Source organism: Pelmatolapia mariae, linkage group LG22 (genome assembly GCF_036321145.2).
Source record: "Pelmatolapia mariae isolate MD_Pm_ZW linkage group LG22, Pm_UMD_F_2, whole genome shotgun sequence".
Lineage (NCBI taxonomy): Eukaryota > Metazoa > Chordata > Actinopteri > Cichliformes > Cichlidae > Pelmatolapia > Pelmatolapia mariae.
Window position 1 is genome coordinate 33,558,564 of NC_086245.2, and position 121,896 is coordinate 33,680,459.

At 39.6% G+C, this 121,896-nt stretch overlaps 1 protein-coding gene across 1 annotated transcript; it reads right to left on the minus strand.

Annotated features, from left to right (window-relative positions):
* Nucleotides 1–41,306: 41,306 nt before the first annotated feature.
* On the minus strand, nt 41,307–121,321 carry nxph1 (neurexophilin 1). The gene is made up of 2 exons (XM_065471422.1): nt 120,861–121,321; nt 41,307–43,598 (listed from the first exon to the last, which is right to left on the minus strand). The coding sequence occupies exons 1-2, from the start codon at nt 120,912–120,914 to the stop codon at nt 42,843–42,845; spliced, it is 810 nt and encodes a 269-aa protein (XP_065327494.1). The 5' UTR covers nt 120,915–121,321; the 3' UTR covers nt 41,307–42,842.
* Nucleotides 121,322–121,896: the final 575 nt, after the last annotated feature.

Sequence of the window (121,896 nt, forward strand, 5' to 3'; positions counted from 1 at the left end):
ATTATAAAATTAGGAAGGAAGAAGGGGGAGAGGAGGGGAAATGTTTCTAAATGAAGGTGTTTATGATTAATGGAAAAAAAAATGGCCCTAAACATAATAAGTGGGTGGGCCACCCTTAGCAGCAACAACTGCAATCAAGTGTTTGTAACAACTGCCAATGAGTCTTTTACAACACTGTGGAGGAATTTTGGGCCACTCATCTTTTTCAGAATTCTTGTAATTCAGCCACACTGAAGAGTTTTTGAGCATGAATCGCCTTTTTAAGGCCATACCACATCAACTTAATTGGATTCAGGTCAGGACTTTGAGTAGACCACTCCAAAGTTGTCACAGCTGGGTACGCCGGTGTGTTTGTAAAACGGACCCAAATCCAGAACACTGGAAGAAACTGTACTTAGCTTTAAACAAAAGGGAAGCCTTTATTAGGGCTAATAACAATAATGCAAAACAAAACAACATGAACAGTGGTGAGAGCTAAACTAAAACGTAAACTGGAAAAACTAGGAAAGACAATGATGACCATGAACATGATTTTGAGCAGGAGCATGAAAGAAACTATGAAATACAAACATGAACTAGGATCATGAAGACACTGGAAATCTGAAGTGATGCGGAGGGAAGGAATACAGATGACCTGACACTGAACAAAAGAAGACAGAGGACTTAAGTATACACAGGAGGTGATCAGGGGATGTGGAAACACATGGGGAAGCAGCTGACTGAAATGAACATAATGGCTCATACGAGGCAGGACCAGAAGGTGGCGGGGCAGTCGCAGATGGGTGGACAGACTTTTGGTGGTGGCTGGATGGTTTCAGCTGATTCTCCAGCTGATGGAACAGGAAGCTGGACGACCTCGGCTGAGCCTCCAGCTGGCACAGGAGGCTGCATGCTGGGTTTTCCTGAACCCCCAGCTGGAACATGAAGTTCCTGGCTGGCCTTTTCAAATCCACCAGCTGGCTCAGAGGAATGTTGGGCGGGCTCGGCTGAGCCTCCAGCTGGCGTTCAATTTTATTTATACAGCGACAAATCACAACAACAGTAACCTCAAGGTGCTTTATATTGTAAGGTAGACCTTACAATAATAGGAGAAATTGGTTGACAGAAGGACAACCATGGAGACTGACACACAGATGCAAATGAAGCCACAGAAATGAAATGCTAGGAGGACTAAAAAGCCAAGGTCATCAATAACTAAAGATTAAAGGCACAAATAAATAAACCATAGAAAATCCATATCAGAGGTGAGCGTGATAGTCAAAATTCATGAACACATGAAAATACAATTAACTATTTTAGAAGAATAATACATATTCTTTATAGATAGATCCATATTCTGTAATATATCTATATTATTGCTAACACACTTTCTGGATGGATGCAAACTGCATTTCGTTGCCTTGTACTTGTGACATGTGCAAAGACAATAAAGTTGAATTCTACTCTATTCTATTCTCAAAACCAAAAGAACCATAAATCTACAAAAAAGTAAAAAGTCTGGGTAAACAACCTAGGGAACCTGATGCAAACTAGTCCTAATCCTGGTCAGCAGTTCTCATCCCCAACAAAACATGGCATGAGCCAAGCCCTTGAAGTCAAATGGCTTGCTGGAACTTCCTTGAGGGCAGTCGAAAGTCTGTTCCCACACCAAGTTTGCTTTTGGAACTGCCAAAAGTGTATCCCCCTTTAGCTCAAGGTTACACAGGTGCTGGATCAGGAGCAACCGTGGCTAGCCAAGCCATTAAAAACATTTTTTTTTTTTTTTTTTTTTTAGCGTGGTGGCTTCCCTTTCTGCTAATGTCCTGCAGCAAGACCTTAGGTTGCCGTAACAATAAGTACAGGTTACTTTATGATCACAGTCTTCCCTGGGATGCAAGTGAAATCCCTTTGGATATGGAGGTCAACGATCTAAGGCCATGCACTTCTACCAGACATCCGCAGTTCATCCCCACTAGCCAGCTGGGATTACCAGGTCTGTCCAACAGCTTTCCCTGCCATCTGATCAAACTTGCCACTAAGTGATTATTTGACAGATTTACTCACTTGAATGTCAAGTGTCTAGGTCTCAGATCAGATGACATAAAATCCAAATCAGTCATTTACCTTTGGTTTAAGGTGCACTGTACTTAAGTTTGCTCATAAGTTGTTACCTTTTTTTTTTTATTTATTTTTTATTTTTTTATGGCCAGAGCATGCCTAGCAAAGAAGTCAAATAACAGAAAAATCACTCTGGTTTAGATTAGGCTGGTTATTCGTCTCAGTCACTCTTCACCAACTATCTCCATCACTGCTGCCAAAACCTTTTCTTTGAAAGGTAATCTAAGGAACTTGGAAAGAAAAGCGTCTGGACTTCTTTAAGTTGCCTGAAGACGTTTCACGTCTCATCCGAGAAGCTTCTTCAGTTCAAGGTTTAAATGGTGGAGAGTCCCAGATTTAAACCCTGTGGGAGTATCCCCTCAAAGAGGGGTCCTTGTGAAACCTAGCCCCACTCTATCATGTAATTTCCTGAGGTCAGATGGCCCAGGGTGTGAGTGGTCGTTAAGGTGTCTGGGAAAGGATCTCAAAACTGGATTATAGATGGCAGACAGTTGGTGTCGTAAGCCACTGCCTCTGTTAATAGGGTGGGGCCAGGTTTCACAATGAGCTCACCCGAAACCCTGGCTGATTGTGTCCCACAACCGTTTTCACACCTTGGCTCATGTGATTAGGTAGAGGATCATCAGGGGGTCCTTTTGTCCCTCTTTGGGGGGATACTCCCACAGGGTTTAAATCTGGGACTCTCCCCCATTTGACCCTAGAACTGAAGAAGCTTCTCGGACGAGAGGTGAAACGTCTTCAAGCAATTCAAAGAAGTCCAGACGCTTTTCTTTCCAGCTTTTCTTAGACTACGATGATCTGGATGACTGAGAACCTTCACAGACACTTTGAAAGGTAACAGAAGCAGTGTTGACCAGTCACCATGGCACTACTACACAAGGTAGCAGTATTATAGCATACTAGCATATAGTTTCTAGTTGTACGTCCTCATTGTCACAGGAATTGTGGGGTGTGGTATTATAGCCTATGCCCTATATTATTCACTAGTAATTATGTGAGATTATCACATAATTACGAGATCTCAGGCCATCATAACAGATCGCAGGTCATGTTATATGTGACATAGTGCTCTCAGTTTTTTATTTTTTTGTCTTTTCTTCTGTCAGTTTAATTACTTCAAACTCCAAATCAATATGGAAAGGCTGAATTCTTGGATTTTGGGGGACAGTATGAACTTCATACGACCCCAGAACTGCACTTTATAATACCAGAGACTATCATTCCACCTTTGTGTTGTTGCAAGCAGAGGAGCGAGCAAAGGCAAAAGGATGGCAAGAGTTAGGGGTGGGGTGTGCAAGGCTTCATGCTAACCCACATAAAATGGCGTTTACAAGTCTCTTTATCACAAACTTCAGGTCAACAAGGAAGACGAGATGAGGCTGCCGATTGTTGGCTGGGATCCCATCTTGGCCTTCTGGTGCTATTGGATCATAATAGAAAGCATATTCTGTCTCACTCTAACAATGTGGTATGGTAACTGCACCAAATAGGACAGAACTTGACCTGGATAGTGAGAACAGCACAGGGGATCCGTATATTTGTGTTTTATCTGTTTGGGGGCACACCTACCTGCCTTCCAAGTGGTACCCCAGATACTGTACCTCTCTCCGTCCAAATTGCACACTTCTTCGGGTTGACAGCGAGCCCCATCTGCACTGTAAAAAAAAAAAAATCCTAAAAGAAACCCAAAAACCTAATATTCCGGCAGCTGGGGCGCCAAAATAATACCGTAAAATAACAGAAAAGAACTTTCTCATAAAAATACAGGCATTTTCAGTAATTAAAATACAGTTTGTTGCCCTAATTTTGCATGGGATTTTGCCTTTTCAAGTGCTTTTAAACATTAAATTAGGAACATTTTAATGTGATTAAACAATGACATTACCTAAAAACAAGGTAAATGAATGCGGCAATATGAATAATAATGCTTAAATTTACAGAAATATACAGTTAAAAGTTGGTTTAAATAACATTATTTGATGTAAAAAAAAAAGTTCTATATTCAATTATATTTGATGTAATGCTACAGTATACAACACAAAATAATTTGATTTCACTTTCAAAATGTGTCAAAAACTTTTCAAAAAACTATATATTGGCTTTAAAATTACAACTTACTGTAAGAGACTGTTGGTTTTATCTGTGACAAAACATCCAAAGAACCCTTATTAAACAAAACTCCTGATTATAATTACATGAAGATTATGTTAATTCTTGATCATATGTTGTGTATGAGCAGTTTTTACATGTTTATTTTACTTATAAGACATGACACATGGTTTCAATCATAAACATGGGTTTTATTGACAAAAAGATAACCCTTCCTGGAACAGCCCAAGAACAACTAACACTTATGCATGAACAAAGTCACATAGAAAAAAAAATCTAATTCAAACGCACATTTGAGCACAAAAGAAGGGGACACTGTCACCTCGAATGTTCATCTGCCTCCCCACTGTCACGGTTCTGGGTCATTTTGACCCAGCTTTTTCTGTTTCTTATGTTTTGGTGTTTTTCTGGATTATGATTTATGTTCTGATTATTTAGTGATACTGTTTTGATTATTGTTATTATTGCAGCTTTAGTTCAGTGTCAGGTCTGTCTGACTGTCTGACAGTCTGACTGTCTGCCGTGTCTTAGTAAAGTGTGTCTTGTTTCCTGTTTTACTTTGAAGGTTCATGTTCATGTGTGATGTCAGTGTGTTCAGTTTTACTTCTCCCCTGTCTCGTTAGCCCTAATCCCTCCCAGCTGTGTCTCCCTCCTGTTTTCCATTCCCTGATTACTCCCCTGTGTATTTTAGCCCTGTGTTTGCCTTTGCTCAGTGTTGCGTCGTACCATCAGAGTTTGCCTGTGTGTTCTAGTTTGTGTTTTTTTCCCGGTTTGATTTCTGTTTTCTGCAGTCAGTGTTCAATTCATGTTTTGTTTATCGCCAGCAATAAAGCTATGGTTTTCAGTTGCAATTTGGTCTCCGCGAGTCCTGCTTTTGGATCCTCACCTCCGCCTACCCGCACACAGAGCCCTGACAGAACGACGCGATCAGTAATGGATCCAGCGGACTCACGTTTTGCCTCAGAGGAGGAGTATCTCGCGCAGCTGAGGGATTATTGCCGGCGCATACTTCACTCTGTGGATCACTTCATTGGCAACTGGAGGTAGTGTTTTTTGATCACTATTTGTCGTCCACTACCTCCACTGTTAGTTTTATGGACATAAAAAGATTAAAACAAATAATAATTGATCTGAGAACGAGGCTCAGCTTTGAACTGTTTGGCATGGGCAGTCTGGGGAAGGACAATTTAGCTGCCCTCCTGGAAGCCCTCGCCACTTGGTATTCTCAGCATCAGCGGCCTTTCCCGTCATTATTTATTGCCAAATCGCTAGATCCTCCCTTAAGGAAGAAACTGCATCCTCACCATCTTCACCCCACCACACCTCCACTCTCTCCTGTGGCATTGGTTGAGGCAGCTGTTATGGGACCGGCAGCACAGTTAGTGGACCTGTTGGCCCGGTCAGGCTACATAGAGACAGAGATTCTCCCCAGGGCTTCCCCAGAGACTGAGTTGGTGACTGTTGCCACCTCTGGACCCCTGGAGAAAGTAGAACCTGGTGGGCTTCAGTCCAGTCAGCAGCCCAGCCGTCCTTGGTTCCCTTAGCTGCCCAGCAGCCACCAGCTCAGCTAGCTGCCCAGCAACCTTCAGCTCAGTTTCAAGTGTCCCCTGATCAGCAGCCACCTTCAGCTCAGTTTCAAGTGTCCCCTGATCAGCAGCCACCTTCAGCTCAGTTTCAAGTGTCCCCTGATCAGCAGCCACCTTCAGCTCAGTTTCCAGTGTCCCCTGATCAGCAGCCACCTTCAGCTCAGTTTCCAGTGTCCCCTGCTCAGCAGCCACCTTCAGCTCAGTTTCCAGTGTCCCTGCTACATGTAGCCCAGTTAGCCGCCTGGCCTGTTGCTCAGTTGCAACTCCACCACCACTTTCACCTTCTGGAGAGCCTGGCCAGCATCAAGCCACGTCAGCTGGGGGTTCTGGAGAACCCGGCCAGCATCACGCCTCTTCAGCTGGAGGGTCCGAGGAGCCTGTCCAGCATCAGGCCTCGTCAGCTGGGGGTCCTGGAGGACCCAGCCAGCACATCCTCATATCTGCTGACAGCTCTGGGGAGTCCGTTCAGCCACCACCTGCTCCACCACCTGCAACGTCCACACCGTCGCCTGCAGCGTCACCACCTGCAACGTCCACACCGTCGCCTGCAGCGTCACCACCTGCAACGTCCACACCGTCGCCTGCAGCGTCACCACCTGCAACGTCCACACCGTCGCCTGCAGCGTCACCACCTGCAACGTCCACACCGTCGCCTGCAGCGTCACCACCTGCAACGTCCACACCGTCGCCGGCAGCGTCACCACATGCAGGTTCCGCAGCTGCCACGCTGCCGTCTGGTGCCGCAGCTGCCACGCTGCCGTCTGGTTCCGCAGCTGCCACGCTGCCGTCTGGTTCCGCCTCGTCTGGTCCTGCAGTTGCTACACCGCCGTCAGATCCAGCTCGGCTTGTACCAACTTGCCTTTGCCGGCCGCTTTCCAGGCCTCTAGTTGGACGTCATGGCCGTCGAGGTCGGCCTCCTGAACAAGGTCGTCTCCACCGCTGGCCTCGCGGTTGGCCTCCGGACCTGCTCTGTCGCCGACGCCGCTCCCTTCCACGTGGCCGGCCTCCTGATTTGCTTCGCCTACGTCGCTGCCACCGCTGCTGTCCGCACAGCCAGCCGCCTGAACTGTGTCCACGCCGCTGCTGCTTTCGTGCAGTTGGCTGGGAGTTAGATTTTGGATTTTTGTGCTGTCGACCTCCGGGTTGGCTCCCCGAACTATTGATTTATGGACTGATGTTTGACCCAGTTTAGTTTCGCTCTCCTACTGCTAGATTTTGATTTTTGGACTGTTTTCCTGAACTCCAGTGTTTTTGTTTTGAACTGTTTTCATGTATGTCTGGAATCCCGCTCCTTGTCTTTTGTTTTGCTTCTGGACAGGACAGTGCCAGAGAAGCGCTAGTGCTAGCTAAATGTGAATAGGATTTACAGCCTATATTTCACTTTTCCTCTATCAAGCAGGCCACCCGTGCTGTTGACATTGGCTGTGAACCAGAGACCAGTGCTACTGAACACCAGATTATGTTATCCTCAGGATAAAAATAAGACATTTTTATGCTCTCCACTCGTAGTCCGCAATTTTGGTGATCAATGTCAGAACCTTTGGATTGACTGCAAGGTGTTTCTTAGTCGTGTCCCGCTCCACTTTGGATCCCTTGTCGGGGTTTATCTTGAAGAGGCATCTGTCGAATGAAAAACGACAACTTAATTAAGAAACTGAGGACTGGACTGTATGTGTTTTTTCACGTTTGCAATTAATCTAACAGTGTAGATTGAGCTTGTTTTTGAGTGTGCGTTTGGACATACAGGTCATTGTGGAACAGAGGGGTGATGCAAAGATGTATGGTTAACCTGTGAGTCTCTATTGCAAATACTATTTCAGGGTAGTGAAACATCTGTGAACATCTACTACTCAAAGGTCTCTTTCTATAAGTTGACATGAGCATAAATCAAGGATATTTCAGAGACAGCCATCTGAAACTCAAATATTAATTATTTGTTGATTATCATTCTACAAATCATCTCAACACTCAAGCATTGCTTAGTCTTATGTGTTTTAGCTGCAAATGAGAGGAGATGTTTCAATGTATAAAACTGACTGGTGCCGCCTTACCTTTGCAAGAATTCCAAGGTTGCTGCTTGGGCTACTGGATAAGAAATGTTCATGCAGTAGTAAGAGCCAAACATCAGGATAAGTGTGTCACTCAAGACAGTGATACGGCCATTCACAATGGTCTGGTCCACAGATAACATGAAGCGCTCGGCTGCCAAAGTAGAGTTTCCTGTTGTGTACATGAACAAGAGACAAGGGGATTAAGGAAAAAAAATGTCCATACATGACTCAAACAACTGCTTTAGCCAATCAGACAGAAATTAGTAGTATAATAATCACATCAAATGTCAATGGTCTTATTGTACTATACTATAACTATGAAGTTGAGAAAAGCCACAACGACAACAACCAATCAGACCACAATCCAACCCAAAGTGTAAACTCAAAGTTTTAACTGACCATAATATAAAGAGGTATCATGCACAAAAAGTTTTAATAGATTAAGATAAATATTCATAACACAAAGAACAATGCATGGTGTACTTGGGAGTTCAGTACAGTCCACTTCAGAGGGCAGGGTTTTTGATCCACTTTGAAGAACATCTCTTCTTCCTCTTCATTGAAGTACTTGAGAAGTAGTGGAGGAAACACTGCAACATTGACGTCTGCAACATTCTTGCTAGATGTTTCAATTTCTCTGAAGATGGCTGCCATTCTCTCGGTCTTGTCATTGTTTTTAAGGAATGAAACAACTCTGGTACATTTATTTGCTATGTTTTTCTCACCCATGTCCATGCCGGTGAGCTCTTTAAAATGAATCTTCATGCCAGTTATCTCAAACAGATATGGCCATTCCTTCGTCAAGTCAGAAGTCTCAGTTCCACTAATAATATCTTTTCTCTGAGTGAAGGTGACCCTCATCATATTCTCAATAGCTTTGGTGTCACAGCATCTTTCTCTGTACATTTTTTTTAACTCTTCTTTTTCACGTTTTTGGGATTCAGGGGTTTCATCAGGCAGAAGCCGTGTTGGTTGCCAGTTTATGCACCCATAACTGTCTAGCCTTCTCTTTTGAGTGGGGCTACCCTCTTCTTCACTGCTGCTAATAAGCTGTCTCTTTAAGGAAAGTGAAGTCATTCCTCTCTTCAGGTTATCCACTCTGCTGACCATCTGTTTGGTGAGAGCGTCATACCCACTGCCTACAACTTCCCCTTCAATTACATCAGTAAATGCCACAGGGTAGGTCTTTGTCATCTTTCTTACTATCTCACTGAGGCGATTCTTCCCAGGTGTTGGGCATATGGTTAAGATTTCACTGACAATGAGTCGGATGGAGAGGACATCAACAGCCTTACTACATGCATTACGGACTATATTAATTTCTGTGTGGATAACACCGTACCTACCAGGACTGTACGGTGTTTCTCCAACAACAAACCTTGGATTACCCCGGAAATTAAAGCTGTCCTCAAGCAGAAGAGGAGGGCCTTCAAATCCAAAGACAAAGAGGAGTTGAAAAGGGTGCAGAGAGAGTTGAGGGGACTGATAAGGAATGGGAAGGATAGCTACAGGCAGAAGATGGAGAACCAGCTTCAGCAAAATAACGTTGGTGAAGTCTGGAGAGGCCTCAGAACCATCTCGGGCCACAAACATCAGAACTCTCTGCCTGGGAGGGATGTGAGGTGGGCAAATGAACTGAATCATTTCTTCAACAGATTTGATTCAGCCATGAGGCAGTCTTCAACATCGGCTGCAGACTCACCCACCCCCACTGCTGCTGTTCCACCTCTGACACCTCAGACACTTCACACCTCCTCTATTCACCCTGCTCACTCCTCCCCACCCCCAACAACAGCATCCAATACACAATCAACACAAGGCTCCAGCCTGTCTCTCTCAACCACCCAGGTTAGGAGGGAACTTAGGAGGATTAATGGCAAGAAGGCAGCGGGTCCAGATGGCATCAGCTCGAGGGTCGTCAGGTCCTGCGCGGACCAACTGTGTGGTGTGATGGAGCACCTCTTCAACCTGAGCCTGAGGCTGGGAAGAGTCCCACAGCTCTGGAAAACCTCCTGTGTTGTACCAGTGCCAAAGACTTCACGCCCCAAGGACCTCAACAGCTACAGGCCGGTGGTCTGACATCCCACCTGATGAAGACCCTGGAGCGGCTGGTCCTGGCTCAGCTTCGGCGCCTTGTGAGCTCATCACTGGACCCACTTCAGTTTGCCTACCAGCCTGGCATTGGAGCGGATGATGCCGTCATTCACCTCCTACATCGCTCCCTCGCTCACCTGGAGACCGCTGGGAGCACTGTGAGAATCATGTTCTTTGATTTCTCCAGTGCCTTCAACACTATTCTTCCCTCGGTTCTGAAGGACAAGCTGGAGAACTCTGGAGTGGACCATCACCTCACTACCTGGATTTTGGACTACCTCACCGACCGACCACAGTATGTGAGGACTCAGGGCTGTGTGTCGGACAGGGTCGTCTGCAGTACGGGGGCCCCACAGGGAACGGTTCTGGCTCCGTTCCTGTTCACCATCTACACTGCAGACTTCTCCCACAACTCCACCCAGTGCTTCCTGCAGAAGTTCTCTGATGACTCTGCTATAGTCGGCCTCATCACTGATGGGGACGACAAGGAGTACAGAGGACTGACTCAGGACTTTGTGGACTGGTGCCAGCTGAACTACCTCCAGATCAATGCCAGTAAAACCAAGGAGCTGGTGGTAGACTTCCGCAGGCACAAACATCCTCCACTGCAACCACTGAACATCCAAGGTATGGACATTGAGACTGTGGACAGCTACAGGTACCTTGGTGTTCATCTGAACAACAAACTGGACTGGACTCATAACTCAGACGCCCTCTACAGGAAAGGGCAGAGCAGGCTGTACCTGCTGCGGAGACTCAGGTCGTTTGGAGTGGAGGGCCCACTCCTGAAGACCTTCTATGACTCTGTGGTGGCCTCAGCCATCTTTTATGGTGTGGTCTGCTGGGGTGGCAGCATCTCTGCTGGGGACAGGAAGAGACTGAACAGGCTGATCCGAAGGGCCAGCTCTGTTCTAGGATGCCCTCTGGACCCAGTGGAGGTGGTGAGTGATAGGAGAATGGTGGCTAAGCTGTCATCCCTGCTGGACAACATCTCCCACCCCATGCAGGAGACTGTGACAGCACTGAGCAGCTCCTTCAGTGGGAGACTGCGGCACCCACGGTGTGGGACAGAGAGATTTCGCAGGTCTTTCCTCCCCACTGCTGTCAGACTCCACAACAAAGACTTTAACTGATCATACACACACATCCACAAATGTGCAATAACACAAATGTGCAATAATCTTTCTGGCACCGTTGTATTTTTACTCAGTTGTATATAGCATTTGTATTCTATTTTTATCCTATTGTATATTTTATTCTATTTTATTCTACTGTATATAGTATTCTATTTTTATTCTATTCTGTACAGTTGTGTACTGTATTTATTCTTATTTTATTTTATTCTAATTGTCCTTCATAACTTTTGCACTGTCCACTTCCTGCTGTGACAAAACAAATTTCCCACGTGTGGGACTAATAAAGGTTATCTTATCTTATCTTATCTTATGATTTCAAGTCTCTCATTTTTTGTTGGCCGTTTTCCTGTTTCCAGCTTTCTGATGACATCAGATGGAATTTTCTGCCAAGGAATTGTTGTCAGGCAGTCGACGAGGTCTGAAATCCATATCCATGGAACTACTTGACTGCGGTGAGATTGCACTAGCTGAGCTAGAACCACATGAAGAGTTGCAACATAGAACGTAAGCTGTTATGACATAATGATGCAACACTTTAAAGCCATCAATTCATATAATATAACATCCATTATTTTAACAGAGTTAGTCCTGATACTGACTGCAGAAAAAGAAAAGAAAACCAGTGACACTTCTGTGGAAGAACAAGATAAGTGGTCAGATCAATGAGGTTTGTTATTAGCATTGGGCCATAAATGCCACTTTTGACAAATTCCCCTTATTATTGTCAACTGCGAGACCTGACTGTTTTTTGTTCCTATTTTTGTTGTTCTTAGTTTTTTTTTTCTTCTTTTTTTTGAGTCTGAGAACATTCATGAGTGATTTTTACAGTCTATACTACCTATCTATGCTAACACTTTAAGAGAGTCCTGTAAAACAGAGGCATGTACTCACCAGAAATGAGCATCTCGTCAGACCGTGTTACTGGAGGATAACACGGTCTGGTACTAGCTCTGCTGAACTGTTGGTTGCTTGGAGGACTGTCAAACACATCTTGATGGCCTAATAAAGGACACAGTACTGGAATTACGTCTTATATTTGTACGGAGACATCACAAAGCTCAATCTGGGAATATCAGTAGTTAACATAATTATACACTCAGCCCAATTGATACACTTCAAAGTGTTCCTCTCTCACTATAATGCCGTGCAGTACAACACAACTACCATCCACTATTAACTGTGTCAACAAGTGTGCCCAGTAAGTATATTTGACTATGCATATTTTTCTGACATGAAAGTTTTGTTACATACAGAATTGAAATACATACTTGTCTTTTTAAGCTGTGAGAGAAGTTTTCTGACTTCAACTGGCCGCAGGACAGGAAGGAGGTCACTTTCCTGCAGATAGCTCAGGTCCTCCAGTCCCTCAACAGTCAGTTGCCAAACATGATTTTCTGTCTGTGATCTTTTCACCAATGATAATGGGGAGAAGACTCAGCAAACACCAGTTTTCTGTTGCCTGGCCACCTAATTTTTTTTTTAATTAATTAATTTTTTTAATTTTTTTTTTATTATTATTTATTTATTTTTATTTATTTTATTTTATCTTTTTAAACACACACAATTTTTCTGAAACTTCAGCTGGCTTAGAGCTACCATCATAGCCTTACTAAACTGTAACTAAACTGTCTGATCCTACGATTAAGCTGTGAATATGTGCAGAATTTCTTCACTTTGACAAAATAGTTCTGGTAAATGGAAAGATCAGATGCCACTACACCCTCAAACAGATCATGGCCAATACAGGGTGGAGGCCTGGCTGGCAAACATGAAAAAATGCCAGTGAATTAAAGTTAAATTTCCAACCTCTGACTATACTTGCATCACCATTTTGCCGTTCTTGAACAGTGTCATTGTACTCTTGTACTGTACGAATTGGAGCATGGTGTTCAAAATTTTCTAGCTCACTTCTGGTTATGAGACAGTAACGGCAGAAATAGTGAGGGGTACTAAAATTTTCTGTGAATCCATCAACATTATGTCACCACAAATTGTCACCAGCAATACAAAAGACAGTTGCCTTAGCAATGTTTCCATGAACATTCAGTCCATTTCTTTCCAGTTCTCTAAGATCTGCTATCAATTGAGAAAAAAACTTTCTCATGGCCAAAATGTATGAAATCAGCTTCTCGGCACAAAAGCAAAAGCTGCAAGTTGTCAACAGTGGATCGATGAAAAGCATCAAATTTTGCTAAAGTGAAGTAGACACCAAGCATTTTGTGTTTTTTCTTTGCCGATCCAAGGGGATTGACCACCTCGAAAGCATCCTGATACAGTATCACTTTTAAAGTGAGACCTGACTCAGAATAAAAAGAAGATTGGATTTAAATACAGATCTATCGCACACATCATTTAAAATATGAGGTGCACTTTCATTCCTTGATGTAGAACCCTGTTCCAGCATATCAGCATCTTTTAGCAGAGCTTTCAGTGTATGTTTTATGGGTAAATATTGAGCATATTGCTCCTTTCTGTTTTCGTCAAACTCCCCCCCAAAAAATGGGCTGTGGATATACATAAGGAAAATTCTCCTCAAAATACTTTTTTCTTTTGTACTCTGTGGAAAGGGCTGAGCTGCAGCATGCATGGATATCTATCTCATCTAGGGTCTTCAACACATCTTTAATTTCTGTCTCAGATAGTTCGGTTTTTGTTTGTAACAATGTTTTAAGTTGATTCTTTGTGTATTGCAGGCACATTCCATTAAGACTATTCATTTCTTCTATGATCAGCTGTATTGAAGGAATAAGGTGTTTTGCCTGCAATTTCATGTAAAACATGCACAGATTCTTCATGTACAAACTTTTCATTTGTGCAATGTCTAGTACATCCCCCTCAGGGACATCATCCTGTGACCCTTCATCTGACTGGCTTTCAGCAACAGGCGACTGAACCTCACTAGGAACTGAAGGAAGACAGTATGAACCAGAGACATGGACAGCTGTAGAGTGTTTGTGCTTTCTAGATAAGTGGGCTGTGAAAGACGACACCACCAAAAAAGTTTTATCACAGTTTTTAAACGGGCAACGCACTTCCTTTCTTCTGGAAATGTGCGATTTTAGATGACAGAATAGGTCTTTCAGATCAATCAACTGTTTCTGACAATGAGGTTGTTCACATATAAAGCGTGCTTGCAAAGTCGGACACTGTGACACAGCAGATGACCGTTGATGATGGCGGTAAAAATGACATTTAAAAGCATTATAATTTCTGAACTGAAACTTGCAACCTTCTATACAACACACAAACTGATAATGTGGCTTATTTTTATGAAGTCCTTGATGCTGAACATACCCTTTTAGGGTTCTCATTAAAGCAATCTTTTGACATCCTTAAATGCAGCACAATACTCACCTTTACAGCTTACTGAATAAACTCGAAAACTCACGCCACTAATCTGCAGAGAAAGAAAAAAATCTTTGAATCATGAAACCTGCCAAAATCCAAATACATGTATGCAATGTCTGTTTATATATTGTCAAATAAATCACCTCAGCTGCTTTGGCCTACTTCCTCTCCACAAAATAAAATACTTGGCTTATCCTTTACATGTCCATTACATTTTACAGGGCAAAGCTAGCACAGTGGGCTTCTATTTCCTATTTCTCTCACTTCATCACGCAGCACATCTTGGCACACACGAGCTCTCTACAGGAGTGCAGGTGTGTTGCTAGAGTGGAACAGTTCTTATGTTCCATACTTAATTTCACATTAAGACAAATGCATCAATGGCAGCTGGTTGTCGCGGCCGCCTAACGGTGCGTTCACACCGAACGCGATAGACGCGACCAAAAGGCGCCAGACGCCCCTAGCTGGTCGCTTGCACATTCGCACCTCGGCGCGCGACCAATTCGCGTTGGTCATACTACAATATATTCAATTTTCACGTGCATGAAGCGGAAATGTGGGAGGAAGTAGTGCCAGACGGTATGTTTGCAAGACGGCAGCTGTCAATCTAGCGTTTGAAGAGAGAGTGTCCCTTCTCTATTTACTGTGGAGAGCAGAGCAGCGGTGTAAAGGACGTCCTCGCCGTACATGGGTCCAACAGGTCCTCCAGAGGCGTGAGCAGTTTGGTGAGTTTCACCACTTGCTCCAGGAGCTGTGTCTGGATGATGGCCGCGTTCAGCGGCACCACTGTCTTTCCTTCGCCCAGTTTGAGGAGCTGCTGTCCTGCGTCGGTCCAAGCATTGCCCGCCTAGACACCAACTACAGGCGCTCAATCCCACCTGCAGAGCACCTGTCCGTCTGCCTGCGGTTTGTAAAAGTGTTTAATACGGTAGTCCTTTATTGATACCTGTGCTAATATATGCTAAACTATCCGTTTATACACTGCTAACATGGATGTGGTATGCTGTCAGTGAATGCCGTCGGTGTTTACTGATAGCAAACTGTGGTATGGACGACTGTTTATAATATTTCTAGTGATACTCGAAAGGTCTCATCAAGTCCTGATTTAATTCAATTTATGCTTTGTTATCAGTGTTAGCAATGATAGCATGGCTGTGGTGTCATATCAGTGTATGCTCTCGGTGTTTGCTGATATCAAACTGTGGTATGAGAACCACTGTTGGTAATCTTTGTAGTGATACTCAGAAGGTCTATCTTAAAAAGTCCTTATTTTGTTTTATTTAGACCTGGTTTAATTCTGGCCGTTGCAAGGCCTGGGTCGTGTAGCAGCCAACAACTCCTCCAGAGAGGCTGTCCTGGTGAGGGAGAAGTTCATGGCCCACTTCTCGACGGAGGGAGCAGTGTCTTGGCAAACAAAAGAATAGCCTATTTGAAGTCCCAGTGACTTCCCCACAACGGCTCTTTTAAGAGCCACCCACAAACCTCTAAAGAGCGTTCCTGCCTTTTTAAATTTTCTTAATAAATGGAGCTTGCCTCCAAAATAAACTAACCTCTCTTTATTCTCTTAAATAATTGGTCTTCACTATGTTCCTATATAGTAGTATATTTTTTCATTAGTATAATATGAAATAAATTCTACATGTGTCAAGTTGTGTGCCAATACTTGCTGTGTAGTAGAACTGAGACATTAGTCATTACAAAAATTTATTTGAAATATTAAAATTCTCAAACAGAAAAACATTACACTTAAATATATGAAATATAACTATTTACAGAGAGACAGGAATGAAAAGGACCCAGCTTCAAGTGGAAGAGAAGGAGCTTTGGCTGGACCTGCCCCTTTGAACTAGGTCAGAGCATCATGTCACCAGGCTCCTGATTGGTTGTCGCGGCGCGACTTGAAGCTGGAGTTCAGATTTTTCCAACTCGAGCGGTAGACACAATACGTGCGAATGCCCAAAACGCACCACACAAACTGCTGCGCGTATTTTTATTTGCGCTTCAAACGCGTCAGTCGCACTACTTGCTCGCGCGACTGACGCGTTTTCGCGATGCAAATCTGCTTCTGAATTTTCGCAGGACCCCCAGTCGCGCTTCATCGCGCTCCTCCATTGACTTTACATGTAAACCTGATGCTCTGGTCGCGTCTATCGCATTCAGTGTGTACGCACCGTAATGGGTATTAGCGGTGTAGAAACTATCCGCGTAGCAACTGCTGTGTTTACACGGTCACAGAAAGCTGGCAGCTAACAAATTAGCGAACAACAACAGTGCTAGCCAGCAAGCTAGCGGCTGGTCTAGCTGTATACTAACTGCACCTTATACTGACAGACAACGTGCTTTGCCTTCATAGCTAGTGATTCCATGCCTTACCGTCTCAGTAAACTCCGAGCCATAGTGGTCAAGCAATACCAAGTTAATTCTACTAAGGTGAGTTTGATACACTTGCCTTGCAGCACTGCGTGGATGATCTTTCATCAACCTCTCTCTTCCACCGCGCTTTCCACAGCCATACCCGCGACCTAGTGGTTGTTAGTTAAAATTCATTGGCCGATGTCATGTGTCAGTGTCAAGTCGTTATGTGTCCCAACATCCAATGGCATGTCACGTTGTTTTCATGACCGCGCCCTCACCCCAGAGGCGCAGAGTTTTAGCCAAATGTCTCCTGATAAAACTAGGCCTATTACTGTTCAGGAATGCTGTGAATACTTTGAGATTTATATTTATTGCAGTTCCTACAGCTACATTTATATTTTTTTAAATATATAATTAGCACAGCGTGGCCTTGCAATGCTTTATATGTTTTTTTAGTTTTTATTCCTATTAATTATATTTTCACTCTTTACCTCTGGATTATTGAAACAGACCTAGATGACATAACTGTCTAAGGAGCTTGGAAAGAAAAGCGTCTGGACTTCTTTAAGTTGCTTGAAGACGTTTCACCTCTCATTCGAGAAGCTTCTTCAGTTCTAGGGTCAAATGGTAGAGAGTCCCACACTTGACCCTAGAACTGAAGAAGCTTCTCGGATGAGAGGTGAAACGTCTTCAAGCAACTTAAAGAAGTCCAGACGCTTTTCTTTCCAAGCTCCTTAGACTACGATGACCTGGATGACTGAGAACCTTCACAGACATAGATGACATAACATTTTCAGCAAAATTATAATTCAAATACTCCTTTGATTATTAATTGTTCTAATTAATTTTAGATCATTTTATATATTCTTTCATAGTATTAAATTTGTATTTAACAGTTCAATCTTTCAAATAACAGACGAATATTTGTGAAATTATGATCAATTTGTGAATGTATTTTAACAGTATAGATATGCATATGTACAAAAAAATATATTTAAAAAACATGAAAATTATGTTTTATTACATTCACAGTGATTTTACATTTGACATGTAAAATCACAGTCTATTTATGTAAATTTAATGATATTCTAAAAAAGCAGGAAAAAACTGTAAAATACTTTTATATTACATTTTTTTTTTTTTTTTTACAGTGTGCCTCAGGGACTCCAGGACTATGTCCACTGACAAGGTGGAGATGGGTAACCAACCAGACATAGAAGTGGTGGAAAAACAGAGGAAGATGGTTGTAGTGATAGATGTAGAGCAGCGGTCCCCAACCCCCGGGCCACGGATCGGTACCGGGCCGTGAGTCGTTTGATACCGGGCTGTGAGAGTTGAGGCTCGAGTGTGAAATTTATGGTTTTCAGGGTTTTTATCGTTAACTCGGTTTCCCTGGGTCTTTTCCCGTGTTGTAGTTGTGTGTCTTATTTTGAAAGAAATATTTACATGTTACCATAGCAACCAGAGAGCATTAAGTGGCAGAGAGGAGGATAATACTCTCAATGTTGTTGCCGCATTTCAGGAGGTAATAAAGTTTAATAATTACACAGTGAATTTGCGTTTATTATTATATTTTCAAAATACCACAGTTTTTGTCTTGGTCGTATCATTTTATTTTGTTGTATTTATCCACGACACTTTAAAGCCCGGTCCGTGAAAATATTGTCTGACATTAAACCGGTCCGTGGCACAAAAAAAGGTGGGGACCGCTGATATAGAGTGATGTAAAGTGAGAAGGAACATCAGTAAGAAGGAAAGTAAGAAGTTCAACAAATACCAAGGGCTGAGAGAGAAGCTCAGGAAGACTACTGTTGCCTCAAGTGAAGGCAACAGTAGTCCCTGTGGTAATCAGAGTACTCAGGGCAGTGACCCCCAAACTGGGTGAGTGGCTTCATAAGATCCCAGGAACAACATCCGAGATCTCTGTCCAGAAGAGCGCAGTCCTAGGAACAGCAAAGATACTGCAAAATGACTGCCAGCAGTGTAAGTGGTGATTTTTAAAAATATATATATATTCACAAATTGTTCTGTAGAATTTTTTTTAAAAATACCTTGTTCTAATAGAATTCCTAGAGCTTCTTATTTTGATGAAATGGAGATTTTATGGAAATGGAAATTTCATACTGCTATCACCTCATTTCTGCTTCTAAATAAACTCTTCCTCAATTACATGTTCTGTTCCTGTTGTTGATTATACAGCATGGCCAACCTTGAAAAAGCAGTATGCATGAGACCTGAAGTCTCTATCCTGAGGAAGGGTTCTGGTCCTTCTCTATTAATACAGAAAAGTGACAATCATTCATATTTTACAATTAAATAATTATAGCATTTGTTGATTTAATTAGGAACTACTACAAAGTGGTTTGATTATAGAAAGTAAAAAAAAATGCATATAGGATTTATTCAGAATAATCAAAAAAATCAAAAAAAAAATCTTTTCAAATGGAAAAAATCAATACTGACTGATATTTGCATTTATAGGGTGTACTCAACACCTGCCTCAAATAAGCCACTTACTCACTGTTCTGCCTTTGTTTTCATTTGCGTATGATGGAAAAATTAGTTCTTGTCCATCAAATCAAACGCCGCTGTCACAACCAATGAAGGAGCCCATTTGTTTCTAGACATTTCCACCCTGTGCACTCATACTAATACCAGAACAGTGGGCAAGATAGCCCAAAAAGTCAATAAAGGTTGGACACAGTTCAGTTTCACCCTCAGTTCTCCTTTTAGGCAGAAAAGCATGCTGGGAGAAAAAGCCTATTGAGCTGAGACCTCTAAAGCTTTTGTGTCTGTCTCCATGTTTGTCTAATATCAACTCTCTGTCTGTGTTGTTCCCCAGTTTAGTTATTTACTGTTTTATTTTGGTACATTTTTTCCCATGTGTTTAGATTTACTATCCCTAGTTCGTTCCCCCGATTAGTTCTCGCTGTTCCATATCACCGTCTCTCTTTAGGTGTCTGAGGAATTCTTGGAGCAGCTCATGTCTGGGGGCCATCTTCTTGGTGCATTGGCAGATGTGTTTCATCCTTGATTGTGGCTCTCATACTCATTAATCTTCTCCCTCCCTCTTTCCATTGCTCATAAGGCTCTAAGATACTGTAATTCAGTTACATTAAATGAAATGTATTTATATGTTATTTATAATTTTATTTTATTATAAATTTTTAGCTCCACCCCTTCAGTCCAGTTCCCCCTACACTCTCTTTGCAACAATTCATCTACACTTATTCAGTCTGACTAACATCTCAGTATCTTCCCTATAGATCCCGGTGAGGTAAATCAGTGAGTCAGTATCTCACTCACTTCTGACTTACAGCTTGATATGTTGATATATTTGATTTACTATGAAGGTCTCATTTTAATTTGTTTTTGTGTTTGTTTGTTTGTTTTTGTTTTTTGTCTTTTGTTTGTTCAGTTTTTTCACTTTCACTTTTTCACTTAAACGTGTGTGGTTTAAATGTCAGAAATAAATATTTCATTGTTGAATATATTATTATTATTATTATTATCATTATATGTCTTTTTTAAATAGTATTTTAAATCATATTCTAATGAAAGATTTAAAGATATGTTATTTTTATTTTTTTCAACTAGTGTACAGTCCTGTAAAGTCAGGCTACATACATTCTATATATATTCAGCAGCCACTTTATTAGGTACGCCTGTTTATCTGCAAATATTTAATGAGCCAATAACATGTCAACAACTCAGAGCATTTAGGTATGTAGTCAAAACAGCCTGAGTTCAAACCGAAGATCAGAATGGGAAAGAAAGGTGACTTTTAATACAATACAATACAACTTTATTTGTATAGCACATTTAAAACCAGCGGTACACCACAGTGCTTTACAGTAATACAATAATTTATAGAAAGGAAACATTAACAGGGAATAAATACACCAACAGGTGGAGAGTACTAATTAGCTGCAGCACAGTGAAAATATGTAAAAGAAAATACAAACACAACTCGACTAGGAGATTATTCAACAATAAAATAAAATAAATGATTAAAACTACATAAAAGAAAATTTGCAGGATACAGACACTAACTAGGGAAGGCTAGATTGAATAAATGGGTTTTCAACTGTGCTTTAACCCTAGAACACTGTCGCTGGGTGATTTTCACCCGAGCAAATACATTTACATGATTTCTCTCTCCTGCAGCTGTTAGTGTGTCGAGGAGATTGTTCCTTCACCAGGGAAGTCTCAAATGTCCCAGGAATGGGTGTATCAAAGACCAGCTTTCCAGCGTCATTTTTTTTTTTTTAGGAATTTTTTGTTCTTGAATTCCAGATTTTTCTGTAATTTTGGAGCATTACTTTAGCATCCCCCATGACACTTTTTTCATTTTGTTAGACATGGCACAGTTGAAAGTAAAAGCTGACCACTCTGATTTGTCATGTGTTTGATATATTTTGATGACAAGTACTTTTTGTTGGTCATATTATATCGGGTAAAAATCACCCGGCATTAGTGATTGTGTTACTATTTATAGCGATAGTGTTCTAGGGTTAAAAGATTGAACTGATTCAGACGCACAGATGCATGTGGTTGTTGATGCCAAACAGGCTTGTCTCTGTATTTCAGAAACTGCTGATCTACTGGAATTTTCCCACACATCCACCTCTCACGAACAACCAACACTCTAATCCATATGCTCCTTGAAGCTTATGGGTTACAGCAGCAGAAGGCCATGCCAGGGGGTCACTCCTTTCAGCTAAGAATGTGAAATTGAGGCTATATTTCTCACAAATTCATCAAAATTGGACAATACAAGATTGGATTGATGCAACCCAACAATTTCCACAGTCATAGATCTGAGTTCAGTAGAACACATTTTGGATGTGGTGGAAGGCAAAATTAGGATAAGCAGCTGATAAACCTGCAGCTATTGTGTGGTATTATAATGCCAATGTGGACCAAAGTCTCTGAGGAAGGTTTCCAGCACTTTGTTGAATCTATAAAAACAAGAATTAATTTAATTCTGAAGATGAAAAGTGCTCCGTATGATTTCGTTATTATTGTGTTAACACATTAATTGATTAATGCTGACATGAACCTGAAAAGAAAAAAGTGGCTAGGATAGAAAAATGGAGAAAGGTGCAGGTCATTAACATAGATATTTTCATTTTAAAACTGTTCCAGACGGCAGTGTTGAACTAAAGTTGTTTGTAAGCACTGCACAGAGTTTTCTTGTCTATTTCAAGTCTGAAGTTTCACTTAAATACATCACACACTATTGATGCCCAAATCACCTACCCAAAGTGGCAGGAGCCTTCAGCAGACTACGCTGCATGCAGCATGTGGGAGAAGTTGTCATGATCTGAATGGCAGGTTGCACGCAGTGAATGAGGTGTGGACCCAAAAGCAGACAATAAGATGTGGAACTGGAATTAACAAAAGGTAAGCCTTTATTGCGGCGGACACACAAACGTAAACCAAATGAGGGAAACAACTAGAGGAGAGACTAACATAACATCTGAACCAGGAAAACCTAAAATACACAAAACTTAGAAATACCTGAAGAGACAGAGGACTTAAATACACAGAAGGCAAACGAGGGAAGTGGAAACACACAGGGAACACAGCTGACACAAATGAACAAGACGCCACCGGGGAAGCAAAACTAGACACACCGAACAAGAAACACGAGACTGTCACAATGAAACGGGAAACACTGAGGCATAGACTAACACATGAGCTTGACACAGGAGCCGAGAGGATATGAGAAAGAACACATGAAGCACAACACAATAATGACACCACATGGAAGACACGGCACTCAGGAGAACATGACACATAGGGAGGGAAACATGGGAATAGTAGAGAGAAACAAGACAAAAGGACTCACATAAACACAGACACACATAGAGGGACACAGGACAAAGACACAAAGGGAAACACAAAATACTGGGTCAAAATGACACAGAACCATGAGAGAAGTTTAGAAAAACAATAGCAAGACAGTTTAACAGGCGCCATAGCAAAATGGATGGTTACAAACTGCAAGCCACTTAGATGTCAAATATGTCGGTCTGAGGAATGTTTTTAGGATTTCAAAACATTACGGCATATATGAGCCTCCCTCAAGACGCACTATCACAAGAAGAATCTTGTGAAAAAGAGCACTAGAAAAAGTGACTGTGTGACACTTTTCCCCTGCGCTGGGAAAACCTGGCAGAGGCCCTGGTCCACAAGATCTTCAACTTACACGTCCGGCAGAGCTTCAACAGCATTTAGAGGGAGACTGGGGACACTGAATCTGAATGGACCATGTTCAGCACCTCCATTGCCGTTGCTGCGGCTACAAGGTGGTTGGTGCCTGTCGTAGTGATAACCCCCGAACCAAATGGTGGACACCAAGGTGAAGGGAGCCAATAGGCTGTAGAAGGACTGCTATCAGGCTTGGTTAGCCTGTGCGTCTTTGAAGGCAGCAAATAGGTATCAACAGGCCAAGCGGAATGTAGCTCAAGCAGGAGAGGAAGCAAAAACTTTCAGACTGCCTCAAACAGATTCTGGCAAACCGTCAGGTGACTCAGGAGGGGAAAGCAGTGCTCTTCCTGCACTGTGTATATTGCTTGTGGAGCGCTGCTTACGTCGGCTGAGAACATTGTCGGGCTGAGGAAGGAATACTTCAAGGACCTCCTTAATCCCACTGGCTTATCTTCTGTGGAGGAAGCAGAGTCTGGGGATGAGTGGGACAACTCATCTATCTCTGGTGATGAGGTCACCGAGGTAGTTAAACAACTCCTTGGCAGGGCCCTGGGATGGATGAGGTTTTCCCTGACTTCTTGAAGGCTCTGGATGTTGTAGGGCTGTCTTCAATTCAATTCAATTCAATTCAATTTTATTTATAACAGTCGCAACAAGGCACCTTATATTGTAACGTAGACCCTACAATAATACAGGTGTGTCTTGGTTGACATGTTGCGTCGAGATCAGGGGTGGTACCTCTGGATTGGCAGATGAGGGTGGTGGTTCCCATCTTTAAGAAGGGGCACTGGAGGGTGTGTTCCAACTATAGGGGATCACACTCCTCAGCCTGCCAGGGTGCTGGAAAGGAGAGTCTGTCCATTAGTCGAACCTCCGATACAGGAGGAACAATGCGGTTTTTGCCCTGGTTGTGGAACACTGGACCAGCTTTTTACCCTCTTGAGGATACTTCAGAGTGTATGGGAGTTTGCCCATCCAGTCTACATGTGTTTTGTGGACTTGGAGAAGGCACTGGACCTTGTCCTTCAGAGTGTCCTGTGCGAAGTACTTTGCGAGTATGGGGTGTCTGGCGCATTGCTATGCCATTCAAACCATATACAATGGTTGCAGGAGCTTGGTCTGCATAGCTGGCAATAAGTTGGACTCGTTTCCAGTGGGTGATGGACTCCGCTAGGGCTGCCCATTGTCACCGATTCTGTTCATAATTCTGTTTATAAGGCTTTCGCTTGGGTGGCCTCAGAATCTCATCTCTACTTTTCGCAGATGATGTGGTTCTGTTGGCTTCATCGGGTGATGGCCTCCAGCTCACACTGGAACAGTTCATGGCCGAGTGTGAAGCAGTGGGAATGAGAATCAATACCTTCAAATGTGAGGCCATGGTCCTCAACCGGAAAAAGGTGAAGTGCCCCCTCCAGGTCAGGGACGAGTTCCTGCCCCAAGTGCAGGAGTTTAAGTATCTCAGGGTCTAGTTCATGAGGGATGGGAGAAGGGAATGCGAGATCAACAAATGGATTGGTGCGGCAGCTGCAGTGATGTGGACGCTCTCTTGAAGAGAGAACTGAGTGTAAAAGCGAAGTTCTCTATTTACTTTACGTACCTACCCTCACCCTACGGTCACAAACTGTGGGTAGTGATTGAAAGAACGAGATTACGGATACAAGCTGCAGAAATTAGCTTCCTCCGAAGGGTGGCTGGACTCTCCCTTAGAGATAGGGTAATCGTAAATGGTAAAATGGCCTGCATTTGTATAGCGCTTTACTTAGTCCCTAAGGACCCCAAAGCGCTTTACACTACATTCAGTCATTCACCCGTTCACACACACATTCACACACTGGTGATGGCAAGCTACATTGTAGCCACAGCTGCCCTGGGGCGCACTGACCGAGGTGAGGCTGCCGGACACTGGCGCCACCAGGCCCTCTGACCACCACCAGTAGGCAAACATGGGGTTAGTATCTTGCCCAAGGATATTTGGCATGCAGCTAGGAGGAGTTCCCTGTGGAACTCCACAATTAACCATTGTGTGAAGAGGACTCCCCATTTGCATGAACAAATTAGGGTATATTACATAAAAATGATTGTAACCACTGCACTGGAGTACCTTTAATATCTATGGCACGCTCTAATATTTAAAAAAAAAAATAATAGAGTCAGCTGTATTGGACTCTACACTGAGGTGTAGCAGAACAAGCACAGAGATGAGTCCACTATCAGAGACTATAAGATGATTATTTTTAACCTTCAGTAACCTTCATTTAGTTTTCAGAACTCCTGGTTCTGAAAACTAAATGAGGGTTAAACTAAACCATTAAATTAATCAATTAAGTGAACACATATAAAATAAGTTATAAGAAATTTTAAAATACATTTATTGAAGAAATGTAACTGAGTTAAACAAAGACAGACATGTAGAAACAGATTACTGATCTGATCTGTGGGCTTATGAATGCTGAAGAGCAGAAAACGTGTGAGAAACAGATCACAGCGCCAGTCATCAAAAACCTCACCTTCAGACCTAAATGCTGTGTGAGAGTGCACTCTAACATGCAGTCAGAATACATGTAATTGCTAATCTATAATCTTATTAATATGCTTTCGCCTTTTCCCACTTGATCCTTTTCCAACCGGAACAGCAGCACCAGAGGCTACATTAATCCTGTTATTGAAAGACTGGAGTGTGGCTCTAGAAATCCAAATAGCTCTTTTACCCTTGTCACCTCACTCCCCACCCATCTGCTCCCTTGCAATTGTCTGTAATTGATATCTCCATCAATGAACCAAAAGGAACATAAAACAGGCCTTTTTTTTAAGCTGCAATAGGAATTTCCTTCCCACTAAGAATTGTAATTGCCACTTACACTGTATGTATATATATATATATATATATATATATATATATATATATATATATATATATATATATATATATATATATATATATATATATATTGCCTGTCCTGTCCAACACTGTAGCAATGAGAGTTATTGTCTGAAGGCCAAAAACAATGCCCAACAGATTTATTTTCCCAAGTGGATCATTACAGCTTTTGCTATACTCGTCCATTTGATTGTCATAGTTTATTCGATCTTTATTATTTATTTTTTTATTTTTTTACTTTTAAGTTATTACAATCAGAACGGACAGGACCGAGGTAAGGAAAAGAGAAAGATGAAGAAAAGAGAAGTAGGGAAGAGAGTTAACAGAAGGAGAGGGGAAAAAATGGATGAATCTGTTTGATCACCTGCTGAAAAAAAAGCAAAAAAGAAAACAACAGAGTAGGGAAACCACAGCTTCGCTACTCTGTTTTATATATATATATATATATATATATATATATATATATACACACATACATATATACACATACATATATATACAGGGGTGCACATAAGTGGTCCGCAGGTGCGCGTGCGCTGTCAAAGTAAAAGACGCGCACCACATAAGAAGTTGCAACGCGCGTTTGCGTACATAAGTTTAAGTTGTACGCAAACGCGCGTACATAACCACGTACATAAGTGGTTGCAGGAGGTGAGCTGGCATTTGTTTGAAGCCAGCTCAACTCCTGCAACCACTTTTCCGAGAATACGCTCTTCTTTTGCGGTTCGGACTCCTTCTGACATTTCTTTGGAGGTGGAGGAACACCAAAGTAACTGCTTAAAGGAGCTTGCTTCTTTGACATCTTTAAGAGTTCTAAACAAATGTCTGCACACCTGCGGACCACTTATGTGCACCCCTGTATAGACTAGTCCAGAGGAGCAATATATAACACTGGAGTGTGGAATGATATGTTTAGAGGCAGCAGCCAACCAAGGTGTGTGAACACCTGAGTCCAGCCACCGAGAACCACCAAAGCACCTACACTGAGATGTTCCGAGAGAGGTGCAGTCCAAGATGCGATCTGACATATAAACATAGACAAACAGGCACACAAAGAAACAAACATGCGCACATATGCAAATACTCAGCACTCGTCCAACATGGAGACACACAGAAATGAATACATTACACACACTCACACTCCCCAAACATACTCTATACTCCCAGGTCCAGGTACCATCACCCCCACACCCAGAAGATGTTGCCCTTTGCCCTGGGGTGGAGCATCAGGGAATCCCAACAGCCCAGACCCTCCTACTGCCCCCCCGCCCCAGATGGCGAACAGAGAATGGAGGTGTGAAGACCCCATGTGCTGTTCTAAATTGCATTTAAAACATGGGAGGGTCATGGTACCAATGACCCTCTTCTAGATAGCAGCTGGTGTCAGCACGGCCCCTCCCGAGAACTCAAGGCCCTGCATGTGTAGGGGTGTGATGGAGCGTGAGGAGGGAGGCAATTAGGGGTGGGGAGGAAAGGATTGGGGGATGCAAAGTACCCCCTCCCTGAAGCCAGCTCACCTGCTACATTGTATATTTGCCCTAGTATTTGTTCTCGTCTCACAAAATTACAGGAAACTTAAATTTCTGCACAATATATTGTGACAAATAGATTTCAGTCTAGAAAATCTAGTTGTCTATTTAAGATTTATTTTGTTCTCTCGTAAATAAAATAAAATTTACTATTGATCCAGTTATCAGAAACAATACATTTTTAGCTTGAGTTTATGGAAACCTCTGACATTAAATGATATTTAGAAATAAGGTTGAAGCTGAGAAGTTGAGTTTTTTCAGTCTTTCTTACTCTTCACTTGATTGAGTATCTGCTTGAGTGGATGTCTAGTGTCTAATCAGAGAGATGAACACCCACTTGCCCTTACTTTAGTTGGCTCATCAGAGACCTCATCAGGCATTCCAGAAGTTCCAGAATTCTGTGCATAATGGACAACTTGACAGGAAAAAATTTACTCATACTGAGGAGAAGAAATGTGCAGAAGATAAAGCAGTAGATGTGACATTTTCTGACATAAGAAAATTATATTTATGCCAGATTTATCATATAAAAGCAACTACTGATATTAAACACAGTTTTTAAAAAATGAGTGTCCACTGTTGTATATTTAGTGTTAGCCCTATATTTTCAGTGTGTTAAAGAGTGTGAAAATGCTATCTTCTAGTGAAAATAGAATTAATTTACAGTCACTGTACTAAAGTATAACCTAATTTAGCAAAGGTTCTATTGATGTTTAAAATTAATATATGTTTAATTTTTAAATGCTTTATTTTTTTTGTTGTTATTGTTTAAATTTGATTTAAGCTGCAGGTATGTCTAAAGGCAAATATTTTATAGAGAGTGTGAAGGAAGGCTGTGACATCATTTATCGTTTTATGGCTGTATCAGATCATGAACTTAGTTTTAACTCATAGTAAAAAAAGATTTGCTATACAAGTAAAAAAAAGAAAGAAAGAAATGTTACTTGTTATTGCCTGAAATGTATTTATCACTGTAGGACATTACCATACACTTTAGCTTGACCCCAGAGGTGGAGAAAGTGACCTGCATTTGACCCAGTCAGTAGTCTTATACCTCCCTTATTGTCACCTGCTTTAAACTTCTCTTTAAAAAACTTTCTATTTAATAAACTTAAATCAAAATATGCACTTAAATATAAGAAGAGATGTTGGAGGTTACAAAGACAAGGCCTGGAAGGGATATGGAAAGAGGGGTGTGTACTTTAGCAGGTAATTAATTCTCATAAATTAAAGCGCTCTGTTTTATCAGACATTTTCCAGTGCCCTGGGGCAGTGCTCTTTTAGACACATTCAGTATTAATTAAATTGTTTTCCGTAGTGTTCTTGAACTTTTTTACAAGGATAACAAACATCCTTTGAGAGGCCCTTATAGCTGTCTCAGTCCCTTGGGAAATGCGTGAAATTTCCCAAGCGTGGCTGTAGCTCAGGTGGCAGAGCAGGTCAGCCACTAACCAGAAGGTCGGTGGTTCGACTGGTCGGTGGTTCGACTGCTCCAGGCTGCTCCAGTCTGCATGCCAAATATCCTTGGGCAAGATACTAACCCCACATTGCTCTCCGATGCGTCCATCGGAGTGTGAATGTGTATGAATGTTAGATAGTTACTTAGCACTTAACCTTAGAAGTGCTTGTGTGAATGGGTGTGATTGGGTGAATGAATTAGTTGTGTGAAGCGCTTTGAGTGCTCGGACAGAGTAGAAAAGCGCTATATAAGAACCAGTCCATTTACCAAATATGAGAGTAAACCTTTATCTCTGGTTCAGTCTATATTCACTGATATAGGTCTAATGGAGTTTGAGCATGGGAGGAGTAAGTGTTAAAATTTTGATAAAGTTAGTAAAATTACATTAATTCTGGTGATTCATACCTATGTGTCCCTGTTATATGGGAACCATATGCAGTGTTGGGAAGGTTACTTTTAAAATGTATTCCACTACAGATTACAGATTACATGCCCCAAAATGTATTTTGTAACGTATTCCGTTACGTTACTCAATGACAGTAACGTATTCTGAATACTTTGGATTACCTATTATATTATCATGCTTTTTACAACTACATGAATGTACTATTGCTGTGTGATTTATTACTTTTACTGAAGGTTACTCGCCATACCAATACCGACTAGCTCTTTAAATCTTAATATAAATGAGTAACAGTAGGTGGACATTAGGTAAGGCTGCACTTTTTGCAGCGATCTCGTATAGAAAACTATTCCACGCGTATATAAAACAGGTCCGCGGCTCCGAACCGTAGTAAAGGGACCTCTGGCTAATACGTCGGGTTCGTGTCGGGCTCGTAGCTGAAAACTAGCTTTACTTTGTTGTGTGGGTCAACTTTGCTAGCGAGAGACAGAGAGAGGCGTTGAAAGGCTGCTCCAACGGAACTTATTGTTTCGGAGGAAAACACGAACACGGTGTACAGTCGAGTCTTAATAGCTTACTTACAACTGGGCTCGTCAGGCACTCTTCTTGGCTGCAGTGGTTATTATTATATTTACATGCTTCCAGCTCCCATTTCTGCTCGATGACAGCTCGTACTTTTCCTTTTTCTTCCTCCCTCGCTCACAGACACATCACGGGTATGGCAGTCCATGCTCCCTGCAGCACGGACTACACTGCCCATCAGGCTCCATTCTTTAGGGCGATGCCTGTAACACTCTGCCTATTGCCCTCATATTAAATCATTTTTGTGAATAAATTTTTAAAATATTTCTTCACGTCATTATGCGGGTCGCAAGTAGGGGTGATATGGGCCGCGAGATTGAGACACAGACATTAGAGCCTCTTAATGCATGTTTTGTTTGGGGCGTGGAAACCAAAAATAGAGAGGGCATAGCCGAACATATGAAACAGGAAAATACCACCGTGTAATCCCTTTATTTCAGCAAAGTAACTGTATTCTGAATACCACCTTTTTAAACGGTAACTGTAACGGAATACAGTTACTCATATTTTGTATTTTAAATATGTAACGGCGGTACATGTACTCTGTTACTCCCCAACACTGACCATATGTGACATTAAGATTATATGAATCACAATAGTTTTTTTTTTTTAACTTATCCCAATTCCCAGAACTTATATCTACATTAACCAGCATCAGATGCTGAGTATTAGAGAAAATGGTATTTAATCTTAGACAATGGTAGAAATAACACCCAAAAAATCTCGAGTAGAATTAAATCCCAAACATTCAAAATTCAGGTGAAGAAAGAAGGTAAGGAAACTGAGGCGACATTTCACATTTCACGACTCACCAAAAATGGACAATGGAAGAAAAAGACTGTACTCCAGTAGCCTCCACAGTAAGCAGATCTCAGTCCAATAAAACATCAATGGGATGTGCTTGAATGGGGAATTTGGATGAGCAGCTGAGAAATCTGCAGCAAAATCTGTGGAATATTTCCACTGCCTTCTTGTGGCTCTCGCGTATACACACACGGGCGGTCTTTATTCTTCCTTCCTTGAACTTCCTTGTCTTGATGTCAGTGGCTTTTAACTCCCCCGCTGGCTAATTTATTATCCCAGTAGGGTATCTAAACACTGGCAGGGCGTAGGTGTTGATAGCCCGGATCTTTTTCTTACCGTTCAGCTGACTCCTCAGGTCTTGCCTTACCATCTTGCAGGTACTTGGTGGTTGCAGCTCTTTGTGCTTCCGATTTGCCTGTGGGATTCCCAGGTACTTGTAGCTGTTTGAGGTAGTTCAATCCCCTCAGTTTTCACTACCTTCCCTCTCTTTGTTACCATCTGACTACGCTTCTCCAATATGAACGACATTCCAATGTCCTTGCTGTATATTCTGGTGGTGTAGATCAGTGAATCAATGTCTCATTCACTCTTGGCATACAGCTTGATGTCATCCATGTAGAGGAGGTGGCCACCCAAAACTGAAAAATAATGTACATTTAAAAAAAACTGACAGGAAAAGGTCTGGCAGACCCAAAGCCACAACTGAATCAGTGGACAGCTTGGAGGATAAACAGCTCAAAGGACAACAGCTTCAAGCACAGCAAGACAAAGACCCAAAGGTCCAAGCTATGCCAGAACTACCTCAGGAAAAAAGAACAAGACGGTAAGCTTGAAAATATGAGCGGCCAGCACAGTCTCCAGACTAAAACCCCATCGAGCTGATTTGGGATGAACTGGAAAGTGGAACTTAGGCAGGCAAAGCAACCTACAAGCGCCACATTTATGGGAACTTCTGCAAGAGATATGGGAAGAACTTTCTGAAGAATTTTTGATTTCTATTGTAGAAATAATGCCACGGGTGTTTTCAGTTGTTATATCTGCCAAAGATGGCTCCTTTGATGAGTCAAAAGTTTAGAATACATTTTGGTCTATAAACTGATTCCATGATTTCTTTTTTAAACTCCAATTGCTTATTTCTACTATGCTTTCATTTCAGAGTGCAATGAAACATTAAACTTAAAATCTTCAATAAAAAACTGGAAAAATTGGGGTGTTCTAAAACTTTTCACCAGTAGTGTATATGAACCATTTAAGGTGTATGCTCAGTGAGAATAGCCCCACCAAGGCTTGAGATGGAGAAATACTGGATCCAGTAATCAGTACAGTTGCAGACATCCAAAAAAAGAGTTGTAAGCATGAAGACTTGGATAGTGCCAGGCCCTGACATTATTCACACCTATGGGCTAATGAAGCTAACTACACTTCATAAGCATCTGGCAGCACAAATCAGCTTCTACTAAGCTACTAATGGATGAGACACACCCAGCATGGCTTGCCGAATACTGGACAATCCTGATCTCCAAGGCTCTCCAGAAGAGATTTGTTCAACTACTGGACAAAAAGTCTGCCTCAGAACAACATAGAAACTCCTGTGAAGCAGCAAAGGAGGAAATAGAAGCTAAGATCCTGTGGGACTTCCAGATACAGATGGACAAACTGGTGATGGGTAACCAACTGGACATAGTAGAGATGGGCAAGCAGAGGGAAATGGTTGTAGTGACAGATGTCTTTGTTTTTGTTTTTTTGCAATTTTTGCACACTGCATTTTATGTAGTCCTGAATTGACTGTCTGTTATATGTCATATGCAGCACCATGGTCTTGGAGCAACCTTGTCTCATTTCACTGTGTACTGTGCCACTGCACATGGTTGGAATGACAGTCAAGCCACTTGACTTGGCTTGACTTTTATTCTGAATACTTTGGATTTTTTAATATATTGTCATGCTTTTTACAACTACATAAATGTACTATTGCTGTGTGATTTATCATTGACTGCTTTCAGAACTGCACATGATTATTTGCAGCAAGCAGATTGTCAATGCTATCCATCAAGTCTAACAGTCTGCAGCCTATGAACTAACCTCAGCTAATGCCAGCTAACAATGTTAGCTCGGTGGTGAGTAATAGCAATAAATCACACAACAATAGAACATCGAAGATACTGAAGTGACATATAACCCAGGTAGCTACCACAACTAAAACAAGGTAGTTGCAGTAGGCTAACGTTAGTTTTTAAAAAAGAAATTACTTCCAGATATTTCTTTAGGGTTGGAGTCTTTTGACACTGAGAGCAGCTTGGTTGCTGGCAAAGAGAGTTTGCATTGAACAGTTAGATTTCGCCCATCCCTTTAAATATGAAGTGGTGTTGGAATTTCCAAGTAAGAAATGCATTCCTGCCCGTGCCCTGCTGGCTCTGTTGTGCTGGTTTGGGTCCATTGTGCAGCAAACGCCACCAGCATTAGCAGGACGCTTACATTAGAGCCTCTTATTCCATGTTTTGTTTGGGTTTCCAGCAATGCGTGGAATTACCAAAATTACAGAGGGGATGGAGAGGGGATAGCCTAACATATGAAACAGAAAAAGACTGCCATGTAATTTATTTCAACAAAGTAACTGGATTCTAATTATCACCCTTTTAAACGGTAACTGTAACGGAAAACAGTTACCCATATTTTGTATTTTAAATACGTAACGCCTGTACTGTAACTAACAGTGAAGTATTCCAATGTTTTTCCTTGTGTTTATATTTGTACGTTTCCTTTAATCGTGGAACTTTGTTTTATAATTTGCGGTAGCGGAAGTAATGTGCAACACGGACTGAGGTTGTAGTGACACGAGCAGAGAAGCATGGCGCACCACAAGTTCTGCCGCATTGTCCTACTGCCTTTAAACTGGACTTAAGTTTTTGAAGAACTCATATAAGTTGAGTTAAATTAAACCCAAATTGTGGATTTACCATTGAGAGGAGTAGCGGCTCGCTGTGAGGAATGGACTTTCTCCCGTTTGGCTACAGCAGGCAATGAGGTGTGTTCAGGGTGCCTCTGTTAATTTGAGTTTCAATGAAAGTACCATAAATAGGCATATACCTTTGTTTGTTTGGGTTTACTGTGATAAGAGTGTTATTGTAAACATGTTGCTGATTGTAATTGTTTTGCTTGGGTAGTTCTCACGATGATGATGATGACAACGCTGAGTGATCTTGTCGCTGAATGTTGAATAAATCATCTGTAAACAAGAACTTGTCCGCGTGGTGGTTGACGGGAGCTACAGGTACATGTATTCTGTTACTCCCCAACACTGCTCATCCCTCCCCTGGAGAGAAGGGAATTTCCCAGTAGCACTTAGTCAAACACAGTGTCCAGGAAAAACTAGTAGTGCCTAACCAGTCCAGGAGCTCATCGACCTGAGGTATGAGGTAAGCGTCAAACTGTGACACATCAGTTACTTTTCCATAGTCCACACAAAACCATACTGACCCATCTTTGTTTACCACGAGAACTATAGGGCTACACCAAAGACTGTGTGATTCATCTATTACTACCATCTCTAGCATATCAGCCAATTGCTTCCTAGCCTGTGTTCAGGCAATATTTTGGGCTGTGACCTCACTGTCACCCCAGGGCGGATCTCAAAATGGTGCTCTACGAGAGTGGCGCTATCGGGCGGGGGAGAGAACCCATCTGCAAAGCGCAGGATGGAGAGGCACAAGGACAACATAAACAGGCCCAGTCAGCCACTGGATTCAGACCAAGAATCTTTTTGCTGTGACGATTCACCATTACATCACTGTGCTGCCCTTCTGCAGAGATTCTCAACTGAAATTATTTATTTGATAAAATGTCTCTTTCTAACAATTTACAAAATGCCAAAAAGTAGTGATAAAAATACACTTTCAGTTTACTGTTGCCCTTTAAAAATGTCATGCAATACTTGTGTCATCTTCTTGCTCAAAGTTCTGGTAATATTCAATGAGTAATGTGTTCTATGCGTTCTGCTAAAGAAAGAATGTGTACAGGCTCCTGCACCAGGAAACAGATGTATAGTTTGTGTCTCTATCATGAAGGCTAAAAGCTGCAAGAATTTTAATGATATGATCTATTTATTTGTGTATTTATGTATGAATGTGTGTATTTATTTATTTACTTATTTGTGGCATATATAATTTCAGGGACATCTATCAAACAGGTTCCAGAAACCTTTTCATTTCACAATCCAGCAAGGCCAGCAAGGAATGAAAAACAGAAATTGGAAATACGAGCTATTATTTTTCTAAAATGCATGTAATTATATTGGTTATTTCAGGTTTATTTTTACATTGTAGAATTTTAATTGATTCTCAGAAGAAGAGTTTATAAATCAATCTTGCATTTAGGGTATCCCTGTTACAGAATTTCTCTAAAAAAAAAAAAAAAACAGACACAGTGAAAACAAATATTTCATCACAGTAATCACTGTTTCCGGCTTAAGATAAAGGTTTTCTTGTCATGTAGAATTCCATTACTGTCTTCTTTACCAAAACCTTACGGGAAGCAACAATCAACAGTTTGGAGAGGAATTATCATGGCTGTTGTTAAAGAATGGAGATTCAAAGTGATTAATGAAAAGTAATATTTTATGGCAATTAAAATGATTAAAGCTTGAGGGTTTTTTGCTGTTAGTCTGAATTGCACCAGGAATGAGGTGGCAAAGAAGATGAGAAGCAAACTGCATTAGTAAGTTGAGGAGAACTGTATTAAAATGCAAATGTACATCTGTTAATAGTTCTTCAAAAACCAATAATCCCCTACAGTCAGTCATGTGTCAAAATGGTTAATGGAAAAATATCCCAGAGGCACGCAAGGTCCTTTTCCATTCCGCTTTTGATTAAAGCAGAAATTCTCTTCAGGGAAAAGCACAGTTTAGGTCAGGATGGGATTGGCAAAGATGGCTTAATGTGGGCAGGAACCCAAATTCATTGTTCTGAAGCCCCTATTTCACAGAAACGTGTGTCTTCTCAAGGGAAGAACTCTTGTCATGAACATGACACAATACCAGGATTTATATCAGATGTGCAGTTATTACCAGCATTTTTCATACAGCTGAAAAGGACCCAACCTGTTCTAAAAAACACTGACATGAAATAACGTTATGTATTGATAAATTGAGAGGGAGGGGGTAAGGATGTTTTAGTGCAAAGACCAATAATTTTTTTTTTTTTGTAATTGTGATTATAAAGCCAGAAAAGTGAAAGTTGTTGGTTTTAAAGATTAGGCAAACAAATAGGCATATTACATAACTAAGTGATATTATATAGTAGCTGTGGAAAATATATTCTGTAGAAGTATATTAGCAAATGTCATATTAATCCAGCAGCTAATAAAATGTGCACAATCATAGGTTATTATTATAAGTGATCTGCTTGTAACAGCATACGTGCCTGCACAGAACAGGATGTACTCAGGATGTGCTATATACATCATGGGCCCCATAGTGAGAACAACAGGAAACAGCTGGGGTGAGAGACAGTTGAGATAGCTTTCTAAGTGTTATAGAAGATTACCAAAAAAGGAATTATATCTAACTGTCACTAAGTGTAACTGATGCATGTTATGTTATCTGCCTACGCATGAGGGGGCGTGAACCCTGACATATAAAACTATGTATCTAAGTGCTTCCTCTTTGAGATCGACACCGAAGGTGGTATTGTGTACATCTCCACATGCATGTGCTTAATAAATGATTGTTGATTGACTGGACCTGCTCTGAGTATTGGTTGTTTGTTCTCAGCCCAACATCAAAGAATTCGGGACATAGCATAGTCAACCTACCTGCATAGTTCAAAACAATGCATTTTAGCATTCATATTATTATAATACATCAACCATATACTTTTTTTTTACTTTGTCTGGATTATAATCACAAAGCCTTAACACAATCAGAAATGCAACTGAACTCAATTTATTGTGTTTGATGGACCGCAATTGTATAAAATAGATCCATACATTAAGCTTCTGTCAAATGTATTGTATTTTGCAATAAATGATGATATTTTCTTTTTGCCTTGTGGGGTACAGTGAGTAAATGTTATTAATTGGTACAGTACTATCTCAACAACTAATTAAAAGATTGGCACCTTATCTTCTATTTAGAAAAAAAGGTCCCCAGGGAATGTAAATGTGCGAGTGTCACTGTGAAGCCTCAAGTTTGGAATTTCAAATGTTACCATTTTTTTTCCTTTCTTTCTTTTTTTTCATTAGATATGGACACAATGGCAGAGCTGAGGAGTTGGTAACTAAGGCTGCAGCTCAATACCTTGGATAGCAGAGTATATCCAAGCTTGTGATCAACCAGAGTCCTAGATAGAGTTATAATTTATTTGACAGTCTCACTCTTAGACTATGCTTAGACTTTGCTGTGCCTTACACACAGTTCTTTTGTTTGAATTCTTTTTATGTAATTTAATAATTTCAGTGGTTGACTTCAATAGAGTAACTGCATTATATTCATTATTGCTGCTGGAAACCTTACGATATGTTGGACATCCTTAATATCCCCATGATGTCATCAATGGAATTTCTAGTCAATCATATATATTTAATCTCTGTAATATTGTAGATATTTATAAATAGGTTTTTTTGTATATATTAGAGCTATTTTTTATATTTTATAATATATTGCAAAATTTTACTTAGTTCAATCTGTTACTGTTCTTATTGTCTTGGAGCAACTGTAAAGACATAATTTCTTTGGGGATTGATAAAGTATTCTGATTCGGATTCTAACAAGGGGAAGTTTTCTTTAGAAGCATTGTTTGAATTTATTCCTAAATTGACTAGAACAAAATTATACTAACTGAACATTCTATCTTGTGAGGCAAGTAAAAAAGTAATTTCTTATCTTAAACTAACTGATCAAAAGTGAAGTGGTTGGTCCTCTAGTTTAGAATGCTGACACTGGAGAGAAGTGAAGGCTCTGACAATCCAGACAAATTAAACCAACCAAGACAAATAAATGTAACCAATAGACAGAATTTAGATGTTGACAAAATAAAGAGCAAAACAAGCAAGCACATGACGATACTGTTCTGTATGTTGCATGGCTGCCTTTTCATGTCATCATTAAACTGCAGTTACCAAATGTCAGTGTAATAAAAAAGATCAGACATGCAAATTTGCTTTCTTTTGTTGCAATAACATATTTCTTATTTTAAAATAAAGCGTCTGATAAGATCCACAATGTATGTGTAAACAGTGCCAACAACACCATCTACAGTCCCATTCTTTGCCATAAGAGTGTGGTGAGTTCTTGGCTATGAAACTGTAAGAGGGTAATGATTATACTGTTTTCAACAATACAAATCCAGAGATTCAGAGATTTATTAGCTCTGAGAAATTTTCTTCTTGTAATTCAGGTATACTAATGCTCTGTGTACATAGACTGTGGGTTGTATATACTGTGATTCCTGCTTCGCAGTTGGTATGACATGTGCTTATGTGCTTTGTTAATAGTCAGAATTAATGAAAATAAAATCAGGAAACGTAACTAATCCCCACGGGGAAATTGCCTTTTTACTATGGCTCAAAATAAATTATATATAACCTAAAATGTAATAAAAGAATTTAAAACAACTAACAAATATTTTATGGCAAATAACGTATCAAATGCAAAGACAAACTGAGTAGAAAATGGCTCTCAAAGGAAAGCTGGGGCTCAGGAATTAGCATGAATTGTGTGTTTATGGAAAGGTCAAATGTCAGTGAGCGAGATAGTGTCCTAAATTGCCCCAGGGTATAGTTACAGAGTGCTTAACGGACATAGAATAAATGGTTATAGAAAGAGCTTTGAATGTGTATATAAGTACCTGTACATTTACTATAAAGTAACAGTAGCATAGTACCACAGAAACTGAAAGACGTAACAACCTAACAACAAAAATGGAAGCACAGCTAGTAATTTTTCTGTTAAATAATTTAAAAAACAAACAAGGTGTTGCATGACACAACTGAAGTAGTGGCAAACTTGTGAGATATAAGAGTGAGTTATGACGATCACTTTAATTGCATTTGTATGTAAGAGATCAGGCCATTAGGTGGGTTTTTATTTTTACTTTTTTAAAAGCCTCCATATCATTATAATGCCTGTTAATTCTGAGAACAATTATAACAACTGTATTAAACAGCTTATACTTTTTTTTTTTCCTTAAGCAATTGTGCTTCATTAAAAAAAATGATCAGTGTCTAGTGTCAGTTGGAATTAAGAAGTTCTGCTTTGTTATATATTTGCTTCTACACTGATGGTATTTCGTATATACTCTCCCTTGCTTGTTAAAACTGAGGATTGAGGGTAAAGTTTTGGGAGGCAGCTTCTTAATGAGGACAGCTATAAAAGTACCCCACAGACCTCCAATGAAAACACAAACCTGGCATCCACTTTAATTACTGATAAATTGTGAGCCAGCAAAAGGCAATGGATTTCCCTTCCCTAGAGGCTCTAATCTGTTTAAAGCTGAGTACTGATCCTAACTGCCGAGTTGGAGGATTTGATAGCAGGTGCCACTGTGAAGTCCCACAACAGACGCTATCAGTCTTGCATCCCAATCTCCACATCTCCCGGGGACTGAATTACAAGCTTGCCTCTGTGTGTCCAAATTTCTGCCATGTCTGATCATTCAAATCTGCTTGATCACACATGGCACTAGATTAATTATAGTCAGGCACGCTGCTTATGTGTTCTTATGTTGTCCCTGTTAGTGTGAAGGAAATGTCGAGACAGACTGTTTACACATGCACTGTTTGTACACTGCACAAATGTGAAAATCCAAAGCTGTTTAATTTAGCACAGTGCACACTAAGTGCTTAATCAGTCATTTCTTTAGCCTCAGGAAAAACACAATTTTGTATACTGCTTAAAAAAATATTAGTAAACCGATAAAGATAATTAATTGCTACTAAAGATTATTACCGTTAACTACTTCATTGCATTATAATACATAAAAACTGTCTTATTGCAGAGTGTCATGCTAAACTGTAATAAGAATCTCTGCAGTTTCTCATTACATTTTAACATGATAGTCTCTGCAGTTTCCATTTTAATGTCAAATTCATAACAAATTATCTGCATTCACTGATTGTGACACATTTGTCACACATTCTAGAAAACTGTCAGTATAACCTGTCATTCAGTATAATCTGGTTTCTGTTTTCAGATCTATATCCACCAACTAACTCTATTATAACAGATATGTATCAGAATCAGAATAAGAATACTTTATTGATCCCTAGGGGAAATTATTTCTGTATTGGTGCAATTATGTATCATATGTATGTCGATAATTTACAGTCTGTCAGGGTCTCTGGGTCTTGGAACCAGGACAATGCATTTCTGTAGGGTTTTGTGATTCTTCATTTTTATATTAACATTTTGTAGGTTTCCTTTAAATTATATTCTATTCGTTGTCAATTTATTTTCAACTTAATCAAGGTTTTGTAATATTTAGTTATCATTTGTGCCCTGTCTCTGTGGCTGTCCCCTTGGATACAGCAGCTGTCCCAGCTACGCAGCCCAGATAAACATAGGTTCTCTCCATCACTCTACACCAACCAAGCAAAATCCAATGCTGAGTGAGAAGGACTTGTTGCCTCCTGCTCTCTTCAAGTCTGGGAAAAAAAAGACTATGCTGTGCCACAAAATCTGTAGAGACTAAGAATGATAGTTTTATTCTTGAGATGGCTGATTATAACACATTCTCTTCTGTCTCCATGCCAGACTTTGTTTTCAGTTTCTGAACCAGCCACTACTTGTTTAATTTCCAAGCCTGATAATAAGCCCTTTTCTGGGAGGCAGTAGGGAGGTAGAGCGTACAACCCGATCCAGCGCGGAGGTGTGGGAAGCCAGATCGGGCGCCCCCCTTCCAGCTCTCCTCTCTGCTCTCTCCTATCGTGTCCCTTTTGTCTTACTTCTCTCTATCATAAGAGAGAAGGCTCCAGGCATCATAAGGCTACATAAATGTTAAAGATGTAAGTATTATTTCTCAGTTGCAGTGAATAAATAGAAGAAAATAAACTATAGAAACTAAACAGAAGAAAGAGAAATAATAATTTAACATAAACCAGTGACACAATCCGGGGCCTGATCAACCCTGGCAGGGCCTCCTTGGATGAGGGTGTCTAGTGATAATGGCGGAAACACCCAATGAATCCAAGGTCCACTACTGGCGTTTAACCGGAGCCTGAGCCTGTGGGTCCCACATCTGATCTGAACCAGCACCTGAGCATCCAGTGACAGTGGGGCCTGCTCCACTTGAGCCAGAGGAAAAACTGGAATTGCCATCAAGATCAGCCATCAGCCATGCTACCAGAGGTATCCCATCACTTCCATCGACGTTCCTTCGTCAACGGCCTCTGACAAAGGGTTGCTGTTGCCATCACTGGCCACCTACCAAGTGATCACAAACCTGTGAACCTGCTCCCTCACCTTCACAGGCTTCCTTGAGATTTGCACCAATGGACTCCCGGTCGGCCTTCAGAGTTGCACCATCTGTGCCGCTGATCTCCAGAGTCCTGCGTTTGGGACCCACGCAGCAGCCATGACATAGTCCTATTAGTTCTTCTAGAGGTGTTTAATATATGTGTGACCAAACCTCAATAAGCACACACATATGTATTTATGAGATACCATCAATTTATTTAAAATTACATTTTTTGTGCCTCTCACTGTTGCTCATGTTTTAGGCAACAAACCTTGTGTTAGATGGGATAGGACTCATCACACAGATATCCAAGATAATGGAGAAACATGTAACATCTCCTTAATGTTGTGAAAGCTTGAATTTTGAGTGAAACCTGAGTCTTTTCCTGTACTTTGTTGCAGTTCAGTTTATTATAATAAACTTTCCTTTGCCATTGTAGCCCATTGTCCTACAAAGATGGGTATGATGGTTTGCCGCAAACCTTCAACAAATCATTACTGATTTAATTAACTCACACATACCAGAATTCAATTGATAAAATTTCTGATTTCTTTAATCCATCTCCATCCCCAAACCTTCCCCCAACCCAGTAAAGAAAATTTAAGTCAATACTTTTATTATATTTAGTCAGTTCTAAATCTTCTGTACATGATTTCTGTTTTCATGAAATTCACACCTAGGGCTGCAACATCATTTTCTGTGTTAGAGGAACCAAGAACAAGCATAAGTGGACTTTCAAGAGGACTTAGCAGAGGTGGTCAAAAACACAGCTCATGGGGCATATACAGAAGCAGCATAATTTGGATAAACTATGTACAATACAAACCATTCATACAAATTAAGCTCTAATATATAGAATTCAATACATTACATTTGCTATATTAATTGACAATGAACAAGTCTTATCCCCAAGAACCCACTGATCAGTCAGTTAATCCGAAATTTTGTCAGTTCAAAATATAGGCCAGTCATCTAACTGACTCAGTAGCTGGTTAAGTTCGTTATCGCAAAAAGCTCTCTGATGATGACTGAGGACTGATCATCTTACACTATCTGAAAGTCTGTTGTTAACAGGTTTTCTCAACTGACTGTAGAAGAAGCCAGCCTGGTAACCTCACCCATTAAACTACCTCACATTTCTAACACCATCACACTCACATTTGAATCTTTGTTGTCATCCTCAGCCTCTTTTTCTAATAACATTTGAAGGATAGTTTTCATTCTTTTTAAACAAGGAGCTAATTTTTTCCATTATTCAGAATAAAACGTAGAGTGAAACTGGTACAGCAGGGGCAAACAGTCCATATACTATCAAGAGTTAATACACTGTATATTGAAATATGCTAAAAGAAAACAAGGTTATTAACATTCAGTTGGACTACAAGTGTGATGTAAAAATAACAACAAGAAAGAGCAGAGTTGAACAATTCGTACTAGTACTAACCCAAGATGACCCAAAGGCCATTGCTTTCGACAAAATTCAGCTGGAATAAATCATAATTAAGGGATAAAATTCTAACTGGTAATCCAAGGTTACTTTTAAGCAGTTTACAATTAGCACATTTTGTAAGAATTGAAAGTTGCTCTTTCAGAAGATTGAACAGGGGAATCGTTTGGGCATAGCTGACACTCTGATATGGACACGTTAAGGGACAGAAGGGCTAACATACAAATGTCTCTGGCCTGGATAGAAGTCCTAGTCTGTTCTCCACTCGACCACTATGTAGTTTGTGAGTGTATGGAAATGTCAGCCAGAGGGAAAGTATGGAGTGTCACTGTGGTAGTTGTAGTCTGGACACACTTTCTGCACCAGTTTGTAGTCGGTGCTGTAGAAGGAAATGAAGATGCAGATGACTTTGAATGGTTTGGAGCAAAGCCAGGAGACATGGCTCTGAGTTTGCTCTTGGTAGCATGTCTTGGATGGGTCAAAGTTGCAGAGTGTGTTCTTGGCACCCTTCTCAACCTTCTCATATTCTATGCGACAGTTGAAGGACTTTGAGTCCTTGGCATCAATGACGGACTGCTGTGCTGCCACATCAAACTCAACTATCTTTGTTGGAGGGACCAAGCTAACAGACACATTGCCCTGCCCTGTGGAGTTGTGGCGAAAGTAGACACTGAAGGTGCCATTTCCATGATCTACAATCTTACCAGTAATTAGCAGGTTAAGTTTAACTGTCTTAATGTTTGAATGGAAGTCCCCCCAGCCAAACATCTTCTTAAACTTTCCTGTCTTGACCATAGGCCGCCGTTTAGCCCGTGGTCGTGAGTCCTGCAGGTCCGTGGAATTTCTCAGCCAATCCCAAAGATCCTGCTCCAAATAGGGCTCTGGAGTGTCATAGTGAAGATCCAAAGCTGTGCTGTTCTCCTTGCCTTGTAGAGTCTGTGATAGCAGCCTACTGATGGACATTTCCTTATTACTTTGTGTCCATATATGCTTAAGCGTGGATTTCAGATTTCCTGATTTGACAATCTCTGACTTTGAAGGATGAGCACTTGTAACCTGGGGAAGAGAGCAAAAAACATCTATTAGCTGAGAGTTTACATCAATATGAGGAGGTTTAATGCTACGTTAGGATCTAGATATCTATGAAATGAGCAAATTGCAAATGAGAAAATATTCCTTTCCCCAGGTGCATATCTACACCAGTTAGTCACAACATTAAAAGCTTGAAAATTGAAAACGTGAAGAAAATATTCAAATTTAATGTTTTGTATTAAAACCTTGGACCCTGGTATTAATGTGGATGTTACTTTGACACATACCATCCAGAGAGTCCATACGCATCATAACACAACACCCAGAGGATCTTCTACCACAGAACACCCTGTCCCTGCACCCTGGTCCTGGCTTCTAATGCCTGATGTGTCAACGAGCTGTTCTGGCAGTACTCAGGGGATATACAAAATATTTGGCAGGATGTTTTAATTTTATGGCTGATCGATCTTCATGGTACTGTATGGAATGACATGCAGTGTTTACATGGAAGGTTTTGATGCATGCTCAATCATGCAGGTAAGGAAATCCCCAAAAAGTTGATTCTGTTCCCCTGGATAAACTGTACATTTGCTTAATGACTGAAAATGGCACCACTGATTAACAGTGGACTGTGGGGTCAGTTTCATGAACATTATATGCAAATTGTCATGGCCATTGATCAATGAACAGGAATACCATTCACATAGAGTTGGCGAATGGCTGCAGTAACAGCATTGTAAGGTCCTTACAGATACAGCGACCAGGGAAGCAGAAGAACATCATATGAAAAAGGCTATGAGTAAATGTGGTTATCCCAGCTGGACATTTGTCAAAACTGGTAAGACACCTAAGGGTGCTCCAAGCGATCCAGGAGAGAAGGTCAACGGTGCCCAGCCAAAAACCTTTATTGATCGCTTATGTGTCTGGAGTATCAGAACAGGTGAGATGCAGTTTCTCTAAACACAGCGTCTCTATAGATTTGAAACCCAGTGTAAAGTTCACCACAAGGATTGTGTCCCACTGGCAAATACTTTCTATGCCCCCTGTTTTTTAAAATGTGCAAAATGATGTTTCTTGAGGCAACTTTTTACAACTTGGCGCTGTTAAAAAACAAATAAACAAACAAAAAAATCCTAAATTGTCAAACCTAAAAGTAGGCTACACATTTCATTTTCTACACCCGTGACACAACAGCCTATAGATAAAGCGTGGATGCTACATGCATATGTATTCTCATCATCACACAAAACCATCTAGAAGGTTTTACACATACTGTTAAAATAAGAATGCATCTGCACCGTAAAGATGTCCTAGACTGCCAGAAGGATGGAGATTTAAATCTGTATTATATATTAATTTTAAAGTAAACATCTAGCAATCCTTTTTTATATGATTTATCTTTTTTGTTTGTTTTTGACAAATGTGAATAATTTTTCTTCTCTTTCAAGCCTTTCCATGACTAACATGTACTATAGTCTGAGATCATATCTAACATAGTACTAAATAAATTACATTGAGAAATTGAGGTACAAAGTCTGTCTTTAATCAGCCAAGTCACTCCAGGTAAATAATTTGGTGATCCTCTCTCTTTTTCTAATGACTTGAGGTTGACATTTGTATATTTTATTAAAACTGTTTTGTTTAGATTGTGGTACTGATGTTACATTTGCCAAATTCTAACACCAAATTCATTAAAAACTGATAATGAAAACACTGTTCAACCCTTCTGCTTTAAAATGAGCTGTCATACTAAAACCCACTTGTGTATGTAAGTGTGCTTATGATTAAAGTGACACTTTTTTTCAATTGGAAGAAACTTTTATTCCATCCATCCATCCGATTTCTTGATCACATATCCAATTAAGGCCACAAGAAGACTGGACAGGGTGACAGCTAGGCTGGGTATCGTCACTGATTCCTATAACTGATTTGATTCCGATTCACAAGGTCCCGATTTGATTGGATTCGATTTTGCATTAGAACCCTGCAGTAGATCAAAAACTGAAGAAAGGTTTTTTTAGAGACATACCTTTTGTAATTTGGTATAATTTGCAAAAGTTTAAATTACACTGCACACAACGGTAGACTGGTGTGTAATAAGCAAGCAAATAATGCAGAAAACAGATTTTATTTATGCTTGTTCAGTGAATTTTGGTCAGAGAGTGATGAAACCTGCAGCTTCAGAATCTGTGAGATGATATAGTATTCATTCAATTCAACTCTCTTTAACGCAATAACAATTTAATTGAATTTTATTTAATTAATGCCAAATCAAAACAACAGTCACTTCATGGTGCTTTATGCTGTAAGGTAAAGACCCCACAAAATAAGTAGTAAGTAATTAATAAATAATATTCAGGATCTTACTATTGAAGAAAGTTATGGTTATGCCAATAATGTTTGTTTAAAATCCTACAATGTGGCTGAATTAAAGCAATTCTGCAACGAAGGGGCAAAATTCCTCCACAGCAATGCAAAAGATTCATTATCGACGATCACAATCACAATCATCTTCTTCATCAAGCAGTTGATTGTAGTTTTTGCTGCAAAGTGTTGGATAACCAGTGGTTAAGTTTAGGGAACAGTTACTTTTGACATAGGGCCAGGTAGGTTTGGAAGTTTTTTTCCACTCAATAAGTGAAATCATGATTAAAAACCAGAGGTTTGTATTTACTTGTCTTTGTCTAATTTCAGATTTGTTTGATGATCTGAAACATGTAAGTTTGACAAATATGCAAACAATAAAAATAAATAAGTGCCCAGAAAATATCCTGAAGAGTTTAGATACTTTTACAGAAAGGTATCTTAGTGTAAATGTGCATGTAGTTTAATTGTATGGAAATTACATTTTTATTGGACAGAGCTGTAATTTAACCCTAATGTTACCTTGAATTAACGGCAGTAGCAATTATTACAAAATTGTTAGAATCAGCCAGTCATGTGTTCCTCTAAATACCTTTTTCAGCTTCTAAAGGTTCTAAAACTGTAATAGTATCAATATTCTTTTAAATAGAGTGACATGAAACGCTGAAGACCAGCACTTCTTGAGTCCTTTGAGTCTTTTCCCCTCTTTTATTCAGACATGCAAGCAAGGATCATCATTTAATTCTTATAAGATACAAAAATAATAGTCATTAATTAACTTTTACCCACAAAAAATGAATAGTTAATGCAAACTTAAAAACATGAAGAGATCGTCCTCCTCTGTTTGTTTGTTTTTTCTGCCTGCTTACAAGATGAAAATTGTTGCATATCATACCAAATTGAAAATAATCAAGATAAAAGCAAAGCTTGGAGTAAAAAGAGACCCAAAAAGTCCTAGCTTTGAAAAGACATTCATTGTTTCCAGATCTAACTTAGTAAATACCATCTCACCAGGGGCGATTTTAGCCCAATGAATCAAAATTAATCAAAGCACCTCCCAAAGATTTCTCACTTTTTTTGACAATATTTGCTGTTTATGTGACACACTACTAAAAATATAAAAAGCATACAGTACTTAATTGAGACGTAACATTTTAACAACAAAAGTATAGATAACCCTCCCCCCCTCCCAAAATGGTTTGTTCCAGCTCGCCTCTCCCCTACTCTGGCTCTAGCGCCCTTTCTGCCAGAGCGATGGTAAATGGTAAATGGCCTGTTTTTTATATAGCGCTTTACTTAGTCCCTATGGACCCCAAAGCGCTTTACACTACATTCAGTGATGGTGGCTGAGACGCAGTGGAGCGGAGGTGTGAGTGCCTGACTTAAAACAGGACATATTAGCTGCATTTAACCTTCAGTTACTCTTTATATAGTTCGGTAGGAGTCAGACCATGTTTCTTTTTGGCTGAAAAACATTACACCCAGGTAACCTGCAGTGTTAAAAGCGTGTTTTCCGACGATGTTTGCTACCCTACAATCCGTCCTGCTCTGTAGTAAAATCAGTGACATTTGACCGTCCTGTTGCTCCCATTGAAATTTATATAGCCTATTTAAAATCTAAAACTTAAAATTATCCATAGCCTACTGTTGTTACCACTGTCCTGTTTGAAATGGAATGAGAGAAGCTGCTTATTTTATCATATGTGCCGATATTAAACCCAGGAGCAACATTCAGGTAAAAGTGTAAGAACAAATGATCCGTCAATAAAGGATAATGTTGGATCAGTGTTTCAATATTTATATCTTTTATTAGATGTACATGTGGTTTGGTTATTTGCCTTTTGTTTGAAAGTACACTGAGAGAGGACTTTTTTATTAGTGATCTTAATAGTATTTTTTTTTCATATTAATGTAATTTTTTCATCTAATTGAATATAATCTATTTGTGTAGGATTGTCAGTCCAAAGAGGGAGAGAGGAAAGGAGAACGTGAGGAGAAAGTACAAGGTCAGGAAGAACCAGGTAAGGAAGCAGACAGGGAATAGTGACAGGCAAAACAGAAACTGTTAAACTGCTTGAGAGAGTTGACCACCAAAAGTGATTTGCCAACCTCAAGGTGAGGCGACATAGGTTAAAATAAAAGAAAAAAAATCTGCAGAGCCATAGTAGTATCTGCAGTAAAGATCTTTTCATACATTGTACCATAGGCAAAGTTGCCTCCATTTTTATAATTTTTTTTATCAATATTTTGTACATTTGTACATTTCAAGGACCTTTCTATTTTTGGAGTGTATTTTTATGTATCTGTATTGTATTATACATACACATTAAAAATGAATCTCTGTCCAAAAAATGCACTCAGTTTACTTCTTACTCACTATGAGCATCATTCATCATTTTCCCCCAGTAATTATGGTTAGGATATGTATTTATTTTTTTTATTCCAATCCATTCTTCTTTTGCAGCATTTAAATAACCTTTATCAGATTTGATGATGTTACAGACTTTTAAAAAAGTATTTTGCTTTTCTTTCACAAATGTGGGATTAAATTGTGTTAAAATGTACAAAACAGTGATGTCATGTTTTGTGACGAGGACCCAGGCAGAGAGACTTGATGAATTTAAGAATCTTATGATTTAATAAAGAAAGTTGCAGACTTGCACAGAGAGGGTAAAATTATGATGACCGATAACGGAGATGAAGACAACAGATGATGAGGACAGGGAGGAACAGGGGTTTAAATGCACCAAGGAGACAGTCAGAGGGAACTCGGAACAACTGGAGACATTTGGCATTGGTATAGCTGTTTACTAGTCTTGCAATCTACGTATCACTTCATAGGGTTTAATATGTCGGCACATCCTTTGCAGCTATAGCAACTCTTTTGGGAAGGCTTTCCACAAGGTTTAGGAGTGTGTTTATGGGAAATTCTGACAATTCTTCCAGAAATACATTTAAGAGGTCTGACACTGACATTGGACAGGAAGGCGTGGCTCTAATTCAAGGCTAAACAAATTCTTTCTCACGGCTAAATGAAGAGCTTTTAAATTAGTGAGAAACTATTTCCTCTCCAGTTTATGGGTTATGAGATTAGATTAGATTAGATTAGATTAACCTTTATTAGTCCCACACGTGGGAAATCTGTTGTGTCAAAGCAGAAAGTGGACAGTACAAAGTTACAGTGACAATTATTGTAAACGTAAATGTTATTTCGATCAGAAAAATGTGTCTTTTCAGGGAAAACTTGCTAAATGTTCAGTCTCTATGCCATATGTCAGAATGAGATCCAGAGTGTGATTAAAGTTGTGGGTGGGCTGTTTTATACTTTGAAAGAAGCCAGATGAGTCTAATAGATCATATGCCATGTAGAGGCTATGAGGATGTTAAAATCACGTTCTATAATTATTGTTATCTGAATTGAGCCCAAAATCAGATTAAAAAAAGTCTGAGAAATCTCAAAGAAACTCTTGAGTAAGGTGGGCAAGGCTAAGAAATAGTCTCTTCAAATCAGTTAAAACCTTGTCTGGGTCTATAGTTGATCTATAGTTGATTAATAATCTAAAGTGTGAGATTGCTGCCATGACCCCTACCCAGATTGGATTTCAAGGATTCTGACAGTTGGTATAACCTGCTGTTTTTGTAAGGAAAATTAAATCAGTATGTTGATCATGAAATGAATGAAATATGAAATAATTTACCAACAGGGACAGAGACCTACTGTCACAGCCTGGAGGTTCAGCTGGTCGCTGATCAGCTGTCTCTCTCTCTTTCTCTCTAGTTCGCTCTCTCTCTCTCTCGCCAGGGCAGAACTCATTATGGGTTCACGCCCTTGGCCCACCCACGCCCTCGGGGATAGTGCCTCATCAGTGTGGATGGTATTTAAGCCAGGAAGCAACGGCTGTTCTTCGCTGGATCGTTGTGAGAATTGCGTCAGTGAAAGTCGAGCGTCTAAGCAAGTGTTTTCCCATGCAGTGTGTGTTTGGAATCTAACAAGCGTTTCCTTGTGTGCAGACTCCCTGGACTGTTTCCCTGGTCGACGAGTGTGCGAGTAGATTCGTGTTTGGGTTGTGTGGAGAGAGACGCGTGTGTTCCCCTGGATTTCCCCCGGAGCCCTGCCCCTCTCACCTTTTGTAAATAGCACTGCCCCGCATCTTTTGTATATACACTCATTGGACTTTGTTCTTTAATAAATTCTCTTGTGTGCATCATCCCCGGAGTCCAGCGCGTGAGTCCACCTTGTACACCGTGACAATAACGATCCAGCCACATCATGGACTCAGCGGACTCAGCCCCCACCCAGCAGCCGGTCGTCTCCACGGAAGCTATCTTGGATCGCCACGAACAAATGTTACTGAACATTAATCAGCAGCTGACAGCACTAACTCAAGTCATCGCTCAACAGATACCGCTGGTAAGCCCGCCCACTCCTTCTCCACCTGTCGCTCCACAGTTACCGGCTCATGAGCCCTCTGCGCCCGGACCCGCCGCTCCTCCAACGCCTGCCCATGTGGAGCCTCCGGAGCGGTCGCTGCCCGTACCGGAGCCATTCTCGGGTGAGTTCTGCAAGACTGCGGGTTTTTTAACACAAGTGACATTGCAGTTCAAACAGCTATGGAGGACTTATAAGACCGATGAAGCTAAGATTGCTTTTTTCGTTCAGTTGTTACGTGGTCAAGCATTAAATTGGGTGCAGGCTGTATTAAGAACGGACCCCGAAATAACCTATGCTGATTTTCTCGCTAAGTTTAAAAATGTCTTTGAGAGAGGCACCGGGGCCGAAGGGGGCGGCTCACCGACTGCTTAATTTAAAGCAGGGAAGACGGAGCACGGCCGACTACTCGATTGAGTTTTGGACTCTGGCAGAGGAGACCCGGTGGGGGCAGTCGGCACTGATAAGTACTCTGCTGAATAACCTGTGTGACGAGCTAAAAAGGGAGCTAGTTATGAGGGAATTGCCTGTGACTCTTTCTGATGTTATGACCCTGTGTGTGAAGGTGGATGAAAACATGCGAGCGCGTCGCGGCGCTAGAGACTACAACTCCCAGAAGCCTCTAGGACGAGAGGAGATGGCCTCCAGTGGAGGTACGGCAAGTGGAATGGGAGGACGGGACAGGAATTATGAAGACGAGGGTGAGCAACCCATGCAAATAGATTAACGCCGGAAGAGCGACAACGGCCTTGGAGAGCCGGTGAGTGCTTCTACTGCGGCCGTAAGGGCCATATGACCAGCCAAAAGACCGTGCCCGCCAGTAGAGGGGAGAGTACGGGTGGGCAAGGTTTCCTGTTCACAATCTCCTCCTCGCTTGATGCTTGCGGCTAAGCTAACGGTCCGTTCGGTTTCTCATCCACTCCACGCACTAATTGATTCAGGTGCCGAGCAGAATTTCATTGACGAGTCCCTCGCTCAAGAATTAAAATTAAACACTAAACCGCTGCCTCACTCACTCCAAGTTACCGCCCTCAGTGGGCAGCGTCTCCCGGATATCACCCATATTACGGAGCCAATATCATTAACCCTCTCTGGTAATCATTCTGAGATGTTGCAGTTGTTTGTGTTTAAGGCTCCTCTCACACCACTAGTCTTAGGGTTCCCCTGGTTACACAACCCAGTCCTGGATTGGAGGAAGGAAAGCATTCTGGGGTGGGGAGAGGAATGTCATATGTCTTGTCTAAGAGCCGCAACTCCACCCGCGAACCCTCTGAGTAACCCCCCACCATCTGAGTCACCCGATCTCTCGTCTGTGCCCTCAGTCTATCACGATCTTAAGCAGGTGTTTTGTAAAGATAGAGCACATTTTCTTCCCCCTCACCGTCCGTACGACTGCGGAATTGATCTTCTCCCAGGCGCCCCACTTCCTACCAGCCGATTATACAGTCTCTCACAGCCTGAACGGGACAGCATGGAGAAGTACATTAATGAGTCGCTCGCCGCAGGTCTGATTCGCCCGTCATCATCCCCTGGTGCGGCGGGGTTCTTTTTTGTTGCTAAGAAGGACAAGAGCTTACGGCCGTGCATTGATTATCGAGGCCTCAACAATATTACCATCAAAAACAAATACCCACTACCACTACTAACATCAGCCTATGAACTGCTCCAAGGTGCCACAGTTTTTACTAAGCTGGATCTGCGTAACGCGTACCATCTGGTTAGGATACGGGAGGGGGACGAATGGAAAACGGCCTTTAACACACCCTTAGGCCATTTTGAATACCTCGTTATGCCGTTTGGTCTAACCAATGCCCCAGCCGTGTTCCAGGCCTTTGTCAACGACGTGCTCCGAGACTTCCTTAACCACTTTGTGTTCTCCTACCTTGACGACATTCTCATCTTTTCACGCTCCGTCTCTGAACATGAACGCCACGTCCGGCTGGTTTTGCAACGTCTTCTCGAGAACCGTCTCTTCGTGAAAGGTGAGAAGTGTGAATTTCATGTGACCACTGTTTCATTTCTGGGCTACATCACTGAACAGGGTAACCTCAGGCCCGACCCAGCTAAGGTCCAAGCGGTCATTAATTGGCCCGTCCCGACAAACCGTAAGGAACTCCAAAGTTTCCTGGGTTTTGCTAATTTCTACAGACTTTTCATCTGTGACTACAGTAAGCTTGCTCTCCCACTAACTTGTCTCACATCTCCTAAGGTTCCCTTCTGCTGGGAGGAGTCAGCACAAAAGGCTTTCAGCCTCCTGAAGGATCGTTTCTCCTCCGCACCCATCCTGGTTCAACCTGACCTCGGCCTGCAGTTTGTCGTGGAGGTGGATGCCTCGGACACAGGGGTGGGGGCCATTCTATCCCAGGAACAGAAGGGTAAGCTCCATCCCTGTGCCTTCTACTCTCGCCGTCTCTCACCTGCTGAACAAAATTATGACGTTGGGGACAGAGAACTATTAGCCATTAAGCTCGCCCTAGAGGAATGGCGTCACTGGCTGGAGGGTGCTGCCCAGCCATTTGTAGTTTGGACAGACCATAAAAATTTTGAATATATCCGGTCAGCAAAGCGGCTAAATGCCCGCCAGGCTAGGTGGGCCCTGTTTTTCACGAGGTTTCAGTTTACCATAACCTACAGGCCAGGTTCCCGCAACACCAAACCCGACACTCTCTCTCGTCAATTCACTGCCTCCGAGGAGACTCTCCCATCATTCCCCCCTCGTGTGTCATTGGGGTCTTGACGTGGGAGGTGAAATCAGCCATTAGGGAGGCCCAACGAACAGAACTAGACCCAGGAACGGGTCCTCCTGGACTACTCTTTGTGCCCTCCTCTGTCCGGTCACAGGTGATACATTGGGCACACACAGCAAAATTCACCTGCCACCCGGGGGTCCACCGCACTGTCTCACTCCTTCAGCGCTTCGCTTGGTGGCCCTCCCTCATCAAGGATGTCCGTGAGTACATAGCGGCCTGTCCAGTCTGCGCTCAGAATTAAGGTGTTAATCAGCCATCCTCTGGTCTCCTTCAGCCCCTGCCTACGCCACCGAGTCCACCTTGTACACCGTGACACCTAATGTTTAATATTTCAAAGTTCTGTTTCCTGGTCCCAACTATAGTCATATTTTTGAAGGTTTAATAAATTTGTCCAGATTTCTAGAAATGAGAGTTTGTTTATCCTTAGTCAGCAATTTCAGGGTTTCTTCAGTGTTGCCTGCTCTATTCCCTGGAAGACAATTAAGGTTGCTGCTGTCTCTAACTTCGTGTTTCTCAAAATATTTCTTATTGTTTGTTTTGTCCAGTGGGTATGTGGTCCCTGCATTTTAGAGAAGAAGAAGAGGTATGTGAGGATCCCCTTCGTGGACTACAGCTCAGCATCCAACACCATAATACCAGACTTCCTTACCAGCAAATGTGGCCACCTCCACATTCCCCCCTGCCACCTGCTCCTGCATCAAGGACTTCCTGCATTCTCAGTCCACTATTGCATGCCCTGTACACCTATGACTTTACACCAACCCACCAAACGAACATGTCAAGTATGCCAATGGCACAACAATAGTTGAGCTCATCTATGATGGAGATGAGACAGCATACCGGGCAGACGTAGAGAATTTGTCCCGTTGGTGCTCAGAAAATAATATCCTGAAGCTAAACGTATTTAAGACAGAAGAACAGGAACAGACTATCTGATAGAAGGTTTGAGAAGCTTCTGCTGATGCGAAATAACCACTGTTTCAGTCCAAAAGAAAACAATAAAACATAGGTCTTTTTCAGGGTTGCCACAAAATGAGACTGGATTAACAACCTAAATGTAGCATGCAATAGCATTTTCTGTTTTGGTAATCTCATTATTACTCCTCTCTGCAGTTTACCAACTGTTAAAAGATGTTATTGTTAATTTTATATATTTTATTTCTTTATTTTTTTGCTATATTTATGTGAAAGGGTGTGTGTGTGTGTGTGTGTACACAAAAAATAATTTTATGTTATTGTTTTAAGCCTTTATTTTCTTAAAATATGGTGTAATGTGCAGAAATATGTTTAAATGTTAAACAAATTTATTAAAGTCAAAGACTGTTGAATTTAATTTTTTTTGATGCAATGTTTATAAAGTTAAGATTAAAAGTAATAAACCAATTTTTAAAAAGACACTTTTCAATTTGATTCACTTTTATATGATGGATTATGCAAAAAAATAGAATTGGGCCAAAAGGTCTATTGGTTTATCACGCATTGTGTATCATGTTTTTGAAAAGTAACTAATTACTTTTGAAAATAAGTAATCAGTAAAGTAACAGGATTACTTTTTTGGAGAAGTAATCAGTAACTAATTACTTTTTTCAAGTAACTTGACCAACACTGTTAATATTTATAATGAACAGTTTGGTCTAAAAGTGGAATATAGTTAGTTGGATAGATTTTAATGTTATTTTGATACAATTAGCTATACTCACTAGCCCCTTTATTAGATACAATTCCTAGTACCAGACTGGATTTCCTTTTGCCTTCAGAACTCATTTAATCTTTAATTTCATAGATTCAATAAGATGCCGGAAACAACAGAGATTTTGGTCTATATTCATATGGTGGCATCACAGAGTTGCTCCAGTATAATGTGAATTTCCCATTCCACCACATCTGAGAGGTGCTCACTCAGATTGAGATCTGCTGACTGTGAAGGCCATTTCAGTACGGTGAACTCTGTAGTCTTAAATGGATATGGACATGGTAAGCAACAATACTCTCTTAGGCTGTGGCATTTATGATTTATTCTCTATCTTATCTTAAAAACCTCATACTACCTTATTACAGTATTTAAAAATAGAATGAGAGGCAGAGTCTTCAGCTTTCAGGCCCCTCTTCTATGGAAGCAGCTCCTAGTTGAAATTCAGGGACAGAAACTCTCTCTGCTTTTAAGATTAGGCTTAATAATTTCCTTTTTGACAAAGAATATAGTTAGGGTTGGATCAGGTGTCACTGAATTCCCCCTTAGTTACACTGTAATAGGTCAAGGTTGCTGGGGGCTTCCCATGATGATGATTTATTCTTCATTCACCCTTTTTTTTCACACACTGTTTATACACCACTCTGCATTTAATCACTAGTTATTATTAATCTCTAGTTCTCTTCCACTCTTCCTTTGTTTGTCATATCTTCCTCAACCTTACTCCAACCAGTCACAGCAGATGACCACCCCTCCCTGAGTCTAGCTCTTTTTGTTAAAAGGGATTTTTTCTTTCCCAAGTTTGCTAAAGCATTTTCTCATAGGAGAAAATTTATTGATTTAACTTACAATGTAAAGCACCTTTGTCATGTGGAGTCTACAGTTTGTTCCGCTTCTTATACACCTGCAACTGTTCAACTAGGTATTTAGGGCTTGAGGTTGCCTCAGACCCCCTCAGTCTCTAGTAACCAGTTGTCAGAAAAACTAGTCAACTTGGGCTATTGAGAGCAGCCAGCCAGTCTCACCTTGGTAACCTAAATATTGGTAATCTGAAGGATCACTCTTCCCACCTGCCTTCCCATTCTCTACCATCTCCTATAAATAGAATAGAATAGTCCTTTAATGTCATCAAACTTGCCTGCCGCCCAAGTGCCGACCTACACTTTTTTTTTAACTCCAAACAAGACCTCCACTTTTCATGATTTTCTCCACAAGTCACCACTTCCTCCCTGGTAAAAAAAACTAACTCTGTCTCTGCTACGTCACAGAGTACTTGTGAGCATTCTGCGTGAGCCACTTGGCTCCACCTCCCCAAACACTCCATCTTTATTCATTCGCCTGAGCCTGCTTCCTGGGTCTGTATTAGACAGCATTATGACAGCCTTGAGGCAACAGTTGTATTGATTTAGTGCTATACTGCGGGAAAAATTGGTATTGAACACATCACTAAAAGAACATGTCACCAATTTTCTAAGTAAATATATTTCTAAAGGTGCTATTGACATAAAATTTTCACTAGATGTAACAACCCATCCAATCCACACATGCCAAGAAGTCAAACCACTGATGTCCATAAATTATAAGTAATAATAAGGCGTGACCAAGGAAAAAAATATTGAACACATGAAGTGAAAAGGGGGTGCATTTAAAGTTGGCTGATCAACATTTAGACAAGCTTGTGAAATACTGGGACAATATAGTCTGGTCAGATGAGGCCAGAATTGAACTGTTTTGATGCCTTAATACACACCGTGTTTGGATTTTAAAAGTCACTGCATATCGACCCAAAAACAGTTTGGAGGTGGAAACATCATGGTATTAGGCGATTTTTCTGCAAATGGCACACTTCATATAAGGAAGAATGTATGGAAAAATGTATCGAGACATTCTTGTCTCAAAACCTGCCGCCATCTACCAGGATGATGAAGATGAAATTAGGATGGATGTTTCAGCAAGACTGTCACATGCCATGATACGCAGCACTTTGTTTTTCTGTTGCTCTGTTCAGGTGTTAAGCCTCCACCTATTGGCCAATTCAAAGATAATTGGCATGTGTCTATTGGCTAATCTGGGCACAGTAGCCCAGCGGTCCCCAACCTTTTTTTGCCACAGACCGGTTTATGTCCGACAATATTTTCACGACCGGCCTTTAAGTTGTTGCGGAAAAATACAACAAATAAAACCTGTAAAGGTACCAAAAGAAGTAAGATTTATTCATAACACACAGGAAAAGACCCAGGGAAACTGAGTTAACAATAAAAACTATTCAAAATAATGATAAAAATCAATAAAACCCCTGAAAACTATACATTTCACACCCGAACCTCAACTCTTGTTGGTACCAAACGACCGGTAGCGGTCCGTGGCCCAGGGGTTGGGGACCGCTGCAGACCAATCGCTTGCCAGGGATCATTACAAAAGAGCAGCTTCCTGGCCAGCTTCTGATGTTCTCTAAACGTTTGTTTGTAGGCTTATGTTCACATACACATAAGCCTACAAACAAACGTTTAGAGAGTGTTTTGGTGGGAGGCTGGACAGGTAAGATTGGGGTACCCCATACACTTGCAACTGGGCATTTATTGTTAAAAACACTAGGTTATGCGCTTGATGCCACTTTTGTATGTTTTGACTGACCTTTTTTTGTCAAGCAGCTAGGCAGGCCTTTTGTTTTGTGTTTTGTTTTGTTTAGACCTTAGGAAGGCAGTCAGCCTCTTTTTGTTTTCTTAATTTAATTTCTTAATTTTGATTTGGCTCAACCGCCTAGTCCTCCTCCACCACCCTTTGCTTTTGTTGAGTTTATGATTGTCAAGGCACAGTAAACCATCAATAAAAACTGCCTGACTGTAACCTAGCCGTTGTCCCTCTCCTTCATTAATTGTGGTTGTCTTGTGTTGCCGTCTCCTCCTTGCCTTAGCCCCCACCGTGGTGGTGGTGGAAGAATGAGCCAAAGTCACACTTGAGCAATGCATATGACTATTTTCTCCATACAGGAAGAGTCTTGACGCTGTCATCACCAACAAAGGCTTTTGTACAAAGTATTAAATAATTTTCTGTAAGCGTGTTCAATACTTTTTTCTCTGTGTCAATTCTCATTATATTGTAGGGTCTTCATCTTACAATATAAAGTGCATTGAGGAAACTATTGCTGTGATTTGGTGCTATAACAATTACATTTAATTGAATTAAAATTTAGATTACACATAACTTAATTTATGGACATCTATGATTTAATTTCTTTGCATATGTGGATTGGATGGGTTGCTACAGACATCTGCTGAGAATTTCATGTCAGTAGCACTTTTAGAAATACATTTACTTAGAAAACTGGTCACATGTTCAATACTTATTTTACCCACTGTATAAAAAAACATTGAATTGAATTAAAAATTAAATGATGCTCAGGTTGTAGTAGGGCCTCATTGTGTGTAAAAATAATATGCACACAACATTACATCACTAGAAGCCCAAGGTCTAATGTACTAATCAGAAGGTTAGTGGTTCAAGCCCTGATTGCACCAGTATCTTGGCCAGGAATATTTTGCAAGTATTCTTGGGCAAGATATTGAACCCCAAGTTGTTTTCCAATATTTTCATCAGAGTTTGAACACTAATTAGAAAACATGTAGAAAAAAGAAAAAATATAGAAAAAGTGCTTGTATGAATCTGTTGTACTGGTTAATGAGACATGTTGTATAATGCGCTTTGAGTCCACCATTAGACTACGCCTAGGACATCAGTGGGCTTACTGAGTGTATCACCGACTACATAACTTTCTGCACCAACTCCATTGTTACAGCTCAGACTGTCCAATCGTTTCCCAAGCTGTGGGTGACTAAGGACATCAAAGCCCTCCTCAGTGACAAGAGGAGGGCTTTCAGAGGCTACGTCCACACTAGCCCAAATAAATTTGAAAACGGCGTTTTCGTCTCATAATGCGCCGCGTCCACACTATCATTTTCAGTAGTTTTCACAGAGTCGTGAAAACGACTGCCTCATTTCTGTCTGCCGTTTATTTACTTTCCAGCTCTTTGAAACGTCGCGGCAAAATGTCAAGGAAAAGTTTTTTAAATGGACTAACAATGAGGTGGAGTTGTTGCTGCGAGTAACACAAAAGTACAAAGTTGCAAAAGCGAGTGAGAATTAAAGAATTTGAAGAAAAGCTATCTGAAGCATGTACAAACTGATATTAATCTTTAACCCTTTGAGGTCCACACCAAGAAAAAAGCAATGGAAAAATTTTTTGTTTGCATTTCTTATTGATTTGGGTGAGTAATAGCCACAATCAATATTTTTTTTTCAATAGACCCTGTAGTTTTTAAAATATTGATCTCTACCAAATGGTTGAGATGTCAATTAATGGTAAAAGTATGAAATGTCATGCAAATACAAGTACATTAGATAATACAGTTGAAATTGTATTTATAATTTAATTAATAAATAACAAAAACTATCCAGAGCATTGGATACAGTTTATTTCTAGTAGCATGCCAGTGAACATTGCTGTTTTCATTCCATCAAAGGACACTATTATATCAAACAACAAAATACATAGTTTTTTAATCTGCAAATGTGAAATATGTGCTACAGCACAAAATACATTCAGGCCACTTCTGATTGAATGCTACTGTGCAAAATCATTTTTGTTTTTTTAAAAAAATAAAATAAAAACAGTGCAAATCAAGCACATCTGCTTGTGGTTTTGGTCGTTGGGGTCTGATGATGTAGCACTGATTCTGTGGTCTTGGAGAGCTGAATCATGGTTGTCCAACTCTAGATGCTGGCTTGTTAACTTGGTTCAGACACAGCCAGGTGGAAACTTTTTGAGAGCCATCGGTTTCTGGTCCAGTAGGGCACAGTCCCTCTTGTAGACCAGGTATTCAAGTCAAGGATGTAGCCGAGCAGTGGAATATGCCATCTCCTTAACTTGTAACTTATAACTTATCTTATACAGGTGTAATAGCATATCAGAAAGCTTAATTCCTCCCATATGCTAATTATATTCAGAGATGAGTGATGGGCATGGAATGGTGATCTTTGCATTGGACTCTTTGCTCCACCGTTTGACCGGTGAAAGAGGCATGAACCCACAGGCATTGTTTAGGAGGTTGACACATTTCTTGTCAAACCATTTTATTGCAATCAGACCTTCATTAGACCTGTAATCACAGAATCCATGGCCCTTCTTCATCAGGTCTTTGTCTTCCATCAGGGGAGCTCCACCGGTGCAGTTTGGTCATACAGTACCAATGCACCTGACACCCAAGGAGGTGTGCAGGTTCTGGACCAAGCTTAAACTTGTGAGGAGCTGAGGTTCTTTTATGGGTTTGCATACTGTTTTTTACAACTTTGGCCCCTTAGAGGTAGCTTCTGTTCCTTTTCACTGAGGGGAGCATTGAAGAATGTAGATCCCCCTTGATACAGCAGCAAGTCGTGGATGATGCCAGATTAACTTGTTTGGCAGAACAATTTAAAGCCCCACTCATCTGGTTTGTTGACAATATACTGGTGGAGAGTGCCAGCCCTTGTGGCTTCATATGAAACCATGACCTCAAACACACTGTGGTTGAAGATGGATGGTATCATGAGTATCATGCCACAGGACCATGTGATTTTTAGCCATATAATTGTTTAGCGTCTATATAGTACTTGTTAAACATGAAATTATAATTTTGACAACTTAGTAATATTAATTTACCAGCTACTGTAATTTGGTTAAAAGGTAATCAGTTGTGATATTTGTGATTTCCACATGTTATTCTTGATTTTTACATTATTTACTAATATTAACTCAGAAAGTTACAAAAATGACTTACTGAGGAAATTATTTCAGCATATTCTTGCTGTGCTAACACTTAATGTGATTTATCAATAGCAATGGATAAACAAAATGGGTCTAGTGGTCTGATTTTATGGCAAATAATCAATTTTAATAACATTTAGGTTATGTTAGCATTAGTACCATAAAGGGACAAATCAACCATTTGGTTGACCTCTTTTTAAAAAAATTATTAAACATTTAATTTCACTTTTTTAATGCTTTCAAGTAGGGCTGGGTATCGTCACTGATTTCTAGAATTGATTCGATTCCGATTCACAAGGTCCCGAATCGATTCGATCCACGATTTGATTCGTTTCGATTCTATTCGATTTGAATCGGGGAAATTTTGCCTCAGACAGTCAGTAATATTATAATTCTGATCACTTATCAGTACATATCTATATTTTTATATCTATAAAAAGAAAGCTGACACTTGTGAGACTTTATCAAAGGTGATCACAGCAGATTCCTTTGTGTCAAAGTAACTGAGGATAAAACACAAAAAAACATGAAGGCGGTTTTCCTGGTCTGGGTTTTTATAGCAGATGACCTTAAAAATATTGTGCAGTCAAAAACGAAGTGAAGCAGAGCAAAGTTACAGAGGTTTGATTAGAGACACAGCTAAGCATTTTGCAATTTTGCATAATTTAAAAAAGTTTAAATTTGTTCAGTATTGAACAGCAGAAATGAGGCTTTCTTGTCGGAAGTAAGTCAAAAACAACAACAACAAAAAAAAAAACAGTGGCCGACACCGTAGACTGGTGGGTAATAAGTAGGGGTGGGTTTTGATTATCGATTTAGAGAGAGCGAGAGAGAGAGCTCTACATGAAGTGTGATTTTATCATGGTGAAAGCAAAACAGCAAAAGTAAGAGGAAATTCGTGACGATGTTTATGTGAAGCGAAATGTGAAGCATAGTTTGGATCGTCTTTGGCTGCTGGTTCAGTCAATAATGTTTGGAGAGAGATAAAACCTGCAGCTTCAGAATCTAGCGCAAAAAGGACGTAAACACAAAGCGCCCGCCGACGCTTCAAAATCAGTGAGCTGTCGTCTTTCAGACGGCATGTCCGTGTCCGCGTATGTGCCGTCGGGTGAGAAAGGCGACATCTCACTGATTCGAATGCGCTGGGTCCGCGTTTTGTGTTTATGTCTTTGTGCAGAATCCGTGTACCTGCTCTCATTTACTGTTTTAGCTCTTTGGTGGTTGTAGAAATTTTGTGAGGTTTAACCTGAGATTCTGGCGTTTCGGGCAAAACGGCAGAATCTCAAAATAAATTCATTTTTAAAAATCGATTCAGGATTTTAATGAATTGATATCACGTTATCCAAGCCAGAATCGATTTTAATTGATAAGTCGATAATCAAAACCCACCCCTACTGTCAAGTGACATACATGTGTTTAGTAAGTCCTCTAACACTATCATATATCAAAAAATTATATCTTCCTAGCTTAGTTTCATCAAAAAAACTCAAAAAATGTTGGATGGTTTTTTGTTTCCGAGTTCCTGGTTGGGAGAGGGATAAGAAGAGCCAACAGTTTCCACTCACAGTGCCTTCTGGTGGATTTTTTTGGCATTACAGATGTAAACCAATTGGTAGAAAAGACTCAACAAGGTAGGTCAATTTCAGTGAAAGCCTCAGTTAGATATAGGGCCTGAAAATGTGCTCTACCAATTGGTTGACCAGAACGTTAAAGGGTTTTAATAGGGCTGTCAAAATTGAGAGCAAACAAAACAACTGCTGTGTAATGTCCTCCACTATCTTAGTTTAATCAGTCACATGACTGCATCACATGACTAAAATGTGTCATCATTTTTGAAAAGGCTCCGGGTTCACTGTCCACACTGCGATGCGAAAATGGCGTTTTCAAATGATTCTGCTTTGAAGAACATTTTCAAAACGCTGCGTTTTCCTTCAAGGAAAACACCATCTCAGTGTGGACGGAAGGCCAAAACGGAGAGAAAAAGATGCGTTTTCAAACGAAAACGTATTAGTGTGGACATGACCAGAGGGGGCAATAAAGAGGAGGTGAGAAGAGTTCAGGTATTACCAAAGGACAGGATCAGAGAGGCTAAGGACAATCACAGGATGAAGCTGGAGTGGAAACTCCAACAGAACAGCATGAGAGAGGTATGGAGTGACATGAAGACCATCACTGCATTCAGGCCAACCAACAGTAGGAGAGCTGGAAGCAGTGAGGATAGATCTAACGAGTTGAATTTGTTTTTCAACAGATTTGACACTACAGTGAATGCTCACACCCCTACAACCTCACCTGTAGTCAGCCTGAAATCCAGAGCCACACCACTGTGTCTCCCTCTCTCTACATAGCACTGTTGCTTCTTATGAAAGTCCTGACACCCCTCCCTCAGCCATCACTTTCACTCAAGACCAGGTTCAGATGCAAATGAGGAGGCTCCATTCAGGCAAGTCTGCTGGACCAGACAGAGTGAGTCCTCGCCTCCTGAAGACCTGTGCCCCCCAGCTTTGTGGAGTCTTTCATAAACTGTTCACGTTGAGTCTGAGTCTGCAGAGGGTCCCAGTGCTGTGAAAGACATCATGCCTCGTTCCTGTACCAGACACCACATCCCAGTTCCCCCAGGATTACAGGCCTGTGGCACATCATGATGACCCTGGACCCTGAAGACCCTCATTCTGGACCAGCTCCGACCTATAGTCAGACCATATCAGGATTCCCTTCAGTTTGCTTACCAGCCCTGCTTCGGAGCTGAGGACGCCATCATCTACCTGCTCAATCATGTCTACTCCCATATGGACCAGCCGGCGAGCACTGTGAGGGTCATGTTTTTTTACTTTTCCACTGTATTCAACACCATCAGGCCAATCCTCCTTGGTGATAAGCTAACAGCAATGCAGGTGGATGCTTCACTGGTGTCCTGGATTGTTGATTACCTGACAGGAAGACCACAATATGTGCGTCTTCCATATTGTGTGTCTGACAAGGTGATCAGCAACACAGGGGCACCACAAGGGACCGTCCTCACCCCCCTTCCTCTTCACCCTCTACACCACAGACTTCAGCCACCGCACAGAGAACTGCCATCTTCAGAAGTTTTCTGATGACTCTGTGGTGGTTGGATGCATCAGCAGGGGTGATGAGTCAGTGTACCGGGCTATGGTTGACTCCTTTGTCACGTGTCGGAGAGAGGGATGTTGTCCAAGATAAAGATAATGTTGGATAATACCTCCCACCCACTCCATGACATGCTGGCTAGCCACAGGAGCACGTTCAGTGAGAGACTGAGTTTACCAAAAAGCACCACTGAATGACACAGGAAACATTCCTGCCTGTGGCCATCTCCCTGTACAACTCCTTCATCTAATGCACTGTAAACACTGCAATTCGGTCTTTAAGCCTGACGTTATTAGCCATGCCTGGGCCCAAACTATGCTGCAGGTCCCTAAGTCACACAATCACTGCGGCAACAGTTAAAAACTGTCTCAATCCTTTCATCTGTAATAAAATTATCAGCATTGCTGTTCTACCAGGTGTAACAATTAAGTTTAACATCCAGGCATCCATGAAAACTGAATTTATGAAATTTAATGGAGTTAAAAGTTAGCAGGAAGTTAGCTCGCTAGTTTTCCTGCTAAATATAATACACCGTGTTCTGACTGAAGGACACGTACAGCTCTGCTATCACTTCCAACATAAATGAAGACAGGAAACTAAACAGCAGTGACGTTTGTAGGGTTACTGAAGTTTGGCTAGCTGGTATATAATGATGTGCTACGTGATCGCTAGCGACACAGCTATGTTAGCATAATATAAAAGCTGGAGGATGAACGCTAACTTTTTTCCACTCCGTAAAAGTTAACGTGAGGGTTCCCGAAGGTTAGGGACAAACGCAATCGCATGGCAGGATGCTGTAAACGGACCAAACTTCAGTCGGGAGAACAACTGAGATAATCCATTCACAATACGAGGTTAGTCATCATCATCATCATCATCATCATTGTTTATTTATATAGCACTTTAAAAACACACCTGGTAGACCAAAGTGCTGAACAATACAACTATAAATAATAATAATATAAGAACTGAACAAAACAATAAAATTAATAAAAAGTAATAAAAATGTCAGTCACCCACAGAGTTAAAAGCCAGAGAATAAAAATAGGTTTTTAATCTGGACTTAAAACCGGTACTGATGTAGCTTGTCTCCCCTGAGTTTCAGCCGTGACTTAGGGACTGAAAGCAGCAGTTGCTCAGCTGACCAGAGGGAACGAGTGAGAACATAAGGCTTCAACAAATCGGACAAATAAATGGGTGCCAAACCATTTAAAGATTTAAAAACCAATAAAAGAACTTTAAAACGGATCCTAAATTCGATTGGAAGCCAATGTAGAGAGGCCAAAACCGGAGTGATGTGGTCGAATTTCCTTCTACCAGTTAAAAATCGAGCCGCAGCATTTTGCACTAATTGTAAGCGTGACAAAGTGCCCAGCCCACCCCGTATTAAAATGGAATTATAGTAATCCAGGCATGATGTAATAAAAGCATGAATTACAGTTTCTAAGTTACGTTTGGAGAGAAGTCATTAATATACTGCTGCATGGGCTGGGCTATAGTTACATCGTAAGGGTTTAAAAACTGAGCTTTAAAATGATTAGCAGTAATAAAAACCGAGAGAGGCCAACAGTGATCACTGACTGTTTTTAGGGGCTTGTTAAGATTAAATAGAACAAGATACAAAGCATTAAGACATGTTAAATACACAACAGCCTTATTAAATGCAGAGTAGTTTGGGCCCAGAACCAGGATTCATCACGTCATCACTTAAAGACCGGATAGTTACACCCTATTTGCACACGCTCTTTTCTACTCTGTAACATTTGAAAATCTGTAACATATTGTATTGTTAAATAGTTTAGTCTTTTTCTGTTATTATTACTGTATTGGAGTACCTGTAACCCACATAATTTCCTTAAGGATTAATAAAGTATGCTGATTCTGATTCTGATTGATTTTGATTTAAAGTCTCACTTCTACCGCAACCACACTGGTACCACAACTGTTTTTCACGATACTGCACAGTGGTTTTGAATTGCACCATCCTCATTTTGTGAACGCCAGTGGGAGGGAACTAAAGTTTTGATTGCTCACTTACAGGAACACATAGAAGAGGAACGGCATGTGACTTGTGAGAGGATGCCAAAGTGTGTTCTTTGTAAAATCTACATTTACCTCCTATATGTCTAGAAAACACAAACATTTAAAAAATGTGATTTGTGGTTCAAACAAAGATATTCCATCAGAGAGTCCAACTACAAGTGCCACCATACAGCAAGCTGCCACTGTCTCAGATACAGAAGACCCTGGTATAGATGGGTCTAATTTCAGTGACCTGTATCTCAGAAATGTATGTATGTTTTACATCAAACTACAGGGACAGCATCTCCTGCCAGCATCTACCATTCAAACCATTGTTGAAGAAATGCAAAATATACATGAATTGGGACAGATGTATACAATGAATGGACTAAGCTCACTTCTAAAATATATGTTAGTTTCAGATGAAGACACAAAATATCTGTGGCACAGTAAAACAATCTGACTTGTTCTCAGCTTGTCACACAGGGCCCATGAGAAGCCTATGAAGAGTTCATCACTTTAAAGATGTGTTCAAGTATGTTGAACCCAAAGTGTTTGTGGATAGAGATGAGAACAGTGCTAAATACTTTGAAGAGTCTGCTGGATTCAAGTTTTTGGCAAGGTTTCTCATATCAGTAGATTCTAATCATGTTTCAAGACCAGATGTTCTCAGTGACTGTTGTGATGGTAACATGTTTGTGTCAAACACATTTTTTCAGGAAAATCTTCATTGTCTCAAGCTGGTTCTATACCAGGATGCATCTGAAGTAGGGAACCTACTGGTTCTGCAAAAAAGTAACACAAGGTTTTGGTGGTGTACTTCTCTCTACTCAACATTCCCCCATGCCCGGTCAAATGCTGATCATATGCAGCTAGTCTTACAGTTTAGAGAGACAGATTTTGGGTAACTTGGCCATGAAAAAGTTTTTTCAGAACACCTGACTGATTTGAAGGTACTAGAGGAGAATGGGATAACAATGGCAGATAAAACTGTTGTGAAAGGACCGCTCTACTGCATTGATGGAGACAACCTGGGCTCTCATTGTATTGGGGGTTCTACAAAAAATTTCAGTTCATCTGTGTACTTATGCAGCTATTGTCTGTTAACTTGAACGGAATTTCAGGGTGCTGATCCAGCAGTCTGTGGACCTCAATGGACCCCAGAAACGTATAGATCTGCCACTGAACAACTGGAAAGAGAAGACCTGTCAGAAGTACAGGGGATAAAATTTAGGTTTGCATTTAATTCTTTACAAAGCTTTGATGTTTGCACACCTGGCATGCCCCCATGTCTCAGTCATGTCATCTTAAGGGTGTCTGCTCATACGATCTTGCTCTTTACCTCAAGTACTTCATCAGCACAGTTCGGAAAGAGTACATCAAGTGTACTTAAATGCAAAAAAAACAGATGCTTCATCCAAACCTTGTGAGGTCAGTCCAAAAACATTGAAACTTGGTGGACAAGCTGTTCAAAATTGCAACTTCTTGAGACTTTTACCTCTCATAATTGGAGACAGAATGCAGAACCCTTAAGATAATGTGTGGAAGTTAACTTTGCAGATCAAGGAGATCGTTGACCTAACTTGTGCTCAGGTTACTTATCTGGATGCTATATTGTATTTGGAAACCAGAGAGGAGCTGTTACCTAATATCAACTTAAGACCTATACACCATTACGTACGACATCATCCAGGACTGATCCTAAAATGTGGCCCTCTCATCAGGCTGTGGACAATGTGCTTTGAGAGCAAACATAGTTACTTCAAAAAATGTACAAGGCATCTGAACAAATTTCAAAAATCTGTGCTTGACTCTTTCAGAGAGACATCAGATGTTTCAGGCCTTTCTTTCTGCTAGGTCAGCGAGTCCCCCAACATTGCAAATATAGGATGGCTCAATGATTCAGTGTTTAATGCTTTCATACCTCCTTTTTTGTACTTTTACAGACTCAAGCGCTTCGACACCAAACTCTGTGCATTCCTCTCCTGTGGATGTCCTTCCCTCTCCACCCTCAATTTCCTCTTCACCAGCATCATCCATGACTTTTTCATCACCTTCAGGAATCTGTACACCATTAATACTAAACTGGATAGAGAGATTTGAGATACCAAGGCTCCCCAAGGAGTTGGTACAGAACTTGGAAAGACAGAAAAGACCAAGTGCAAGACAAAGACGAGAAATGGTAAGGATTGTGGTCTCTGAAATGATGAAGATTTCTCAGAATCCAACCAAACGCAACACTATAGAGATAGCAAAAAGGATGGTGGCCAAGTATCCCAAGTCTCTTCAAGACGTGATTGATGGTGATGTTATTGGACCTGGATATCATTCCCTGGTAAAGCAGCTTCAGGCAGGAGTTGAAAACATCAAGCAACCTGACACACCAAAGGTAAGAAAATGCAAAGCAGCATCAGATGATGGCAATGACACAGATGAAATGCCTTCTGAAGAAAAAGCAAGTGTTCAAGACACATATGACTGTATTAGCTGGTAGCCATGCATTTGCCACTCTCTGAGACCGTGGAGAGTCTGCTTGAAAAAAAAGAAGAAATGAAGAAGCTGTTTAAAAAGAAGAAGTACAGTACAGATTTTGTGAAAGAACTAGTCAAGAGCACCTATTACACCCAGCGTAAAGATATCAACAAAGGGGCAAGCATCCAGAAACTATGCCAGGAATGGCTCTTTCTCTTCAATGAAACTGGTATGACAGCACATTTTCTAGAAACGGACTGATGCAGAACTTCCTCACCATTGTAGACAAAAAGGGGGCAGGTCTGTTAAAGTTCCTCAAATATGTTGACGCACAAAAGCGCAAATAACTCCTGAATTCTCTTCTCAAGCTTCAGACTGAAAGAGTTCAGTCCAGTGGTTGCTCGAAAGAAGTCATTGAGATGATGCTTCTTTTACTGGCTCATTTTGATGAGAAGGAAGAGCTTCTGTTCCACTGGTTTGAGATGACAAGCCTTGCAGAAGATGTTCAGATGGAGAAAGTGCCACCAACACCCTGCGTCGTTGTTTGTGGTAAGTAGATATATCAAAATTCAACAGTTTTTTTCTGCTCTAACTGCCTTGTTCTTGTACTTTTGGCTTATTTAGTTTCATGTTATGTTGCTTCCACACTGATACAGTGGCTAACACAAACATAGAAGTTCAGCCAGTAAGTTAAGTGATCCAATGATATATGTAAAAAGTATCTCTGTATTATTGTTATTAAATTTTTTATTTTTTATTTTTAAATTTTCCTCCTGCTTCGCTGCTGAGACATTCATGTTGAGCATCGACATGAGGATTGTCAACGACCACATCACAACCTTCACGTCTGCCTAATGTTTGGCAGTTACTACTGCTTTAACATACACTACCCCTTGGAACTACAATCAACACTGTAGTTCCTTGAATGGTAAAATTTGTTTTATTGTGGATTTATTTTTGTGTTTATCAAACTTAGCCATTTAATATCCTACCTCAGGTTGTTAATTTCCTCAATCTCTCTCTCGCCCTTTTTTTCCATAAAGGTGTTTGTTTTCCATAAATCCTGAGAACGCACAAAGGTTGAGTCCAAGAAGAAAACGGTGTTCTCGGTCAATCCCAGTCTTCATTCTCATCTCAGACATTGCTGACCATGAGTGGATGTAGTTCTGCCCTTCTTGTTTGAGAGAAAGTGATAAAGGTATACTGTGTTACATACACAACAGATGTTCTGTTGATGAAACAATTGTTACATTTCTGATTTTGAGTGGGAAGTTTTTAACAATGTGAAGTTTTACTAGGCACAGTTTGTAAAAGTACTTGTTCTACTTTTGCGTCACTGTTTTATATCTGGAAAATGTGGTAAACCTGCTTGTTCCAGGAGTTTCTTGGATTTGAATTTTCCTACAGTTTTAAAAATATTTGTATTCTAATGGTATAAAAAAGGTATGGTGCATGTACATTGCTAACATTTTGTGGTTAACCAAAAATTGCAGTTGAAGTTCTCAAAAGAAGTGTGAAGTTTTTTTGTTTTATTACCTGATGCAGTTTGAAGATGTACATTTTCAGCGTTACTGCTGAGTTCTGTGTGTAAAATATGTTGATGTAAACTTGTTCCTGGAATTTCTTAAATTCAGATTTTCTTTCAATTATAGAAAAAAAATGTTTCATTCTCTATGTCTGCATTTGGATAGTTTGAAAAGACAACATTCTACGTGTACTAACATTTATGTAGTGAGAACAGCACCAATAACACTTAAAGTTATGGTAAAGGTGTCTGATTTGTCTGCTCCAGGTAATGTAAAATATAATGTATGCTGAACTTACAACATTGGTTTTACACAGTTTGAACAGAACTTGTAAAAATTTAGTGATTCTTTACTCTTGCTGTCATCGATGTAACTATTTGTGATTTATTGAGTAAAAAAATAAACATTTGATGTTTACAACATCAAATATGTGAAATAAAATACTGTCTTGGAAATTTAAGGTGGACATTTTTGTGTTACATTCAGGAATTTAATAAATTCATAGTTTGTGTATTAAGCTTGCAGAGTGGAACGATTAAAAGCACTCTAGTCTAAAAAAGGTTATCATCCAATAACAGCTGGCTAAATACTTTACTTACTTACACAATATTTGTATGCATGAAATGAAGTAGTTGATAATTCATACTATGAATATTTCACGAGGTAAACCCTTTGATAAAAGCTCATGAGAGTTTGTCATGTCATGTTAAATTATAAAGTAAAATTGGTGTTTATAAATAGCAAAATAATTTATTCAATTATTTCACTATAATATTTACAGGGAAGCTTTCTATTCTTTTTTTAACCATTAAAAAAGGAAATTGCAATACATTTTTAAACACAAGTAAATTATGGTAATTTTTACAGAATAAAATTGAATTTTATTATTTTGATAGTTAATTTTACAGGGAAAAATATTTTTTGTGGCACAAACTTAATTTTATAGGTTATTTTCATGTTCATGTAAGGGAAAAACATTTTTTTTCTTTAAGTTAAAACATTTTTGTTTACAGTAAAACATTGACCCTAGCACTATTTTTAACCATAACATCAACAATAACCATACGTTCTTACTGTAAAAGAAGAAAATGTTCTACCTTTTAATTTTTTTGTTTTGTTTTTTTAACAGTGTGTGTCGTCTGCGCTTTCAGCTTTATTGCTCAACACAAATGATCTGGAAATACTGGGAACTCTAAATTAACTACGCAGAGTGGAAACAGGACAAAGGCACAAAATATATAGAAACCAGGGGAAGAGGAACACAAAGGGAGGACTAAAAGTGGGAACTAAGAACAAGACTAAAATTCACAAAGTAGTCCAAAAATCAGACACAACATTAACACAAAGCAAACTAGGAGTCTCATATAGAAATAATTCAATTCCAAGTCCAAAAACTAATGAAGCTACGAAAAACAGACCCAGGACCGTGACACATGTGCAACATGAAGGTATTTAACAAATGGGAAATATCATGTCCAAATGTTACTTGCTAACCTTATATTTTTCTTGATTTATGTTAAGCCTTTCCCTTCATTCACTTGTCTTAAAAATTAGAACATGAGCATCGATTGATGAAATTCAGCAATAACAATGCTACTCTTGCTTACTGAAAGTTTGCAGGCAGAGATGGGATTCTGCCTAGAGAAATGCAGATGCTAATATGTCCTGAGGTACCATAAATCAAAGCCAGCTTTATTTTGTCAGCACACAGATGGCTCAAATACACAGCTCACCTCAATTAAGACTTGAGAATGGAAGCTGAAAGGGAAAAGTGTTTGGAGAGGAAAAAGGGCACCTGTTCGCCTGTCATATCTGGAGCTCTTCTGATCAGTGGCTCTGAGCTTCCCCCAGAGCTGTTTCAATGCTGAATTAATGATGGCAAACAAAGCCAAAGCCTCCTCACAGCCCCTGTGTGAGTTCATTCTCTTTCCACTTTGGTCCCTCTCAACTAATCTTCAGTGTCACACTTAATGAGATTTTCAGTTTGTAAAGTAAGTGGAGCAATAACTCCCCCAGCCCAGACTGGCATCACCATTCCCACCATCTCCTTGAATGCTTTTAAGCTACTTCTGCATTTTCTCTCTATTCCTCCTCTTACTAAAGGATGCATTATGAAGGATTATTATTTATAAAAATTACATTGAATTATTCACTGTCCAAATACTTGGCTGAAAGTACAGATTGCGTGGAATGGATAGCCTTTTTTTAACTTCATTTTTCATAATGAGTAGTTTCTTCAGATTCTCTTTGTGCTGGAGAATACAGTGAAAATTAGATTAATATACATATAAACATGAGCAGAATAAAATAAAAATGCAGTTAAAGTTGTTTCCATTAACAAAGCGTGTTTTATTTCATGTAATTACTGTTTTGTTTAGTCTGATGTTACATATAATAATTATAAGGAAATTTTCAAAAGACCAAGTTAAAAAAAAAAGAGTCTATGGCTGATGGGTGTTCCTGGTTTCCAAACAGAAATGTTTCCAGTTTAATTATGACTCGAAGTTTGTTTTATTTTTACAAACTAAAAACATAACAATGAAATTCTTACAAAATAAGCATGAACATTCAAAAAAATAAAAAAAATTTCCAGAACAACCTATGCAGAAGACCAAGAGACTTCCTCGCCAGTGCTCGTCCTCTTCCTAAACCACACAGGTTTTTATGCTGCCATCGCACTTACATGCTTAAAGTGGTAGGCAGCTCTTTCAGATTCTATCATTACCTTACGTAAACATAACTTAATGTTCAAATTTATTCATCCTGAAAAGATCAGTTATGTAGCTCATAAGCATCTGTGAATTATAGACCAAACAAACTCAATTGTCAATCTGCCACCTATAATAATAATACATATAATAAATTTATTTTTCTGTTATTGTTAACTGCAGGAACTTCACCACAGAACGTTAGTACTTGTATACGGTCCCAGCTTTGATTCTGAAACAAATGTATATTTTTTCCGTGTAGGATGGTTGATCAAGTCTTGTTTCTGTTCTCCCAAATGACTTGACAAAATCCACGTAGGCTTACCAGAAAGAGACCAAAGAAAGACAGTATCTTGCATGCCCAGAAAATAATCAGGGACTGTGCAAACTTTCTTTTTCAGATTATTGTATGAATGTGTATATAAATACAAGGCCATCTTCTTGACTGTGTTTGTAGTTTGAGACATGTGCACCTCAGTATGTGGTTTTATACTGATAAAGTATAAAACTTTTTGTTTCACATTACTAATATATATTATAATTCAACTAGAAAGCGAAAATTTCAGAAGAAATTTTAAGTGTGCCTATGCCGCTGCTAATCAGTGTAGTTTACCATTCATACAGCTACAGAGAGCAAAACTCAGCAGAGCAGCCATTCTCCACCATGAACTACGGTAAAAACAAACACCACTCACGCCTCACAGATGACAGCTTACAGTTTTGGGTAAAGATGAAGTGACTTCGTACAGCCCCGATTTGCAGACGCTGTGCACAGAGGTTGATGAGCAGAAGTCCCATTGTGCAACGGCAGACCCGACAATGTTTGCATGAACACGCTTTGAAGCATTACGTTATGGACCACTTTTCACACATAGTTGGTGTACCCACACAGCCGGCTGTAGCTTTTCAACTCACAGCCCGACACACACCCAAAAAACAGCCGAGAGAGCACAGACTTTACGCCCGAGAGGCGTGATTGCAGATGCCGCTCAGGTGGGTCCACCTCCCCTGCAGCGGCACTGCAGACCACGCCCCGCCACACACATCAAACACGTAAAATAAATATTTATTTATGGTCTACAGCCAATCTTGTGTATTATTATACAAACTTTGGTTGTAAGATTCAGATAACTATTTAATAAAAGCTAAATATTTTATATGAAAGTAAGAAAGAAAAGTATATCTTTGTGCCCCCCTTTCCTTGTTAATGCCCTAACTGGCCCCCTGGCAAAAGCTTTGCTAGATCCGCCCCTGCACAGTTACCAGCTGTCAGCTGCACAGAAAAGGATCTTGGTGTCATTTGTCTCTCAGAAACAGTTCATAACTTCCCTTCAACTCATTCATGTCACCTAAAAGGTAAACCTGTTTCTCCATCACCAGTTCAGCTCTGATGATTCAGTAAGGACATCTCCTGGTTTCGACCAGCTGCTTCTACAGCTGTGGCTCCAGCAAACATCAGCTGATACTAGAAATTAAAATCAAATGAATTCTAACAACAGCTGATCAAGCTTAAACGTGCTGCTGTTGTTTAGCGCGATAAACAAACAAGAGAGAAAAGTCGATCATTGATCAGTTTCATGATTGAAGTTTCAACAGGCGAGAGAATGACAGGGGAGGCTGTCATAAAGTTCAACATCAGTAACTTAGCACGCACCCAGCTGTATAGAAACTCCTTCGTGCTAGCTAGCACGCAGTACGAGTTATTGTAACTGATTTTAAAAAGTCAGCACAACGAAAATAAACTACACCTAAACTCGGTTTATATCTGACCCAAATAGAGTGCCGTTCATAAGTTCTTACCTGACATTCAGTTAACCTGACGCTCTGACCGGCAGCCGCCTGCTTCTCCTGCCTTCGGTTTCCCTGATCCACGATTGAGCTCCGCGTTTTCCACCACCAAACAACTCAGTTATTTTTCCCACATCGACCAGCATCTGGACAACCACCTTTCACTGTTTATACCGTTACTAAAATGAATAAATGAATCATCAGCCCATATAAACGAAAAATAAGTCCAGCTGAGACACAGACTCTTGGCGAGCGATCGGGTGGTGAAACGAGTGTCAGCCGCCTCACTGTAAGCCAAGCCTGGGTGCTTTTTAAAGAAGAGACGCTAGCCGCGCTAGCAGCAACATCGTCAGAGAACTGTTGCTAATATGGGATGTTTTGACAAAACGAGCAGATATTTGAAGTTTACACACCTACATTCTCGCCTGAAAATATCTTAAAAGTTTATTTTGTGACCTAGAAACACTAATAAAAGACATTTAAAACGAAGACGAGTCCGCCATTGTTTAACTCGGCAGAGGTGTGCTATGAATTGTGGGATATGGAGTTTTCCACCATACACCATTGCCTTTACCGTAAGTATTCAATAGGGCTTTGGAGCGTGATGTCACGGGAGCGGGGCCACGCCCCCTACCGCCATGACAGTAGGCCAAAGAAAGCACACGGAAGCGTCAGCTATGGTTTGTACGTGCTGTGTTGCAACGTTAGAGCACACGATAGGGAAGGCAAGAAGCTGGAAAATGGGCTCTCTTTTCATCGTTTCCCCTCCTGGAGGCAATGGGAGGGATCTCATGTATCCGATATTACTAAACTTAGACGTCAGGCTTGGATTGCAGCGGTCAGACGAGCGGATATCGAGTTCTCTGCCATCCCCAATTTTTTGTTGGTTTGCTCGCGGCATTTTCTTTCCGGTGAGTTCTAAATAAATTCATATCTCTCTTAATAGGCTTTTCGTGTTATTTTGAATGCGCTGAGGTCATAGATAATTAGATAAAACATCCTAATGTGTGATGCTGCAGAACCACGTCATGTTGACAGAGTAGCGTATTATTTGGCATTATTGCAGGCAAACCAGCATATGAAATATGAAACAGAAACGAAAAGTATGTTTCTTTTTTTTATTCAAGATCTGTTCACATGTACTAAGCAAGTACATACACATGAAATGCAAACTATTTACATGGCAACGCACAGCTGGCAACCTCTGGCTGTATCTTGGTCATATGGTCAACATACTCACAAATTGGAGGCTTAAAAACGGCCAAATCTTGTACCCAACCCTTCGTGAATTAGATGTGCTCCTCCAGGAATTTATAATTCCGAAAATGATTCGCCGTGTATGCGCTGACTCCACAGACAAGGTACGCGAAGATATCGGGATAGGACAACGGCGGTAGGCCGTCTGGGTTTCCACTCCACTGCCTTTTTTCATACGGGTCCACATTACCGATGCACGCTATTTTTTCCATGTACCGTCTCTTGGCGTATGGGCGCAATTGTTCGCGATACAGCCCTTTGTCTTTTGCGCTGATTTTAAGCATGGTTCTGGCAGTCCTGTTATCAACACAGTGTGTTTGTTTTGATTTGTGGCCTTCTCACATGGCGCCGCGATCCCACAATGCACTGCGGCGTGACGTCAACTCCAAAGTCCTATGGTTCACGCAACCTTAAAACTTCCAATGGTTCCTGAAAGCAGCGAGGCTGTGCGCGCCATTGATATTGTCTTCATTACGGTATCCAAATAAGGGTAGACAGGATGTACCACTCCCGGCATACCACTAGAGAGAGCCAACACACCACAAATGAAGTTTGAAATTTGTTTCAATGGGACCAAAAGATGTAGCCAACACACCACAAATGAAGTCTGTTTCTATGGCGCCAAAAGAAGAATCTTTCTAAATTTGCACTAAAATATTAATATTTAAAAAACTATAAAAGTCATGAACACCAAAAGTCATACCATACTAGTCCAGTTCCAGCCGCACAAATAATATAACATATGTAACCCTATTGTCAAAACTGTGCGGCAGATAAGCGCGGGAAAATTTTCACTAAAATATTAATATTTAAAAAACTATAAAAGTCAAAAACACCAAAAGTCATAGCACACCATTCCAGATCCAGCCGCACAAAATGAGGTAACATATATGAAGCTTGTCTCAAAACTGCGGGGCGAGTTACGCTGCAAAATTTCAGGCGGAAACTGAGGAATAATAATAATAAATCCGACGAATAGTTATAAGTGTGCCTCTTGGCATAGGCACACTTAATTAAGCTGTGAAGTTTGAGTACCTACTGATTGATATTAATATTGACATGATAAAACACTAGGTTTGTACAGTAATGCTACAATACTGCTTTATACATTACCATATATTACCATATTACATCACTACATTTCTTTATTTATATTTGTCCTTAAAATCATCTTAAAATTAAAAAAATATATATCTACTGCTGCTGCAAGCCCAATTCCTTACTTTGTATATTTTTCCAGTTACTTCAAAATACATTGTGGTTGAATGACATTAATTAGAGAATGCTGGGATTTGATTTTACTTTCACAACTGTAAAACAATTAGGACACACTCGCTTCCTGTGCCTCAACATGTAATTATATTATTATATATATTAAATATACTACAACAGAACATTCCTAATAATCAGTAATGAAAAAAGTAAAAACAATTTGATGGTTTTTAATGAGCCATAAAAACAAAACAAAATTAAAATAACAAACATCTTCCGATTAAACCAAGTGTACTCTGAATTTGGAATCACACTGAACATGTTGAGTTTACCTGGTAGAGTTTTGGTTTGTTGTGAAACACAATGAAATAATTGCCCACCCACCAGTAAATGTAAAAAAGAGTCAAGTGTTTCCTTCTACTGATAAGATGATCCAAAGAGTCCATTCAGGTTGCACAGGTAGTCTACCAGGGTTGTATGTCCGCAATTGCAAGGAGTATGGTAGAGATACCAGGAGATACCCTATTACATTAGGAAAGCAGGACCGGACAGGACCGTAGAAAAGCATCAACTGAGCCTCAGGACCAATATTTCTTTGGACAAGCAGTAACATAACAAACACCACCAGTCCCTCAGTGGGATTTGCGCTCACAGCCCAGCACCATGCAAATCAACTGACATTCCACAGAGAATACTGGAACTGGCTGGTCTGCCACTGGCATCCTCTTCTCTTCACAGACGAGAGCAGGTTTGCATAATTTTTCAGAGAAGATCACCAGAAGCCAAATGCTCAAAGTATTCTTCTTCTCTTTATCATCTTTTGCTAGGATTTATCTCGAAGAGGAATCTGTTAAATCAAATACAAAAATCCTCAAAACAAAACAATTAGTAATCAGTGACTGATCCTAGTCTTTACAGTAATGTACAGATTTTTAATGTATCACCAATAAAAACAGCAAAATAGTGGGAGTTTACAAAGAGCATGTTTGTGGTGGGTGCATGTTATTCCTGCACCAGAGTACAGTAGTGTGTGGCACCAAAGAGGTTAGGTTAAGCTTCTTGCATTTAGAAATGCATTTATGATCTGTCATGAGGTGTGGAATGAGAGAAATGAAAATGCAGTATTTAGAACCAAGCAGGTTAAGCTGAAAACTACAGCACAATCTAAAGTTTTTTGGAGAACAGCAAGCACGCGAGAGGAAGTTAAAGAATGACCTGAAAAAGAACAAAAGAAAAGCTATGAATACATACAAGGGAATTAAGGGAAATGTATATGTTATATATAAAAAGTCAGAGCAAAACTAAATGCAACACACAAGAGACAGATGACTATATGGAGAACAGAAAATGAATCATTTGAGACAGGAAGTCACAGAGACGGAAATTTTTACACAATACTTAAGACTGAAGGACCACATAGAAGGAACACCACGAGAAGAACTTTGTTAGTCTATTATCAGGAGTACATTACCTACAATATCTACAGTACTTTTCATATGTATCTATAAAGTGCCCATGAAAAGTCTCACATTGTGACACAGAAGATGAAAGCTGATAGTGACAACAAGACATTTGAAAGCATTGTTCTTTTGAAGTTAACTGCTATACAACACACATACTTCATGATGCATAGATAACCTGTTAGGGTTTTCACAGAAAAACCACACTTATGACAAGTGTAATTTCTGAACATCCTTAAAATGCTTATGCTGCAAACCCACCTTTTTTACAACACCCCTGTACACCAACAAGTCATATAACGAATACCCTGAAAGAAAGAAAAGCAAACCTTTGGGAATGCAGTGGACACTTGAATAGATAAATCAGACTAAATCCAAAAAAGTACTGAATGCTAACAATTGTGGAAAAGCTAAAAATGCTAGCATCACCTCAGTAATTAGCTTTGCTAGCAATCCCATTTTCTTCTCAAAATCACTAGCACTAAGAGTTGGTTTATAGTTTAATAATAGTTAGCTGACACCTCTGTTAACTTTATAACTATTCATAGAGATTTGGTGCTAAGCTGGAGCAAAGGCAGTGTCGTATATTAGGATGCTAATGCTACTGAACTTGAGTTTAGTATACTTGCCTTGAAGATACAGTGTTTTCCATTCTTCCCCTTCTGATTGTGAAAGGTCCTTTTTCCTTCAACAAAATTAGCATTGTTTTTGCAACAACAACTTCCTGTGTCCAGGGTGTCACTTATCCAGACGTTAACTTGTACGGTCCATTTACCATCTTATCTCTGGTCCAAACTATAAATGGTCCATTTGCCTCCCTGGAATTTTCTCTTGTTGCTGATTATTTACAACAACAAAAAAAGTCTTAACCTTTGCTTCCAAAAGACTGAAAATTCCACACTGTACACCTGTAACATTGTCCCATAATAGCCTCTCCATGAGCTGTTTTGAAAGTTAACTGTTGTTGACATTGCACATCAGTGTGCCCACTCTGTAACCCTTAGACTTAATTTATTACAAGAACTAAGTAATCACAAAAGTTTTTAGTGTAACAACCCAGACAATACCCTTTGTCGTTGTGCATCAGCATTACAGAGAAACCTAGTCTACTGCTTTGCCTGTATTACACAGGTGGTCATGGACACATGACCCAGAGGTGGATTCAGTAGTGTTTATGTGGTTTCCTCATTGGTGAGACATCAGATCATTTACCTCACCATCTCATTGAATGCTTTTAAGAAACATCACAGATGCTTTTTCTCTCTGTTTGCAACCCCATCCTGGAGGCACCAATAAGGTAGCTTGGAGATCATTTGAGGTGCGTTAGTTTTCAGTTGTTAATTGTCTCTTGACAACAGAGCATGAACTTTGCCTGAAGCCAGTAATTTGAGAATACAAGATACAGAAGATGGAAAGTCAGCTACATAAGCTAACGTGGTAACGCCTTGATGTCCTGACGGCACCCTGTTAGCAAGCTTTCCTCAGCTGTTATGTGAATTTTCCATGCCAGCATTCCTCAACCATAAATGACAACGTATGATCAAAAATATAGTTTTCCAGTCCTTCATCTGTGGAATTTCACCTTCTCTTCCTCTCAGGTAATTACAGTAACATATCCACTTAGGAGGTCATCAGTGCCTCATTGGTAAGAGCATGAAAGAAAAGTGTAATAATGTTTGGACTTTAGATGGGACGTGGCTTAGTGGTTGTCTGCTGACTGATCCATTCTGTAAATACCACATTTGCAGAGAGGTTATAAGAGTATTGGTGTGTTTTTCTGTGTCTTTTTGGCGCCCTTTAGGTCTGTCATCGCAGACATAGCCCAGACAAACCGAACGGCAATTTGGAAGCTATTAGCACATCTCCTAGTCTGCCTTGATACCTGTATGTTTCTGAGCTGTTGCCACTGTCACTCTGTACTTTTTGTTCTAAGTTTTGTGAAAAGTTATATTCAAAGTTACATAACATTATGGCTAGGGATAGGAATTGATAATAAATTGTAATAGTGATTTCAATTTCATTCTCGATATCACTTATTGATTTGTTTCCTTGTCGATTCTCTTATCGACTCTCATTTGGTTCCACCATTGCTAAGCAGCATATCAAAGACACTAGATCCATGCAGATTAAGTTCATGCAGTGGGTCAAATTTTTGTGCATGTTGGAGATATTTTCCCTCTTTTTTGTAATCGGTGTTGGAGTCATTACTCAAACAAACTAATTATTACACACATTACACAGAAAACTTTTCTTAAAAGTAATACATTACTTAATTGCTCCAATGAGAACGTAATTCATTATACTACCTTCATGTTTCAATAGCTGAAAAACACTGTCTCATAATTACATTTAAAAAATAAAATTTTATTTATTCAAATTTTTCATGTTAGTGACTGCTAAACATGGGATATTTGATCAAGTGACTTGCACAACATATGATGAAACTGCACTGAGGACAGAACTGAAGTGAAATAAAGAAGACAGGAGATCAAAAACACTGCACTGCTAAAACCTCATCTTGCTCTTTCTCTCGTTTATCTGACAGCAGTGGTTTTCAGTCTGGGGCTGGGCTCCCTTGTGTGCTGCAAAGGTACTGGTGGGCCGCAGTGGGCCGTAGTAATAACAGAAATTCAATTTGAAAACGTGTGTACAGTTACGTCATTGTAAAGTGAAGAATTAATTAGAATGGGGCCAATTGGATTAAACATAAGATCCAATTGGCCCCATTGGATCTTATGTTTTTTAAGTGGGTTCAGCAATCTTGATTTTGTGAATGGCTGCATTGCAGTGTAAGAGGATTTGGTGCTACATAAATAATAATTAAAAGGTAACTGTTTTTACATAGGGGTAAATAATCCTAAAACAATCAGACAACACATTATGACTAAGCACCTGCTGACAGTGGGAAGGAAAAACTCCCTTTTAACAGGAAGAAACCTCTAGCAGAACCAGGCTCAGGGAGGGGCGGGGCCATTTGCAGTTGAGGGGGAGGGAGACAGAAAATGAAACACTGTTGAAGAAAGCCAGAAATTAATAATAACTAATGATTAAATGCAGAGTGATATATAAATGCAGTGCATCTGCATTAGTTTGATGTGCAGACTGAAGGACATACCCTCGTTAAAAGTCATTCCAAGATTCCTCACAGTGTTACTGGAATTTTTAGGGTTGAGTACAATAACCACATTTTTATCTAAATTTAAAAGCAGGAAAAAAGCGGTTAGGGTTAGGGGTAGATAGATAGATATGATTCAAACTACTGCAGTGCAGTACCTTTAAACCTATGCCATGCTCTAATCTCTGTAATAAAATATTATGGTCAACAGTATCAAAGCTGCAGTGAGGTCTAGAGATGAGACTACTATCACAGGCCACAACAAGATCATTTGTAACACTGAATAACACTGTTTCTATATTGTGATGAGTTCTGAAACGTAACTGAAAATAAACCATTCCTTTGTATAGGAATGGTGAGATACTTATGAATGGTTACATTCATTTTAGTTGTGAAGACATTCATGAAGTCATTTCTAGTTAAGGTTAAAAGAAAGCTTGGCTCAACAGAGCTCTGATTCTTTGTCCTTCTGGCTAAAGGGCTGAAGAAAAACTTGGGGTTGTTCTTATATTATTTTTTTCAGTCAGTGAAACAATTGTGAAATGAGCTTTGCACAAGGTGCTTTTTTATAGAGCAACAAACTCTTCCAGAGTAAATGAACATCTTTTAATAGCAAGATGCCATTTCCTCTCTAACTTATGGGTCATGTGCTTTTTAGGTACATGTTTGGGAGTTATACCAGGGAGTCAAATACTTCTGATTTGAGGTTTTTTTTACATAGAAGCCACAGTATCCAGAGTAGTACACAGTGAGGATGCTGTTTAGAGGTGCAACGCTATTATAAAAGATAATCTACCTCTGTGGGAGTAGAGCTTGAGGTAGTTGTTCTGTACTTAAGTAGTAGTGTAGATACTAGTGTTGAAAAGTACTCCAGTAAAGTTGAAGTACTGATTCAACTTTTTAACTCAAGTAAAAGTGAAGAAGTACAGACTCTGACATGTACTCAGAGTAAGAAAGCTCTTTGGTGGACGTTTCTACCAGCTATTTTTATGCAAACCTAACTGAACCTTGCTGTATTAATGTAATAATAAATAGTACTAGTAGATGAGAAAACAAACTTTATTTTGGTCTAAATTGTAATTCTAATAAATATTGTTATCTATTGTTATCAGATAAGCAGAACATGAGCAGAGAAAAAGGAGGGAAATATAGCTCTGTTTTCTGTTGCTTACATTGTAGAGGGTGACTTTGACTCTAACCACAAAATGAGAAGAGAAGAGGTTAAAGTGAGATTCAACACGTGGGGAATGCCCAAAATCGACTGAATTGGCTCCGCGTGGGGAAAGTTATCATAATGCACAATAATTTCCTGTACCGCAACCACAACTTATGGACATCGTTAGTCTATCGGGTGTTGTACCAAAAAACAGAAGAGAAATAAAATGGTAGGATTTCATTTCATGTGTTTCTGTTTAGTCTCAAATCGGTTTGATGTTTGATGGCCCGCAGTGACATGAAATAATAACGCCCCTCAAATGTGTCAAAACAAAAGTAACGAGCCTGTTTTGAAAAGCTAAGGATTAGAAAGTAGAGACCCTCAAGTAGAGATTTGTTTATACATGTAGTGATTAAAAGCAAAATGTTGTCAGAAAAAAACTACTGAAGTAAAGTACAGATACCTGAAAATTCTACTTAAGTACAGTAATAACGTATTTGTACTTCATTAACTGGAATGGATTTGATTATTAAAGTTGATTAATAAACCATGGCCTGTGTTTCAAGGATTCTAAGATTTAATATGACTTGAAGGTGTTAATTAATTTAAACTAATTGTTGATCAATTACTAAATCATTTACCTAAGGATGAGATGTATTTTTTTAAGGAAAGAAAGCAACTGGCCTTCTTTAGTCTACGTAAGTCAAGTGTTTTTGAAGACATTTCTTTTCTTAGATGAAATGTCAAACATCTTCAAAAAAAAAAAACTTACAGAGGTCCAGTTGCTTAAGCTCCTTAGACTACCAAGATGTGGATGACTGAGGACCTAGACACAGTTAAATGTGAATTATTAAAGAATAGGTTATATAAAATAGTTAAATGAGGGGACCAAAAAGAAAACACCTAATGAGTACAATATCATTTTGGCAAAGTTACACAAAAATTCAGTATTAATTTTAGTGACCTCCTGTTCTGGCCTCTGGAAGACAATTACGTATAGTCGTTGTTGTCTCTAACTTCATGTATTCCAAAACAGAATTGTCAATTGTTCCTCGGCAGGTTATGTTAATGAGTGGGGCAAAACTATTTGAAGTGTGAATTGGGTAGTGTACTGGGGGATTCTGTTTATGACTATGCTTCTTCCTCACTACCAACCAGCCAACCTGGTTTCTCAATTTCTGGGGACAATCTAAATCTTAATCTCAAATTTTTTTGTGGGAATTTCACTCATTTAAAGAGTGACAACCAAAACTCCAGAAAAAAACACATTACATAAAAGTTATACATTGATTTGCATGTCACTGAGTGAAATACTTTAAGTATTTAATCCCTCATAACCCATCCAGAATACTAGCTTCCAAACATTGACTGATTGGGAGATTACAGTCAATCAATCAGCCAATTACAGATACTTCTGATTTCAGTTGATCATATCTATAAACCTGTCCATGGAATCAGTTTCTTCCATTCCAACTTCTCTACCACCATAGGCAAGAACAAGGACCTCATAAAAGGACATCAGGGATGAGATTACAGAAGCATGCTCAGAAGGGCCTTGGGTTGACTGTTATTGTGATTTGGCGCCATATAAATAAGATTCAATTGAATTGAAGGTGACAGCTGTTGATGTGATTTGGAAATGGAAGAAATATGAAATGACCATTGGCCACCCTTGGTCTGGAGCTCAATGCTGGATCTTGCCTCATGAAAAACGTAGCGCATCAGCCCTTAACTACACAGGAGGAGCTCGTTAATAATCTGAAGACAGGTGGGTCCACAGTCACCAAGAACACCACTGGTAACACACTATGCTGTAATAGACTGAAATCTTGCAGTGCCTATAAAGTTCCTCTGTTCATGAAGGCACATGCACAGGTTCATTTTACCAGTGAACATTGAAATGATTCAGAGAAAGCTTGGGAGAAAATCCTGTGGTCAGATGAAACCAAAATTGAGCTCTTTGCGATAGGTTGACTGAGTATGCTAAGGGTATGGGACAGTGAGGGGCCAATACAGGCCACATACTGTAAAATGCTGACCGAGAATCTCCTTCCCTCACTCTGAACTGAAGTTGGGTTGTAGATGGGTCTTATAGCATGGCAGTCACCCAAAAAAATACTACTAACCAACAACCAAAACATCTTCTTTAGCCACATAAGCAATGAATAAAGAAGTAGCAAATTAAGGTCATGGAGTTTTCTTGTCAGCCTCCAGACCACAAGCCTATAGAAATCTGTGGATGGAGCTAAAGCTTTGAGTTGTCAAATCACAGCCAAGAAAGGATTTAAAGAATTTCTGAGTAGAGGAGTGGGCCAAAATCCACTCCTGAGATATGTGCAAACCCAGTGACCAATTGCAATAAACTTCTTATCACTGCAAACAAGGGTTTTGCCACCAAATACAATGTCATGTTTTGCTTAGTGATTAAATACTTATTTCACTCAGTGACATGCAAATATATTTATAACTTTTATATGATGTTTTGTTCTGGATTTATTTTAGACATATTCAGTCACTCTCCATTAAAATTAAACTACCAGAAAAATTAGACTGCTCATTTCTTTCACAGCAAACCAATATTTTTGAGAAAAGAGTAAGAATATAATCAAGATACTTATCCATCCCTTTGTGACCTCTACACCAGGCTTCCTGTCATGTTCGTGTCAAATCTGACCGATTTACAAATTAAAAAACTCATAAATATTGTGATTGCCTCGAGGCCTTATGACATCCTCCACACTATGCACTTGAACATATAAAAGTGATGAGCACCTATTTAGTTGAATTTTGAGTGTTTTAATCAACTTTGTTACATCTGTCGCGTTCCCGGTCAAAAGTGACCACCATAGAAAACGAATGGGATCTGGGCTCAAAATCCGCTGCAGGTCCATAAATCAAACGATCACTGTGGCATCACTGAGTGTTGAAAAACTATCTAAAGTCTTTCATCTCTAATAAAATGATCAGCGTTCTGCTCTACTAGGTGTAACAATTGAGTTTATCATCCAGGCATCCATGAAAACGAAACGGAATTTATGACATTTAACGCAGTTAGAAATTAGCAGCAAGTTAGCTCGCTAGCTTCCATCTAAATACAATATAGCCTGTCCTGACTGAGGGATTTTGGAAACAAATTCAAACGTACAGCTCTGCTATCACTTCCAACATAAATGAAGACAGAAAACTAAACAGCAGTGACGTTTGTAGGGTTACTGAAGTTTGGCTAGCTGGTATATAATGATGTGCTACGTGATCGCTAGTGACACAGTTATGTGAGCATAATATAAACACGCTAACTTTTTTCCACTTGATAAAAGTTATCGTGAGGATTCTCGGTGGTCAGGAACAAATGTAATCTCATGGCAGGATGCTGTGAACGGACCAAACTTCAGCCAGGAGAACAACTGAGATAATTCATCCACAAGGATGAATAGGGTTAGTCATTCATATACTGCTGCATGGGCTGGGCTGTAGCTACATCGTAAGGTTTTAAAAACTGAGCTTTAAAATGATTAGTAGTAATAAAAGCCGAGGGAGGCCAACAGTGATCACTGACTGTTTTTAGGAGCTTTTTGAGATTAAATAAAAGAAAATACAAAACATTAAACATGTTAACAACACAAAACCCATATTAAACGCAGACTACTTTAGGCCCGGAAGCAGGATTCGTCACATCATCACTTAAAGACCGGATTTAAGAACTGTTAAAACAGACCGGTCAATTGTGACTGGAACACTAAAGTAAGGGGGGTGGGGGTGCACACAGCAGGAGGGCTAGACTAATGTAATTCCCTTTACTTTGGTCTCCACTCTGCCCTTCTTCATAAATTGCAGCTTGTCCAGAATGCTGCGGCACGCCTTTTGACTGGAACCAGAAGGTTTGCTTCCATCAACCCAGTCCTTGCTGACCTGCACTGGCTCCCTATCAAATACCGCATTGAATTTAAAATTTTGTTGCTTACCTTTAAAATCAGAAATAATACTGCGCCTTGCTATCTCATTGAACTCCTTAGTCCGTATATCCCTAGGAGAGCCCTAATATCATCAGGACAATTACTCTTAGTGCAGCCTAGATCTCAGCTAAAGACCAGAGGTGATCGTGCTTTTGTCCTGGCACCTCTGGAACAATCTTCCTGCTGCTATGCGCGCCTCTGATTCCATTCATTCATTTAAATCACGATTAAAAACTTACCTATTTGACCGAGCATTTTCAGTTAGTTAGTGCATATTTCCTACATTTTATCTCTATGTTATTTACCTTCTATTGATGTAACACTGTATAGATCCCACCCACCTTATACGTATGAATACTCAGTGATTTTATCTTCTAATTACGCTCAGATGTTTTATTTCGTATTTTACCTCTATTGTTTGTCTTAATAGTGTTTCTTAATGTTAGTTTATTTGTACTCTGTTATGGTCTTATATCTGTTATGTTTTAACCTGTTGTCTTGATATAAAGCACTTTGGTGTACTTTTGGTTTTAAATGTGCTATATAAATAAAGCTGTATTGTATTGTATTCTATAAGACAAAGTTCTGCATCACCCACAGCATAACTGAACTGCAAATTTAAAATGACTTTTATTTATCAAAAGAAAAATCAAGTAGATTCCATCAGCACTACAGCACTGAAAAAATGCCCCGGTATATTGTCCATGTCAAACCTCAAACTTCTGTTCATACTTCCTGCTTTCACACTCTGCAAATGAGATCTTCACCAAGAGGATCCAGTCTAATGTTTTATTTGACTCTTTCTTATAAACATCAATTTGTTTGTTTTTCTTTCAAGTACAGAGTTTTAGAGAGCTGGATTTAGTGTCTGGAGCTGACCTGGAGTCTGTCTTAAGATTGGGTGGAAGCAGCGGTCAGGCAAAGAAAAGCCACACAAACACAGCCATATCTTATTACTATGCAGAGTTGTATCCTTCAATCAAATTAATCCCATAATCCAATAAACCACCATTTATACTTCCATGACCCCAGAGGACCCCTTCTCAAACCTATGACTGGGTGTAATCAATATGATATAGGAGCTGAAGGCATGAATAGCTTAGCTGAGTCCAACACACACTGTAAGAGGGTCAGTCTGATGTTTTCATTTATTTGAAAATGCTTTTCAGTTTGTTACTATCCATATGTACATATGCAGATATACATATGCATAACCAATTAAGATACTTTCATTAAATCAGGAATTCCTAATTATTATTAATATAACTATTAATGAATGTTAATAGTCAGTGAAGATACAGGGTGGATATACTCAGAGAATAAAACAGGGATCTTGAGTGACAGTTACACCAGTGTATTGCCTTCATAGCCATTACAAAAAACAAAGAAACAAATCAAACAAAATAAATATAAAGAAACAAGCATAATATTGCACTACAACAGTTACTCATACTCTAGTCATTAAGTGTTACCACTCACAGGTACCGGCATTTCTGAATTGTTGAAAATTAAATTGAACCACCAGTTGCACCAAAGACAGCTACAGCCTCGGAGCTCAATGACTAGCACCCAGTATTGCTGGTGTCACAGTAGAGAGAGTGAAGAGAACCAAATTCCTTGGGTCCTAACCAGCTGTATCACAGTTTGGTATGGAAACTGCCACGCATCTGACCGCAGAGCCCTCCAGAGGATTGTGTGGACTGCTGAGAGCGTTATTGGCAGCTCGCTACCAAGTCTACAGGATATTTAGACCTTACGCTGCATTCGTAAAGTCACAAGCATCATGGTTGACCTGCATCACCCCTCCCACCAACTGTTTACTGCTCTTCCATCTGGAACACGACTCTGCAGCATCAGGAGCAAGTCGGCGAGACTGTGCAATAGTTTTTTCCCTCAAGCAGTCCGGCTCCTGAACACCATTCAGCCCTCCTCCACACTGGACTCTCTTCTCCACACACTTCTTTGGACTACACTGTACATAACCCTCTCCTCTCACTTCCAATACTAGCACTATTCCGTATTACAGTGATCCTGTATTTATTGTATTGTATTTATTCTGTGTACTATTGTATCTAAGTATTCTTTTCTATTTCTTATTGTATTTTTATTCAAATACAATACTATTGCACTTATTCATAGTTTATTTTATTTCAGTATATACATATATCTATATATCTATATCTATATATATATATATATATATATATATATATATATATATATATATATATGTATGTATATATATATATATATATATATATAGATAGATATAAAACCAGGGCACCCTGACGAGAAGTGGGGTACTGGAACAAGAAGGCATCGGTGGGCAAGAGACGAAAACAGGGCGTTGTTGGAATGCTACTACGCAAGTAACCCTGGCGGAAGGGGTTACATGAATAGGATGAGGGACATATGGATTCTTCAATACCCAACATCCACAACGATAGCGAAACAACTAGTAGCTCAGTGTTCCAACATTCAAAAGAAGGCACTGCTCTCACAGCTAGAGATTGACGAGGTACAACATAAATGCTACGGCAAGGAGGAGTCAGGACGCCAGGTCAGGGGGGAGATATTATCACCCCCACCCGAGATTGGGTACAAAGCCCCAAGTGCGATAGGAGAAGGATCGTTGAGTGCGAGAGGAACTGACCTGAAAGATAGGATCATGGCTCCCCCGTAGCCGGTTACCAGAATTACGTGAAGTACCCTCAGAAGGTCTGCTAGATGATGTTAATGCAGCACTACGGATGATACCTACAGCCACACTTACCGAGACTAACAAGCTGATCTACAATACGGCAGCAGTGATCAGTGAGATGCTTGGCTATAAGTTGAACAGCCACAAGGAGCAGTACCCTTCATGGAGAAGGAGGCTAGAGGGCAAGATCAAAGTAGCACGGAGGGAGGTTAGCCAACTAACGGAGTTGCAGAAAGGTGCGACAAAGAAGGTGCATAAGAAATACAGCAAGGTGACGGTGGTCCCGGTGGTAATCGGAGCACTAGGTGCAGTGACTCCCAAGTTAGGCGAGTGGCTCCAGCAGATCCCGGGAACAACATCGGAGACCTTTGTCCAGAAGAGCGCAGTCCTAGGAACAGCTAAGATACTGCGCAGGACCCTCAAGCTCCCAGGCCTCTGGTAGAGGACCCGAGCTTGAAGGATTAACCGCCCACAGGGGCGAGTGGGGAATTTTTTTTTTTTTATATCAGTGATTCTTGAGATACGGGACAAAACATGTCCGCCAGATAAAACCCAATTTGGGGGTTAAAAATATGCATACAAGTATTAACCCAACTGACTAAAAGACAAACCAAGGCAATGTTTATACAACAAAAGTATGATTTTGCATTTTTTATAGATATATATTTATTTTAAATGGTACAATACATTACCAGTACCTTAAAAGTCCATTGTCCAGAAGTAGGTGTGATAATATTAAAATAGAGAAAAATATATTATATAATATACCAAAATATGCAATTGAAAATTTATTTGTACATATTTTTTAAGTGATTAAAACTGTGTCCAGAGTTTTTGTCAACACCATCAGATTTTTTAAAAAGTACAAAAAATTCAGGAATTATTGTGGGTAGCTTACACTCTGAGGACCCCTTTACCACTTCCTGTTTGATACATGTGCCATGAGATCACTGCTGCGGTAAGTTTTTTTTTATTTTTATTTCATTTATGACATACCTTTCTGATAAAACCCTGTGTCACAACCATAGTGCATCAACACCACAGTAAATGAAATGCAAGATGTAATTTTTTGTGTGTGTAAAAAGAGCTTCATTTAGGTAGATTGTAGAGGCCATAAGCCACTGATGAAAAACAAGATGGCTTCTGTCAGAAAAACACGTGTTATGAGAGAAAGTAGGGTATTGTGTCAGCACCATCAGATGTCAACACCACCAGGGTTTTTGTCTGATGGTGTTGACCCTTTTTCTAGTGGTGTTGACAAATGCCACAAAGTGTGCTATTCACCAATTATTAATATTTCGGTTATATTGCTTCCTGTTTAATGTACTGATATTTCTACTTTACAGATGTGTCGAATTTGCCTTATCTTGAAACTCATTGTTAATGTATACTTTATTAATCCCGTAGGAAAAGGCTTAGTACTCTGCATTTGACCCATTCACTCAGTGATGCAGTGGGCAGCTACCAATCTACCAATCCAGCACCTGGAGAGGTGTAGAGAGACTACCTTGCTCAAGGCTACATCAGGATAGTTGCTGTTCGGTGGATTTGAAACCCCAACCTTCTGATCATGGGGCGAACACTCTATCTACTGAGCTATCTCTGCCCCGAGATCTGGTCTTTTAAGTGATGATGTGAATCCTGCTTTCAGGCCCTAACTACTCTGTGTTTATTAAGGCTGTTGTATTTTTTAACATGTTTTAATGCTTTGTATCTTGCTCTATTTAATCTTAACAAGCCCCTAAAAACAGTCAGTGATCACTGTTGGTCTAACAATCAGAAACCCTCGTGTTAACATTTATCAAGTAGAAAAAAGTTAGCGTTCATCCTCCAGCTTCACTGTGTTTATGTTATGCTAACATAGCTGTGTCGCTAGCAGTCACGTAGCACATCATTATATACCAGCTAGCCCAACTTCAGTAACCCTACAAACGTCACTGCTGTTTAGTTTTCTGTCTTCATTTATGTTGGAAGTGATAGCAGAGCTGTACGTTTGAATTATTTCAGACATTCCTCAGTCAGAACATGCTATATTATGATTGGGTGGAAACTAGCGAGCTAACTTCTAATTCCGTTGAAAATATTCTGTTTTCATGGATGCCTGGATGTTACACCTGGTAAAGCAGTCACACTGATCATTTTATTAAAGATGAAAGAACTTAGATGGTTTGTAACTCTCAGTGATGCCACAGAGTTCCTTTGACTTTGGAATGTGCAGCGGAGTTTGGACCTGGAAACGGCTAATGACGTCAGACTTAAAGACGGGAAAGCATCTCTATTGCTTAATATATAATTGTGTTGTGAATATTCATCCTTAAGCTGTATAAATCCATATGCTTCAGAAAAATTATAGTAATTACAAAATGGTACATTTCAGGCTAGAATGGCAAAGGGGAACCTGTCAGTAGAGGAACGAAAGAGAAGGAACAGGGATGATCAAAAAAGAAGGAGAGAAAAAATTAACAGCCATCCTGAGCTGAAGAAAGAGTTTCTCATAAAGGAAAGGGAAAGATGGAGAAATAGAGTGAAAGGGGGAAAAATAAAAAACATCAGTGATTTGAAAGAAAAAGAAAAAAGGCAGAAGAGAAGGTTTTGGAAACAAGCACATGAGACTCGAGAGAACGAAGGAAAAAAGGAGAGAAAGTCCAGCAGGGTTTAAACACACAACCACAGAGTACTTTAGACATTAACTTTGAGGAATCAAGGAGTAGTAGGCAGCTACTTGCTGGTGAACTATTAAGATGTAGAACTTGACATGTGCAAATATAGAATTGTTATGATGTGTCTTGTGATATTACATAAGTTGTTAAAGTTTAATGGTAATTTTGAAAGAAATAATATCTTGTTTTCTACTAGTTTGTCACCACTGTCAACACCTTGTCAACTCCATAATATGGATTTTTTGTTTATTTTTCTCTTTTGAAGAACCATATATTTTGCTCCCTCATGATCTGGCACCGCCATTGCGTGCAATAGGTCGGCAGCCTTAACATGAAATTTCCCCTTGTGGGACTAATAAAGGTATATCAATCAATCTTCCAATAAAAATACTTAATTTTCTGAATAAATGTGTCATTTGCATGCTGTTAAATATGATTGTTTCTTAAGAAGAAACAATCAGTGTTGGGGAGTAACGGAATACATGTACCGCCGTTACGTATTTAGAATACAAAATATGAGTAACTGTATTCCGTTACAGTTACCGTTTAAAAAGGTGGTATTCAGAATACAGTTACTTTGTTGAAATAAATGGATTACACGGCGGTACTTTCCTGTTTCATATTGTGGCGGGTCAGGACTGTTTGGGTTTTGTTTGACAGCTATGTTCTGTTGTTCCAGGCGGCAGCGTTACGGTTGCCATGGTTACAGGGTGACGCGCTCTCTCTCTGCGTGTTTCCTGGGTGAGAGAGCGCTTTTTTGCTGTTGTTGTTGTGCTAAGCTAATAGGCAGAATGCTACAGGTATGGCCCTAAAGAATGTAGCCTCATGGGCAGTGTAGTCTGTGCTGCAGGGAGAATGGACTGCCATACCCGTTATGTGTCTGTGAGCGAGGGAGGGAGAGAAAGGAAAGTCCGAGCTGTCACGGAGCAAAAACGGGAGCTGGAAGCATGTAAATATAATAATAACCACTGCAGCCAAGAAGAGTGCCTGACGAGCCCATTTGTAAGTAAGCTATTAAGACTCAACTGTACACTGTGTTCGTGTTTTCCTCCGGAAAAAATAAGTTCCGTTGGAGCAGCCTTTCAACGCCTCTCTCTGTCTCTGCTAGCAAAGTTGACCCAGACAACAAAGTAAAGCTAGTTTTCAGCTACGAGCCCGACACGGAACCCACCGTATTAGCCAGAGGTCCCTTTACTATGGTTCGGAGCCGCGGACCTTCAGTAATAGTAATAAATCACAGCAATAGTACATTCACGTAGTTGTAAACAGCATGATAATATATTAAGTAATCCAAAGTATTCAGAATACGTTACTCTCATTGAGTAACGTGACGGAATACGTTACAGAATACATTTTGGGGCATGTATTCAGTATTCTGTAATGGAATACATTTTAAAAGTAACCTTCCCAACACTGTATATATATATATATATATATATATATATATATATATATATATATATATATATATATGTATACATATATATATATATAAACAACAAACACCCACACCCAGGTGTTTATCCTTCAAGCTCGGGTCCTCTACCAGAGGCCTGGGAGCTTGAGGGTCCTGCGCAGAATGCGCTCTTCTGGACGGAGATCTCCGATGTTGTTCCTGGGATCTGCTGGAGCCACTCGCCTAGCTTGGGAGTCACCGCACCTAGTGCTCCGATTACCACTGGGACCACCGTTACCTTCACCCTCCACATCCTCTCTAGCTCTTCTCTGAGCCCTTGGTATTTCTCCAGCTTCTCGTGTTCCTTCTTTCTGATGTTGCTGTCATTGGGAACCGCTACATCGATCACTACAGCCGTCTTCTTCTGTTTGTCTACCACCACTATGTCCGGTTGGTTAGCCACCACCATTTTGTCCGTCTGTATCTGGAAGTCCCACAGGATCTTAGCTCGGTCATTCTCCACCACCCTTGAGGGCGTCTCCCATTTTGACCTTGGAACTTCCAGGCCATACTCGGCACAGATGTTCCTGTACACTATGCCGGCCACTTGGTTAAGGCGTTCCATGTATGCCCTGCCTGCTAGCATCTTGCACCCTGCTGTTATGTGCTGGATTGTCTCTGGGGCATCTTTACACAGCCTGCACCTGGGGTCTTTCCTGGTGTGATAGACCACAGCCTCTATGGATCTTGTGCTCAGAGCTCGTTCTTGTGCTGCCATGATTAGTGCCTCTGTGCTGTCTTTCAGTCCAGCTATGTCCAGCCACTGGTAGGATTTCTGGATATCAGCCACCTCCTCTATCTGCCGGTGGTACATACCGTGCAGGGGCCTGTCCTTCCATGATGGTTCCTCGTCTTCCTCCTCTTTCTTGGGTTTCTGCTGCCTGAGGTATTCACTGAGCACTCGGTCAGTCCCCGGCCATCTTCCCAATGTATTCGTGGATGTTCGTTGTCTCATCCTGGACTGTGGTGCTGACACTCACCATTCCCCGGCCTCCTTCCTTCCGCTTAGCGTACAGCCTCAGGGTGCTGGACTTGGGGTGAAACCCTCCATGCATGGTAAGGAGCTTTCTTGTCTTTATGTCAGTGGCTTCTATCTCCTCCTTTGGCCAACTTATTATACCAGCTGGGTACCTGATCACGGGCAGGGCGTAGGTGTTGATGGCCCGGATCTTGTTCTTACCGTTCAGCTGACTCCTCAGGACTTGCCTGACCCTCTGCAGGTACTTGGTGGTTGCAGCTTTCCTAGCGGCCTCTTCATGGTTCCCATTTGCCTGCGGGATCCCCAGGTACTTGTAACTGTCCTCTATGTCTGCAATGTTGCCTTCTGGTAGTTCGATCCCCTCAGTTCTGACTACCTTCCCTCTCTTTGTTATCATCCGACTACACTTCTCCAGTCCGAATGACATCCCAATGTCATTGCTGTATATCCTGGTAGTGTGGATCAGTGAATCGATGTCTCGTTCACTCTTGGCATACAGCTTGATGTCATCCATGTACAGGAGGTGGCTGACAACCGCTCCGTTCCGTAGTCGGTATCCGTAGCCAGTCTTGTTAATGATCTCACTGAGGGGGTTCAGGCCTATGCAGAACAGCAGTGGGGACAGAGCATCTCCTTGGTAGATCCCGCACTTGATGGTGACTTGTGCTATGGGCTTGAAGTTGGCCTCTAGTGTTGTACGCCACATCCCCATTGAGTTCCTGATGAAGGCTCTTAGGGTCCTGTTGATCTTGTACAGTTCTAGGCATTCCAGTATCCAGCTGTGGGGCATTGAGTCATAGGCCTCCTTGTAATCAATCCAGGCTGTGCACAGGTTGGTCAGTCTGGTCTTGCAGTCTCGGCTGACTGTTCTGTCTACCAGTAGCTGGTGTTTTGTGCCTCAGATCCGCTAGCCACTGAGCATTGCAGTTATGGGTTGCGTCCTTCTCCCATATGCTCTTCCAGTATTGCTTCGTCTCCAGCCTTGGTGGTGCCGTTCTTGTATTGTTCCCTTGTCACTGAGAGTACACCTTGGCTGGTTCTGTGGAGAACAGCTGGTTTATTCTTCTGTCTTCTATTTCTCCTCAAGCGGCTGGCCAAGGCTGTGAGTCTTTGCTTGGCAGTTTCCACGGCCTCAGGTATGGACAGCTTGCTGTATTTGTTATGCACCTTCTTTGTCGCACCTTTCTGCAACTCCGATAGTTGGCTAACCTCCCTCCATGCTACTTTGATCTTGCCCTCTAGCCTTCTTCTCCATGGAGGTTCAACTTATAGCCAAGCATCTCACTGAGTAGTAGTATAGATTGTTAGTTTCGGTAATGGTGGCAGTAGGTATCGTAGTGCTGCATTCACATGCCATGATTATATCTTTCAGGTCAATTCCTCTCGCACTCAATGATCCTTTTTCAATTGCACTTGGGGCTTGGTACCCAATCTCGGGTGGCTGACCTGGCGTCCTGGCTCCCCCTTGCCGTAGCATTTATGTTGTACCTCACCAATCTCTAGCTGTGAGAGCAGTGCCTTCTTCAAAAATGGCCCACTTTAAACCCTGACTATAGCATATGGTTTTGCCTCCTTCATCTCTTTTTATGCAACATCCCCTGGTAATTAACAAATAGGATTGCCTGTCATGTTTTACTGTTTAGGCTCAAATCAGTCTGATGTTTGAAGGCCCGTAGTGACGAATAATAACACTGCTCAAATCCATTAAACCAAAAGTGACAAGGGTATTTTGAAAATATAAGAACTAGAAAGTACATATATTTGTTTAAACGCATAGGAAGAAAAAGTAAAAAGTTGTCAGAAAAATGACTATTTAAGTAAAGTACAGATAACTGAAAATTCGACTTAAGTACAGTAACAAAGTATTTGTAGTTCGTTACTTCCTACCTCTGCTTAAAACACACTACTGTGCTGGGAGTTCATTTTCAACTAAGTGTATCCAAATAAGTGCTAGTCTTCTTACCAGAGCTGCAGCATCATCAGAGGGTAAAATGAGTGACTAAGACACTGCCATACAACATTTATGTGAATTCTCGTGGACTTTAGCTGTAAATGAACAACAGCTAGCTACGATTAGCTCTTATCACCCTAACTGAAGTCCCTGTGTGAGAGGCAAGGAGGAAGGGAGGCAAGGTTATGTCAATGCTGTTTCCACTGTTCATTTTTTTCAACAGCATAAGCCAAGTTGGTTTAGGTGATGGCTCCTCTTTTCTGGCTGCTAATGCAAAAATCAAAGGCGAGTGTTGCATTTGAACCCAGAGGGTGGAGGCTGTTAAGTGAGGTATGCTTCCACATCTGCTTTTCTCTCGCCACCTCATCAAAGCCAAGCAGCAGAGAAAACTGAACTGTTATCCATTACCTGACAGCTAATTGGTTCTTTAATTCCATGTCATTTTAGAGCACTTCAGTGGCTCTAAAATGGCATAATGGTCACGGAATGTCATTGTCTCAAAGCACTCTATTGAGGTAAGGCATGTACCATACCTGAGAAAAGTCACCCATCCATTTCAGATTGGTAGATGTGTCTGGAAGAGTGTAATAGTTGCAACAGCATAAACAGGCTAACCCTGTGACAGGATGTCTCACAGAAAGTGAAACAAAATAGCACAACAATGAGACAAATGCAGTGGTTTAACAGAAGTCTTTTAAAATAAATGATGTGTTAAATAGATAGAAAGAGACATTATTGACCCTTATTAGTCAACAAAAACAATAAAAGGGCTTCCGATATTTCCTTTATTTGTAATACAACCTTTCAAACAAGTAACTGATGCTTTTTACAAGATATGCATATGACATATATATATTACATATACCTGCACAAGAATTTTATAAATAAATATTCTATTCAGTTTTATTTACATACCGCCAAATCACAAGAACATTTGCCTCAAGGCACCTTATATTGTAAGGTAAAGACCCTACAATAATGCAAGGAAAACAGAGAAAATCCCAACAATTATATGGTGACAGTGGAAAGAAAAAAATCCCTTTTAAGAGAAAGAAACCTCCAACAGAACCAGGATCAGGGAGGGGCAGCCATCTGTCGCAAATGGTTGGGGGTGAGTGGTTGAAGACAGAACAGAGGATTTAGAGATGAAAACTGCAAGCTGAAGAAGAGGCGCCTGAAATTTGAAGGTTCTGCCTCCAATTCTACTTTTAAAAACTCTAGGAACAACAACTAAGCCCACAGTCTGAGAGCAAAGAGCTCTAATGGGGTGATATGGTACTATAAGGTCATTACAATAAGATGGGGCCTGGATTTGAAGCAGGATTTTAATTTTGACTCTGGACTCTGGATTTAAAAGTCAGCCAATGAATATAGGCAATATGATATAGGAGAAATATGCTCCAGCATTTTGGATCAACTGAAGACTTTTGATGGAGTTTTTAGGACATCCTGACAATAGCGAAAGTACATCTAGTCCAGCCTAGAAGTAATAAATGCACGAACTGAACTAGCTTTTTAATGTCGCTCTGAGACAGGATGTTTTTAATTGTTTTGGAGATATTGTACAGATGGAAGATGGAAGCAGTCCTACATATGTGCATTAATATGTGCACTGAAGGACATGTCCTGGTCAAAAATGACTCCAAGGTTCCTCACTGTGTTACTGGAGGCCAAGGTAATGCCATCCAGAGTAAGAATCTGGTTAGATACCATATTTCTAAGATTTTCAGGGCCGAGTACAATAACCTCAGTTTGATCTGAATTAAGAAGCAGAAAGTTAGCGGCCATCCAGGTCTTTATGTCTTTAAGACATTCCTGCAGTTTAACTAATTGGTGTGTGTTATCTGGCTTCATGGACAGATAGAGCTGGGTGTCATCAGCATAGCAGTGAAAATGTATGCTATGTCTTCTAATGATACTGCCTAAGGCAAGCATGTATAATGTAAACAGAACTGGTCCTAGCACTGAACCCTGTGGAACTCCATAATTACCTCAGTGTGTGAAGAGCACTCTCCATTTACATTAATGAATTGGAGTCTGATATATATGAATTTAACGACTGTAGCATAGTACCTTTAATACTTACCTTCTCAGATTTTGAACTGCAAATTTCCAGATTGTTTTATTTTATTTTATTTATATAATGTATATAATTCACTCACTTACTGCACATAATGTCCACTTTGTATATATTCACTCACTGTAAATGTTTCTCTCTTTTTGGACAGTCGAGGAGTGTATCAGGACACATTTCACTGCATGTTGTACTCGTATAACTATGCACGTGACCAATAAAGAATCTTGAATTACAGCATGTTCTAATTGCTGTAATAAAATGTTATTGTCAACAGTACTGAATGCTGTACTGAGGTCTAGCAGGACAAGCACAGAGATGAATCCACTGTCAGTGGCCATAAGAAGATCATTTGTAACCTTCACTAAAGCTGTTTCTGTGCTGTGATGAGCTCTGAAACCTGACTGAAACTCTTCAAATAAACCAGTTTTGTGGAAATGCAGAAATGAAGAAAGTAGTTACTGAAGTTAACTCAGAAAGACCAATTGGAGAAAAAGACTCTAAATGAATGTCAATGGTACTGAAAGTAGCTGTAGATAATGTTACATGTGTGAGTTGGTTACGAGTAATTTTTTTCTCTAATGGTTAAAATTTTATGTTCATGAAGTCATTAGTAGTTAACTTTAAAGGAATGCTTGACTCAACAGAGCTCTGACTTTTTGTCAGCCTGGCTACAGTGCTGAAGAGAAACCTAGGGTTGCTCTTGTTACCTTCAATAGTAAGATGTTCTAGCTTTACATTGGGCTTTTTTTATAGAGCAGGAAATGGCTTTTCAGGCTGAAGATTGATCTTTTAAATTAGTGACATGCCATTCCACTCCTGCTTTCGAGTTATCTGCCTTAGGGTGTGGGTTTGAGAGTTAGGAATTATGTTCTCCTAAGAACATAAGTACCGGAGTACCCAGAGATAACCCAAACACGATGAGAACATGCAAACTCCATATAGAATTTGCATGTTCTCCCGGTGTTCATTCTTTTAAACTAACATATTCATTATGCTGTAAACAAGTTTTTTGTCAGGCAGAGTAAATCAATTTGTTGATCAATTATTAATTCATGTACTAACAGGGACTTAAAAGAGAGAGGAGAGAGACCTAATGTTTAATAATCCACATTTCACCTTTTTACTACCCATTTTCAAGGATGTTATTTATTTGTTTATTGTTAATCCCTAACACTGACCTATTCAAGGACAAAAAGGCATGTAAATGAAGAGATGAACCAGGGTTGAAGCTACACATTAACAGACAACAGCAAAGAACCAATCTTAAAATGCATGTTTAGGCACTGTTACTAGCAGCATTTCATACAAAGACATAATTAGTTTAAATTTTTTTTAGATGAATCTTCAAAAAAAAAAAAAAAAAACAAATGCCAAAGATAACTTCATTGCGCCAATGGTTCAAGAGTTGCGGTTATTTTACCCATTGTTAAAACCATTGGGAGCGCTTTTAACGGGTCAATCAACCGTAACTCTTGAACCACTGGGGCAATTGCAAAATTCCAACAGTTCCTGAAAGCCATAAAGTAGCAACTCTGTGCTTTTCGATTACATCAGGGTCATAACAGTAATTCAAGGCAGGGCGCACTAGCAAACTACACAGAAAACAACACATCAAAAACAAAACAATTAAAAACATGGCAAAAAGAAACCAAATGCCCCATGTAATGTCTATTTTCTGTAGACTTCTATCACTCTCATTTACTCTCTGTTCTCTCACCTTTGTCTTCACTGGCTGCTGTGACATCGTGCCTGGGATTACTGCAATGACCCTAACATCACTAAAAAGCGCAGTGTCGCAGCTTTCAGAAATTCTGTAGGAATTCTTTCAAATGAGCAAGTGGCTCAAGAGTTATAGAAGTCACAGATGTTCACGAAAAACACTGTAAAACACCTGTCTGACGAAGTGACACGTTAAGTTTTAGAGGATTAACAGGGAAATAAAGTATTTTGGCACCAGCAAGGTGATTCCCAAAAAGCTATGTGCCAAAACCTTTTGCATATTGCACTGACAAGTGGGGGGATACAAGAAAGAGCAAATAAAGAATTTCTGTTCATTTCCAAATAACATTTAAATTTATAATAGTAGATTGCACAGCAGTTGGAAATCGCGGTAGATGTCTCTCTGAAAGTGCTGTAACTGTGTTTAAAGATATAATTAATCCTCTATTATTGTCTTCATTGAATGTGCCAACATATTGCAGAGCAGCTACCTGAACACTACTACTACAGAGGTCCGTTATCTTGATAACAATTTTACTTCTTCACTGCATATGATTCTGGATACTGTAACTCCTCTGAAAAAGAAAGCCTCAAATAAGAAGTACTTGACTCCCCAGTATAACACTCAAACATGTAGATTAAAGAAGATCACTCATAAGCTGGAGAAGAAATGCTGTCTCACTAATTTAGAAGATCATCATTTAGCCTGGAAAAATTGTTTGCTGCTTTATTTAAAAAAAAAAAATCTGTAAAGCTAGAACATCTTACTGTTCATCACTGACTGAAGAAAATAAGAACAACCCCAGGTTTCTCATAATCATCACAGATGTAATATTATCTACAGCTACTTTCAGTACCATTGATATTTATATGGACTCTTTTTCTACTATTGATATTTCTGAGTTAACTTCAATAATTACTTCCTTCAACCCATCAACATGTCCTTTAGACCACATTTCTATAAAACTGCTCAAAAAGTCCTATCATTAATTACTGCTTCAATCTTAAATCTGATCAACCTATCTCTAATAACCAGCTATGTACCACAGGCCTTCAAGCTGGCTGTAGTTAAACCTTTACTTAAAAAGCCATCACTTGACCCAGCTGTCTTAGGGTCTCGATCTCGGAACTCGATTTAACAACATTAAAGATAACTATGAACTAAGGACTAGAGTTTCACTATGATAAACTGTTAGCTAGAACCATACTATGATTACTGTGAACTATAACGATATTAGGATTAACGAGAGCAGTGCTATGATAGATACTAACTACAACTAACAACAACAAATGAAAATCACAAAATACTGAACATTTCGAACTAGAAAAGAGATTCCAGGGGTTGTGCCTGAGGGCTGGCGTGCTCAGGGGCTGGGGAACCCGATGATGGGTAACTGACCGCATGGGAACCCCATAGCGACAACCACTATACTGAAACATCTTTAGTGATTTTCTTGTGCCCGGTTACAGTAGGTTCATCTCTGTGCTTGTCCTACTAGCTTCAGTGCAGTGTTCAGTACTGACCATAATATTTTATTACAGCAATCAGAGCATGCTGAAGGTATTACAGTTGCAGTGGTTTGAATCATACATATCTAATAGACTCCAGTTTGTTCATGTAAATGGAGAATCCTCTTAATACACTGAGGTTAATTATGGAGTTCCACAGGGTTCAGTGCTAGGACCAATTCTGTTTACATTATACATGCTTCCCTTAGGCAGTATACTTACAAAGCATTGCATACATTTTCATTGCTATGCAGATGACACCCAACTCTATCTATCCATGAAGCCAGATAACACACACCAATGAGTTAAACTGCAGGAATGTCTTAAAGACATAAAGACCTGGATGACCTCTAATTTTCTGCTTCAAACTTCTGATAAAACTGAGGTTATTGTACTTGGCCCTGACAATCTTAAAAATATGGTATCTAATGAAATGCTTACTCTGGATGGCATTACCGTGGTCTCCAGTAATACTGTGAGGAATCTAGTTATTTCTGACCAGGATATGTCCTTAAATGCAAATATTGTCCTCAGCCTCCTTCCTTTTGCTTAGTGTATAGTCTCAGGGTATTGGATTTTTCATGAAACCCTCCATGTATTGTCACTGGCTTCCTTGTCTTGATGTCAAGGGCTTCTATCTCCTCCTTTGGCAAGCCTATTATTCCAGTAGGGTACCTGATCACCGGCAGAGCGTGGGTGTTGATAGCCTGGATCTTGTTCTTTCCATTCTACTGACTTTTCAGGACTTGCCTGACCCTCTGCAGGTATTCTGACTACCTTCCCTCTCTTATATACCATCAGACTACACTTCTCCAGTCCGAATGACATTCCGATGTGCTAATGGTGTAGATTAGTGAATCTATGTCTCATTCACTTCTGGCATACAGGTTGATCTCATCCATGTAGAAGAGGTGGGCCACAATCGCTCTATTTGTCCGTGGCATCTCTTGTCAATGATCTCAATGAGGGGTTTCAGGCCTATGCAGAATAGCAGTGGGGACAGGACATCTCCTTGGTAAATCTCACTAGTCTTGTTCGCATAACACCTTTCACTGGGGTTACTTGCGTATTAGCTTTCCCACAGTGCCCTGTTCTCATCCCTTGCCCACTTTTGCCTTCTTGTTCCATCAGTGTGTCCCGGTTCCTCAACACCTGATGCGGACCTTGTTAATCCTGGCGACGTCCGAGCTAACCAAGCCTACCTCGGAGATGAGCGAGAGAGGGATAACTGAAGCCATAATGGATATATATCAGCCAAGTACAGAAATTCTCTTTCAGGGTATAGAATTTTTTAAATTTCTGCTCGTGTCTTAATAATGATAGAACATCATTCATTATTGGACATTGTTGGACTGCAAGGAAATCGGTCTCCTCTCATGAGTACAGAAGCATCAAAATATTATTTCCAATCCTATCCCCTCCTTTTGCTCTACTGCCAGCTAAACCTGAAAGAAAAGATGAGGAGGAAAAAAGACATTGCACTCAACCTATAAAACCAGCGAGAGCACCTAAAAGAAGTCTGCTAACTCAAACACATTCAGATAATGTCACAACCCTTTTTTTCGGTAGTGGGGGAAGGTTACAACTTTATTGCGTGCGCCAATAACTTAAAACTTTAAGCCAGATAGTTTTTTGTTGTTGTTGTATTTTAAATTTTAGCTGGGTTAAGGTTAATAAATTAGGTTTTACTGGGTAATGTGAAACTGCAGGAGACACTCAGTAGAGCCCAGCTTTATTTAATGTTTGGGTCATCACTCAGAAAGCAATTTTACTACAGTTTACTGTCCAGGAGAACTCCTTCACTGCATTCCATTACTCTGTTGCTCTGGATAGCTTTTTTTCCATAATAAATGAAATCATAATTTAACAATGACACTAGAATCAGGATGATAAATACTTCTTCACTGCACTGTAGGTATAGAGGGACATTCTAACATACACAGTGTCTTCTACATGGTGGTGGCCAGTGCTTTATTTTTTACAGCGATCTGCTGTGGAGAAGATGCCCCAGCAGCATACTGGGATAGAGCAGACAAACACTTTAAGAAAGCCAGCTCTGTGGTCAGGTCTGAACTTGAGACAGCCCAGCAGGCTGCAGAGAAAAGAATGCTCTCAAAGCTGAAGGTTATCAACTGCACCACCTTCAGTCAAAGACTGGCTGCACCTAAGTGCAAGTCTGAGTACCTCAGGAGGTCCTTTATACCAGCTGCTAAAAGACTGTGTAAAACATAATAAAGATATGATTTCACTCACTTTTGTGCATATTTGTATGTTAGTTATTGGTTGTATTATTTATTAATACATTTTTAACTATATTAGGAAATAATATTATTTTCTGTTTGGGATGCATGGTATTATGTCTATGTTGAAGCTGCTGTGGCAATTTTTTGCAATAGTTTAATAAATAATCTATCAGTCTATACCATATGTTGTGGTGGCCACGCTGATATTAGTAGAACTTCTTCTATTTTACTGACTTTGCCAAAAGAATTTAATGATTTAATGCATTTAATCTTGTTGTCTGTTTTTTCATTTGTGTAAAAAAGGTAATTAAATGTTGCAATATTACAAACATAAAATAAAACTGGCTAAATTATTTGTAGTATTTTTTGCAGTATATACAGCGCAATCAGGAAGAAAAACACTTTTTCATGCTTTGACATTGTGTTACACAGCTATTTTCTGTACACAACAAACAAAACAAGAAAATAAAGGCTTTGGAGTGGTTTGTAAATCTATTAAAAATGTACTTCATTGATCTATCTATCTATTAGGGGTGGAGCCGAACCCGAATACGATATTCAGATAGACACGAATATCGTGTTTTTTACGAATACTTATTTCGAACAAATACTTTAAAAAATATTTGTATTCGGGAACAAGAAAAACTTTATATCAAAAAGCTGAGTTTCCTTATTAGACCGCAGTGCATGCCCGGATGAGTGAGTGACGTGTAAAAGTTGAATGACACAGGCTGCTCCACACAGCAACAGAGAAGACTCGGCTGAGCGGTAAAAGACTGAACTGCATCACTATTTTTGTTGAATAGATTTTTTTGTACCTTTACTGGGTTCCAGAGGCAGTTTATAACTTTAGCGAGGATCGGGAGATTAATCAATTGCGCTGCATTAATGACGACTGCAGTCAGGTGCTCTCATTTTCGCTCTGTTTACTTAGCTCTGTTAGCTCGGTAATTGGACAATAGGCTGTTGACAGAGTAACGTTAAAGTTCGGTTTAAAAGGTTAAAACAATGCTTCTGTAGTTGTGTCGAATTGTATGCACTTGTGGGAGTTATATGGTACGTTTAAGTTACTCTGTCTTTTGCAGACAGCAAGATATAGGCTACAGGCTAGTTAACCTTAGCATAGCTTCCCGTCACTCATTAACTTAGCTGAAACTTCCCACATGGATTTGGGCAAACAGAAAAGAGTGTTGCTGCTGCTGAGCCACCTCTTGGTCCTGCACCAGCCAAAACAACTTGATCAAGTTCTGTGTGGAAGCATTTTACACTCAGTGCTGCAGATGAAACCAAACTGATATGTAATGTGTGCAAAAGTCAGATCAGCAGAGGCAGTTATATCAAACACCTATCAACATCTGTTATGCATAATCACATGCACTTAAAGCATCGTAATCCTGGTACCCACCAGTACCACTACTAAAGAATACTTACACTATAATGTTAATTAGAAGTGTAACGCAAAAAAAAAAGGATTTTTAGGCCTATTTGGAATTTTACTCGAATATAAATACAAATACTTTTCCCCCCTCAACAAATACAAATACCGGCTGCTTTGCACATCTATCTATCTATCTATCTATCTATCTATCTATCTATCTATCTATCTATCTATCTGTGTTTGTATGTCCAGGATATCTATCTGATATTGGTCCAATACTGACCCTGTCAGCTCCACACCTGCATGTGTAACAGGAGAAGCTACTGTGACTTTTATTTTATTTTTTCATTATGTATCACAGGACTCTTTTTATTTTTTAATTCTTTAATAAATATTAAAAAGTATAAGGAAAGCTGTTTAAGTCAAGTTCAATATTTCTTTACACATAAACACTTCCCCACAGTGAGGAAACCGATAATTCATTAATTATTATTAACACTGATATTAGATCTATGCTTGGTATTGGAAGATACTCATAGCCAAAGTTTTAGGTCAGAAAACAAAAAAGTTGGATTGGACTATCCCTAATAGTTTTATGATAGTATTTTGTTAATATGTACCAATGTTTCTAGAACACCTTATATAAGGATTAAATTAACAGACTTGCAACACTGATACACAGACAGAGGATTCAAAGAGCAAAATGATCAGTTTAAGAGCAAATACTAAATCAGGTCAAAATGTTTGGTTTTAAACTAATGTTTAAACACAATTATATGGCTTACTTTCCTGCTTTCCTTGGCTCATAAGCATGGCTGTTCTAACAGCTGTGACATTCTAATTTAATGCAGCTTCACCAAAGGTTTTGCACTACCACTGGGAAAACTGAATGTATTCCTAAGAGTCCAACCCAAATCTCCTGGTTCATACATATTCCCAACACATCACAACTACTGCACCAGTCTGCTTTCTGTCCACTCTCACAGACAAGAACATACATGTCTTTAGCAGATCATCATGGTGGGGCTGCTCTCTGCGTCCTGAGCTGTTCATGTTTTAAGTAATGACTTGTGAAGCCTGACAGATCGGCCGTGCTCTCTCGGCGCTTCGGACACACCGCTTAGAGAGGTGAGCAAATCCATCAAAGCGACAGGATGAATTAGTGCAGAGACACCTCACTACCTGTTCAGAGGAACTCCCATCAGCAGTAATTGATTTTATAAATGCTGTAGCATACACAGAATGAGAGATAAAGGTAGCGGCACAATGCTGTGTGCCAGAAACTGCCCTTTTTTGCTCTGTAAAGTTTCCCAAACCTTACAGAGAAACATTACAATACAAGGAACGTGTGCTAAAGAGGACTTGATTACCTTTAGTTCAACACTTTAAGACATTTTTTTCTACTTTGTATTATGTTTGTTGCTATTGGTAACTGAAATATTTTGATTATGGATTTCGAAAATGCATCACTCATGAATATTCTCAAGTTGCTGCTAAAACAATTAAGTAACCCTGGAAAAAAGTAGCTCTCCATGTAAAAAAATGATAATGGATATTTGTATCGACTGGGGCATGTGTTGGAATGCCCCTTTTTTGATGGAAATGAAAATTATTAAGCTGCAAAGGGCTGAATTCAAAGACACCCCAAAAATCAAAGTGAAAAACTGTCACGGCAGGCAAATCCATTTGGCTGAAATTTTATAGCAGAAATTTAAAATGGCACTCAGTATTTTGTATGCCCCCCATGCGCTTTTATGCATACCTAACAACCTCAGGGCATGCTCCAAATGAGATGATGAATAGTGCTCCTCCTTCCAGAGCTGGATCATCATATCACTTATGACCAGTCTGATGTCCAACCTTCCTTTAATTCATTATATTTTTATTTTATTGTGAGCAGTGTGGTTTGAAAGAGCTATTTTTTAGCTTTACAATAAAGTAACGTATAAGACATACAACAACAGTAACTGATATCTCGCAACAAAACACAATTAGGCAAAATGAAAATGTCTGTCTCGGCCACTGTGTTCAATGTGGTGGGGTAACATGGTAGCTTCCACAAACCACCCATTCCTACATATTTTTAATGAATGAATTCTAAGAGAATTGAAAAGGAAATGAAATGAAAATTTATGAGCAAATTTATAAGAATGAACTAATTTGTTGGAAGATGTAATTGCAGTGTAATCAAACTATTTTGCTGAGTGTAACATTATTTTTGATGTATTTATTATTTTAGTGTACTATACTTTAAGTTTGAATCTCCTTTAAGCACAAAATACACAAATTACACATACACACATACTCATATTAACACACGTGCTAACACAGCAGCCCATGACTTTTCCAGGAACTATGTCCATATAGCCCCTCCGTGGCCAGGATAGGCATGTGACACAGCATGTGATTAGGTCCAGCACACAAGCCTACTTTGAAGAAACTCAATAAAAGCCGATGAGGAATAGTGACCAAGATGGACATCAACATTTCATCTTGCATTCAGCATTTTATGTCTCTCTCTTCCACCATTCCACGTCGTTCTTATCTTCCTCACCTCAAGCCTGATTTTCTGAACAGAAGTCAAGAGTTTAACACCTGAAAACATGCATAAACATTCTTATTTAATCCACATATCGTTGCAATTATTTAATTTCAGCAGATACACACGTGGCCTTCTCATGTCTGGGCAGCTGACAGCATGTCCGAGTCCAGCAATGTTCGATCCACTTCCTTGAAAGTTTCTAGTTTCTAGTTACATTCTAGTCATCTACATGTAACGTTTTCAGTGAGTGAAACATTTTGTCGCGTTTTTGTGCTATATGGCAAACAATGAGGGGAAATACATCTGATTGCAGGAAAGGAATATTTGAAGTCAGGGGTCACCTTGATAAGAAGTTATTCATGTGGCTCTGAGAGTGTGGAGAATGGAAAGTCAGAAGAGGAGATAACAAGACAAGGAGTCTGAGAGTCGATAAATAAGGAATAGAGATAAGCAAGGAACAGAAGGTCCCCTGCTCTACTTCCTTTAAAGGATGAATATCATTGTGCTGACTGACAGCTGTCAGCCACAGAAAAACACTCCTCATACCTGTTTTTTCTCCCCTCTGCTGTGACTGGAAGCCATTCAGAGGCAATCAAATCTAAAAATCAATATGGCCACAATCTTCAGGGCTGCAGTAAGTAATGAAGCACTGTCATTTGCTGCAATGGGGACCTGATAAGGACAATCATTGGCCTATTCCATCACAACAGCCCTATGCCCCACATAGCAAAAGGGACACAAATGTCTTTGCCTGTAATGTATTGATTAATGAAGCAGTATAAACAACTTTTAAGTGTGCAGTGACATTAATTTTATCATTCAATTGCACTGAATAATTTTTTATACTGTGCAACAGTGCCACCCTGGGGTGTGTGTGTGTGTGTGTGTGTGTGTGTGTGTGTGTGTGTGTGTGTGTGTGTGTGTGTGTGTGTGCGTGTGTGTGCGTGTGTGCGTGTGTGTGTGTGTATAGTTTCATATTAATGGAGAGAGACAGGATATCCACCACTTGCACAGATCTCAGGAGGGGATTTCGGTGCACTCCTCATTACAGAAATTCCATAAAGGGATTAGGATTTTGGGCTGCCACTTGGCAACTCAAAGCTTTGGCTCCCTCCACAGATTTTCCTTAGTATTTTGCACACTAGCTAGGCAACTCCATGACCTTGACATGCATCTTTTTTTGTCACTCCTTTGTTACCTTAGTGGTATGTTTTGAGTCATCGTTGTACTTGAAAACCCATTTTCAGTGTTCTGATTGACGGATTCTTATCCAAGTTTTTATAGTACACGGCCTGGTTCATTGGCCCTTCAATGTGATTAAGTTGTCATGTACCCTCAGCAGAAAAACAAACCCAAAGCATAATGTTTCCTCCTCTGTGCTTAATGCGGGGATGGTGTTCTTTGGGTTATATTCAGCATTCTTCCTCCAAATCAGGTGGGTCGAGCTGATACAATAAAGTTTGATTTTGGTTTCATCTGACCACAGTGCTTTCTCCCAAGCCTTCTCTGAATCATTTCAATATTCACTGGCAAAATGAGCCTGCACATATGCCTTTTTGAACACAGGACACTTGTAGGCACCGCAAGATTTCAATCCATTTTGGTGTTGTGTGTTACAAATTGTATTCTTGGTGACTGTGGACATCTTGCATCTTGAGATCCTGCATGGATGATAGATAGATGGCATATATATATATATATATATTATGGCACAAACATGCAATTGCAACCCCACATGCGTAGTACACATAAAGAAATGCAGCACATGAAGAAATGTAAATGTTTTAAAACTCAATCTTGGACGAACAGGAGAGATATTTTCTCTGAGTACAAAAGCAGACAAATGATTGTTGACACAGAATATTATCGACACATTTACATTTGTTTTGAAATTCACAAGTAGCATCATGTTTTAAAACTAGCTGCACAAGCTGGTGAATGACCTCTTTTTAGTTTCAAAGACACATTGAGGGGTACTTCCCAAAGTCTGACTTGCGTACGCTCATCTGTTCAGTGTACTTGTCAGTCATGCTGGTTACCAGAAACACTAAATTACAGTTAATTGAATGATTAAACTGAGTTTGCACTGCAAAACCTTGTCAGTGATATGGGTGTTTAAATTCTTCATTACCAAACTGTATGAACTAATGTAACTTATAGGTGAAATAGTGTATCAATAGAATTCAGCCTAGAGGGCACAGTGATTTCACCCAGACGCACATCCTGGAATCCATGATGTCAGTAAAAGCACAGTTAAAAATGTCAAATTTGAGAGCATGACGAACATAATTGACCCTCATTACCATTACCTCATGGGCCGTAAACATTACCTTCAGATGGCACTTCCCAGCTACAATAGTGTAGAGAGACAGCTATGTCATATTTCACTGCCATATTGGATTTGTGTTCAAGTTGCACAACCCACCCATATATGAGCCTCTCTGCACACTTCATTGAGACAGTGCTACACTTCTTGTGCCTTTTTAAAAAAAATGTTTATTTATTTATTGCTTCCCTTGAAGCCGGCCACAGTTGAATTGATATGTCAGTTTTGTTTTTCTTCTCCTTTGTTTCCATTTAAAAGTTTCTTGAATTTTTTTGAATACAGAATGTTTATTTATTGTCAGTTTATTTGTGTGGTTGTTACACAATGATTTAATGTAGTTCAACCTATACAGAAGAAATGATATAGTGTATGTTCGGCATTTTGTTTAAGACTTCGAGAGAGAGAGAATTTGTTTTTAATTTACTAAATTTTAAATGTAAATTATTTATTTGGAACTGACCAGATAAGTTTAGTTTTTCATTTTCTGTGTGTTCTTCTATAACACTTCTGTTTTTCAAATGTTAAAAATAAAGATTTACATTTATCATACATATCTATGAAATGTAAACTATAGATAAAAGATAACATAGAATATAGCACTGATAATTTGACAGCACATTTTCTATGTTTAACTTTTGAAAGAAAATAATAAATCAAATTTAAATCAAAATTAAACTTTCTCAGGATTTCTCAGTAATAAAAAGAAGCCTTTAAGCATCATAGTGATCAGATTTATATTGTTAAATATATTGTTACAAAACAAAAAAATAAACCAATAAATAAAACATTTTCTCTTGTGCCTTACACAAAGACTGACAATTTATTGTTCCATCTAAAGAAATAAATAAATCTATGTCATCTGTTGACAATTGTGTAGTGTGCTTTTCCTCAGATGCATTATATTTCAACCTGTTTGCTGAGAGTGACAGTGACAGCACAAACAGTCCATTCTGATAGACATGTGGTATTGAGGACAAATTGGAATAATGTACTCATGAAGCAGCCTCTTCCCTTTATCCTTTTCCTCTTCTTCTCCATAACTCACATTTCTCTTGTTTCATCTTTACGCTACAGAAACTGAACCAAGGGTTTCAAAAGCAGTTCTGTTGTGATTGGAGATTAAATGGCAGGGTTTTGCTTTGATTTTATATAAATACTGGAGAAGAATAATAGGTATAGATATAATATCACATGAAAAGCAGTCTCGTTTAGAATCATTAACCGAACCTTAAGAACTTTTGATTTTTCTCCTCTTAATAACTGTGATGATTAAGTGTGATTGATTAAAATATCCTTAAACAGGACATGAAACACTACACATATAAAGGTTAATTTACACCATTTACACGACGGCTCTCAGAAACTGGCACAGATGTAACACTGTCTGTGAAGCTACATTTGAGTGCTTAAAGTTTAAAAACATGTTTAGTGCCATCTTCTGTCAGTACAGAACATTACAACACCTCATTGGTTGGTTGGTTGGTTGGTTGGCTGGTTGGTTGGTTGGCTGGTTGGTTGGCTGGTTGGTTGCGGTCAATAGGCATATATTAATTTATGTTAGCTAACTAATAACAGAACCAATAATCAACGATATGCTGTCCACTTTCACTCTGTCTCTTTAGCAGTAAGTGGTTTCCGAACCACCAGTGGAAGGCTGGCTCCAAAGTTGTAAAGTTTCCAAAGTTTACAGATGATTCGGTTCATGAATTCACGATTGCAGTAGACATGCTCGGGAGTGAGGCTTGCTCTCATCTTCCACATAATGTTCCCAGCTGCTGATAACCACACTAAAGATGCTCTCTGTCATGACTTCAGCCATTTGAGAGGTGCATGAGCCTCTTTGCAGGACAAACTCAGGAAGCGGAGATAAGAGTTACTGAAATAATCATCTAATCAAAACAAGAAATTGGCAGATTAGTCAGCTACCAAAATAATCTTTGGTTGCAGCCCTACTATTGGGTATAGATAAAAGTATTCTTAAGGACAGTGATAGTTGTTGCTAATTAATTTATAATTCTTGGAAAGGTTCGTATCCACACCAGCAAATTCTAACTCCAAAATTCTAAATTGAACACCTCCTAAATGGTAAATGGCCTGTATTTGTATAGCACTTTACTTAGTCCCTATGGACCCCAAAGCGCTTTACAGTACATTCAGTCATCCACCCATTCACACACTGGTGATGGCAAGCTACATTGTAGCCACAGCTGTGTGCAGCCTTAATTGCAAAGTTCAGAAAAGAGTATCTAAGCTTAAGAAATTAAATATGTTGTAATTAAAACCCTTGAGCATTATATCATGTTTTACATACTGTGTATTATATGTTCAATTTTTTTCTCTTCTTCTCTTTTTTCTTGCTTGCTGATTGTTCATTAATCTGTCTGTGCTATGTGACTCCCACTACATTTCCCTTTCTACCCACCAGGTAGCACACCATTATGTTTAAACTAGCTCAACTTCAATAACCCTAAAAAGAAACCTGCTGTTGTTTCTATCATTATTTACATCCAAAGTGATTTCAGAGAGCTGTATGCTTTATTTGTTTATTTATCCTTCAGTCAGAGCATGGTATATCATCTTTTGACCGAAACTGGCTAGCTCACTTCAGGCTCACTTTTGGGTGTCAATGGGTCATTAATTTATATGATACTCACACATTCACATTATATCACATTATATCTGTCTGCATCTATATCTATTTCTCTTTGTTGCTGGCAGAATTGGAACCTTGATATGGTTAAAGGACTTACCTCTAAATATAAACAATTAGCACACCATGGTGTTTTGATTTACATCACTGATTACCGATGATATCAAAGTTAAGTACGAGTTGTCATTATGAGACCAGTTAATCCGATAGTTAAGTGGATGAGTACCCTATGGACAGTGGAGCTTTGTACTGGACAAATGGGAGACTTAAAAATGGGAAAACAATTTTTTTAATTTGAAGACTTCCATTTGATTGGACTATTTTGTGAAGAAGTGTGAGTTAGGATTATTAAGGGTTAATTGATTCAAATGGTTTAATCACATTGTGGTTGTGTCAAAGGTTGCTTAACACATTTGTTTATTTGTTTGTTTTTCTAATAAGTTTAGGAGTGTCTTAGAGGTTTAATGAGTTGTAAAATAGAAAACAGCTTAAAAATGAAAATCTCTACTGACTTTGAGATGAACACAATTCTTTACCAGCTCCTTAGATTTTACACTGTTAAGTAAAATCCTCCCAGATTTCACTGTAATGATTTCACACAAATAATGTCAAGCAATATATGGGGCTAAAAGTTTTGAGAGCACACATAGGTATTCATCACTCACTCACTTTTTTCATAAGTCATCTATACATGTGTCTGCCGTGAAGTGACAGCACCCACATACCCGAGCACTGTATCCCAACAGGATGGAAAGATCTAAAGTAGAAGATAACGGACATGGCTCGTAATTCCCATCAGTGGATGCTGTGACTGCTGGACTGTGCAGCAGACAAGAGCTCAGATGGCAGATCCATCACTGCCGAGGCAGTGGAGGGAAGCATCCCCCCCCCCCCACCACAAACACACACACACACACACGCAGCCATTTTAACTATTTCCACCACTTCTCCTATTCCTTCTGCTTTTATCCTTTTATTTTCTAAAATATTTGATAATGCTGTGACATTTCCTTACTATATATATATATATATATATATATATATATATATATATATATATCTTTAGTAAAGTATATATGGAAAAAAATTGTGTGTGTGTGTGTGTGTGTGTGTGTGTGTGTGTGTGTGTGTGTACCATATCCACCTGTGATCAGGTCACATGTTGTGATCATGATGTCTCTTAATACATTTTAAACTTGGAATACTTTGAAATGTGTTTATAATAATAAAATTAATCATTATAAAATATTTGTATAAATAATGTTAATCTATTATAATAATACAATAAATAATAATAATAGTAAAAATGACACACCAAATTGCATATTCTCCTGCTTTCATCCGAGATCTCTGTCTGGAAGAACACAGTCCTTGGAACAGGAAGGACCCTCAAGCTGCCAGGCCTCTGGTAGAAGACCTGTGCTCAAGGATATATATATATATATATATATATATATATATATATATATATATACATATATATATATATATATATATAACACAAGTAACAAATAATGTTGAATTCACTTTGGTACTGAAATTGAAACTGAAACATTTATTTTAAATAATTGATAGTTCTGTACATGCAGATATTTCACTGGTCATCATGGCTGCTGTTTTCGCATTGATTTTATTAAAACATTAACAGTTTGTTTTGTTGTTTTTCTACAGTTGTAGAAACCACGGAAACTTGGCAGCAGCAGAGATGCATCTAACAAACAGGTATGATGTTGTATCCACCATTTATAGCTCTGTAACATGAGCTCCTGGATGCTGGGTCCTAAAAACCATCAAAAAATCTGAATCAACCCAAGTGAAACAGTTTTCAGTTTGAGTGCTGTAGGTTTGCTCTATCTCTTTAGCTGCAATGAACCAAACACATGGCAGACTCCAGAGTTACATGAATACCTGGAGATGTAAAGCAGGTGGAATGAGGTTATCTAGTCCCTTCCTTCCTTTAGAACCACTTTGCTTCATGGGCTGCTTCAAAGTGCTGCTATCAAGGTGTCACACACTTCGCCATAAAAGGATTGCTCTATGTGGAGAGGGGAGCAAGTGCTGGGTGGGGGGTGGGTTGAGGCTTCCCTCAGGATCAAACCCAGGTCGTAAGCAGGGCTGGATTTTTCAGAACAACACCCTTCAACGATCAGCTCAAGCTTTAACCTTTGAACTGCGAACACGATTGAAAATCTGGAGCAATGCAAGGAGCAGAGAATAGAGGCTGTAGTCATTAATCACACACTCTTACCATTTCAAACATAATGCACTAGCAACACACACACACACACAATGACAATACTACCATTTTCTATGGCTGCAAAGTCTGCGGGGCTGTTGTGGGAATATTTAAGGTTGATTCCTCTCTCCTTTAACATCAACAGAAATGCAAATCTAAGGCACATATCCCTCATTTGCCCTCATCTGGATGTGAATAATCATCCCTGGATGGTGCATGCAGAGAAAAGAAATAAGCAACGGACTTAAGTGCCGATTCCACGCACCACAGTAGGTGCGATTACCACTGACTTTATGGTAAAACACCAAGGTCAAGTGCTGTTTTGACTGTTTATGGGAGAAAACTGTCTGAGCTCAGACAATCCGGAACTCACAGGCAGGATCACAGAGGTTACAGTTCATGCAGTGTGAAAACTGAATCTCCTTGATGCATCAATTTAAAGTTCTACACAATCAGTCTGCCTGCCCAGACGCACAGCAGTGTCCTGATTGAAGGTCAAAGGTGAACTCCACACATGAGGTTCCAAGATTAATTTCTAGTTGTTTTAGCATGGGCCTTACATATATATATATATATATATATATATATATATATATATATATATATATATATATATACATATATATATATATATACATATATATATATATATATATATATATATATACATATATAGATATATATATATATATATATATATATATATATATATATATATATATATATATATATGTATGAAGACATTTTAAATAAAGTACATTTAAATAAATATTGTGAAACATACACATATATATATATGACAGTATAAAAGTGAAAGCAAAACAACTGCCCCATAAATTCAAGTTTTTTATTATTTTTTTTTTACATAACCACTAAGAGAAAGAAAGGATTTTTAGAAGGATTCCAGTGTTAAGATTATAGAATTCTATGCAGATAATGACCTTTAACATAACTTGCCTATCAGCAATTAAAGATATTGATTTTTGTGTTACTTTGTTTCATTTATTATTTGTTGTAAACAAAGAACTATTTATATTCATAATAAACAAACAACAATGATTTATCACAAAATCTTATGATTTGTATGATATTCATTTAAAGACGTAAAACTGGCTCCAATATATAAAATAGACTAAATCCTCCAATAACCATTTCATTACCACTGCTGAATGTCATTTTAATGGTTGATAGACATAAGAATGAAATACTGTCCAATACAGATGTTTGACTAATAAACAGATGCAGCCTAATATCTCAAATGTAGAAACTTTATACTAAGCAGGGCAAAAATAAACTTGTAAGGCAAAAGTATTAGATTGGTCATTCATAAATTTCATGAAGTAATTCATAGGGAATTTGATATATTTAGGCTTGAAAATAATTATGAAAAAGTGAGTCATTTATTTGAGAAGTTTCTTTATGTATTATTTATTTCTATTTTCATTTTCAAACGATAGAGAAAAAGTCTGGATTTGAATCACAGTTTGATTCTATCCTTCCATTATGTTTTTTCCAGAAGAATATTTTTATTGTTTGCTTTTCTCATAGATTACTTTGAAATTTTAATGCATAGATATATCTAGTTTTACTAATTCTTTTAAACCTTCTCTAATGAATACAGTTTTACCATAATAATTATCTTTCTTGATGCCAATTGAAATTCTAAATAACAACGTGGGGAGTGGGGAAAAGGTTTTAAAATTCCTCAAATCATTTATTTATTAATCTACCTTGCAAAGCAAAAAGAAATAGTGCTGATTTTTATTTTAATCATCTCTGATTTGTGTTATTGTTGGAAGGACAGACACTATAAATAAGAGTGAAACCAACTGTGATAAACCGATCAAATTTTCCTGTCTGCTAAAGATCAAAATATCAAAGGGTTATCACAACTTGTGTGCTTTGAGACTGGTGCCATGAAAAACACGAGGTTTTATTTCTGTCATTTAAAATAAAAGGTTAGGGGCAGCATGGTGATAGGATGAATACTCACAGAAAGAAAGTCCTGGGTTCAAATCCAGGCAGGGAACTCTTTTGTATGAAGTTTGCATGCCCACCCTGTGCTTGCGTGGGTTCTCTCCAATAAGACTTGCATGTTGGCTTGTTGAGGATTCTAAACTGACCATAGATGTATATTAATGCTACATGAATGTGGCTTGTACTAAAGCCCTTCAAATGGTCAGTAAGAATACAAAAGGACTATATAACGGACTAAATAATAAAGGACTATATTCCCACAAAACCTACGGAAGCACTCTTCAACCTCTCCAAAAACAAATGGAACGTTTTTCCGAACAATCCAAACCTCCTCTTGAATCTTCACATTGCAAACCCCTGATGTAGATGAAATAATTCACAGCAGCTGGTGACTAGTCACTAAAGACTCAGTGGAGTCACTAAATGAAAACCAGTGAGTGTAACAGAGCTGGGTAGCTGGGCTGAGCTGAGACCACTAAGGCAGCGGCAGGAACAGCAGCAGTGGGGGAATTGCATTGTTGTTATCTGAGACTGAACTCTGAGCCCTTTTGTACTTGGCTCTTTCCAGCAGCCAAGCTCTCATAGCTCTAAAGTGACGCCTCCATGCTGCTTTAAAAGCTAAGTAGCACAAAGGTTGAAGAAGGAACTGAGAGAAATGTTCACTTAGTCGACATCTGGACTGAAAAAGGAAAGCTTCACACATTCAGCAGCTCTTACTTGATGACCACACAATGCATTTGTCCACTTGTGTGTGTATGTGTGTATTTATCTTCAGTTGCACAGCATGTGGGCATTTACAAGAATCCATTTGCTATATAATTCAATTAATGCTGGCCCGCTCTTGATTTAAGCTTCAAACAGCTCAACGAAAGCATATTGTTTTTTGTTTTTTTGTTTTTTTTTGTTTTTTTTTGGGGGGGGGGGGGGGGGTTGGGGGGGGGGATTATAGAGGAATGTGGAAGTGAAGGTTGTGCTGAGAAGGGGGTCAGGAGAACGGTGAACGAGTAGTGGAGGTAGTGATAACAGGCTGGTCACACTGTGTAAGGTGTGCTGTAGTCATCACAGTGGGACTTTCTTTCCTGCCTCCCATACAGACAGTTTGACATTGTAGGATCCAACACACTGGTTTATAATAACACTTTAATAGGACTACGATGACTGGTGCCAATGGGACCACTGCATCCTTTAGTCCTAAGGGTGAGAGGGAAGGGAGTAGGGGATTGGGAGGCAGTAGCAGTGGTGACAGTGGGAGTTACAGACCCGAAAGACCTCACTGTCTGACAGTATCCTGTCTCAAGGCCAGTTTGGTGTTTAAGCTGTTGTCAGTGGCTCAAATCCTTAAATCTCTCATGTTGTCAGAATTTCTATCTATTAACTATAAAAATAAGTACAAGACAAACTGATGAGATCATCCAACCACAAAAAAGAGTCACTACAGCATCAAATAATAATACAACATGAGCCAAAATTAAAATAAATAGAAAGTTCCAGCAAGATAATAAGATCATTACCACAAGAGGAAAGGTTGTATAATTAATATAATATAATATAATATAATATAATATAATATAATATAATATAATATAATATAATATAATATAATATAATAATGGGCATAGGTGAGGTCCCTGAATTGCATAAGTGGAAAATAAGGATGGGTGTGTAGACATATTTAAACAGTAATGAAGAAACTATGACACTTTAATGAAATGAATGCACTGTAATTAAATATAGTTTTAGATTACCGTTTCATAAGGTGTCAAAGAAAGACAGAATGAAGCTTCAAAATATTATCCATAACAACTGTTTAAATAAATCAATGTGAACACTACACTTACATAAATAATTGTAATAATAAGATGGAAATAAGACGCGTGAAAATTAAATAGTGGACATTTTAAGTAAAAGTCCTGCTGTGTCTTTTACATGTGCAGCGGTCTACCTGGACTGTGCTGTTATCAGGGTCAAGGCACAGCTCTCAGACAAGAGGCTTAAGCAGAGACAAGAGCCTTTAACACAAAATAAAACCATCAAAGTTCAGCTCTAATCCTCGTTGCGGTGGATAAGGCTGATAGTTAACGGGCTCTATTATAAGCTCTGCTTATCCTAGCCGAGTTGTCGGTGTGTGTGTGTGTGTGTGTGTGTGTGTGTGTGTGTGTGTGTGTGTGTGTGTGTGTGTGTGTGTGTGTGTGTGTGTGTGCGTGCGTGCGTGCGTGTGTGTGTGTGTTCATTCCATACTCAATTCAACATGCCAAACAGGATTTATTGTACTGTGAATTGACATTACCATTCCACAATATTTAAAAATGGATAGCAGTGACAATTCTACAATAAATTCACAATCTTTTTTAATTACTATAACTGATACCATGCCTCAAAATTTGAAACAGAAACAGGACAAGGAAATATTAAGGGGGGAATTTCAGAGAGTACTCCCCAAAGATTGGAGTCCACTTGCAAATTAATGTCAACAAGAGAATGGTGTCAAAAAGTGGTCAGACAACACAGGCTTCTAAGTTTAGTTCACAGTGACCATTTCAATTTTAATTTTAAAATAATCTTTTGTTTAGGCCTGTTATATTTCCTGTGAAGTCTCCGTGTTTCTGTGTATGCTTCAGTGTGCGCTCAATGATTTCAGCACCTTGGCCAGCTCCCCTCCGAACCATGTTTCCCCTATATTTTATTTTATTTTAAATAAACGAGTCATGTATATTGGATGGGGGGGGGATGTGGATACGACCCATAATGCCGCCGCAAAACTGATACACAGATATTATCCGGGACAAAGAAAGGGGAAGTTACTTAAATACGGCTGTGTGTTTAGTTAGTTGGTCATTGTTTATTTAAAACAAACAAACCAAAAAGAATTATGATTTCTTAAGTGACTACAGCTGTTTTCAGAGAACCTGAAATTACCCCGTGAATGCTCTGCATCAATGAAACGGAATATTGTCTGTAATATATATATGTAACTCCACTGTTATGGCATTTGCTCAGCTAAATTAAAGACTTATAGAAGACGAAGAAAAAAATGAAATAGAATCAAATTTATGTTTCCACTTTTTGTTTTCTCAAATTATACGAAATATCAGGCCCGAGAATAAAGCTTATATCTCGCTCTTTTCCAAGTAGACAATCATCAACAGTTTGTTAAATCACTTTTGTGCGGCCAGATGAGCCTAAATCAATATTGTTTTTTGTTTGTTTGTTTTGTTTTGTTTTGTTTTGTTTTGTTTATTGTTTATTGTTTATTGTTTATTGTTTATTGTTTATTGTTTATTGTTTTGTTTTGTTTTCTTGCTATCTCAAAATAAAAACCCCACTTATGACTAGACTTGTATTATATTAACCCGAAGCTGAATTGGGTCTTTTCAAGCTAACACGTTGTTAGTTTTTTGCGAAATATGTTTCAGTTGTTTAATCTGCTCACAGGATTTATTTATTTATTAAGTAGCTAAAGAAATCATTCTAAAGTATGCAGGAAAGCTCATTTGTCACATTTCTCAAAACCGATCCCAAACTCCAACTTCCGTCTCTCGTTGCTTTCCAGCCTAAGAGGCTCCACAGTTTGCTTGAGACGACCCGACTGACCGGGAGTTTTGGTTTGTTAGGGCGCCCTCGTGAGACATTTCTACTGCTGTGTCTGTCTGCGATCGAACATGTAGGTGTTACAATTTGTACCTGTTCAAAATGAAAAGTATAATTTTAAAACATACCATATAATATATTTGAGGGAATTTCCTTCGCGCATATTACGCACAGCGAATTTGAGCGTAAGGCACACCTGTCACAAGTCCTACTGTTAGTTATAGTTATAGTTATAGTTATAATAAAGTGTGTATCTAAACTTTGAATTCCACGTCTATACTTAAAGCAGTGCAATATAAGGTGGAATCCCCCGAACAGTCGCCAGTCTCACTGCCAATGTAAACGCATTTGGAGTACGCACGCTTGAAAGGGTAACAGACCTCACACAGTGTGGAAACAACAACAAACACGGCTTTTCTTCTTCCTGACAGAATAAAACCGAAGTGCAGAAAAGTTGAACTAGAAGAAAAATCTAACTCACCAGGTAAAGCGCAGGCGTCAGAAGGAACACGGCGCACCAACACGTCACCTGCATCCTCCCGGAGCTCAAACTTCCACTAATTTCCCTCGGATGGTAGTTTCGGCTTTGACGACCATAAATCCACCTTGTATCCACTTCACAGCACAATCAAGCCCATCAGCTGCCCAGGCAACAAGGAAACAACGAACCCCATGGCAAGAGAACAAAGCAGAGAGTTGCAGATTGGGAACAGGATCGATCGGCCAGTGAGGCTGCTGCCGCGGCTTGACGTTAGAGGGACCAGGTAGCGACAACCAGCGCTTACTTAAGAGTTAATCCAGGTGGAGGGAGCAGGAGGGTCATAGTTGTGAGCACGTTCAGGTCTTGACTGTCTAATGGCCAGCACGCTCAGCGGTTGGAGCGTTCCGATCTGAAAGGAATGGCGAGGCTTTCTGCTTTATAACGCGCTGCTACAACACAACCAGGGAGACTCTCGCTCTAGGGGGGAGGGACGAGATGAGGGGGAGCAAAAAAGGCAGGGGAAAAATAACGGGAGTAAATTCCAAGATGTAGTGAGGAAACATTAAGTTTCCTTCTCTCGTGTTTTGTAACAGAGGCTTGTGGAGAAAATGCTGGTTACCTTGGTTGTGGTTTGTGCGTCTGATATAGATGACATTCTCAACTATGATGCCAGTAACTTTAGGCAGCCCCCCTTCAACAAGGGAGCCTCAAACCTAAACAAACAGAGCACAGTAGCTGTTGTTTATAATTTCCCCTTTTCCTGTATATTTGCTGTTAGCAGTCTTCTTTAAAAAGATTTTCAACCACTGTTCAACACTCATCCTGTTTATTTAAATGCAAATTCAAGCATGGCAACAACACAAAAATCAACATGAAAAAGAGACCAAAACTACTTTGACTGAACAAATTAAAAGTTAAAAGGCTTCAGATTTTCACTGTATAAAATCTAGTTTAACACATTTCATAGCTAAAATTTACATTTACATTACAGCTTCTTCTGTAATATTACTAATACAAATGAATACACTTGTATTTT

Coding starts and splice junctions, on each gene's coding strand:
- nxph1 (XM_065471422.1), bottom strand. CDS start 120,914: ATGCAGGTGACGTGTTGGTGCGCCGTGTTCCTTCTGACGCCTGCGCTT. Junction 43,599..120,860: donor TGACGCCTGCGCTTTACCTG/GTGAGTTAGATT, acceptor TCTCTTCCCCAG/GTTACAAGTGCTCATCCTTC.